A 144179-nucleotide genomic window follows, 5' to 3' on the forward strand; every position below is an offset into this window, starting at 1 on the left:
TATTCCTAAACCTAACCCTAACCGTAACTCTGACACTAACCCTAACCATAACTGGATACTTAACCCTAAACTTAACCCTAACCCTAAGCCTTATTCTAACAATAACCCTAACAGTAACCATAAACCTAACATGAACCCTAACCATAACCATAACAATAACCCTAACCCTACCCCTAAACCTATACCTAATCCTAAACCTAACACTAACTCAAACCCTAACCCTAACCGTAAGACTAATCCTAAACCTAACCGTAACACCACCTTAACCCAAACACCAAACCTAACTTTCAATGTAATACTAACCAAAACACTAATACTAACCCTAATCCTAACCCTAAACCTAACAATAACCCTAACCATAACTCTAAACATAAATCTAATCGTAACCCTATCCCTAACCCTAACCCTTACTCTAAACCTCACCCTAACCCTAACCCTATCCCTAACACTATCTCTAACCCTAACCCTAACACAAACCCTAAACCTAACTCTAAAATTAAGTGAAACACTAATCCTAACCCTAACCCTAATCCTAACCAAAAACTTACACCTAAACCTAACAGTAACCTAGACAAAACCCTGACAAAAAACCTAAACCTAACCCTAACAGTTACGCTAACACAAACGCACAACCTAACCCTAAACTTAACACAAACCATAACCCAAACCACAACTCTAACCCTAACCTAACTTTAACTGTAACCCTTACCTAACCCTAAACCTAAACCTTACCTTAACACTAACCCTAAGCCTAAGCCTAAACCTAACAATAACCTTTAACTTAACCCTAACCCTAACCGTAATGCTAACTCTAACACTAACATTAACCCTGACACTAACCCTAAAACTATCCCTAACCCTAAACCTAACACTAACACTAACCCTAACCCTAACACTAACACTAACCCTGACCCTAACCATAACATAAACCCTAACCCTAAAACTAAACCTAACCCTAATTCTCACCCTAACACTAACCCTAACCCTAACCCTAACCATAACACTAACACTAACATTAACTTTAACCCTAAATCTAACAAAAATTGTAACCTTAACCCTGACCCTATCCCTAAGAGAAAACCTAAATCAAACCCTACAATGAACCCTAAAATTTACATGAACCATAACCCTATAACTTACACTAAACCTAACTCTAATCCTAAGCCTAACCCTAAAACTAACCCTAACCCTAAACCTAAAAATTATCCTAACCCTTTCACTAACACTAATCCTAAACCTACACCAAATCCTAACCCTACCCATAACCCTTACCTTAACAATAATCTAATCCTAAACCTAACCCTAAGCCTAAACCTATTCTTAACCATAACACTAAGCCTACCCCTAACCTTAATCCTATCTCTAACCCTAATAAAACCGTAACCCTCAATCTATACTTAATTAAACCCTAAACCTAACCCTCAACCTAACACAAACCATAAACTTAACCCTAATACTCACCTTAACACTAACCTTGAACAAAACCCAAATCCTAATTCTTAAACTAACCCTAACCCTAACCTGATCCCTAAACCTGATATTCACCCTAATTCTAAAACTAACCCTAAACCCTAACACTAAACCTAAACTAAACCCTAAACCTAACACTAACTCTAAAACTAACCCTAATACTAACCCTAACAAAAAACCTCACCCTATCCCTAAATCTAACCATAAAACTAAACCTAAGCCTAACCCTTACACTCACCCTATGCCTAACCCTAACACCATAATACTAACCATAAATCTAATCCTAACCTTAAAACTTACCCTAACACTAACCCTAAACATACCACTTACAGTAACCCTAAACATAACCCTAGCCCTAACTGTAACCCTAATACTAAACCTGACCCTAAACCTAACTCTAACTCTCAACCCTAACACAAACCCTAACCCTAAGCCTAAACTAAAAAACACTAACACTAACACTAACTCTAAAACTAACCCTAACCTTATACTTAGCTCTAAATCTCACCCTAAACCTAATCCTAATGGTAACCCTAACATTTACCCTAACCCTAATTCTAACCCTTACCCTAACACTAACCCTAATCCTAACCCTCACCCTAACATTAACACTAAACCCTAACACTAACACGAACCCTAAAACTATCCCTAAGCCTATAGCCAACCCAAACCCTAACCCTAAAATTAACACTAATCCTAAACCTAACCCTAACATTAACACTAAACCTAACCCTAAACCTAACCCAAAACCTAACCCTCATCCTATGTGTAACACTAAACCTAACACTAATTATAATCCTAACACAAACTCTAACATTAAACCTAAAACAAACACCTACCCAAAACCTAATCTTAATGCTAATCTTAACCATAACCCTATTTCTAAACCTAACACTAACACAAGCTCTAACCCAAATCCTAAAACTAACCCTAACCCTATCTCTAACCCTAAACCAAACCAAAAAATAATCCTAACCCTAACCCTAACCCCCACCCTTAACCTAATTCTAAATCAACCCAAACCCTAATACTGATCCTAACCCTAACCTAACCTTAACCATAATCCTAAAACTAACTCTAACCCTAACCCTAACCCTTACCCTATAGTAACCCTAAAACAAACAATAACTCTAACCCTAAACATAACCCTAACCTAACCCTAACCCTAACCTGAACTATAACCATAACCAAAACCGTAACTCTATCCAAAACCCTAATACAAACCTAATCCTAAATGTAACCTTAATCCTAACACTAATTCTAAACGTAATATAAACCGTAACACAACCCTAACACTAACTCTATCCCTAAATATAAACCAAACACTAACCTTAACCCTAACCATAACAATAAACTTAACCCTAACTCTAACACTAAATCTAACCCTAACCCTTACAAAACCGTAAACCTTACCCTAACATGAACCCTTATCCTAATCCTAAACCGAAACCTAACATTAAGCCTAACACTATACCTAACCATAACCATAAACCTAACAGAAGCACTAACCCTAATCCTAACCCTTACCCTACCTCTAACCCAACCCTATCCCGAATCCTACACTAACCCTAACCCTCACCCTAATGCTAACCCTAACAATAACCCTAACTCTAATCCTAATGCTAACTGAAAATTAACTGTAAACATAAACCTAATTCTAACACTAAAACTAAACCTAACCCTAACCCAAACCCGATCCTTAACCCTAACAATAACTCTAACCGTAACACTAACCACAACCCTTATTACAACCATAAACCTCACACTAACCCTAACACCAACAATATACCTAACCCTACCACTAACCCTAAACCTAATACAAATTCGAACCCTAACCATAAAAATAAACCTAACCCTAACCCTAACACTCACCCTAAACCTAACCCTAAACCTAACACTAACCCTAACACTTACCCTAACACTAACCCAAACACTAACCCTAAATTTAACTCTAACCTTAATCCTAACTGTAAACCTAAACCTAACCCTAACACTAACCCTAACACAAACCCTAACTCTAACCCTAACCCTAACCCTAACTGAACCACTAATCCTAAACCTAACCCTAACCCTAATATTAATCCTAACCCAAACCCTAACCCTAATCCTAAATCTAACCTTAAACCTAACCCAAACTGTAACTATAACCATAACCCTAACCCTATCCTATCCCTAAGCCTAACCCTACCCTATCCCTAACATTAAACCTAACCCTACCCTAAGGCTAAAATTAAACTTAACCCTTACTCTAACCCTAACAAAACACTAACACTAACCCTAACTCTAACCCTAAATCTAACCCTAACACAACCCCTTATCCTGACCTAACACTAACCCTAACCCTATCCCTAACTCTAAACCTAACCCTAAAAATAACCCTAACCCTAACCCTCATAATAACCTAACTCTAAATCTAACACAAACCCAAAACCTAATACTTATCCTAAACCTAACCCTAACCTAACCTTAACCCTAAACCTAAAACTAACTCTAACCATAACCCTAACCCTAACACTAACCCTAAACCTAAATCTAAACCCAACACAATCCCTAACCATAACCATTACACTAACCTTACGTTAACCCTAACACTAACTCTAACCCAAATCCTAAGACTAACTGTAAGCCTAACCAGAACTACAACCCTAAAATTAAAACAAACACTAAACCTTAAGTAATACTAATCTTAACCCTAATACTAAACCTTAATCTAAACCTAACCGTAACCATAAAACTAACTGTAACTGTCACCCTAACCCTAAACCGAAAAATTACCCTAAAACAAACCCTAACCCAACCCAGACACTAATTTTAACCCTAACTCTAAAACTAACCCTATCCCTAACCGTAACACTAACCCTAACCCTAACACGAATCCTAACCTAACATTAACCCTAAAACTAACTTTAAACTGAATGGTAATACTAACAAAAACCCTAACACTAACCCTAACCCTAACCCTAACAATCACCCTAACCTAACCCTAACTTTAACCCGAACCCCAAACCTAACCCTCACATTAGCACAAGACCTACCTGTAAACCAAAACCTAACACTAACCCTAACCATAACCCTAAAGTAATACTAACCCTAACCCTAATGCTAACTCTAATCCTAATCCTAACCTTAAACTTAAACTTAACTTGAATCCTAACGATAACACAAACCATAATCCTAACCCTAAGTCTAAAACTAACACTAACCCTAACCCTAACAATAACCATAACCATAACCATGAGACTAACCCTAAACCTAAAACAAACCTGAACCCTAACCATAACCCAAATCCTAACCTAACCCCTACCCTAACCCTAATCTTACCCTAACCCTAACTATAACCATGACACTAACCCTAAAACTAACACAAACCCTAACCATAACCATTACCATAACCCTAAAATAACCCTAACCCTAACTCTAACCCTAATTTAACCCTAAACCTAACCCTAATTCTAACCCTAACCCTAAAAATTACCTTAACCCTAAACCTAACCCAAACCTAACAATAACCCTCAACCTAACCTTAAATCTAATCCTAACACAAACCCTTACCCTAACCCTAACCATAAACTACACCTAACCCTAAACCTAACACTAACCCTAACACTAACCCTAACCCTAACAAAAATTCTGACCTTAACCCTACCAATAACTCTAAATCTTATGGTAACAACAACCTTAATCTGAAATTTAACCCTAGCCATAACCTTAACCCTAAATCTATCGCTAATCATAACCCTAATCCTAACCCTTACCCTAACCATAACCATAACCATAATCCTAACCCTAAACTTAAAACAAACCCTAAGCCAAATCATAACTCTAAACGTAACCTAAACTTAACCCTAACTCTTACTGAACCCTAAGCCTAAACCTTACCCTATTATTTAACACTAACACTAACCCTAAACCGAATCCTAACACAAACCCTAACCCCAACACTAACACTATCACTAACCCTAAATCTAAACCTAAACCTAAACCTAACACTAACCCTAACCCTAAAACTAAACTTAATCCTATTCATAACCCTAACTCTTACCCTAAACCTAATCATTACACAACCCCAAAACCTAACCCTAAACCTAAAATAAACCCTAACCCTAACCCTAACACTAACCTTTACAATAATCCTAACCTAACCATAACCTTAAATGTAAATCTAATCCTGTACATTAACCCAACCATAACCCTAAACCTAACCCTAACACAACACCTTAACCTAACTCTAAACCTAACACAAACCATAACCCTAACCCTAACCTTAACACTAACCCTAACCCTAACTCTTAAACTAACCCTAACCTTAACCCTAACTTTTACCCTTACAATAACCCTAATGCTAAACCTAGCCTTAGTCCTAACACTAAACCTAACCCTATCCCTAAACCTAACACTAACATTAACCCTAACCCTAACCTTAGCAGTAACACCAACACAAACCCTATAGTAATCCTAATATTAATCTTAAAAACATTCCTAATCCTAACATTATCCCTAACTCTAACTCTGACACTAAGACTAACACCGTTCCTTTCCCTAAATATAAACTAACCCTAACCCTAACCCTAACCCTAACCTTAAGATCAACCGTAATCCTAACCCTATCACTAACACTAATCCTAACCCTAACCCTACACTAAGCCTAAACCTAACCCTAAACCTATCACTAAAACAAACACTAACCCTAAACCTAATGCTAACCCTAACCTTAATACTAAAACTAACCCAATTTCTAATGCTAACCCTAACATAACACTAATGCAAAACCTAACACTAACACTAACCCTAACACTAAACCTAACATACAATAACCCTAATCCTAAAATAACCCTAACCCTAACCTTAAACCTAACACTACCAGTACCACTAAAACTTTCCCTAACCCTCGCCTTAATCCTAAATGTAACATTAAACCTAACATTAACCCTAACCCTAAGAAAACTCTAACACTACCTTTAACACTAACCCTAAACCTAACCTTAACCTAAATGCTAAACCTAACACAAACCCTAATTCTAAAACTACCCCTAACACTAAACCTAACCCTAAACCTATCTCTAAACCAAAACCTTACCCTAACGCTAACATTAACCCAAACATTAACCCTAATCCTACACTAAACCTAACACTAAACCTAACCCTATCCATAACCCTAACCCTGACACTCACCATATCTTTAACCCTAAGCCTAACCATAAACCTAACCCTACACCTAATCATAACGCTAAACCTAACAGTAACCCTAACGCTAAACCTAACAGTAACCCTAACACTTACCCTAACCCTAACAATAAACCTACCCTAAACCTAATACTAACACTATCCCTAAATCTAACACAAACCCTAACCCTAACCCTAACACCAACCTTAATATTAACCCTAACCCTAACTCTTAAACTAACCCTAACCTTAACCCTAACATTTACCATTTCACTAACTAGGATTATCCCTAATCCTATTCCTAACACAAACCCTAATACTTACACTAACACTAACCCTAATGATAACCCTAAAGCTAAGCCTAAACCTAACCCTAATCCGAAACCTAACGCTAAAAGTAAACCTAATCGTGACCTTAACACTAACACTAACACTCCCCCTAACCCTAATCCTAAATCTAATACTAACCCTAACCCAAACTCTAATACTAACTTAACCTAACCCTAACACTAACACTTACCCTAACACTAGCACTAATAGTAACCCTAAACCAAACCATAACACTAACACTAACCCTAACTCCAACCCTAACCTATATGTTTCCCTAGCCCTAACCATAAACCTGAACCTATCACTAACCTAAACCTAACCCAAACCCTAACCCTAACACTAAACTTAACACTAACTAAACCTAGCACTAACCCTAATCCTAACTCCTACCCTAACTCTAAAACTAATCCTAACCCTACCCTTACACTTACACCAACACTAAACCTACCACATACCCTAACACTAACCATAAACCTAACCCTAACACTTTCACTAACCCTAACCCTAAACCTAATATAAACCTAACCATAAAACATAAACCATAAACCTAACCCTAACCGTAACACAAACTCTAATTCTAACCCTAACACTAATTCTATCTCTAATGTGAAACCTAATCCTAATGCTAACACTTATCATGACCCTAATTCTAACACTAACCCTAACTGTAACCATATTCCTAACCCTAACACTTACTCTAACCCTAATACTAACCCTAACCCTAAAACCAATCTGAACATGAATCCTAAACCTAACCCTTATCCTAACACTAACCCTAACCCTATCCCTAACACTAACCATAACACTAACCCTAATGTAAACCCCAAAACTAACACTAACCCTAACCCTAACGATAATAGTAACCATTACTGTATCCTTAACATTATTTCTAACCCTAACCCGAATACAAAATTTATCCCTAACCCTAAGAGTAACACGAACCCTAACCCTAACCGTAACACTAACTCTAATTCTAAACTTAACACTAACCAAAACATTAACTGTAACCCTCACCCTAACACAAACCCTAACGCTAAAACTAACCTAACCTAACCCTAACCCTAACCATAACCATAACCCTTATTCTAGTCCAAATCCTAAATTTAAACCTAAACCTACCCTAACCCTAAATTTAAACCTAACAAAAACCCTTAACCTAACCCTAAGACAAACCCTAACCCTAACCTTAACTACCCCAACCCTAAATCTAACTCTAAAACTAACTCTAACCATAACCCTTATACTAAACCTAACACTCTAACATAACCCTATATAAACACTAACACTAATTCTAATCCTAACCCTAATACGAACCCTAAACCTAACCCTATCAATAAACCTAACAATAACACTAACCTTAACACTAACCCTAAACGAAACCCTAACACTAACACTAAGCCTGACACTAACCCTACCCTAACCCTAACAATAAACCTAACACTAACACTAAGCCAAAATGCAAACCTAACCTAAACCTAACACAAACCTTAATTTTTACCATAATACTAACCATAACACAAAAACTAATCCTAACCCTAACACTAAACCTAAATCTAAACCTAACCCTAACCGTAACCATAACCCTATCACTAACCGTAACACTAAACCTAACCTTAAACCTACCCCTAACCCTAAAACTAACCCTAAACCTATTCCTAATCCTAACACTAACCCTAATCCTAACACTAACACTAATCAAACCTAACACTAACCCTAAACATAACCCTAATGCTAACCATAACACTAACCCTAAACCTAACCAAAATCCTAACACTAACCCTTAACTTAACCTCAACCCTAACACTAACCCCAACCCTAATGCTAATCCTAACCATAATCTCAACCCTAACTCTAATTTTAACCTAATACAAACACTAATGCTAACCATAACTTAATCCTAACCCAAACACTAACCCTAACCCTAAACCTAACCCTAACATATACACTAAACAAAACTCTAACACAACAACTAACCCTAACCCTAACCCTACAACTAACCCTAACCCTCACACTAACATTAACAGTAACCCTTACACTAACCATAAATTTAAATGTAAACGTAATTGTACCCCTAACCCCAACACTAATCCTAAACCTAACCATAACAGATAACAGTAACCCGAACACAAACAATATCCCAAAACCTAACACAAAACCTAACACACCCTAACCCTAACCATAACATTAACCCTATCCAAACCCTATCACTAACAGTTATTCTAACCAAAACCCTAATCCTAATCCTACCCATAAAAATAACCCAAAATTAACCCTAACTTTAACCCCAACACAAAACATAACCATAACCATAACACTAACCCTAACCCTATTGCAAACTCTAACACTAACCCTAAACCTAACCCTAACCCAAGCCTAACACTAACTCTAACCGTAACACTAACCATAATTCTAAACATAAACCTAACCATAACCCTAAACCTAACACTAACACAAAACTTAACCCAAACCATAAAAATAACCCTAACTCTCAACCTAACCCTAAATCTAACCCTAACACTTATGCTATCCCTAATATTGATATTAACCCTAACCGTAACCCTAACCCTAACCCTAAACCTAACACTAACTCTATCCCTAAAAGTAACACTAACACTAACCATAAACCTAAATCTAACAATGACACTAAGTCTAGACCTAATCCTAACCCTAACCCTAAACATAACACTAACCTAACACTAAATATAAAACTTTTCACTAACCCTAACACTATCCTGAAACCTAATCTTAACCCTAACCCAAACACTAACACCAAAACTAACACTAACCCTAACCCTAACACTCACGCTAAATCTAACCCTAACTTGAACCGTAACCCTAACCCTAACATTAACCCTAACCCTAACACTAAACATAAAATAATCCCTAACCCTAACACAAACCGTAACCATAACATAACCCTACACTAAACCTAACACTAACTCTAATGCAAATTTTAACACTAACACTAACCCTAATCCAAACCCTATTTCTAACTGTAACCCTAGCCATAACTTTGACCAAAACCCTAACCCTAAATCAAACTCTAACCCTAATTCTAACACTAACCCTATCCTTAATGCTTACCCTAACACTAAACCTAACCCTAACCCTAACAATAAACCTAAACTTAACCCTAACATTAATCCTAACTCTAATTCTTACTCTAACACTATGACAAAACTTAACCCTAACCCTATGATTAATCCTAACTTTAACACTAACCCTAATCCTAACACAAACCCTAACACTAACACTAACCTCACTCTAAACCTTGCAAAAAAATCTAACACTTACCCTAACCCTAACCATAACACTCACCCTAACACTAACACTAATTCTAACACTAACACTAATTCTAAAGGTAACCCTAAAATTAACACTAACCCTAATTCTAAACCTAACACCAACTTTAACCCAAACCCTAACACAAAACCTAAACCTAACCCCAACTCTATCCCTAACACTAACCCTAAACCTAACACTAATTCTTACTGTAACACTAAGTTTACCAATAAGCTAACCCTAACACAAACACTAACACTAAACCAACCCTAACCCTAACCCTAACAATAACCCTGACACTAACCCTAACGCAAAACTAACACTAACACTATCTCCAACCCTAACCTAATCCTACCTTAAAACCTAACCTAACACTTACTGTAACCTTTAACCTAACCATAAACCTAACCCTAACACTAGCCCTAACCCTATCCGAAACCCGAACCCTAACACTAACCCTAACCTTAACACTAACCCTAACACTAACCCTAACCCTAAGGCTAACCCTATCCTGAACCTGAAACCTAACCCTAATTCTAACCCTAACACTAACCTTATACCTAAAGCTAACCCTAAACATAGCACTAACGCTAACACTAACTCTAACCCTAACACTAAATGTAAAACTATCCCTAACCTTAGCACTCTTGCTAAACCTAAACCTAAGACTAACACTAACCCTAAAACTAACCATAACCCTAACACTAACAAGAACCCTAACCCTAACCCTAATACTAAACCTAACCCTAAAACTAAGCCTAACACTAATCCTAAATCTAATCCTAACCCTAACACTAACCCTAACACAAAACCTAACCCTAACCCTAACAATAACACTAACTCAACCCTATGCCTAATTCTAACAATAACACTAACACTAACCCTAACCCAAACCTAATTCTAACACTAACTCAAAACCTAACCCTAATTTTACAACTAAACCTAACCTAAAACTTGCTTTAATCCTTAACTTAACCATAAATCTAACCCTAACACTAACCCTAAACATATTCATAACCTTAACCCTAACACTAAACCTAACCCTAACCTTAACACTAACCCTAACACTAACCCTAAACCTAAGGTTAACACTATCCTTAACCAAAAACCTAACCCTAATGCTAACCCAAACACTATCCCTAAACCTAACGAAACTTTAACACTAACCCTAAACCTAACCCAAACCCTAACATCAATCCTAAACATAACCTTAACCCTAAAACTAAACCTAACCCTAACACTAATGCTCATCCAAACCATAATTCCAATCTAAACCTAACACTAACCCTAAAACAAACCCTAACCCTAGCCATAATAGTAAACCTAACCCTAACCGTAACTCTAACCCTAACCCTAACACTTACCATAAACCAAAGACAAACCCTAACCTAAACCATATTCCTTAACTTACTATCACCATAACCCTAACTTTTAACAAACACTAAAACTAACCCTAACCATAACCCTAACCCAAACCCCAACTTTAACCCTAACCCTAACAATAATTCTAACTCCTAACCTAAGGCTATCACTGACCCTAAAATTAAATGTAACCCTAAACCTAACATAAACCCTAAATCTAACCTTAACCCTAAACATAACACAAACTCTAATCCTAACCCTAATCCTAAACCTAAACCTAACACTAAAAGTAACCTTAACTGTAACCCTAATTCTAACCCTAATCCTATCCATATCCCTAAACTTAAACCTAAACCTAACCCTAACACAAACCCTAACCCTAACCCTAACCCTAAACCGGACTCTTAAACTAACCCAAAAACTTACCCTAACCGTAATCCTAAACCTTACCCTAAAAGTAACCCTAACACTAAATCTAACTCCAAATTTAACCCTAAAGCTAACACTAAACCTAACTCTTCAACTGACTCTAACCCTTAACATAATCCAAATTATAAACCTTACCATAACACTAACCTTAACAATAACCTTAAATCTAACACTTACTTTAACCCTAAACTTATCCCTATGTTACACTAAACCTAAACCTAACCCTAACCCTAACACTTACTGTAGAGCCTTTCCTGAACCTAACACTAAACCTAACCCTAAACCTAACACTAACACAAACCATAACACTAACCCTAACCCTAAAACTTAAACTAAAACTAACCCTAACCCTAACCCTAACCCTAACACTAACACTAATCCTAACCCTAACCCAAAGATGAACCAGAACCCTAACCCTAACACTTCCCCTAAACGTGACTCTAACCCTATACCTAAACCTATACCTAACCCAAGCAATAACACTAATCCTAACCCTAACATTAAAACTAACCATAACACTAACCCTAACTCTAACACAAACCCTAATGCAAACCCTAACTCTAACACTAATACTAACACTAACCCTAACCATAACACAAAACCTAACACTAAACCTAACACTAAACCTAACCCTAACTTTAATCACAACACTAACGCTAACACTAATCCGAACGCTAACCCTAATCCTAACTATAACCCTGAATCTACTACTACCCCTAACTCTAACACAAAGCCGAACACTAACCCTATCATAAACCCTAACCCTAACTTTAACCCAAAGCCTAATCCTAAAACTAACCCTAACCCTAACCCTGAAACTAACAGTAAACTTAAGCCTAAACCTTACCTAACACTAAACCTTACCCTAACACAAACAATAAACCTAACCCTAAACCTAAAAATAACCCTAATGTTAACACAAAACCTAACTTTAATCATAAACCTAACATTAACACTAACCCTAACTGTAACAATAAACCTAAAACTAATCCTAACCCAAAGCCTAACACTAACCTTCACTCTAACCCTAAACCTTACCCTAATGCTAACCATAACACTAACCCTATCCTTAATTCTAACCCTAAATATAACACTAACCCTAACCCTAATTCTAAACCTAACCATAACCCACACTAACCCTAACACTAAACCTAACCCAACCCATAACCTAACATTAAAACTAACCCTAACACTATTCTCAACACAAACCCTAACCCTAAAACTAAACCTAAGCCTAAAGTTAACTTAAATCCTAACTCTAACCCTAAAAAAACCCTAACCCTAACACTAACACTAAAACTAACACTAACCCTAAACGTAAATCTAACCCTAAATTTAAAACTAACCATTATCCTAACCATAACCCCAATAGTAATCTAGCCTTAACACTAACCCTAACACTTAGGCAAAACATAACCATAACCCTAAACATAACACTAACACTGACCATAATCCTAATCCTAACCTTAACCATAACCCTAACCCTAACACTAACTATAAACCTATCACTAACCCTAACACTATCCTTAACACTAATCTTAACCCCAACCCAACACTACCACCAAACCTAAACCTAACACTAACCCTAATACTCATGCTAAACCTGACCCTACCATAAATCCTAACCCTAACCCTAACACTAACCCTAAGTGTAAACATAACCCTAACCTTAACCTTTACACTTAACCTAAACTTATCCCTAACACTGACCCTAACACGAAATGTACCATAAACCTAACCCTAACTCTAACAATAACACTAACTCTAATTTAAAGTTTAACACTAACACTAACCCTAAACCAAACCCTAATTCCAACCTTAACCCTAGCGCTAACCCTAACCCAAACCCTAAACCTAACTCAAACCCTAATCCTAACACTACACTGTACCCTAACACTAAACCTTACAAAACCCTAACCCTAACCCTAAAACTAACCCTATTTCTAACCGTAATCATAACACTAACACTAAACCTAACCCTAACTCTAACACTAACCCTAAACATATTCCTAAACCTAACCGTATACCTAACCCTAACCCTAACTCTAACCCTAATACTAACCCTAACCTTAACCCTAACATTAATCCCAGCTCTAACTCTATCCTTAACACTATGATGAACCTTAACCCTAACACTAACACTAATACTAATCCTAACCCTAACACTAAACCTAGACCTACCACTAACCCTAACACTAACACTAACCTGTATTCTTACCCTAACACTAACCTTAACCTTAACGGTGACACTAACCATTACACTAACCCTAAACCAACCCTAATAATAACACTAATTGTAACACTAAACCTAATACTAAAGGTAACCCTAAGAGTGACACTAAACCTAACCCTAACCCTAACACAAACCAAAACCAAACCCCTAACACTAAAACTAACCCTAAACCTAAGCCCAACACTAACCCTAACACTAACCCTAAACCTAACCCTAATCCTAACTGTAACCGTAACCCTAACAATAACTCCAACCCTAACAAAAAACCTTACACTAACCCTAACCCTAATGCAAAACTTAACCCAAACCCTAACACTAACGCTAACCTAATCCTAACCCCGTCTGTAAAACTGAAATTAACAAAATCCTAACACTAATTCTTAACCTAATGCTAAACCATACCCTAATTAGAACATTAACCCTAACTCTAACGTTAACCATAACATTAACCCTAAGACAAAAACCTAAACCTAACCATAATCCTTAATGTAACACTAACTCTAACCCTATCACTAACCCTAAAACTAACCCTAATCCTAACTCTAACCCTAAACCAAACGCTAATGCTAACCCTAACACTAACCCTAGCTCTACACATAACACTAACCCTAACCCTAACACTAACACTAACACTAACACTAAACCTCTCCCTAATCTAACAATATTGCTAACCCTAAACATAACACTAACTCTAACACTAACACTAACACTAAAACTAACCCTAACCCTAACATGAACCTTAACCCTAACCCTAATCCTAACAGTAAAACTAACCATAACCCTAACCCTATCACTAATCCTAAACTTAATGCTAACCCTAACACAAACCCTAAAACTAACACTAACCAAAAACCTAACCCTAATCCTAATGCAAACCTAACACTTACACTAACACTAACCTTAACACTAATCCTACCTTAAACCTAACCTAACACTAGCCTAAACCTAATCCTAACACAAACCCTAACCCTAACATAAACTCTAACCCTAACCCTAACACTAACTCTAACCCTAACCTAACCCTAATTCTTAACCTAACCCTAAACCTTACCCTAACCTAAACACCAACCCTAACTCTAACCTTAACCATAACACTAACCTAAGAGAAAATCACCCTAATCATGACACTAAATGTAACCCTAACCCTAACCCTATCAGTAAATCTAAAACTAACCCTAATCCTAACCCTAATGCTTACACTAGTTCTAAACCTAAACCTAACACAAAACCTAAGTTTTACACTAACCTTAACCCTAAAACAAAAAATAACCCTAAACTTAACTCTTACCACAACCCTAACTCTAAACCTAAACCTAACCCTAATTCTAACCCTAATACTAACCCTAACACTAATTCTAACCCTAACCATAATTCTAACCATAACACTAACCCTAACTCTAACCGTAATACTAACTCTAAAACTAATTCTAACTGTAACTCTAAAAACCTATCCCTTACCCTAACAAAAAATCTAACCCTAACCATAACCCTAACAACAACAAGAACAACAACAACAACAAAAAAAAAAAAAAAAAAAAAAAAAAAAAACTAACCCTAACCCTTTCCCTAACACTACACCTAACCCTAACACTAACTGAAAGCATAACACAAATCCCAAGGCTATCCATAAACTTAACTCCAAACTAACCCTTACCCCAACCCTAACCCTAACCTAAGCTCTACAATAACCCTATCCCTAAAATTAAACCTATAACTAACCTTAACCCTAAATCTAATTATAACCCTAACACTAACCCTAACAAAAAACTAACCCTACATCTAACCCTAACACAAAACTTAACTCTAACCCTAACCCTAACCTAACCATAAACCTAATTCTAACCTAATTGTAACCATAACCCTAAATATAAATTTAACCCTCACCCTAACAGAAATTCTAACACTAATTCTAACACTAACCCTAACCCTAACCCTAACCCTAACACTAACTCATTGTGTAACCGTAAACCTAACCCTTACATTTACTATAACCGTAATCCTAAGCCTAACCATAACCCTAACCGTAACCCTAACATGAACCCTAATTCTATCCTAACCCTAACTCTAAACCTAACACTAAACTTAATCCTATCCCTAACACTAACATCATCTCTAACATTAATCCTAACCATAACCCTAAAAGTAACCCTAACCCCTACACTAACCCTATCACTAACACTAACCCTAAACATATCCCTAAACCTATCACTAAACTTAACCCTAATCCTAAACCTAACACTAACCCTAATTCTAATCCTAACCTAACAGTAACACCACCCCATCCCTAAATCTAACCGTAAACTTAACACTAACCATAACCCTAACCCTTACCCTAACACTAACCCTAAACCTATATCTAACCCTAACACTAAACCTAAACCAAACCTGAACCCTAACCATAACACTAACACTCACTCTATTCCTAACATTAATCTTAAACCTATCCCTAATCATAACACTATCCATAGTCCTAACCCTAACACTAACCCAATCACCAACACTAACACTAATCCTATATCCTAAACCTAACCCTAACACTCACCCTAACCATAACCCTTACATGAACCCTAAACTTAACCCCATCACTACCCCTAACCCTAACCCTAAACTTAACAGTAACTCTATTTTGAACACTTACCATAACTCAAAACCTAAACCTAATCCTAAAACTAACCCTAAACTTAACCCAAACCCTAACACTAACCCTAACCCTACCTCTAACTCTGATCCTAACCCGAACTGTAAGCCTAAACTTAATACTAAACTTAACCCTAATACTAAACCTAAAACTAACTCTAACTCTAACGCTAACACTAACTCTAAACTTAAAGGTAACCCAAAGCCTAACACTAAACCTAACCCTAACCCTCACCATAACCCTAAACATTACCATAACCCTAAACTTAACCCGAACACTAATCCTAACCCTAACACTAACACTAACCTAAACCTAATACTAACCCTAAAACTAACCCCAAACCTAACACTAACCCTAAAACTTACCCTAATCCTAACCCTAACCCTAACGCTAACCATAACACTAATTCTAATCCTAACCCTAACAGTAACCGTAACCTTAACCCTAAGACAAACCCGAATCCTAAACCTAACCCTACCCTCACCCTAACACTAACTAACCCTAACACTAACACTAACCTAATATTAACTCTGAAATTAGCTCTAAACACTAACCCTAACCATAACCCTAACACTAACACTAACCATAAACCTAACCCAAAACTTAACCCTAACCCTAATCCTAACACTAATTCTAATCCTATCCCTAACCCAAACATTAGAATTAACCCTAATTCTAACCTTAACACAAACCTAACCCTAACAATAACCCTAACACTAACCTGAACCCTAACAAAACTCTAATTCTAACGCTAACACTAACCCTAACCCTTATCTTAACCCTAACATTAACCCTAATCTTAACATTAACCCTAACCCTAAAACGAATCCTAAACCTAACCCTAACCCTCACCCTAACTCTAGCCCTCAACATAAACCTAAACCTAACACTAACCCTAACCTAAATCTAACACTAAACCTAAACCTAACACTAACCCTAGTGTAACATTAACCCTAACCCTATCCCTAACCCTAATACTAACTTTAAACATAACCGTAATTGTAACCATAACCCTAACCGTAAGCCTAACACAAACCCTTAACCCTAACACTAAAGATAACCCTTACACTAAACCTAACCCTAACCCTAACACTAAAACTAACACAAATTGTAACCACAATCCTAATCCATACACTAATCCTACCCCTAACCCAAACATAACACTAACCCTAACCCTAAACCTAACCCAAACCTTAACACTAACTGTAAACCTAACCCTTATTATAACCCTAACTGTAACCATAACACAAACCTAACCCTAAATTAACCCTAACTCTAACCCTAACCCTAAACCTATCACAAACCCTAACTCAAACCATAACCCTAACCCGAACCTAACTCTAACACTTCCCTAACCCTAACTGTAATTCTAACCCTAACACTAACCATAACACTAACTCTACCCTAAGTTTAACATAAACCCTAAACCTAACCATACCATTAAGCCTAATTCTCACCCAAACCCCAACCCTAACACTATCAATAAAACTAACCTTAACTTTAATCCTAACAGAAACCTTAACCGTAAACCCAACCCTAATGCTAACACTAACCTTAACCCTAACCCTAATTGAAACATACCCTAACACTAACCCTAATCCTAACCTTAACAATAAACCTAATCCTAACCCTAAAACTAAACCGCTCGCTAACCCTAACCCTAAACCTAACACTAACACTAAACCTAAAATTAATACTCATCATAAACCTAAGAATAACCGTAACCCAAAAACTAACTGTAATCCTAACACGAATTCTAACCCTAACCCAAATACTAAACCTAATCCTAATACTTAACCTAAACCTATACCTAACACAAACCCTAACCCTAACCCTAACAAAACCCTAACCCTAACATTAACCCTAACTCTAACACTAACCCTGAATGTAGGCCTAACTCTAATCCTAACACTAACCTTAACCCTAACCCTAACCCAAACCTACCCTAACAATAACCCTAACCCTAACACAAACCGTAACACTCATTTTATTCTATCATGAATTCGAACCATAACCCTTAACCTAATATTAATCCTTAACCTAACCCAAACACTAAACCTAATCTTAACACTAATATTAACCTTAACCCTAACACTAACACCAACAGTAACCCAAACCATAACACAAACACTAACTCTAACCATAACCCTAAACTTAACCTAACCCTAACCGTAACCCTAAACTAACACTAATGCTAAGCCTAACCCTATCCCTATCACTAACCCTAAACTTTATAGTAACCCTAACACTAACCCTAATCAAAACACTAACACGAACCCTAAACTAAACCTTATCCCAACCATAACACTAACACTAACCCTATCCCTACCCCAATCCTAACCCTATCACTAACACTAACCCTAACCCTACACTTAACACTAACCCTAACCCTAACACAAACACAAAAACTAACCCTAACCCTAACACTAACCCTATACCCAGCCCTAAATCTAACCTAAACCTATCCCAAAACCTAACAACCATAAAAAAAGAGTAAGCCTAACCTAACTCTAACCATAAACTTAACACTAACTGTAACCCTAACATTAATCCTTAGTAAACCTAACCCTAACGCTAACCATAACACGAAACTTAATCTCAACCATAAAGCTAACCCTAACACTAACTCTAAACCTAATCCTAACTTAATCAGAACCCTAAACCAAACCCTAACCCTAATCGTAATCATAACACTAACCCTAACCATAACACTAGCCCTAAACCTATCACTAACCTTAACCCTAACCCTAACCCTAAGCCTAACACACACTAACACTAACCCTAACAGTAACACTAACTCTAATCATAACCCTAATCCTAACCATAAATCTTACCTTAACCCTAACCCTAACACTAATACTGTCCCTAACCCTAAACCTAACATTAACCCTAACACTAGCCTAACTGTAATCCTAATCCTAAACAACTTAAACCTAACCCGAACCCTAATGATAACACAATCCCTAATCCTAACCCTAACTCTAACCCTAAACTAACCCTAAACCTAACCCTAACCATAACACTAAACCTAAACCTAACATAAACCCTAAATCTAACTTTAACCCTACCCTAAACTAACCCTAACACTAACATTAACCTAACACTAACCCTAACTATAACCATAACCCTAACCCTAAACCTAACCCAAACACTAACTCTAACCAAAAAATAAACCCTAAGCCTAAGCCTAAACCTTACACTAACCCTATCCCTAACTCAAACACGAAATCTAAGCATAACCCTAACAGTAACCCTACACCTTACGCTAAACCTAACCCTAAGTCTAACCCTAAACCTAACCCTTACACTAACCCCATAACCCTAAACCTAACCTGAAACCTAATGCTAACCATAATCCTAACCCTAAACCTAACCCTAATCCTTACCATAACACTATCCCTTACACTAACCCCAACCCTTATCCAACCCTAACAGTAACCCTAAACCTAACAATAACATCAACCTTAAACCTAACTCAAAACCTAAACCAAACCCTAACTCTAAACCTAACACTAACCCAAAACCTAACACTATCCCTAAACCTAACCCTTACATTAAAAATAAACTTAACACTAAACCTGATATTGACCCTAATCCTAACCCTAACTCTAACCCTAAACCTAATTGTAATACTAAACCAAACACTGACATCAACCCTAACTGTAACCCTAACCCTAACCATAACATGAACCCTAAGCAAAACGCTAACCCAAACCTAAATCTAACCCTAACTCTATCCTTAACACAAACGCTAAACCCAAACCTAACCCCAATGCTGATACTAAACCTAAACCTAACCCTAACCGTAAATTAACCCATATCCTAACACTGACCCTAACCCTAATTCTAACACTTACCCTAACCCTAACCCTAACACTAACACTTACTCTAATTATAACACTAAACCTAAACCTAAACCTTATCCTAACACTGAACCTAACCCTATCACTAACCCTAACCCTAACCCTAACACTATCAGTAACACTAACACTAACGATAATCCTAACCACAAACATAACCCTAATCCTAAACCTAATCCTAAACTTAATCCAAACAGAAAAACTAAACCTAACAGTAACCCAAAACCTAATTCTAACCCTAATACTAACCCTAACCCTAAACAAAATCCTAACCTTAACAGTAACGCTAACCCTAAACTTAACCCTATCACTAATCCTAAGACTAACTGTAACCCTAACCCTAATTCTAAACCTAACCGTAAACTTAAATCTAACACTAACCCTAACCCTACCCAAATATGAACCCAAACCTAACCATAACCCTAACCTAATGCTAAACCTAACCCTAACACAAAACCTCAACCTAACCCTTAATCTAAACCTAACCTTAACCTAGTCGCAACCCTAACCTAAACCTAACACTAACATAACACTAACCCTAACCCTAACCCTAAATCTAATGCTATATCTAACCATAAACCAACCACTAAACTTAAACCAAACCCTAATTCTAACTTTAACACTAACCCCAACCCTATACCTTACACTAACACTAACCCTAATCCAAACAGGAACCCTAACCCCAACCCTAACCGTAACCCTAACACTCACCTTAACCCTATTCCTAATTCTAACCATAACCCTAACACAAACCCTAAACCAAACCATAATCCTAACCCAAACCTAACCGTAAACCTAACCCTTACCTAATCCTAACCCTAACTTTAATACTAACTCAACCACTAAACCTAACCCTACCCTGACCATAATCCTTACCCTAAACCTAACACTAACCCTAATTTTAACACTACCCCTAACCATAACCCTAACCCAAACACTAACACTAACCCTAAACCTAACAATAACAATAACCCTACCTTTAAAACTAACACTAAACTTAACCCTAACCCTAATGCTAACTCTAACCATAATCCAACCATAACCCTAAACATAACCCTAACACAAATCCTAACTCTAATCCTAAAGCTAAAACAAACCATTACCCTAACCCTAACACTAACCCTAACACTATCCCTAAACCTAACCCTAAGTGTAACTCTGACACTAACCCTAACACTAACTAGAAACTAACCATAACCCAAACCCGAATACTAACCCTAAACCTAACCCTAACCTTTATTCTGTCACTAACCCTAATTCTATCCATAAACCTAATGCGAACCCTAACCCTAACCCTAACTGTAACACTAACCCTAATCCTAACCCTTACCCTAAACTTAACACCAAACCTATACCTAATCCTAAACCTAACACTAACACTAACCATAACCCTAACTCTTACACTTATCCTAACCCTAACTATAACACGAAACCTAGCCCTAACACCAACCCTGACCCTAAACCTAATCCTAACCTAAACACCAACACTAACCCTAATCCTAAACCTAAACCTAACGTTAACCCTAACCATACCTCTAAACATAACTCTAATCCTAACCCTAACCCTAAACTTAACCCTAATCCTAACCCTTACTCTAAATCTCACACTAACCCTAACCCTATCCCTAACACTCTCTCTAACCCTAACCCTAACAAAAACCCTAAACCTAACTCTAACCCTAAGCAAAACACTAATCCTAACCCAACCCTATCCCTAACCAAAAACTTACAATTAAACCTAACACTAAACCTAGCCCTAACCCTAACACAAAACCTAACACTAACCCTAACAGTAACCCTAACACAAACTCATAACCTAACCCTAAATTTAACACAAATCCTAACCCTAACCCTAAACATAACACAAATCATAATCCAAACCACAACCCTAACCCTAACCTAACCTTAACTCTAACCCTTACCTAACCCTAAACCTAACACTTACCCTAACACTAATCCTAACCCTAACTCCAACCGTAAACCTATCACTAAACTTAAACTTAACCCTAACCCTAACCATAACACTAACCCGAACCCTAATCAGAACACTACCCCTAAACCTATCCCTAAACTTAAACCTAACACTAACACTAACCCTAACCCTAACACTAACCCTAACCCTAAACCTAACTGTAACACTAACACTAACATTAATCCTAACCCTAAATCTAACAAAAACCCTAACCCTAACCCTAAACCTAAGCCTAAGCCTAACACAAAACCTAAAACAAACCCTACAATGAATCCTAAAACTTAACACGAACCCTAACCCTATAACTTACCCTAAACCTAACTGTAACCCTAACACTAAAACTAAACCTAACTCTAACCCTAAACCTAACCCTAATTTTAACCATATCTCTAACACTAATCTTAAACCTACTCCTAAACCTAACCCTAACCCTAAACCTTATCCTAAAACTAACCCTAACCCAATCCCTTAGCCTAATTCTACTCTTAACCCTAATACTAACCCTAACCCTAACATTAACCCTATCTATAACCCTAATCCAACTGTAACCCTAACTCTAATCCTAACATATCACTAAACCTAACCCACAACCTAACAAAAACCATATTCCTAAACTAACACTAACCCTAACACTAACACTAACCCTAATCCTAACTTTTAAACTAACCCTAACCCTAACATAATCCCTATCTTTAAACCTCATCGTAATTCTAAAATTCACCCTATATCTAACCCTTTACTATACCCTAACAATAACCCTAACCTTTACATGATAGTAACCCTAAACCTAACCCTAACCCTAACACTAACCTTAATTGTAACCCTAATAATAACACTAACCCTAACCCTATCCTTAAACCTAACACTAAACCTAATTCTAACCCTAACTCTAACCCCAATCCAACCATAACCCTAACCCTAACCATAACCAAAAACCTAACACTAACCCTCAACCTAACACAAACCATAACCCTAACATTAACCCTAACACAAACCCTAATTTTAAATCTTAAACTAACTTTAACCCTAACCCAAACCCTAACACTAATCCTCATCCTAATTTTAAACTAACCCTAAACCTAACCCTATCATGTACCCCAACAATAACCCTAACCCTTACCTAAAACTAACCCTAAACCTAACCCTAACCCTATAATTAACCCTAACCATAACACTAACCCTAAACCTAACACTAAACCTTAATTTAACAGTAACCCTAACCCTAACCCTAACTCTAATCCTAATCCTAACACTAACCCTAACCCTAATACTAACCCTAACCCTACACTTAACCCTAACACTTAACCCTAAACCTAACCCTAACCCTAAGCCTACCCTAACTTAAACCATAATCCAAACTTAACCCTAAACCTAAAAATAATACAAATCCTATCCCTTACTTTAACCCTAACAAATACCCTAACCTGAAACTTAACCCTAACCCAATCCCTAACAGTAACCCTAAACCTAAAATTAAGCCTTATCCTAACACTAATCCTAAACCTAACTGTAACCCTAAACCTGTCCCTACCTCTAACCCTAAACCTATCACGAAGTCTAACACTAACTCTAACCCTAACCCTAAAAAAAAAACCTAACTGTATCCCTAAATCTAACCCTAACACAAATCCTTACACTAACCTAACCCTAACCACAAAACTGATCTTAACGTTAACCCTAACATTAATTCAAATCTAACCCTAATACAACCATAAACCTAACACTAAACCTAACCTTACCCTAAAACTAACCCTAACCATAAACCTTACTCTTGCCCAAATCCTAGTTGTAACCCTAAATCTAACCTAACCCTAAATTTAAACATACAACAAACCCTTATCTTAACCCTAACACAAACCCTAACCCTAACTACCCCTACCTCTATACCTAGCCCTAAAACTAACCTTAACCATAATCCTAACACTAAACCTAACACCCTAACCTAACCTATATCAACCCTAACACTAATCTTATCCATAACCCTAATACTAACACTAAACCTAAACCGATAACTAAACCTAACCCTAACACTAACCCTAACACTAACCCTAAACCAAACCTTAACACTAACCCTCACCCTAACCCTAACCCTAACACTTACACTAACCCTAACCCGAACCCAAACTCTAACCCTAAAAATAACCCTAACCCTAATCCTAACAGTAAAACTCAACCGAACGCTAAACCAAAATGCAAACCTAACTCTAACCCTAAACCTAACCCTAATACTAAAAGTATCCGTAACCCTAATCCGAAACCTATCCCTAAACCTAACATTAAACCTAACTCTAACCCCAAAGGCAACACTAAACATAACACTAACCCAAACCCTAAATCTAACCCTAATCCTTACCCAAACACTAACCATAACCCTAACACCAGGCCTAACACTAAACCTAACACTTATCATAAACAGAACCCTAACACTAAACCTAAAACTAATCCTAAAACTAACTGTTACCCTATTTCTAACTTTAACCCTAACCATAGCCCTAAACCTAAGCATAACTCTAACCCTAATATAAACTGTAACCCACAACATAAGCCTACCCCTTACCTAATCCTAATCCTAACCATAGCCCTAACCCTAAACCTAATCCTATTTCTAACGCAAAGAGTGACACTAACCCTAACAATAAACCTAACTCCAACCCTAACTCTATCACAAAGCCTAACCCTAACTTTAACCCTAAACCTAACACTAACCCTCACGCTAATCCTAACCCTAACTAACCCTAATCTTAACCGTAACCCTAATCATAACCCTACTTCTAACCCTAAACCTAACACAATCCATAACCCTGACCATGACCATAAAACAAACCATAACCCGAACACTAACACTAACTCTAACACTAACCTTAAACTCACACCTATTCTAAAACTAATCCTAACCCTAACACCAAATCTAAACCTAAACCAAAACCTAACACTTACCTAACACTCAACCTAACCCTAATCCTAACCCTAAGCCTAAAACTAACCCTAACCCTAATCTTTACCCTAACCCTAACTCTAAGCCTATCACTAACACTAACCCTATATCTAAACCTAACCCTAACACTAACCATAACCAGAACTCTAACCCTAACACAAACCCTAACTATAACACTAACACTAACACTAACAATAAACCTGCCCCTAACCCTAACACTATTCGTAACCCTAACCATAATTCCAGCCCTAACACTAATACCCTAACACTAACCCTAACACAAACTATAACCTGAACCCTTACCCTAACCCTAACACTAATTCTAACTCTAACCCTAACCCTAACAATAACATTAATCCTAACTCTAAACCTAATATTAACACTAACCCTAACACAAACATTAACAATAACACTAAACCCAAAACAAACCCTAACAATAACCCTAAACCTAACAATAATGCTAACCCTAACCTTAACCCTAACACTTACCCTAACCACAACAAAAACCTTAACCCTAACCCTAAACCTAACACTAAAACTAGCACTAACCCTAAACCTAAAACAAACCCTAACCCTAACACAAAACCATAACCAAAACCCTAACACTAAACTTAAACCTACACCTAACTGTAAAACTAGCCATAAATATGACCCAAACCCTAACCCTAACAATAACCCTAAACCTAACACTAAACATAAACATAACCCTAACACTAAACCTAACACTAACTCAAACACAAAACCTAACCCTAACCGTAACTCTAACCCTAAATATAAACCTAACACTAAACAGAGCACTAATCCTAACCCTAACACTAAAGAACCCTGAAACTTACCCTAAACCTAACCTACACCTACACCTAAACCTAACCCTAACCATAAACTTAACCCTAATCCGAACCGTTATTCTAACACTAACCCTAACACTGACACTAACACAAACCCTAACCCTAAACCTAGCACTAACCCTAACCCTAACCCTAAACTAACCCAGACTCCAAACCAAACCTTAAACCTTAATGTAACCCTAAACCTAAACCTAAACCTATCTCTAACACAAATCATAACCCTAATCCTAAGCCAAACACTAACCCTAACTGTAACCCTTATTTAACCCTAACACTAATCTTAATCCTAACCCTAAACCTAACTCTAACCCTAACCATTATTCTAACACTAAAACTAACTACAAACCTCACTGTAAATATAACCCTAACCTAAAACTAACCCTAAAACTAACCATCAACTTAACTCTAACTCTAACCCAAACACTAATTTTATAACGAAGCCTAAGCCTATCCCTAATATATCCCTAACCCTAGCCCAAATCCTACACCTAAGACTAACCAAACACTAACCCTAAACCTAACCCTAAAAATATCACTAACTCTAACCCTAAATCTAACCCTAAACCTTACCAAAAACATAACACTAAACCTAACCCTAACCCTTACCATAACCCAAACACTAACATTAACCCTAACCCTAACGTAAACCTAATGTAACCCTAACCCTAACACCAACCCTAGTTCAAATCATAACCCTAACCCTAACCTTAACCTAACACTAACCCTTACCTAACCCTAAACCTAACCCTAATCCTAAACCTAACACTAACTCTAACACTAACCCTAACCCAAATCTTAACACTAACCCTTACCCCTACCCTAAACCTATCATTAACCCTAAACATAAACCTTACCTTAAACCTAACACCAACCTTAATGCTAAACCTAACACTAAACCTAATTCTAACCATAACCCTAAAACAACACTAACACTAAGGCTAACCCTCAATTTAACCCTAACCCTAACACTTACCCTATTGCTAAACCTAAAACTCAAACTAACCTTAACCATAACCCAAAACCTAAACCTAATCCTAACTGTAACCCTAACACTAAACCTAAATCTTACCTAAACATAACCCTATCCCTACCCATAACCCTAAATATAATGCAAGCCTTATCCTAACCCAAACCCTAACTCTAACCCTCACCCTAACACTAACCCTAAACCTAATTCTAACCCTAACACAACCCTAACTCTATTCCTAAACCTAATCTAATCCTAATCCAAACACTAACGCTAACCCTTACCCTAACCCTAACCCTTACACTAACCCTAATCGCAAATCTAAACCTTAACCTAACTTTCACCCTATCCCTTACCCTAACACGAACCCTAACCCTAATCCAAACCCTTACGTAACCCTAAGCATAACACTAAACCAAATCCTCACCCTAAGCTTTACCCTAACACTAACCCTGACTCTAACCATAACACTAACCTAACACTAACACTAACCATAACCCTAACTCTAAACCTCACCCTAAACCTAAAACTAACACTAACCCTAATCCTAACCTTAACAGGAACCCTAAACCTAACCCTAACCTGAAATTAACCCTAACACTAAACTTCACCCTAACACTAACCCTAATCCTAACACAAAACCTAAACCAAATCCTTTCTTTAAAATCAACCTTACCCTAACCCTAACTTCAAACCTAAACCTAAACCTAAAGCTAACCCTAACCCAAACACTGGACCTAAACCTCACCCTAACCCTAACTCTAAACATAACACTAGCACTAACTGTAATCCTAACACTAATCCAAACCTAAGTCTAAAAATTACCCAAACACTAGTCCTAACACTAACCCTAAACCTAACATAACACTAGCCCAACCCTAATCCTAACCATAAGCCTAACACTAACAATAACACTAACTCTAACAGTAACCCTAACCCCAACCATAAAATTTATCCTAAACCTCACCACAACCCAAACCCTAACCCTAACACAAATCTAACCCTAACCCTAATCCTAACTTTAATCCTAACACTAAACCTAACCCTAACCCTAACACAAGCCGTAAAGCTGACCCTAGCCCTAACCCAACCCTAAAGCTAACTCTAACACTAACCCTAACCATAACCCTAAGCCCAACCCAATCCCCAACCCTAACACTAACCCTAACCCATACCATAACCCTAACCCTTACAAAATCCTAACCCTAACCCTATCGTAACACTAGCCCTAACCAACAATTTATCCCTAAGAATAACCTGAACCGTAACCGCAACCATAACACTAAACACACCCTAAACTTAACCCTAATTTTAACACTAATCCTAACTTTAAATCTAACCACAATACTAACCATAAATCTATCCCTTACCCTAATGCTAACCCTAAACCTAAACTTAACCCAAACACTAATACTAACCCTAAACCTAACTCTAACCCTAACACTAACTCTAACTCTCACCCTAACCCTAAGCCTAACCCTAAACCAAACCTAAACCTAACCCTTACCCTAACTTTAACCCAGTCATTGACACTAAACCTAACCCTAACCCTAAGCATAAATCTATACCTAACCCTAAACCTAACACTAAAACTAACACTAACACTAACCATTACCCTAACTATAACCCTAACCCTATCTCTAACCCTCACACTAAACTTAATAACCCTAACCCTAACCTAAACATGAACCCTAACCGTACCACTAACCCGAACCTAACTCTAACACTAATCCTCACCGTAACACTAACCCTAACCCTAACCCTTACACAAACCCTAAACCAAATACTAACCTTAACCTAACCCTAACCTTAACCCCAACACTAAACCTAACCCTAAGCCTCACTCTCACCCTAATTAGTAACACAACACTAACCCTAACACTAACCCTAAACCTAACTCTAACCTTAACCCAAACACTAAACCTAAACTTAAACCTAACTCTAAAAGTAACACTAACCCTAACCCTAAACCTAAACCTATACCTAAAATTAACACAAACCTTAACCTTTACCCTAACACGAACTGTAACCCTCACTTTAACCCTATCCATAATTTAACCCAAACCCTATCCCTAATCCTAACACTAATGCTAAACCTAACCCTAACCCTAATATTAACACTATCTCTAACCCTAACCCTAACCTAACCCTAAACCTCAACCTAAATCTAACCCTAACCCTAACCTAACCTTAAACCTCAACCTAAATCTAACCCTAATCCTAATCTTTAACATAACTCTTACTGTAGTCCTAACCATAACACCTACACAAACCCTAATGCTAAACCTTACACTAACCGAAAACCTAATCCTAACCCTAACTTTAACCCTAACACTAACGCTAACATTAACTCTAACTGTAACTGTAAACCTAATTCTAAATTTTACTCCAACCCTATCCCTAACCCTAATCCTAAACCTAATCCTAACACAAACCCTACAGTAACCCTAACCATATCACTAAAAGAAACCCTAACCCTAAACCTAAAACTAACCCTAACACTAATCTTAACTTTAACACTAACCCTAATCCTAAACATAAACCTAACCATAACAATATCTCTAAACCTAACATTAAAACTAAAGCTATCCCTAAACCTAACTCTAATCCTAACACTAATTCTAAACCGAAGTATAACCCTAATCATAACCCTAACCATAAACCTAAAGCTAACACTTATCCTCGTTTAAACCCTAAGACAAACCCTAAACCTAACCCTAACACTAACCTAACCCTAAACCTAAAATTAACCCTAACAATGACCCTAATCCTAACCCTTACCTGAACCCTAACACAATCTTTAACCCTTCCCTAAACTTAACCTAATCCTAACCCTAACGCTAATCTTAACCATAACCGTAACCATAAACATAATCCTAACCCTAAACCTAACACTAACCCTATCCCTGACCCTTACTTTAACCCTAACACTAACATTAACCTTAACCCTTACCCTAACACTATACCTAAACTACATGTAACCGTAAAACTAACCCTAAACCAAACCTATGCCTCATTATAACCCTCTTTTTAATCATAACCAAAACCCTAATTTTAACTCTAAACCTAACACAAAACCTAAACCTAAACCTTACTCTAACACAAACCACAATTCTTACCATAACAGTAACCTTAAACACTAACCCTAACCCAAACCCTAAACCCAATTCTAAAACTAAACCTAAACATCATCAGAACCCTAATCCTAACCCTAACCCCAAAACCAACTTTAAACATAAACCTAACCCTAACCCTAACACTAAACCTAACTATAACACTAACCCTAACTCTAACACTAACCTCAACCCTAATTCTAATCCTAAACCTAAAATTAACCATAATTCTATCCCTAACCCTTACACTTTCCCTAACCCTAACCCTAACACTAACACTAACACTGAACCTAACCCTAAAACTAATCCTACACCTAACCCTCACCCTAACCCTTACCATAACACAAGCCTTAACCCTAACCCTAAAACTAATCCTAACCTTTACCCTAACACTAACCCTGACCTACAAGTAACCCTAAACCGAAACCTAGGCCTCACTCTAACACTAACCCTAACCATAACTCTAACCCTTACACTAACACAAACCATATCTCTCACACAAACACTCATTTTAACCCTAACCCTAACCCTAAACCTAATTCTAAAATTAAGCCTAAACCTAAACCAAACTCTAACCCTACACCTAAACCTAGAACTAACCCTAAACATAACCCTAACCCTAATCTTAAAATGAACCCTAACCCTAACTGTAACACTACCCCTAACCCTTACATTAGCCCTAACCCAAAACCTATCCCTAACCCTAACACTCTCCCTAACCCTAACCCTAACCCTAACTCTAACACTACACCTAACCCTAAACTTAGCCCTAACCCTAAACCTATCCTTAACCCTAACACTTTCCCTAACCCTAACCCTAACACATACACTAAAGCTAACACTAAACATAACCCTAATCCTAACACTAACCCTAAACCTGACCCTTACTTTAACCCTAACACTAACACTAACACTAACCCTAACCCTAGCCCTAGAACTAACCCTAAATATAACCCTAACCCTATTACTTAAATTAATCCTAACCCTTACTCTAATACTACCCCTAACCCTAACCTTAGCCCTAACCCTATACTTATCCCTAAACCTAACACTCTCCCTAAACCTAACCCTAACACTAAAGCTAAAACTAAAACTAAACCAAACCCTAACCCTAACCCTAACCTTGAAACTAATCCTAACCCTAACTCTTACACTAATTCTAACCTAACCCTAAAACTAACACTGATTATAACACTAACCCTAATCCTAATTCTAACACTAACCCTAACCCCAACATGAACCCTATCACTAATCCTAACCCTAAACCTGACACTAACCCTATCTCTAACCCTTACTTTAACCATAACTCTAACACTAATTCTAACCCTGAAGGTAACACTATACCTAAACTACTGGTAACCCTAAAACTAACCCTAAACCTTCCCCTATACCTCACAATAACCCTCTTTCTAATCCTAACAAAATCCTAATTTTAACTCTAACCTAACACAAAACCTAAATCTAAATCTTACCCTAACACAAACCATAATTCTTACCCAAACACAATGCTGAACACTAACCCTAACATAAACCATAAACCTAATTCTAAAACTAACCCTAAGCCTAACTCGAACCCTAACTCTAACCCTAACCCAAAAACTAACCTTAACCATAAACCTAACCCTAATACTAACACTAAACCTACCCATAACCCTAACCCTAACCATAACACTACCCCTAACACTAATTTTAACCCTAAACCTACAAGTAACCCTTAACTTATCCATAACTCTAACACTGTCTGTAACCCTACCCTACACTAACACTAACACTGAACCTAACCCTAAACTTCACCTTATCCCTAACTCTCACTCTAACCCTTCCCATAACACAAACCCTAACACTGACACTAATCCTAACCCTAACCCTAACAATAAACTTAACCTACAATTAACTCTAAAACTAAACCTAAATCTAACCCTAAACCTAACCCTAAGCCTCACTCTACCCCAATCCTAAACCTAACCCTACTCTTACCCTATCCTAATCTCTAACACAAACCTAAACTTTAACCTTACCCTAAGACAAACCATATCCCTCACGCAGACACAATGCTAACACTAAACCTAACCCTAACCCAAACTCTAAAACTAACCCTTACCCGAACACAAAACCTAAAACTAACTGTAACCCTAAAACTAACCCCAAATATATCCCTAAAACTAAGCCTAAAACGAATCCTAAGACTAACCCTAAACCTAACTGTAACACTAACACTAACCCTAACCATAGCCCTAACCCTAAACCTATCCCTAAAACTAACACTCTCCCTAACGCTAACTCTAATACTAACACTAAAGCTAACCTTAAACCTAACCCTAATCCTAATAGGAACCCTAACTTTAACCCTAACTGTAACCCTATCCCTAACACTTACACTAGCCCTAATCCTAACCCTAACCCTAACCCTAACCCTAAAACTAACCCTAACGATAAACCTAACCTAAACCTAACACAGACCCTAATCCTAACCCTAACCCCAGCCCTAAACCTAACCCTAAACCTAAACCTAACCCTAAACCTAACCCTAAACCTATCCTTAACCCTAACACTATCCCTAACCCTTAATATAACCCTAAACCTAACCCTAACACTAACACTAACACTAACACTAACACTAACCCTAACCCTAACACTCTCATGAACCGTAATCCTAAGACTAATACTAACCCTAAACCTCACCATAAATGTAATCATCAACCTAACACTTACTCTAATCCTAACTCTAACACTAAGCCTCAACCTAACTCTAACACTAACCCAAACCCTAATCCTAAATCTATCCCTAATTCTAGCTGTAACACTAACCCTAATCCTAACCATAAACCTACAACTAACCCTAAAACTAACCCAAATCAAACTCTAACATGAACCCTAAACCTAACCCTAACCATAACCCTAAATCTCACCCACACCCTAACCCTAAGCATAACACAAACCCTAAACCTAACGCTAACACTAAGACTAACCCTAACACAAACCCTAACCTGACCATAACCCTAACCCTAACCTAACTTTAACCCTAACCCTTAACTAAAGCTAACCCTAATCCTAACACTAACCCTGAACCCAACTATAACACTAACCCTAACCCCAACCATAACCCTATAACTAACTGTAATCCTACCTCTAACCCTAAACCTAACACTAATCGCAACCCTAACCATAACCCTAAGGATAACCCTAAATCTAACTCTTATCTTAACCATAACACTAACGATGACCTTAACCCTAAATCTATCACAAACACTAACCTAACCCTAATGGTAACCCTAACATTAACCCTAAACCCAACCCTAACCCTAACTCTAAATCTAACCTTAACCCTAATGTGAACCCTAACCCTAAAACAAACAATAACCCTAACCGTAACACTAACACTAACCCTAACCCTAATTCTAACACTAATACTAACCCTAACTTTAACTGTAACCCTAATCTTAACTGTAAACCTAACCCTAATCTAAACCCTAACCATAACACAAACCCTAACACTAAAACTAACACTAACGCTAAACCTAAGCATAACCCTAACCCTAACACAAAACCTAACCCTAACCCTAAGCCTAACCCTAATCCTAGCACTAAATTTAACTCTGATCCTAACCCTAACACAAACATCAACCCTAAACTTACTCTAACCCTAACCCTAACGTGACACTAACCCTAACCATAACCATAACCATAAACCTAACACAAACAATAACATAAAACCTAACCCTAACCATAACCCAAAAACTAAAACAAACTCTAACCTTAACCCTAATGCTAACACTAACCCTAACCTTAACTTTATTCCTAATGCTAACCATAACACTAAACCTAAACCTAACCCTAATGGTAACCATATCACTTGACCTAATCCTAACCCTATCCCTAAAATTAACCCAAATACTAACACTAACCCTAATTTTTACACTAATTCTAACACTAACCTTAACCCTAACACTAACCCTAACCCTATCCTTAACTCTAATGGTAATCCTAATCGTGACCCTAACCCTAACCCTAACCCTTATGCTAACACAAACTCCAGCCCTTTCCACAACAGTAACCCTAACCCCAACCCTAACAATAAAGCTAACCCTAATACAAACCCTAAACCAAACACTAACCTGAATACTAACCCTAACACTAACACTAACACTAACACTAACACTAAACCTCACCATAAACCTAAACCTAAACTTAACACTTAATCTAACCTTAACCCTAACACTAACAATAAACCTAACTGTAACCTTAAACCAAACACTAATCCTAACCCAAACCCTAACCCTAACGGTAACACAAACCCTAATCTTAACTGTAAATCAAAACCTTATCCTAACACTAACCCCAGAACTAACCTTAACATGAACCCTAACCCTAACCATAAACCAAATCCTAACACACATCCTAACAATAACCCTAATACAAACACTAACTTTAATCCTAACTCTAACACAAACCCTAAACCTAACCCTACCACTAATCCTTGCCTAACCCTAACCCTAAAACTAACCCTAACACTAACCCTAACACTAAACCTAAAACTAAAGTCAACATTAAACCTAACACAAATCCTAACCCCAACCATAACTCTATGACTAACACTAACACTAACCCTAAGCCTAAACTAAACACTAACCCTAAACCTAACCCTAACTCTAACTGTAACACTAACATTACCCCTAACCATAAGCTTAACCATAACACCAATCATAATCCTAAACCTAATGCTAAATCTAACCCTAATGCTAACCCAAAGCCTAAACCTAACACAAACCCTAACCCTAAACCTAACACTACCCTAACACTAAACCTAAACCTAACCCTAACCCTAACTCTAACACTAACCCTATCCCTTACCCTAACACTAGCCCTACCTCTAACCCTATCCCTTACTCTAAGCCAAATCCTCACCCTAATGCTACCCTAGTCCTAACCATAATTCTTAGCCTTCACCAAAACCTAACTCTATTACTAGTCCTAAACGTAGCCCTCATTCTAGCTCTAACCCTAACCCTAACCCTGAGCCATATTCTGACCCTAACACTAACCCTAGATCTAAACCTGACCCTAACCCTAAACTGAACCCTAACACAATCTCTACCAGTAAAACTATACCTAAACCTAACTGTAGCACTAGCACTATAAAAACCTAATATTAAATACAGTCATAAATGTAGCCCTAGCCCTAAACAAAATCCTAGCACTAGCCCTAACAATAACCCTTTACCTAACATAAAGACTAAATCTCTCACTAGACCAAATGTTAGTCCTAATTGTGGCTCTAAAATTAAAACAAACCCTAACCCCAGAATGACCCTTAACCTAATAGAAACCCTAGCACTAAAACTTATCCTAAACCAAAACCTAACTCTAACACTAGTCTTATCCATAACCCTGACCCTAACACTAGTCATAACCATATCCCTAGCTCTTACATTACCCATAGCCCTAATGTGAGCCCTAAACATCACACAAAACCTAGCCCTTATCCGATCCCTAAATGTAGCCCTAATCATAACCCTAACCTTAACCTTAGACCTAACCCGAATGAAAACCCTCGTCCTAGCTCTAACCCTAGCTCAAACTCTAACCCTTAGTCTAAACATAACCCTAAACCTTAACCTAATCCTAGCCCTGACTCAAACCCAAACCCTCACCCTAGCCCTAACCCTAGCTCAAATGCCTACACTTACCCTAAACTTATTCCTAAGGGTAACTCTAGCCCTAACCTTAGCTCTAACCCTATCCATTACCCGAAAGAAAAGCCTAACCCGATTGTAATCCCTAGGCATAACACTAACCCTATGCATTACTCTAAATCTAACTGGAACCATAAACCTAATCCTATTCATTACCCTATCCAGAACCCTAACCCTAAAGCTAATTCAATCCTTAACCCTAAAACTTATCCTAAACCAAACCCTACCCAGACCCTGACCCTAATAATACATCTAGCTCAAAACCTGACCCCTACCCTAAAACTAAACCTTATACTAGACATAGCCATAACCTAACACTAAAACTAAAAAAAAAAAATAATAATACTAAACATAAACCTAGACCAAACATTAGCCCTAGCCCTTATCCTAGACCTAACCCTAACACAAACCCTCGCCTTAAACCTAAACCTAGCCTGAATCCTAACCCAAACCCTCACCTTAAACCTAAACCTAGCCTGAATCCTAACTCAAACCCTAACCTTACTCCTAACCCTAATTGTAACCCTTACCATAGGCCTAAAGCTAGCTATAACCCTATCTATTCCCATAAACCTAACCCTAACCCTAACACCAACACTAACCCTAACCCTAGGCCTAACCCTATCACTAACCCTAGCGCTAATACTAGACCTAATTTAGCCCTAAACATAAACCTTAAAGTAACCCATACACTAATCCTGACTCTGACCCTAATAATACCCCAAGCTGTAAATCTGACGCTAACGCTCAATGAAACAATTACAATAGACCTGGCTATAAACCTAAACTTGAAAATATCCCTAATCATAACCCTAGAACTGACATTAGCCCTAGACCTAATCCTAGCCCTAACCCTAACACAAACCCTACCCCTAAACCTAGCACTAAGCATAGCCTTAATCCTTATCCTAACTTTAACCACAGCCCTAACCCTAATTTTATCCCATGCCATAGCCCAAAATGTAGCTGTAACATCATACCTTACCCTAACCCTAACTCTAACCCTAACCCTAACCCTAACTCTAAGCCAAAACCTAACACTAACCCTAGGGATAATCCTAGCCCTTATTTAAACCTAATTCTAAACATAATCCTATCCTTAGCCCTACGATTAACTCTAACTCTCGCCCTAGCCATATCCAAAGTTCAAACCCTATCCCTTACCATAAACCAAACCTAGCCCTATCCATAGCCCCAACCCTAAATCTAATCATCACACTAGCCCTTAACCTGGTTGTAAACCCTAACCTTAAGTCCAAACCTCAACCTAACACTAGCCCTAAATCTAATGCTATTTGGAAAACTAGCCCTAATCCTACCCTAGCCCTAAGACCAAACTAAGCCATAATCCTAACCCTAACCCTTAACCTAAACCAAACACTAACCTTACACCCATACCTAAAATTAGTCCTAATTTGAGTCCTAACCCTAACCATAGAAATAACCCTGACTCTGAGTCGGACCCTAACAGTATCCCTAGCTCTAAATATTGCCATAACACTAACCCTAGAACTAGCCTTAATCAGAAAACTAGTTCTTTCATTAGTCATAGCCCTAATGCTAACACAAACCCTACCCCTAATCCAAGCCCTGACTCTAACCCTAACCCTAATCATACCTCTAACCCTATCCCTTATCCTAAGCCAAAACCTCTCCATAATACTACTCTAGTCCTAACCTTAATCCTTAGCCTACCCCAAACCCTAACTCTATTACTAGTCCTAAACCTAGCCCTAATTCTAGCTTTAACCCTAATCTTAACCCTGACCCTTATTCTGACCCAAACACTAACCCTAGATCTAAACCTGACCCTAACCCTAAACTGAACCCTAACACTACCTCTACTGGTACACCTATACCTAAACCTAACAGTAACACTATCACTAGACCAAACCTAATCCGAAATATAGTCATAAATCTAGCATTAGCCCTAAACAAAAGCCTATAACTAGCTCTAACAATAACCCTTAACCTAACGTGAAGATTAAACCTATCACTATACAAAACGCTAGTCCTCATTGTGTTCCTAACCATAATACTATAACCCTAACCCAAAAATGACTCTTAACCTAATAGAAAACCTAGCTGTAAACCTTATCCTAAACCAAATCCTAACCCTAACACTAGACTTATCCATAACCCTGACCCTAACACTAGCCATAACCATATCCCTAGCTCTTACATTACCCATAGCCCTAATGTTATGTAAGGGTTATTGTTAGGGCTAGTGATAGGTTTTTGTTTAGGGCTAAGGCTTGAGTTAGTGGTAGGTTTAGGTTTAGGGTTAGGGTAATGGATAGGGTTAGGTTTCGGTTTCAGTTAAGGTTTAGGATAAAGATTGGGTTAGGTTTATTGATACGGTTAGGGTTAGCAGAAGGGTTAGGGTTATGTTTAGTGTAATGGATAGGTTTAGAGCTCGGGTTAGGGCTAGGTTATGGTTTAGATTAATCTAGAATTAGTGTTAGGTTTAGGGGTAGGGCTAGGATTCGGTTTAGGGTTAGTGTTAGGGTAAGTATTAGGTTTAGGGCTAGGGTCATGGTTAGGTTAGAGTAAGGTTAGTGTTTGAGCTAGGGTTAGAGCTAGGGCGAGGGTTAGGTTTAAGTTTAGGCCTAGGGTTTTGCTTAAGGCTATGGTTTGGTTTAGGGTTAGGGTTATGGATAGGGTTTTAATTAGGGTTAGGGTTAAGTTTAGGGTAATGGATAATATTAAAGGTAGGGTTAAGGTTAGGGTTAGGGTATGGGTCAGGGCTAGTGTTAGGATTAGGTTCAGTGTAAGGCTTAATGTTTCAGCTAAGGTTAGGGCTAGTTTAAGGGTTAGGTTTTTGCTTAGGTGCTGGGTTACATTTATGTTTAAGGTTAGGTTTAGTGTTAGAGGTAGGGTTATAATTAAGGTTAGTGTAAGGGTAATAGATAGTGTTAGAGCTAAAGTTTGGGCTCTGATTAAAGTTAGCATTAGAACTAATATTGGGGTTAGGGATTAGGTTGGGGCTATTGCTATGTTTAGTGAAAGGGTTTTCCTTTAGCTAGGGTTAGGTCTAAGATATGGGTTAGGATTAGGGTTAGTGTTAGTGCTGGGATTTGGGTTAGGGTTATGCTTAGGACTAAGTTTAGGCTTAGAATTAGGGCTAGGTTTTATGTTAGGTTTATGGCTAGGGTTAGAACTATGGGTAATGTAAGAGCTAGGGTTATGTTTAGGGCTAGTTTTAGGGTTAGGTTTATGGCTAGGGTTTTAATTAGGGTTAGGTTTAAGTTTAGGGTAATGGATAATATTAGAGGTAGGGTTAGGGTTAGAGTTAGGTTTTGAGTTAGGGCTATTGTTAGGATTAGGTTTAGTTTAAGAGTTAATATTTCATCTAAGGTTAGGCTTTTTCAAGGGTTAAGTTTCTGGTTAAGTTTAGGGTTACATTTATGTTTAAGGATAGGTTTAGTGTTAGGGATAGGGTTATAATTATGGTTAAAGTAAGGGTAATGGATAGGGTTAGAGCTAAAGTTTGGGCTAGGACTAAAGTTAGGATTAAAGCTAGGATTTGGGTTAGGGTTTAGGATGGGGCTAGTGTTTTGTTTAGTAAAAGTGTTTTCCTTGAGCTAGGGTTAGGTCTAAGGCATGGATAAGGGTTTAAGTTTAGTGTTAGGGCTATGGTTAGGGTTAGGGTTATGCTTAGGACTAAGTTTAGACCTAGCATTAGGGCTAGGTTTTAGTTTAGGTTTTGGGCTAGGGTTAGAACTATGGTTTTAGAGCTAGGGTTATATTTAGGGCTAGTGTTAGGGTTAGGGTTATGGCTAGATCTAGTGTTAGGTCTAGGTTTTGGGTTAGGGTCAGGTTTCCAGCTTGGTTTAGTGTTAGGGTAAGGGTCAGTGTTCAGGATAGGGTTATGGTTAGGGTTAGGTTTAGTTAGAACTAAAGATAGGGCTAGTGTGAGTTAGAGTTAGTCATAGGGCTTGGGTTAAGGAAATGGATAAATTAGGGCTAGGATTAGGGTTATGGTTAGTGTTCAGCTTAAATATAGTGTAGGGTTTGGGTTAGTATTAATGTTATAGCTAGGTTTAGAGGTAGGGTGATATTTAGAATTAGGGTTAGATTTTTGGTTACGGTTAGGGTTATGATTCAGGCTAGGTTTAATGCTAGGATGAGGGCTAGTGTTTGTTTTAAGGTTAAGGCTAGGATTTGGGGTATGGCTAGTTTCAGGTCTAGAATTATGTTTAAAGAAAATTTTATGTTTAGGATTATAGCTACGTCTAGTGTAAGGGTTAGGTTTAGGGGTAGAGTCAGGTTTAGATCTAGGGGTATTATTATGGACAATGTCTGGGTTAAGGTTTGGGTCAGGTTAAGGTCTAAAGTTACGGATTGAATTAGCATTTGGGTTAGGGTTAGAGTAATGTTAGGGTTAGAATTAGGGTCCAGGTTATGTTTAGGTTTATGGTTAGAAATAGGATTAGAGATAGCATTAGGTTTAGATCTAGGGTTAGCCTTAGGGTTAGGGTTATGTTTATGGTAATTGATAGGGTTAAACTAGGGTTAGGGGGGTAATGTTTATGATTAGGGTTTGAGTTATGGTTAGGGCTTGAGTTAGGTTTAAAGCTCAGAATAGGGCTCAGATTATGTCTAGGTTTTGGGTTAAATTAGTGCTAGGGTTAAGGTTATGGCTAATGTAAGTATTACAGTTACATTTAGGGGTGATTTCAGGGTTAAGGTTAGGGCTAGATTGAATGTTAGGTTTAAGGTCAGGGTGATGTTTAGAGCTAGGGTTAATGTTAGTGTCAGAGTCAGGATCAGAGTTAATTTTAGGGTTCGGCTTGAAACTCGAATTAGGTCTAGGGTTAGTAGTAGGTGTACGTTAGGATTTTGTTTAGTTTAAGGATTAGTGTTTGAGCTATGGCTCAGTTTTGTTTTAGGCTAGGGCTAGGGTTAGGGCTAGTTTTAGGATTAGTGTTAGGTTTAGGGCTAGTGTTTGGGTTAGGCCTATGCTTCAGGTTAGGGTTAGATTTAAAGATAGGTGTTGATCTAAGGTTAGTGCTAGGGCTAAGGATAGGGCAAGGGTTAGGACAATGTTTAGGGCTAGGGTTAGGGTTATGGTAAGGAATAGGGTTAGAACTAGTGATAGGGCAGTGTGAGAGAGTTCATCTTATGGCTAGGTTTAGGGTTATGGTTAGGGGTAGGTCTAAATTAAGGCTAGGGTTAGTGTTAGGTTTAGGCCTAGGTTTAGGATTACATTTAGGGTTACATTTAGTTTAATGGATTGGGTTATAGCAAGATTGAGGGCTTGGCGAGGGTTAGTATTAGTGTTAGGGCCAGGGTTAGGGTTAGGGTTATGATTAAGGCTAGGGTTTAGGGATAGGATGAGGGCTAGTGTTTGTATTAGGTTTAGGGCTAGTATTAGGTCTAGGGCTAATGTCAGGTCTAGGGTTACAATTAGGGATACATTTAGTGTTAGGTTTATGGCTTGGTCCAGTGTAAGTGTTAGGTTTATGGTAAGGGTCAGTTTTAGGGCTAGGGTTATTATTAGGGTCAGAATCAAAGTTAGGGTTTGGGTTAGGTTAGGGTTTAAGTTTAGGGCTCAAATTAGCATTAGATTTAGGGTTAGGGTAATGACAGGGTTATGTTTAGGGTTTAGTTTTGGTTTAGTGTAATGGATAGGGTGAGGTTAGCATAAGGGTTAGGAATATCATTAGGGTAATGGATAGAGTTAGACCTAAGTTTAAGGCTAGGGTTGTGTATAGGATTAGGGCTTTTGTTTGGGTTAGTGTTAGGTTTAAGTTAAGGATTAAATCTAGGATAAGGACTCTGATTAAGGCTAGGTTTGGGGTTAGGTTAGGGCTAGGGTTAAGACTATGGCTAATGTACAAAGTAAAGCTATGATTAGCACTAGTTATAAGGTTAGGGTTAAGGCTAGTTCTAGTGTTAGGGTTAGATTTGCTGTTATTATGATTTTAGAGCTAGGTTTAGTGTTAGGATCAGAGTCAGGGTCAGGATTAGTTTTCAGATTAGGGTTAGACTAGAATTAGGGATAGGGTTAGTGATAGCGTTAGGGCTTGGTGTAAGGTTAGGATTTGGTTTAGGTAAAGGTTTAGGATTAGGGCTATGACTCGGTTTTGTCTTAGGACTAGGGCTAGAGTCACGGCTAAGATTAGGTCTAGGTTTAGGGTGATGGTAAGGGAAAAGTTTAGAACTACCCTATAAGTCTAAGGCAATATTTATACTTATTCTTAGGGCTCGGGTTATGTTTAGTGTTAGGGATAGGGCTAAGTTAGGTCTGGGATTAGGGAAAGTGTTAATGTTAGAGTTAGGCCTAAGGTTAGGGCTTAGTTTAGTGTTAGGGTTTGGATTAGGGTTAGGTTTAGGGTAATGGATGAGATTATACCTAGTTTTAGGGGTAGGGTGATGGTTAGAATTAAGGTTAGGTTTCGGGTTAGCGATTTGATGAAGGCGAGGATTATATCTAGGATTTAGTTTAAGTTGTGTGTTAGGGTTAGGACTATGATTAGAGCTAGGGCTAATGTCAGGTCTAGAGTTAGAGTTAGGAATAGTTTTAGGGTTAGGTTTATATCTAGGTCTATTGTAACGGTTAGGTTTATGGATAGGGTTAGGTTTAGACTTAGGGGTATTATTTGGGTCAGGGTTAGGGTTTAGGTTAGTTTAGGTTATGGTTTATGGTTAGGGCTCAAATTAGCATTAGGTTTAGTGATAGGTTAATGATAGTTTTAGGTTTAGTGTTCAATTTAGGTGTAGATTAATGGATAGGGTTAGGGATGGACATTGGATTAGGGTTTGGCCTAAGGTTAGCATAAGGGTTAGGGTTATTCTTAGGGTAATGGATCGGTTTAGAGCTAGAGTTAAGGCTAGTGTTATGCTTAGGATTGGATCTAAGGTTAGACTTAGGCTTAGGGTTAGGGCTATGGTAAGTGTTAGTTTTAGCTTTAGGGCTAAAGATAGGGTAGGGCTTGGATTCGGGTGGGTTTTGCAATAGGCTAGGCTATGGCTAAATTAAAATATTGTTATAATTCTGGCTAGTTTTCGGCTCTAGGTATAGTTTCAGGGTTAGTGTGGTGCTTAGAGCTAGGGTTATTGTTAGTGTCAGGGTCAGTGTTCAGATTAGGATTATGGTTAGAATTAAAGCCAGAATTAGGCCTAGGTTTAGGCCCAGGGGAAGAGTTAGTGTTTGGCTTAGGCTAAGGGTTATCATTAGGATTAAGGCTAGGTTTTTCTCTAGGTCTAGGGCTAGAGTGATGGCTAGGGTTAGGATTAGGTTTAAGTCTAGGGCTAGTGTTAGACTTTGGTTTAGGTTTGGGCTCAGGTATAGACCTACAATTAGTGTTAAGGTCAGAATAAGGGTCAGGATTAGGGTTAGGGTTTGGTTCATGGTTAGAGCCAGAATGAGACCTAGAGTTAGGACTAGTAATAGTATAAGGTTTTGGGTAAGGTGAAGGATTAGGGTTAGAATTAGAATTAGAATTAGTGTTAGCTTTTTGCTTAGGGTAAGGGATATAGTTAGAGCTAGGTTTAGGGATAGGATTAGTGTTAAAGCAAGGTTTAGAGCTCAGATTAGGGCTAGTTTTTGTGTTAGTATTAGGGCTAGGGTTAGAGTAACAGCTACTGTATGAACTAGGTTTACAATTAGGGTTAGTTTTAGGGTTATGTTTAAGGGTTAGACCTCTAGTTTTAGGACTAGGTTTGAAGGTTAGGGTGATATTTATAGCTAGTGTTAGTGTTTGGTTAGTGTTCAGGGTCAGGGTTATGTTTAAGGTTAGGGTTAGGACTCAAATTAGGACTAGGGTGACTGTAAATGTTTGGTTTAAGGTTAGGATGGTGTTTAGAGCTAGGGTGAGTGTCAGAATATGAGTCATATTCTGGGTTAGTATTAAGATTAAGGTTAGGACTCGAATTAAGGCTAGGTGTAGTATTAGGATTTGTTTTAAGTTAAGGTTTAGAATTAGGGATATTTCTTGGTTTTGATTTACTGCTAGTTTTATGAGTAGTGTTAGGGTTAGGGCTATTGATTATGTAAGGCTTAGGCTTAGGGTTAGTGTTAGATTTAGAGATAGGGATAGATCAAGGGTTATAGCTAAGCATAAGGACAGGGCAAGGTTTATGGCTAGGGTTAGAGCTAGGTTTAGGGTTATGGCAAGGGATAGGGTTAGAACTAGGGATAGGGATAGTGTGAAAGTTAGAGTTAGTCTTAGGGCTAGGGTTAGGATAAGGGATAGGGTTAAATTAGGGCTAGAATTAGGGCTAGGGTTATTGTTCAGCTTAGGCCTAGCATTAGGTTTAGGGTTAGGATTAACTTTATGGTAAGGATTGGCATTATAGCTAGGTTTAGTGGTAGGGTGAGGGTTAGAATTAGGGTTAGGCCTGTGGTTAGGGTTAGGGTTTGGATTAAGGCTGGTTTTAGGGCTAGGATTAGGCTGGGGTTTGTTTTAGGGTAGGGCTAAGATTCGGGCTAAGACTAATAACAGGTCTAGGGTTATGGTTAAAGATAGTTTTAGGGTTAGGTTTATGGATACAGGTAGTGTAAGGTTTACGTTTAATTTTAGGTCAGGTTTAGAGCTAGGGGTATTATTAGGGTCATGGCCTTGGTTAGGGTTTGGGATAGGCTATTGTTTAAATTTAGGGCTTGAATTAGCATTAATTTTAGTGTTAAGGTAATGATAGGGTGAGGTTTAGGTTTTAGATTTGGTTTAGGGTAATGGATAGGTCTAGGATCAGGGATAGGGTTAGGTTTAGGCCTAGGGTTCGCATTAGAGTTATGGATATAGTTATTGCGATAGATAGGGTTAGAGCCAGAGTTAGGGCTAGGGTTGGGGCTAGGGTTAGTGTTAGTGTTAGGGTTAAAGCTTGGGTTAGGGCTTGAATTAGGGCTAGGTTTTGTGTTCAGTTAGTGCTAGTGTTAGGGTGATGGCTAATTAGAGTACCAGGGTTACATTTAGGGCTAAATTTAGGTTTAGGGTTGGGCTAGGTATAGTGTTAGGTTTAGGTTTAGGGTTAGGGTGATCTTTAGAGTTAGGGTTATAGTTATGGTCAGATTCAGGGTCAGGGTTAGATTTGGTTCAGCTTAAAACTCGAATTAGGGCTGAGTTTAGGGTTAGGCTTAGGGTTTGGTTTAGGTTAAGGGTTAGGTTTAGGTCCATGTCTGGGTGTTGTTTTAGGGCGAGGGCTAGGACTAGGGCTGGCTTTAGGATTAGCATTAGGGTTAGGGCTAGTGTTAAGTTTAGGTTTAGGCTTAGGGTTAAATTTAGATTTAGAGTTAGAGTTAGATCTAGCTTAGAACAAGGGCTAAGAATAGGGCTAGGGTTATGGTTAGGATTATTGTTCCAGTAAGGGATAGGGTTAGAACTAGGGATGGGGCAAGGGTGAGAGTTAGAGTTAGTCTTAGGGCTGGGTTAGGGCTAAGTTTAGGGATATGTATAAATTAGGGCTAAGATTAGGTCTAGGGTTAGGGCTAAGTTTTAGGCTAGGGTTAGTGTTAGTGTTAGGCCTAAGGTTAGGGTTGGCATTAAGATTAAGGCTAGGTTTAGGACTAGGATAAAGGCTGGGTTTTGTGTTAGGGTTAGGACTAGGATTAGGGCTAGTGCTAATATCAGGTCCAAGGTTATGTTTGGAGATAGATTTAGAATGTTTTATGGCTAGATCTAGTGTAAGGGTTAGGTTTAGGGTAAGGGTCAGGTTTAGAGCTAGGGGAATTATTAAGGTAAGGTTCAGGGTTAGAGTTTGTTTGAGGTTAGGGTTTAGGTTTAGGGCTCTAATTAGCTTTAGGGTCAGGATTAGGTTAATGATAGGTTTTTGTTTATGGTTCCTTTTAGGTTTAGGGTAATTGATAAGGTTAGGTTTAGCGATAGGTTTAGGGTTAGGTCTAGAGTTAGCATTAGGCTAAGGGTTCTGGTTAGGATAATGGATAGGGTTTGAGCTAAGGATAGGGTTAGGGTTATGGTTAGAAATAGGTCTTGAGTTAGGGTTAAGGTTAAGGTTAGTTCTAGGGTTAGGGTTATGTTTAGTGTAAGGGTTAAATTTTGAGCTAGGTTTAGGGCTAGGGAAAGGGTTAGGTTTAGGGTTAGGTCTAAGGATAAGATTAAAGTACGGTTAGGGTTAGGGTTAGGATTAGGGCCACGGTCATTATTAGGGGTAGTGTTAGGGTTAGGGTAATGGATATGATTAGATGTAGATTTACGTTTATGGTTAGAGTTAGATTGAGGTTTAGGCTTAGGGTTAGGTTTATGGTTATGGTTAGGTTTATGATAAAGGTTAGGTTTTCAGCTAGTGTTAGGTCTATGGTGAGGGTGAGGGTTAGTTTTCTGGTTAGGTTTAGGGTTAAGGTTAGGCCTAGCCTTATCAATAGAGTTAGGGTTATGTTTAGGGTAATGGGTATCTTTAGAGCTAGTTTTAGTGCTAGAGTTATGGTTAGGATTAGGGCTAGGTTTAGGGTTAGATTTGGGGATATGTGTAGGTTTATAATTAGGGAAGGATTAGAATTTTAGCCAGGGTTAGGACCAAGGCAAGGGTTAGGGTACGGTTAGGGCTACAGTTTGTGTTAGGGTTACGCCTAAGGCTAAGTTTAGGCCTAGGATAATATCTAGGTTCTGTGTTAGGTTTAGGCCTAGGGTTAGGGCTATGTGTAATATATGAGCTAGGGTTATGATTAGGGCTAGTTTTAGGGTTACAGTTATGGCTAGGTCTAGTGTTAGGGTTAGATGTTGGTTAGGATCAGGTTTAGAAATAGGTTTACTGTTAAAGTTAGAGTCAATGTTCAGGTTAGAGTTAGGGTTAGGGTGAAAACCAGATTTAGGACAAGGTTAGGTTTAGGGGTTGGGTTAGTGATTGTTTTAAGTTAAAGGTTATTGTTAGGGCTAGGACCAAGTTTTTGTTTAGGTCTAGGGCTAGAGTTATTGCTAGATTTAGGATTTGGTTTAGGTTTAGGGCTAGTGTTCAGGTTAGGTTTAGGTATAAGGTTACACTAAGGCTTGTTTCAGGGTTTGGTTTAGCATTAGGTTCAGCTTTAGACCTATAATTAGTGTTAGTGTCAGATTAATGGTGAAGGTTAGGGTTAGGTTTTGGTTAGAATTAGAGCTAGAATTAGTGCTAGGGTAGGATTAGTAATAGGATTAGGCTAAAGATTAGGATTAAAACTAGGGTTACATTATGGATAGTGTTTGGCTTAGGGTAAGGGATACGGATAAGGCTAGACATAGTGTTAGGTTTAGGACTAGGTTTAGGTTTAGGATTAGGGTTAAATCTAGTGTTAGGGCTCAGGTTAATGCTATTTTTGTGTTAGGGCTAAGGCCAGAGATAGGGCTAAGGCCAATATAAAAACTAGGTTTATGATTAGGGTTAGTTTTAGGGATGGGATTTGGGCTAGTCTAGTGTTACCATTAGCTTCAGGGTTAGGGTGATATTTAGAGCTATGGTTAGTTGTAGGCCTAGGATTTGAATTAGAGCTAGGGTTATGGCTAGTTTAGGATTGGGTTTGGTTTAGGTTAAGGTTTAGAGGTAGAGCAATGGCTCAGTTTTGTTTTAGGGCTAGGGCTATGGTTAGGGCTAGCTTTAGGATTAGCAATATTATTAGGGCTAGTGGTAGGGTGAGGTTTAGGCTTACGTTTAGGGTTAGATTTAGAGTTATGGTTAGATCTAGGGCTAGGGCTATGGTTACAATGAGGGCAAAGATTAGGGCTAAGGTAACGGATAGGGTTAGAGATAGAAATAGGGCTAGGGTGAGTGTGAGTTAGTTGTAGGAATAGGGTTAGGGGTAGGGTTAGTGTTAGGGATAAATTAGGGCTAGGATTAGCACTAGGGTTAGTGTTAGTGTTAAGCCTATGGTTAAGGCTATGGTTAGGGTTTGTGTAATTATTAGGTTTAGGGTTAGTTTTAGGGGATGTGATGGGGTTATAGTTAGGTTCAGGGCTAGATCGAGGGTTAAAATTAGGGATAGAGTTAGGCTGAGGCATTGGATTAGGATTGAGGCTAGGTTTAGGGCTAGGATGAGGGCTAGGTTTTGTTTTAGGGTAAGGGCTAGAATTAGGGCTAGGACTAATGTCAGGTTTAGGGTTATGGTTAGGGTTAGGTGTATGGCTAGGTCTATTGTAAGGGTTAGGTTTAGGGTAAGGTTCTGGTTTAGAGCTGGGTGTATTATTAGGGTCAAAGTCCAGGTTAGGGTTTACTTTAGGTTAAGGTTTATGTTTAGGGCTCAAATTAGCATTACAGTAACTGTTAGAGTAATGAATAGGATTAGGTTTATGGTTCAGGTTAGTTATAGAGTAATATACAGGGTTAGTTTTAGGGATAGGGTTAGGTTTTGGCCTAGGGTTTGCATTTGGGATAGGCTTATGTGTAGGGTAATGGATAGAGTTAGTGCTAGTGTTAGGGATTGTTAAAGTCAGGATTAGGACTAGGGTTAGGTTTAGGCCTAGGGTTAGTGTTAGGGTTAGGTTTAGGTTAAGTGTTTATGGTTAGGGCTAGGGCAAGGATTAGGGTTAGAGTTAGGGTTATGGTTAGAATTAGGGTTAGAGTTAGGGCTATGGTTAGTATAATTGTTAGGGTTATATTTAAGGTAATGGATAGAATTTGAGGTAGGATTTGTGCTATGTTTGCAGTTAGAATTAGGGCAAGGGTTAGGGTTAGGATTAGGGTTAGAGTTACATTTAGGGTAAGAGTTAGAGTTTGAGATCCGGTTAGGGCTGGGCAAGTTTGAGGGTAAGGGAAAGACTAAGTTAGGGTTAGGCTTACAGCTAGTTTTAGTGCTACATTTAGGGCTAGGTTTTGGAAGGATTTTTATAGCTAGTGTTAACACTATGGTTAATGTAAGAACTAGGATTAAGGTTATGGCTAGTTTTAAGGTTAGGGTTATGGAAAAGTTTAGTGTTAGGTTTATGCTTTGGGTTAGGATAAGGTTTAGAGCTAGGGTTTGTGTTAGGGTAACGGTCAGTGTTCAGGTTAGCATTGGATTTACGGTTAGGAGCACAATTTTACTAGGGTTAGTTCTAGGGGTATTGTTAGTCATTGTGTTAGACTAATGGTTATTGTTAGTGCTAGAGCTAAGTTTTTGTCTAGTTCTAGGGCTAGAGTATGGCTATATTTAGGATTAAGTTTAGGTCTAGTGTTAATGTTTCAGTTAGGTTTAGGTATAGGTTTACCTATAGGCCTAGTGTTAGTGTTTGGTATAGGATTAGGGTTAGGCTTAGACCTAGTGTTAGTGTTAGGGTCAGAATAAGGGTCAGGGATACGCTTAGGGTTTGGTTTAGGGTTAGAGATAGATTGAGGCCTAGGGTTAGGACTAGAAATAGAGTTTGGGTTTGGGGTAGGCAAAGGATTCAGGTTAGAATTAGAGTAACATTAGGGTGAGGGTTGGCATAGGGTAAGGCATAGGGTAAGAACTAGGATTAGGGTTAGTGTTAGGGTTAGCATTAGGGTTAAAGCTAGGGTTAGGGTTCAGATTAAGGCTAGGATTTGTGTTAGAGTTAGGGCTCTTGGTAATGGCATTACAATTAGGGTTAGTTTTAGGATTAGGGTTAGGGCTAGGTTTAGTTTTCAGGTTAGGTTTAGGGTTAGGTTGATGTTTACAGCTGAGGTTAGTTTTAGGATCAGAGTCAGGGTCATTATTAGTTTTACAGTTAGGTTTAGGACAAGAATTAAGGAAAGGGTAAGGGCTAGGTATAGCGTTAGGATTTGGTTTAGGTTAAGGTTTATGATTAGAGCTGTAGCTCAGTTTTGCTCGAATGCTATGGCTATGGTTAGGGATAGTTTTCAAAATAGCATTAGGATTAGGGCTATTGTTAGGGTGAGGTTTAGGTTTAAAGTTAGGTTTAGATTTAGAGTTAGGGTTAGATCTAGGTTTAGGGCTAGGGATAAGTTTGGGGCTAAGGTTAGGGCTAGGTTTTGTATCATGGTAAGGGATAACGTTAGAACTAGGGATAGGGCTAGGGTAAGAGTTAGAGTTAGTCATAGGGCTATGGATATGATTAGGTTTATGGATAGGGCTAAATTAGGTCTAGGATTAGAGCTAGGGTTAGTATTAGGGCTAGGCCTTGGTTTAGGGCTAGGGTTAGAATTAGGGTTAGGGTACAGTATGATATTATAGCTAGGTTAAGGGCTAGGGTGAGTGAGTGTTCATATGAAGTCTAGGGTTACGGCAAGGATTAAGGCTATGTTTTTTTTTGTTGTTGTTGTTGATGATGTTTTTGTTGTTAGCATAAGGGCTAACATTGGGGTAGGGCTAATATCAGGTCTAGGGTTATGGTTATGGATAGTTTCAGGGTTAGGTTTATGGCTACGTATAGTGTAAGTGTTTGATTGAGGATAAGGGTCACTTTTAGAGACAGGGGTATTATTAGGGTCAGAGTCATGGTTAGGGTTTGTTTAGGTTAAGGTTTAGGGTTATGGCTCAAATTAGGTTAGGATTATGTTTAGGGTTAGGATAATGGATATCGTTAGGTTTAGGGTTCAGGTTAGGTTTAGGGTAATGAATAGCTTTAGGGTTATGGATAGAGTTAGAGTTAACCTAGGATTAGTATTAGGGTTAGGGTTAAGGTAATAGATAAGATTAGAGCTAGAGTTAAGGCTAGGCTTATGGTTAGGATTAAGGCTAGGGTTCGGATTCTGTTTAGAGTTAGGGTTAGGGTTAAAACTAGTGTTAGGATTAGGTTTAGGGTTAGGGTTAGGGTTAGGGCTAGGTTTTAGTTTAGGTTAGTGCTAGGGGAGGTCTATCGCTAATATAAGAACTAGAGTTACGATTAGGGCTAGTTTCAGGGTTAGGGTTATTGCTAGTCTAGTGTTAGGTTTAGGTTATTATTAGAGTGATGATTTGAAATAGGGTTAATGTTAGGGTCAGAGTCAAGGTCAATGTTAGTATTAGGGATAGGGATAACACTCGAAATAAGGCTAGAGTTATCGGTAGGTGTAGGGTTAGGTTTTGTGTTAGGGTTAGGGCATGAAATAGGGCTAGGTCTAATGTCAGGTCTGAGGTTACAGTTAGGTTAGTGTTAGGGTTAGGGGTAGGGCTCAGTTTTGTTTTAGAGCTACAGCTAGGTTTAGAACTAGTTTTAGGAATAGCGATAGTGTTAGAGCTAGTGGTAGAGTGAGGTTCAGGTTTAGGTTTAGGGTTATATTTAGAGTTAAGGATAGATCTAGTGTTAGGACTTGGGCTAGGTTTAGGAGTTAGGTTAGGGCTAGTATTAGGGTTATGGTAACAGATAGAGTTAGTACTAGAAATAGGTCTAGGGCAAGAGTTATAGTTAGTTTTAGGGGTAGGTTTAGAGTTTGGGTTACGATTAGCACTAAATTAGGGCTGCGATTAGAGCTAAGGTTAGTGTTAGGGTAAGGGTTAGGGTTAGAGTTAGTGTTAGTGTTATGATTAGGGTTAGGGTTAGGGTTAGTGGAAGGCATGTGGTTATACCTAGGTTCAGAACTAGGGCGAAGGTTGAAATTAGGGATTGGGCTAGGGTTAGGGTTTAGGTTAGGATTAAGGCTAGTTTTATCGCTAGGATGAGGGCTTGGGTTTGTGCTAAATTTAAGGCGAGAACTAGGTCTATGGATAATGTCAGTTAGGGTTACGCTTAGGGATAGTGTTAAGGTTAGGTTTATGGCTAGGTCTATTGTAAGGGTTAGTTTTCAGGAAAGGGTCCAGTTTAAAGCTAGGTGTATTGTTAGGGTCAGTGTCTTGCTTAGGGTTTGGTTTAAGTTATGGTTTAGGTTTAGTGCTTGATTTAGCATTAGGGTTAGGGATTGTGTTAGAGTAATTAATAAGGTTAGTTTTAGTGTTCAGGTTAGTATTAGGAAATGGAGAGGGTTAGTGTTAGAGATAGATTTAGAGTTGGGCTAAGGATTAGCATTTGGATTAGGCTTATGTTTAGGGTAATGGATAGGTTTAGGGCTAGGGTTATGATTAGGACTAGGGTTAAGCTTAGGGTTAGTGTTAGTATTAGGTTTAGAGTAAATTCTAGTGTTTGAGCTATGGATAGGGCTAGGGCAATGGTTAGGGTTAGTGTGACGTCTCGGTTTAGGTTTATGGTTAAGTATAGAGCTAGGTTTAGCATTAGGGTTAGGGTTATGTTTAGGGTAATGGATGGAGTTAGATATAGGATTTGGCCTAGGTTATGGTTAGGATTAGGACTAGGGTTGGGTGAGGTCTAGAGTTATATTTGGGTAAGGGTTAGTGTTTGAGCTATGGTTAGGGTTAAGGCAAGGGTTAGGTTTAGGACTAAATTTGTGCTAGGATTAGCAGCAGGGTTAGTGTTAGGGCTAGGCATACGTTTAGGGCTAGGGTTAGGGTTAGGATTAGTGTAAGGTATGATATTATAAAGTAAGGCTTATGATGTTATAGCTAGGTTCAGGGAAAGGTACAAAATAAGGTTAGGGCTAAGGTTAGGGTTAAGTTTAGGATGAAGGCTAGGTTTAGGACTAAAATTAGGGCTAGGTTAAGGGTTACATTTTGTATTTCGGTCAGGTTTAGACATAGAGTTATTATTAGGGACACTGTCATGTTTAAGCTTTTAGTTAGGTTAAGGTTTAGGATCAGGATTATCATTAGCATTAGGTTTAGTGTTAAGGTTAGAGTAATGTTTAAGGTTAGGTTTAGGTTTCATAACAGGTTTATTGTACTGCATAAAGTTAGGGATAGAGATAGGATCAGGGATAACCTAAAATTAGCATAAGGGTTAGGGTTATGGTTAAGGTAATAGATAGGGTTAGAGCTAGGTTTAGGGCTATGATTATTGTTAGCATTAAGGTTAGGGTTGGGTTTAGGGTTAGGGAAATTTTAATAATAGGGTTAGGTTTAGGGTAATGGTTAGGGCTCTGCTTAGGTTTAGGGTTAAAACAGGTATAGGGCTCAGATTAGTACTAGGTATTGGGTTAGGTTAGGGCTAGGATTAGGGCTACCACTAATGTAAGAACTAGGGTTATGATTAGAGCTACTTTTATGGTTAGGGTTAGGGGTAGATGTAGTATTAGTGTTAGGTATAATTTTTGGGTGATCTGAGAGCTAGAGTTAGTGTTAGGGTCAGAGTCAGGGTCAAGGTTAGATTTAGGGTTAGGGTAGGACTTGAATTAGGGCTAGGGTTAGGGCTAGGTGTGGGTTAGATTTTGGTTTAGGTTAAGGGTTAGAGTGACGGCTGTGGCTCGTTTTTTTTTGTTGTTTTTTTTTTTTTTTTTTTTGTTTGTTTGTTTTTGTTTTGTTTTGTTTTTTTTCCCTAGGGCTAAAACTAGGTTAGGGCTAGTTTTAGGATTAGCATTAGTGTTATTGCTAGATTTAGTGTGAGGTTTAGGCTTAGGCTTGGGGTTAGATTTAAAGTTATGGTTAGATCTAGGGTTAGTGGTAGGGCTAGGTTTAGGGCTAAGGGTAGAGCAAGCGTTAGGGTTATGTAAAGGGATAGGGTTAGAACTAGGAATAGGGCTAGGGCAAGAGTTAGAGTTAGCATTAGTGCTAGTGTTAGGATTAGTTTTAAGGCTAAATTACAGCTAGGATCAGGTCTAGGATTAGTGTAAGGGTTAAATCTAGGCTTAGAGTTAGGGTTAGATTTAGGGGAAGAGTTGGTGTTATATCTAGGTTCAGATATAGGGCGAGAAATAAAATTAGGAATAGGGCTAGTGTTAGGGTTCGGGTTAGGATCAAGACTAGGTTTAGGACTAGAATGAGGGCTAGCATTTGTTTTAGGGTTATGGCAAGAATTAGGGCTAGGGCTAATATCAGGTCTAGGGTTAGGGTTAGGGATAGTTTTAGGGTAAGGTTTATGGCTAGGTCTATATTCAGAGTAGGGTATAGAAAAAGGTTCAGGTTTAGACCTAGGGGTATTATAATGGTCAGGTCAGGTTTTGGGTTTGGATTAGGTTGAGGTTTAGGATTAGCGCTCAAATTATCATAGGGTTAGGGTTAGTGTTAGTGTAAGGGATAAGGAGGTTAGGTTTAGGCTTCAGGTTAGGATTAGGGTTCAGCTTAGGTTTAGGTTAATGGATTGGATTAGGGTAAGGCCTAGGGTTAGCATTAGGTTTATGGTTATTGTTAGGGCAATGGCTCGATTTAGAGCTATGGTTAGGGCTAGGATTATGTTTAGGATTAGGGCTAGAGTTAGGGTTATGGTTATAGTTAAGGCTAGGGTTAGGTTTAGGGTTAAGATTAGGATACGGGTTAGAGTTTAAGCTAGGGTTAGTGCTAAGGCTAGGGTTAGGTTTAGGGTTAGGTCAAGGGTTAGGGTTAGGGTTAGTATTTAGTGTTAGACTTAAGGCTTTCTTTTTATTAGGTTTAGGGTAAGGCTCATGGGTTTAGTAAGTGTTAGGGCTAGGTTGAGGGTTCAGGTTAGAATCAGAGGGTAGATTTAGGGTTAGTAGAGCTTGGGTTAGCATTAGGTTTAGGGTTATGATTAGGGTAATGGATAGAGTTAGAGCTAGGTTTTGGGCTATGGTTACAGTTAGGATTAGGGCTAGGATTAGGGTTAGAGTTTGGGCTAGGGTTTTTTTATGGTAAGGACTAGGGTTTGAGCTAGACTTTGGGCAAGGGCTAAGTTTGGGGTTAGGTTCAGCATTAGGTCTAGGGATAGGATTACGGTAGGTTTAGGGTTAGGGTTAGGGCTATGTTTATCATTAGGGTTAGGACAAGGGTTAGGGTAATGGATATAGATAGATGTAAGTTTAGGTTTAGGTTTAGGGTTAGATTAAGTTTTAGGGTGAAGGTTAAAGCATGGTTAGGTTTAGGTTTCTGGTACAGTTTAGGGTTTGAGCTAGAATTAGTGCTATGGCAAGTGTTAGGTTTAGAGTTAGGTCTAAGGTTAATTTTCTGATTAGGGTTAGGGTTAGCTTTATGGCTAGGGTTATCAATAGGGTTAGGGTTAGGGTTAGGGTTAGGGTAATGTGTATGTTCATAGCTAGGTTTAGGGATAGGGTTAAGTTTAGGGTTAGGGATAGGTTTAGGGTTAGACTTAGGGATAAGTCTAAGTTTATATTTAGGGCAAGAGTTAGACCTTGATTAACTTTAGGACTAAGGCTAGAGTAAGGGTTAGGATTAGGGCTAAGGTTACACCTAGGGCTATGTTAAGGCCTAGGATTCACTCTAGGTTTTGTGTTAGGATAAGGTGTAGTGTTAGGGCTATGGGTAATGTGAGATTTAGGATTATGATTAGGGCTAGTTGTAGGGTTAGGGTTATGGCTAGGTCTAGTGTTAGGTTTAGATTTTCGGTTAGGGTAAGGTTTAAAGATAGCTTAGTGTTAAATGCAGGGTCCATGTTCAGGTTAATGTTAGGGTTAAAGTTAAAGCCAGAATTTATGTCTATGGGTAGGGTTAGACTTTGCATTAGATTAGGGTTATTTTTAGGGCTAGGGCTAGGTTTTGTTTAGGTCTAGGGCTAGAGTTAAGGCTACATTTAGGATTAAGTTTAGGTCTAGGGCTAGTGGGTAGAGTCAGGTTTAGTGTAAGCTTACTGGTAGGGCTAAGTTAGGGTTTGGTCTAGGGTTTGGGTAAGGTTTAGACCTAGGGTTAATGTTATGGTAAGAATAAAGGTCAGGGTTAGGGTTAAGGTTTGGGATAGGTTAGAGCTAGAATGACGGCTAGGTTTAGGACTATTGATAGGGTTAGGGTTTTGATTAGCCTAAGGATTAGGGATAGGTCTAATGTTACCATTAGGGTTAGAGTTTTGCTTAGGTTTAGGAATAGAGTTAGAGATAGTGTAAGGGGTAGGGTTAGGGGTAGGGTTAGTGTTAAAGCTAGGTTTAGGTCTCCGATTAATTCTAGATTTGGTGTTAGTGTTGGGGCTAGGAATAGGGCAACAATTAATGTAAGAATCAGGGTTACAATTAAGGTTGACTTTAGGGTTAGTGTTGGGGTAGCTCTAGTGTTACGGTTAGGTTTAAGCTTAGGATGAATTTAGAGCTAGAGTTATTGTTAGGATAGCTTTCAGGAACAGGGTTAGTTTTAGGGTTAGAGTTAGGACTCAAATTAGGGCTAGGTTTACTGTTAGGGTTTGGTTTAAGGTTAGAGTGGTGTTTTAGAGCTAGGATGAGTGTTAGGGTATAAGTCAGGGTCAGGGTTAGTTTTAAGGTTAGAATTAGGACTCAATTTAGGGCTAGGATTAATTCTTGGTGTAATTGTGGGTTTGGTTTAAGTTAAGGTTCAGGGTTAGTCTATTGTTGGGTTTTGTTTTATTGGAGGGTTAGGGTTAGCACTAGTTTTATGATTATCATTAGGGTTAGGTTTAGTGATAGGGTTAGGCTTAGGCTTATGGTTAGGGGTATATTTAGAGTTAGGCTTAGATCTAGGTTTAGGCTAGGACTAAGGATAGGGCCAGGGTTAGGGCTAGGGTTAGGTTATGGTCAGAGATTGGGTTAGAACTAAGAATAGGGATAGTGTGAGAGTTAGAGTTTGTCTTAGGTCTAGGGTTAGGGTTAGGGTTTCTGCTAGGGTTTGTTTAGTGTAAGGTTTAGGGTTTGAGCTAGAGTTAGAGCTAGGGCTAAGTTGAGGTTAGGTTCAGCATTAGGTCTAGGGATAGGATTATGGTAAGTTTAGGATTTGGGTTAGGGTTAGGGCTAGGTTTATTATTAGGGTTAGGATAAGGGTTAGGGTAATGGATATGGTTAGATATACGTTTAGGATTAGGTTTAGGGTTAGATTTAGGGTTAAGGTTAAGGCATGGTTAGGTTTAGGTTTCTGGTACATTTTAGAGTTTGAGCTACGGTTAGGGCTGTGGAAAATGTTAGGTTTAGTGTTAGGTCTAGGGTTAATTTTTCAATTCGGGTTAGGGTAAGGATTCGGGTAATGTGTGTGTTAAGATCTAGGTTTAGTGATAGGGTTAAGTTAATGATTAGGGATAGTGTTAGAGTTAGATTTAGGGATAAGTCTAAGTTTATATTTAGGGTAAGGTTTAGGCATTGAGTAAGGTTTAGAACTAAGGCTAGAGTTATGGTTAAAATTAGGGCTAGAGTTAGGGTTAGGGTTATGCTTAGGGCTAAGTTTAAGCCTGGGATTTGCTCTAAGTTTTGTGTTAGGTTAAGGTGTAGGGTTAGGGCTATGGGTAATGTAAGAGCTAGGATTATGACTAGGGTGAGTTGTAGGTTTAGGTTAAGGCTAGGTCTAGTGTTAGGTTTAGGTTTTTGGTTAGGGTCAGGTTTAGAGTTAGCTTAGTGTTGAATGCAGTTTCTGTGTTCAGGTTAGTGTTAGGGTTAAGGTAAAAGCCAAAATTAGGACTAGGTTTATGTCTAGCGGTAGGGTTAGATTTTGCATTAGGTTAAGTGTTATTGTTAGGGCTAGGGCTAGATTTTTTTTTTCAGTTCTAGGGCTAGAGTTAAGGCTAGATTTAGGATTAGATTTAAGTCTAGGTCTTCTGGTAGAGTCAGGTTTAGTATAAGTTTATTGGTAGGGCTAGTCTTAAGGTTTGGTCAAGGGTTAGAGTCAGGTTTATACCTAGGGTTAATGTCATGGTTAGAATAGGGTCAGTGTTAGAGTTAGGGTTTGGGATAGGTTAGAGCTAGCATGAGGGCTAGGTTTAGGTCTATTAATAGGGTTAGGTTTTTGATTAGCCTAAGGATTAGGGATAGGTCTAGGGTTACCATTACGGTTAGGGTTTTGCTTAGATTTAGGAATAGAATTAGAGCTAGTGTTAGGGGTAGGGTTTAGGGTTAGGGTTAGTGTTCAAACAGGTTCATGGCTCAGATTATGGCTATTTTTTTGTGTTAGCATTAGGGCTGGAGTTAGGGCAACAAATAATGTAAGAATCAGGATTACAATTAGAGTTAGATTTACGGTTAGTGTTTTAGATTAGTGTTTATGGATAGGTTTAAGGTTAGGATGAACATAGAGCTAGGGTTATTGTTAGGATAGGAGTCAGGGACAATGTTAGTTTTAGGATTAGGAGTCAAAATCGGGCTAGGTTTACTGTTAGGTTTTGTTTTAAGGTTAGAGCTAAGGTGAGTGTTATGTTATAAGTCAGATTTATTAGATTTAAGGTTAGGATTAGGACTTGAATTAGGGCTAGGATTAGTTGTAGGTGTAATTTAGGATTTGTTTTAATTTAAAGTTGAGGGTTAGGTAGGTCTATTGCTTCATTTTGTTTTCTCCCAGGGTTAGGGTTAGCACTAGTTTTATGATGAGTATTAGGGTTATATCTAGTGTTAGTGTTAGGCTTATGGTTATGGTAAGGGTATGTTTATAGTTAGGCTTAGATCTAGGTTTAGGATAGGTCTAAAGATATGGTAAGGGTTAGGGCTAGGTTTAGGGCTAGGTTTAGAGTTATAGTAAGCGATAGGGTTAGAACTAGGAATAGGGCTATCTTGAGAGTTAGAGTTTGTCTTAGGGCTAGGATTAGGTTTAGGGTTTGGATAAGGCTTAAGTTAAGGCACTGGTTAGGGCTAGATTTTGTATTTAGTTTAGGCCTAGCTATAGGGTTATGGTTAGGTTTATGTTTAGGATAAGGGATGGTGTTATAGCTAGGTTATATATTATAGGTAGGGTTAGGGTTAGAGTAGAGATAGGGTAGATATAGAATTAGGTTATGATTAAGGCTAGGTTTAGGGCTAGGATGAGGGCTATTTTTTTTTTTTTTTTTTGTAGGTTTATGGCTAGGATTAGGGCTAGTGCTAATATCAGGTCTAGGGTTATGGTTAAAGGTAATTTTAGGGTTAGTTTTACGTCTACATCTAGTGTAATGGTTAGGCTTAGGGTTAGGCTCAGGTTGAGAGTTAGGGGAATTTTTAGGTTAGGGTGAAGGTTAAGGTTTTTTTTTTTTAAGTTAGAATTTAGGTTTACAGCTCGAATTAGCATTAGGGTTAGATTTAGGATAATGATAGGGTTTGTTTTAAGTTTCAGGTTAGGTTTAGGGTAAATGATAGGGTTAACATTAGCAATTGGTTTAGGGTTAGGCTTAGGGTTAGCATTATGGTAAGGGTTATGTTTATGGTAGTGGATTGGATTAGAGCTTAGGTTAGAACGAGGGTTAAGTTTCGGAATAGATCTTTATTTATGGTTAGAGTTAGGTTTAGAACTAGGGTTAGGTTTAGGGTTATGATTAGTGCAATGGTTTGGTTTTGAGCTAGGGTTATGTCTAGGGAGAGGGTAAGTTTTAGTGTTAGGTCTAGGGATAGGATTATGTTAGAGTTAGTGTTTGCTTACGGTTAGGGCTAGGGTTATCATTAAGGTTAGGTTTAGGGTTAGGTTAATGGATAGGGTTATATATAGGGTTATGGTTAGGGTTAGATTTTTGTTTAGGGTTAGAATAAGGGCTATGTTTAGGTTTATGGTTAGGTTTAGTGTTCGAGTTAGAGTTAGGGCTATGCCGAGTGTTAAATTTAGGATTATGTCTAGGGAGAGTTTTCTAATTAGGGTTAGGTTTACATTTAGTGTTTGGGCTAGGATTATCTATAAATTTAGTGTTAGGGTAATGGGTAGGTTTTGATCTAGGTTTAGGGCTAGGTTGTGTTTAGGGCTAAGGCTAGGATTTAGTGTTATAGTTTGTGATAAGTCTAGGTTTATGTTTAGGGTAAGGTTTAATCTTTGAGCTAGCATTAGGGCAAAGGTGAGGACTAGGTTTTTGATAGGGCTACGGTTAAGGTAGGGCTAGGTTTAGGGATAGTGTTACCTTTAGAGCTAGGTTTAGGCCTCAGATTAGCTCTATGTTTAGTGTTAGGTTTAGGCCTAGGGTTTGGGCTATAGGTAATGTAAGAGCCAGAGTTATGATTAGGGCTTGTTACCCTAACCCTAACACAAACCATAGCCCTAACAGTATCTCTAACCTAACACTATCCCTAACCCAACAGAATGCTAATCCTAAACCTAATACTAACTCTAAAACTAACCTTAAACCAAAACCTAACCCTAACCCTAACCCTAACCTAAACCTTACCGTATCCCTACAACTAACCTGAATTCTAACCAAAAACATAAACTTAACCCTAATCCTAACATTGAAAAGTACCCTAACCCTTACTCAAAGCCTAATAGGAAACCTAAACCTAACCCTAACCCTAATGGTAACACAAACCATAATCCTAACCCTAACACTAAAACTAATTCTAAACATAAACCCCACATTTAACCTAAAACTTACACTAACCCTAAACATAATTTTAAACTTAATATTAACCATAAACTTAAACCCAACACTAACCTGAACACTAAAACTAATCCTAAACCTAACCCTAAAACTAAACCTAAACCGAATGCTAACCTTAACCTTAACCCTAACACGAAATCATTACTCAACCCTAATGCTAACCATAACACTAACCCTAACCATAACTCTAACACTAACTCTCACCCTATCACTAAGCCTAAACCTAACACAAACACTTACGCCAACCTTAAAACTAACAGTAACTCTAACCATATACCGAATAAGAACCCTAAAAGATAGCCTAAATTATAACCCTAACACCAAAACTAAACCTAACACTAACACTAACACTAACCATAACGCTAAACTTAACCGTAACCCTAAAATGAATCATAACCCTAACCATAACCATAACCCTAACACTAACACTAAACCTAACCCTAAACCTAACACTAAACCTAACACTAACTGTAGCAGTAACCCAACAGAATCACTAAAACTAACTTTAAAACTAACCCTAATGGTAACCGTAACTCTAACCCTAACACAAAACCTAACCAAGTCTTTATTCCTAAACCTAACCTAACCCTAACACTAATAATAATTCTAACACTACCCCTAATACTAAGCCTAGAATAAATCCTGTCCCTAACTATAAAACTAACCTTAAGCCTAACCCTAACCCGGACACTAAACATAAACCTAACACTAATCCTAGTCCTAAACTTAGACCTAAACTTTTCCTTAATACTAAACCTAACCCTAACACTAAACCTAACACTAACACTAACCCTAACATAAACCCTAACCCTAAACATAACACTAACCCCAAACTTAAACCCTACCCCTAATCCTCAAACTCAACCTAACCCTACCCCTAACTCTAACACTAACTCTAACCTGATCCCTGAAACAGCCTAATGCTTACCCTAACCCTAACACTAACACTAGACATAACCCTAACCCTAAAACTTAAATCTAAATCTCACACTAACCTTAACCCTAACCCTAACACCAATCATAACTCTAACCCTAAACCTAACCCTAACACTAAACTTAACTGTAACTCTAACATTAATAAAAACAGTAACACTAACACTTACCCTAACACTAACCCTAGCCTAACACTAAACCTAACACTAAACCTAACCCTAATCATAACAGTAACCCTAAAACTAACCCTAACACTTATTTTAAAAATAACCCTAACACTAAACTTAACCCTAAACCTAACAGTAAACTTAACCCTAAACCTAAGACTAAATCTAACACTAACACTAACACTAAATCTTACCCTAAAACTAATTCTAACCCTAACACTATCTGTAACACTAACACAAACCCTAACCCAAAGCCTGACTCTAAACCTAACATAAACCTAACACTAACCCTAAATCAAACACTAAAACTAAACTTAACCCTAGCCCTAACACGAATCCTAGCCATAATCCTAAAACTAACCTTAACCCTAAATTTAATCCTGACCCTAACCCTAAACTTAAACTTAGCCCTCTCCCTAACCCTAACACTAACAGTAATCATTAATCTTAACATTAACCCCAAAACTCAACCTAACACTAAACAAACTTCAACCCTAACCCCAATGCTAATCCTAAACATAACCCTAAACCTAACCCTAAACAAAAACCTAAGCGTAAAATGAAACCTAAATTTAAACCCAACCCAAATACAAACACAAACCCTAACCCTTTCCTAACCCTATCCCTATCACAAACCCTAAACCTAACCTTAAAACTAACCCTAACCCTAACCCTTAGCCTAAACCTAACCCTAAATTGAGCAATAACACTAACGCTAACCGTAACCATAACATTATACCCTAAAATAAAACTCTAAAGCTAATCTTTCACTTATCCTAACACTACCCCTTACACTAAAAATAACTCTAGCCATAAATGATACACCCTAACCCTAACACTTACCCTACCCCTAAGCCTAACACTTACCCTAAAACTAACCTAAGCCTAAAACTAAACCTAACCCTATCCATAACACTAACCCTAACAGTAACTCTCACCATGAAGCTAACACTAAACACAAACCCTAATAATTACCCTAATGTTAACCCTAAACCTAACACAAACATAAACCCTAAAACTAACAATAACCCTAAACTTAACCCTAACTCTAACCTTACAATAATCCTAAACCTAACTCTAACACTAACATTAAATGTAACCTTAACCAGAAACCTAACACATAGCCTAACCCTAAACCTAACTCTTACAATAAACCTAATCCTAACCCAAACTCTAACACTTACCCTAATCCTAACCCTAAAACTAACATTAATTGTAACCTAACACTAACTCTAAGAGTAAACATGAACCTAAACCTAACTCTAACCTTAACACTAACCTAACACTTACCCTAACACGAAACCCTAACGCTAACCATATCCCTATTACTAACCCTAAAATTAACACTAACCTAAACCTAAACCTACTAACCAAATTTTAACAGTAAACATAACCCTAACCCTAACACTAACCCTAACAATAATATTAACTCAAAACCTAAATTAACCTTAAGTTTACCCTAAATATTACACTAACCCTAACACTAATACTGTCTCTATTATTAACTCTAACTGGTTACCGTTATCTTACCCCTAATACTTAACCTAACCCTAAACTTAACCCTAAATCTAACACTAAACCTAACTCTTAACCCTTATACTAAACCTGACCCTAACCATAAACATAACACTAAACCTAACATGAAACCTAATCCTAAATTAACACTAAACCTAACCTAAACCTAACCCTCATGCTAACCCTAACCCTAAACCTTAAACTAACCCTAAACCTAACTTGAACACTAAGCCTAACCCTAACCCTAAATCTATCCCTAACACTAATGCTAACCCGAATCATAACCCTAAACCTTACACAAACCATAATACTAACGCAAAATCCTAACCAAATTTTAACCCTAAACTTAACCTAACCCTAACCCTAACTTTTACCTAACCCTAAACCAAACCTTAACACTAACAATAACATTAACGCTAACCCTAACCTATTCCTAACACTAACCCTAAACTCAACAGTAACCCTATTACTAACCCTAACAGTAAACCCAACCCTAAACCTAAAATTAAAACTAACCCTAACACTAACCCTAATATTAAACATAAATCTAAGTCTAATCCTAACCTTAAACCCAACCCTAACCCTAAAATTAACACTAACTCTAACACTAACCCTAACTCTATCCCTTATCCTACTTGTAAATATAACACTTCTTATCCTAACCCTATACCTACCAAAAAAACTAACCCTAACACTAACCCTAGAACAAACACTAACCCTACACCTTATACTCATTCTAACACCAACCCTAACCCTAACTCTAAATCTAAACCTAACACTAACCCTAACCATAACCCTAAACATATCATTAACCATAACCCTAAACCTAATCCTAACCCTTACCCTATAACTAACTCTAAACATAACCATGACCCTGACATTAAGGCTAACCCTAACGCTAAACCTAACACTAACACTAAATCTATCCCTACACCTAAAACTATCCCTAACCTTAACCCCTAAGTCTAACCCTAAAATAACACTAGCCTTAACCCTAACTCAAACCATAAACAAATATTTAACAATAACCCTAAACCTTACTCTAACCCTAACCCTAACATTAACACTAACCTTAACGCTAACTCTACCCCTTACCCTAAATCTAACTCCAAACATAACCCTAACCATGAAACTAACGCTAACCCTAACCCTAAACTTAACACTTACCCGAAATCTATCCCTAAAACCTAACACTATTCCTAACACTAACACTAACCCTAAACCTAATCCTTACAATAACATTATACCTAATATTAACCCTACACTAACCTATCCCTTTCCCTAAAATGAACTCTAATACTAACCAAATCATTAAACCTAAATTTAACCCTAACAATAACACTAACCCTAAACCATATCTTAACCAAAACCCTAACTTTAAACTTAACAGTAACCCAATTCCCAACACTAATCTTAACCCTAACACAAACCCTAACACTAAATCTAACATTAATCTCAAATCAAATCCTAACCCTTATGCTAATCCTAACATTAACACTATTCTTAACCTTACAATAACTCTACCCTAATCCTAGCAATAACATAAACCATAACCCTAAAACTAACACTACCACTAACCCTAAACTTAACACTAACCCTTACTCTTACCTTAACCCAAATGGTATCCATAACCCTTACAATAATCCTAAACCTAACACTAAACATAACCCTCACCCTAACCCTAACTAAATTTAACACTAACACTAACCCTAACCCAATCACTAACATTAACCCTAACACTAAACCTAACCCAACATCCAATACAAATATTAACCATGATTAAATCTAAACCTATCAATAACCCTAACAAAAACCCTAACCCTAACACTAATACAAATCATTTACATAACCGTAACCTAAAACCTAACTATCCTAACCCTAATCCATACCCGAAACATAAACTAGCGTAAACATATCACTTACCGTATCATTAATCCTAACCATAACACTAAACCTAAACTAACCCTGAACATTATAATAACCCTTACCTTAGCTTGAACCCTAACCCTAACTCTAACCTTAAACTAAATCTTACACTAACACTATCCCTAATCCTAAATGTAACTCTAACCCTAACCCTCACCTTAAACCTAACTCTAACCAAACTTTAAACTTAAACATAAACCTAACAAAACTCTAATCTTACCCTTAACCCTTACCCTATTAAAACCCTAAACCTAACAGTAACATTAACCCTAAGAGTAACCTAACCCTAACCACAATCCTAACCCTAAAACTAATTCTAATTTTAACAAAAACACTAACCCTAACAATAACACTAACCCTATCAAAACTCTAATCTTATCCCTAAACCTAACCCTAAAAATACCCTAAACCTTATACTAACCTTAACCCTAACAGTAACCTAACCCTACACCTGACCCTTAGACTAATACTAATTATAATAAAAACACTAATCTTATCTATAACACTAACCATAACTTAACCCTAACCATTACCGTATCCTAATGCCAACACTAACCCTAACATAACGCTAACACTAACCCTAACTGTAAACTTAACACTAACCATAACACTAAACCTAAACCTAACACACTACTTAACTGTAAACCTAACACTAACACTAAACCTAACACAAACCCTAATCATTAAACTAAACCAAACACTAAACCTAACCTTAATCCTGAACCTATCACTTACCCTAAACTTCATCCAAACAGTGAACCAAACCCTAACACTAAGTCTAACACAAATCATAAAACTAACTTTAAACCTAACACTAATCCAAACCACAACCCTAACCATAACACTAACCTTAAGCCTAACCCTAACACTAATCCTAACCCTAATCATAAAGTTAACACTAACTTTAACCCTAACCCTAACCTGACACTACCCATGACACTAAACATGACACTAACCCTAACTTAACCCTAACCCAAACTGTAACCCTAACCATAACACTATACCTAAACCTAAAACAAGCCATAATCCTAACCTTAACCCTAAACCTATCCTAACACTAACCCTAACCCTTACCCTAAAACTAACTCTATAACTAATCCTAACCCTGACACTAACACTAACCCTAGCCCTAAACCTAACACTAACCTTAAACCTATCCCTAATCCTAACCCTAAAAAAACCCTAACACTAACCCAAACAATAACCGTAAATTTAACCCTAACAGTAACACTAACCCTAACCCAAATCCTAATTCTAACCCTAACTCTAATCTCAAGAATAACGTTATCCCTAAGACTAACCCTAACCCTAACACAATCCCTAACACTAACTCTAAAACTAACCCCAAACCAAATCCTAAATCTAATGCTAATACTAATCTTAACCCTATTCTTAAACCTACACTAACTCTAACCCTAACGCTAACACAAACACAAACCCTAACCCTAACCCTAACTCTAACACGAACCCTAACTTTAACACTGAGCCTTACCTTAAACCAAAGCTTAACAGTAACAATAACCCTTACATAACACTAACCTTAACACTAACCATATCCCTCACCCTAACCCTAACACTAAATGTAACACTAACACTAACCCTAACCATAACACTAACATTATCCCTAACTCTAAACCTAACCCTTATTCAAACCTTAATCTTAAACATAAGAGTAAATCTAACCCTATCAGTAACCCTATCACAAACCCTAAATTTACTCCTAACCCTAACACTAACACAAACACTATACCTAACCCTAACCTAAACCCTAACAATGACCTAAACCTAACCACAACCCTCAACCTATTACTAACACTAATCATAACCCTAACCCTAAACTAACCCTGAACATTACAATAACGCTAACCCTATCCTGAACAGTAACCCTCACCCTAAACCTAAACCTAATCTAACACTAACACTAATTTTAACCCTAACCAAAACACTAAAACTAACATTCAACTTAAACCTAAACCTAACCCTAATCCTAATCATAACTCTAACCCTAATGCTAACCCTAAAAAACCCTAATCTTACACCTAACAGTAACCCTAACAAAAACCCTAAATATAACACTAACCTTAACCCTAACTCTAGCCAAACCATAACACTAACCCTAAAACTAATTCTAAAAAAACTACCCTAAACATAATATTAACCCAAATCTAACCCTAACCATTACTCTGACCTAACCCTCACCCTAAACTTAACATTACCACTAACATAACCTGAAATATAACCCTAAACCTGACACTAACCTAACTATAACCCTAAACCTAAATATATCCCAAACACTAAAACAAACCCAAGCCTTACACTATCACTACACTTAACTGTAAACCTAAACTTTAACATAACCCTAACCCTAACAGTAACGCTAACCTAACCCTATATATTATTCTAACCTAACCATAACCCTAAAATTAACATTAACCCTAACGTAACCCTGATTGTAACCCTAAAATTAACCTTAACCCTGACACTAACCTAACAGTAACCTAACCGTAAACCTATCCCAAACAATAAACCAAACCCCAAACGTAATGCTATCAGTACACCTAACTGTAAACATAAACTTAACCCTAATACTTACCCCAATACTAACACTAACCCTAACCATAACCAAAACCTAACACTAATAATAACCCTAACCCTAAACCTAAACCTAACACTAAATTGAAATCTAATACAATACCTAACTCTAAACCTAACTCAAACACTAAACCTAACACAAACCCTAATCTTTACACTAAATCTAACTCTAAACCTAACCCTAACCCTAAATCTTACACTAACCCTCATCCAAATGGTGACCTAAAACCTAAACTTAACTGTTATACGAATCCTAACAATAACCCTAAACCTATCTGTAACACTAACCTGAACCGTGATTTTAACCATAACACAAAACTTAAAGCTAACCCTAACACTAACCCTTAATCTAATCCTAAACCTAAACCTAACACGAACCCTAACACTAACCCTAACCCTAACACTAACCCTCACCCTAACTCTGACCCTCACACTAACCCTAATTTTAACACTAATCCTTACACTAACCCTAAACCTAACTTTAAACCTAACACTATACCTCACCGTAATCCTAACACTTACCCTGTAACTAAACCTAACACTAACCTTAACGTTAACCCTAACCGTAAACCAAATCATAACCCTAACCCTAACACTAAACTTAACACTAACACAAACCATAACCCTACCATAACCATAAACCTAAACTTAAGCCTAACCCTAAACCTAACACAAACCCTAACACTAAACCTAACTCTTACATAACCTTAACACTAACCCTAAACCTAACACTAACACTAACCCTAACACTAACCTTAAAATAACCCTAACACTAACCCTAACCCTAATCCTAAACCTAACACTAAACCAAAACCAAAATATAACCATAATGCTTATCCTAACCGTAATCGTAACCTTAACCTAACCCTAACACAAATCTTATCCCTAACCCTAACCTTAACCCTAACAGTAACCCTAATCCTAAACCTAACCCTAACACTAACCCCAAAATTTTGCCAAACCATAAACCTAACCCTAATAATAATGCTATCACTAACTCTAACCTTAAACCTAACCCTTACCGTATCCCTAACCCTAAGCCTAAAACAATCCCTAAAACTTACCCTAAACTTAACACTAAGCCTAATCTTACCCTAACCCTAAAACAAACCCTAACCTTAAAACTAACCCTAACCCTAACAAAAACACTAACTTTAATCCTAACCATAATGTTAACTGTAACACTACCACAAACCCTAATCCTAAAATGAACACTAACAATAGACTTTATCAAAATCTTATATCTTAAAATAAAATTAACCCTAATCCTAATCCTAAAACTAAATGTAAACATTACACTAACTAGAACCCTAACACATAGCCTAACCCTCACCCTAAACTTATCCCTAAAACTAACCCTGACCCTAAACCTAAAACTAAAAATAAACATCAAACTAATCCTAATGCTAACACTAAAAATGACCCTAACCCTAATTGTAAACTTAACACTAACCCTAACGCTAACCCTAACACTAATCCAAACTCTAATCATAACCCTAACCCTAACACTAAAACTAACACTGAACTAACCCTAATCCTATCCCTAGCCCTAACCCCAAACTAAACCTAACCCTAAAACTTACCCTAAATCTAACCCTAATCCTAAAACTTACACTAAACCTAACACTAACTCTAAACCAAAAACTAAGTATAAAGGTAACCATAACAATATATGAAACCATTACCCTAACACTAAACTTAACCCTAACACTAACACTAACCCTAAACCTAACCCTAACACTAAAACTTATCTAAACCTAAACATAACCCTTATGCTAACACTAAGTCTAACTGTAATCCTAACCCTAACACTAACAGTTACACTAACCTTAAACTTAACCCTTACCCTAAAACTAAACCAAACACTAACACTATTCCTACAACTAAACCTAAACCTAACCCTAAATCTAACACTTAAAAAAACTTGAAACGTAAATCTGACCCTAACCTAACCCTGAATTGAATCTTAACTGGAACCTAACAATAATGGTAACCCTAACCATAACTTAATGCTAGCACAAACGATAATAATAAACCTAAAACTAACCCTAAAACTAACCCTTACACTAAAACCAACCCTAACACTAAATCTAACCCTAATGCTTACACTAACCCTAAAACACACCCTAACCCTAATGCTAAAGCTAACCATAAACCTAACATTAACTGTAACCCTTATACTAATGTTAACCCTAAAACTAATCCTAACACTAACCGTAACTTAATCCTTACCCTAACACTTACACAAACCATGACCGTAAATCTAACATTTACCCTAAACCTAATAATAATCATAACACTAACACTAACCCTAACTTTAACCCTAACCCTAATACTAACCCTAATCCTAACACTAACACTAAACCAAACCCCAAACCTGATGCTAAACCTAATTTTAACCATAACGCTAACCTTAACCATATTACTAACCCTAAAACAAAACCTAAACCTAACCCTAACCCTAAAACTAAACCCTACCCTAACACTAATACTAACACTCACCCTCAACCTAACCTTAACCCTAAACGTAACCCTAACAAAAACCCTTATCTAACCCTAATATTAAACCTAAATTTAAAACTAACATTAACCCTAATACTATCCTTAACCAAACCCTATCACTAACTTTAACCCTAAACCTAACCATAAACCTAACCCTAACACTAACCCTGACTTTAAAACAAAACTTAAAACTAACCCTAACCCTAACCCTTATTCTGACTCTAAAACAAATCCTAAACCTAACCCTAAATCTATGCCATACCATAAACCTAAACCTAAAATAAACCTAGCCCTAACTATAATCCTAAATATAACCCAAACACAACCCTAAACTTAAACCTAACACTAACCATAATCCTAATCTTAAAACTAACCCTAAACATAAACTTAAAATAACTCTAACCCTAATCATAACTGGAACTGGAACTGGAATCCTAAATCTAAACTTAACAACTAACCCTAACCCTAACGTAACCCTTATCCTAAAGCTAACCATAAACCTAAGCCTAACCCTAACACTAATCCTAATCCTAACACAAACCATAATCCTAACCATAGCAGTAACCCTAACCTAACACTAACCCTGACCATAACCCAACCCTAAACCTAAACCTGATCCTAACTCTAAAAGTAACCTTAACTCAAAACCTAAACCTAACCCTAACACTAACAATAATCTAAGACAAAAACTAAACAAAAGACTAACACTTAACCAGACCTAAACTTAACCTTATCCAAAACCAAAACCCGAAACCTAACTCAAAATAAAAACTTAACATTAACCCAAACCCTAACATTAAAACAAACCCTAACCCTAACACTGACACTTAACCTAAACCTAACCCTAATTTTAATCCTTACACTAACCCTAACATAACACTCACAGTAACTCTAAAAGCAACCCTAACCCCAAACATAAAACTTACACTTAACCTAAACTTAATCCAAACCCTAACACTAACCCTAACTTTAAACCGAACACTAAACACACCCCTAACCCTAAACCTAACGCCAACAAGAAACCTAACCCTAACTCTAACCCTAAACCTAAATCTAACCCCAATCCTAACACTAAACCTCACACTAACAAAAGACCTTAAACTAACCTAAAACCTAACTTTAACACTAACACTAAACCTAACCCTAACACTAAATCTAACACTAAACCTAACACTAACCCTAAGTCTAAACCTAACCCAAACCTGAACTAAAACCCTTACCATAATACTCACAAAAATCGTAACATAATCCCTAACCTAAACTCTAACGCTAAACCTAAACTGACCCTAATCCTAATCCTTACCTAACCTTAAAACTAACCCTAACAGGAACACTAACACTAACCTTAACCCTAACCTTAAACTAACGCTTACACTAACCCTAATGCCAACCATAACCCTATCACCATACCTAAAGCTAACATTAACCCTAATCCTAAACCTAAGTGTACACTAAACCTATCACTAAGTCTAAGCCTAACCCTAACCTTAACAGCAATACTAACCCTAACACAAACCCTAATTCTAACCCTAATCCTATTTCTAACTCTAACACTAACACTAACCCTCACCCTATCTTTAATAGAAAACCTAACACTAACTCTAAGTGTAACACAAACGCTAAAACTAACCCCAACACTAACACTTACACTATCCCTCACCCTAACCCTAACTCTAAAATCCACCCTAACCCTAACCCTATCTCTAACGCTACCCCTAAATTTAACCCTAAAACTAAGCCTAAACCTAACCCTAACACATACTCTAACATTAAACCTAACACTAACCCTATTACAAACATTAGCTCTAATCCGTACACTAACTCTAACACTAAACCTAACACTAACTCTAACAGTAACCCTAATCTTAGCCCTAACACTTACCCTAACGCTAACCCTCACCCTAACAATTACCCTAAACCTAACCCTAACCCTAATACTAATACTAAAACTATCCCTAAAAATCACTAACTCTTACACTAACCCTAAATCTAACCCAATCCCTAAACATATCAAAAAATCAAACCCTAACCCTAAGCTTAACACTAACCCTAACACTTACCCTAACCCTAAACCTAACACTAACCAAAACCCCCAAACTACCCCTAATGATAATCCTAACCTAATCCTTAACCTAAAACCTAACCTAAACATAACCCTAACACAAACCCTAAACCTAACCCCAAATTTGACATTAAACCATCACTGAACCTAACCCTATCACTAAACCTAAAATTTGCCTAGCCATAAACGTAACCCTATTAATAAACCAAACCCTAACTCTAACCCTAAACCTACCCCTAATGCTAACCTTAAACCTAACACTAACTCTAACCCTAACTCTTTCACTAACCCTAAACCTAAACCTAAACTTAATTCAAACCCTTATGCTAACCATAACCGTAACCATAATCCTAAATTTAACACTAACAGAACTGTAACTCTAACATATCCCTAACACTAAAACAAACCCTAAACCTAAACCTCACCCTAAACATAACCTAAACCAAACCCTAACCCTAACATTTCATTTAACCTTTACCCTCACCCTAACATGAAACCTAACACTAACCCAAACCCAATCCCCAATGCTTACACCAAATCTAACACTAACACAACCCAAACCCTAAACCTAAACCTAATATAAAACTAACAATAAAGGTAAACCTACACTGAATCTTAACCATAACCATAAGACTAACTGTAACCTAACCCAAAGCTAACACAAACCTAACCCTAACCCTAACAAAAATCCTAAAGATAACCCTAGTCCTAAGCCTAACATTAACTCTAAGCCTAACCCGAAACCTATAACTACCTCTAACTGTAATCCTAACAATAACCCTAACTTAAGATACCTAAACTTAAACCTAACCCTAACAGTAACACTAACCCTAAACTTAACCATAACTCAAATAATATTTCTAACTTTCACCCTAACTTTAACTCTAACCCTAAACTTATATGTAACCATAACACTAAACCTAACTTTAATAAAAACACTAACCCAAACCCTCACATTAGCACAAACCCTAACTCTACACTTAACACTAAATCTAACACTAACATTTACCTTAACCCTAACCCTGAATCTAAAACTTACCCTAACACTAACCCTAACTGTAACCCTTACATAACACTAACAATAAACCTAAATCTAAACTAAACACTAACCCTAATCCTAACCCTAACCCTAACACTAAACCTAAACCTACCTTTAACCATAAAACTATCCCTAACACTAACCTATCCCTCAACCTAACAAAAACCCTAACTATAAAACTGACACTAACCTTAACCCTAACCCGAACACTAACACAAAACCTAAACCATTCTTTACACCTAACACTATCCCTAAACCTAACCCTAAACCTAAACCTAACCCTATCCCTAACTGTAAAACAAACCCTAATCCTCCCCCTAACACTAACCCTAATCCTAAACCTAACCCAAACCCTGACCCTAACACTAACACTAAACATAACCTAACCCAAATCCAAACACTAACCCTTTCCTAACACTAATCATAAACCTAACCCTAAAACTAAAACCAACTCTAACCCTAACCCTAAAAGTAAACCTAACACTAATTCCAACTGTAACATTAATGCTTACTTAACACTAACCCTAAACCTAACACTTAACCTAACAATAACCCCCAAAACTAACCCTAACCCTAACACTAAACTGAAACCTATCTTTAACCCTAACACTATCCCTAAACTTAACACTAAATCTAACCCTAACCCTAACACTAACCCTATCCCTAACCTTAACATGAAATCTAACTCTCAACATATCATTAACCCTAAAACTAACCCAAATCCTAACCATAACTGTAACTATAACCCTAAAACTAACACTAACACAAACACTAACACTATCCCTACACTAACCATAAACATAATCCTATTTATAAACCTTACAATTACCCTAATCCTAACATTAATGTTAACATTAACCTAAAACTAACCCTAAAACAAACCCTAACTCAACCCTAAAACTAACCTTAAACATAACCCAAACCCTTACCCTTACACTAAACATAACCCCAACCGTAGCCCTCAAACTAATTCTACCAGTAAACTTAACCCTAACCCTAACACTTACCCAAACCCAAAGCCTAAAACTAACATTTACCATAACCTAACCCTAAACCAAAGACTAACCTTAAGCCTAACCCTAACACTAATTCAATCTCTAACCTTAACCCTAACCTTAACCCTAACTCTAACCCTAACAAAAACCCTAACCCTAACCCCAAAACTAACCCTAACACTAACCCTACCCAAAACCCCAAACATAAACTAACCTAATCCTAACTATAACCCTATACTTAATCCTAATCATAACCCTTAGTCTAACACAAAACCTAACCCTAAACATAACACTAAACCTATATCTAACCCTAACACTAACCATAACCATAACCCTGACATTAATAATAACCCTAATTCTAAACCTCAACCTCAACCTAACCCTAACCATAAACCCTAAACCTAACATTAACCCTAACCATAATCCTAACACTAACAATAACACTAAACCTAACACAAACTATAACATTAACCTAATCCTAACCCTATCACAAACAGTAACCCTAAAACTAAACTGTTACACAAAACTTAACCCTAAACCTAAACCTCAACTTAACACTTACACTAACACAAACCCTAAAACTAAAACTAAAACTAACACTAAACCTAACTGTTAATGTAACTCTTACAATAAACCTAAACCTAAAGCTAAGCCTAACCCAAACTCTAACCATAATGCTATCCAGAACCCTAACACATAGCCTAACACTAATACTAACACTAACCCTAACATTAAACCTAAACCTAACCCTAACACTAACCTTAACCCTAACCATAATCTTAAATATAAGACTAACACCAATCATAATCCTATCCCTAACACTAATCTAACACTAAACTTAATACAAAACCTAACCCAACCCTACCATAAACCTAAACCTAACCCTAACCCCAAAACTTACACTAACCTTAACAGTAACCTTAACTCTAACAATAAAACTGACTCTAACCCTAACCCTAACCCTACAAATCACATAAGCTAAACCTAACCCTAACCCTAACACTAAACCTAAACCTAACCATAATATTAAATATTACACTAACCCTTAACCTAACCTGAACCCTAACATTAACTCTAACATTAACCATAAACCTGACACTTACACTAATCACAAATAAATTAAACAAAACCCTAAGCCAAACAATAACCATTAGACAAACCCTAATCCTAGCACTAACCCTAACCCTAACCCTAAACCTAACACTAACCCTAACCCTAGCCCTTACCCAAACACCAACACTTACCTAACGCTAAAACTAACCCAAACCTTAACCCTAAAACTTATAAGAATCGTAAACCTAACCCTAATACTAACCTAATTCTAACCCTAAAGATAACACTAACCCTAACCCAAACAGTAGTTTTAAACCTAACCCTAGCACCAACCCTAACCCTAACACCAACACTAACATGAATGCTAACCCTAACACTAACCTTAACCCTAAAACTAACACTAACACTAAAGCTAAACCTAATCCTATTCCTAGACCTAACACTAATTCTAACCCTAAGCCTAAACCTAAATATAACTCTAACTCTAATCTTAGAACTAAACTAATCGTAACCATAAACATAACCCTGACCCTAAACCTAAAACTTACCCTTAGACAAACCTTAACCCTAACCCTAATATTAACCATAACCCTAACACTAAACTAACCCGAAACCCAAACCTAACCATAACATTAATCTTAACAGTAACCCTAAACTTAACCCTTACCCTAAACCTAAACATCACACTAAACCTAACCCTAAACCTATACTTAACACTATACCGAAACATAACCTTAACTCTAACACTAACCCTTACCCTAACCATAACCAAACCCTAATCCTAATAATAAACCAAACCCTGAACATAATACTAACCATAACTGTAAATCTGAAACTAACCCAAACACTAACCCTAACACATGCCCTAAACATAACTCTAATTCAAACTGTAACCCTAATCCTAAATGTAACTGTAATTGTAACCATAACCCTAACCTTATTTATGACCCTCACACTAAAGCCAATTTTAACCCTAACATTCTCACTAACCCTAAAACAAAATTTAAAACTAACAATAAACTTAACCCTATCCCAATCCATAAACCTAACACAAACCATGACACTAAATCTAAGACTCACCCTAATTCTAACCCTAACAATAACCAAAACCATAACCATAACCCTAACACTAAACTTAACCCTAAAAAATCCTTAACCCAAACTTTAACCCTAAACCTAACAATAGCTCTAATTTTTACTTAAAACTAACAATAACCCTAACACTAACACTCAACCTAACATTAAACTTAACATAACCCTAACACTAACCCTAACCCTAACCTTAACACTAAAACTAACCCACACCCCAATCATAACCCTAACACTAATCTTAACTGTAACACTAACTTTAACCTAATCCTAATCCTAACCGTAACACAAACCTAACCATAACTCTAAACTTAATTCTAACCCTAATTTTAAATCTCAAGATAACATTAACCCAAAAGCTATGCCTAAAAATAATCCTAACTAATAATAATCCTAACCCTACAACTAGTCTGAAACTAATCTTAACACTAACCATAAACGTAACATTTACCATAACCCTAACCCAAAAACTAACCCTAAACCTAAACCTAACACTAACCCTAACAAAAACACTAACTTCAGTCCTAAATATAATGTTAACCCTAACACTAACACAAACCCTAATCCTATAATGAACAATAACAATAGACTTAATCAAAATCCTATATCTTAAAATAAAACTAACCCTAATCCTAACCCTAACTCTAAACATAACACTAACTAGAACAGTAACACATAGCCTAACCCTCACCCTAAACTTATCCCTAAAATTAACCCTAACCCTAACCCTAAAACTAACAATAAATATAAAACAAACCCTAATGTTAACACTAAAAATGACCCTAAACCTAACAGTAAAATTAACACTAACCCTAACACTAACCCTAACACTAACCCAAACCCTAATCATTACCCTAACCCTAACACTAAACCTAAACCTAACCATAACATTAAATCTTACACTAACCCTTAACCTAACCTGAACCCTAACATTAACTCTAACAGTAACATTAACCATAAACCTGACACTTACACTAACCACAAATAAACTAAACAAAACCCTAAGCCAAACAATAACCATTAGACAAACCCTAATCCTAGCACTAACGCTAACCTAACCCTAAACCTAACACTAACCCTAACCCTAGCCCTTACCCAAACACCAACACTTACCTAACGCTAAAACTATCCCAAACCTTAACCCTAAAACTTACAAGAATCGTAACCCTAACCCTAATACTAACCTAACTCTAACCCTAAAGATAACACTAACCCTATCCCTAACACAAAGAGTAGTTTTAAACCTAACCCAGCACCAACACTAACATGAATGCTAACCCTAACACTAACCTTAACCCTAAAACTAACACTTACACTAAAGCTAAACCTAATCCTATTCCTAGACCTAACACTAATTCTAACCCTAAGCCTAAACCTAAATATAACTCTAACCCTAATCTTACACTAAAGCTAAACCTAACTTTAACCCTATCACTAAACCTAACTCTAAGCCTAATCCTAACCCTAACCCTAACCCTAATCCTAACTGTAACCCTAACCCTAACCCTAAAACTAACCTTAACAAGAATCATAACCCTAACCCTAAAACAAACACTAACTGAAACCTTAACACTAAACCTAACCTAATCTTAACCCTAATCTTTACATAACCCTAACCGGTACACTAACACTAACTCTAACTTTAACCCTAAACCTAACCTAAAACCTAACCTAACATTAACAGAAACCCTAATCCTATTTCTAAATCTAACCCTAAACCTAACCCTAACACTAAAGCATTAACTAAACCTAAACCTAACCCTTATGCTAACACTAAGTCTAACTGGAATCCTAACCCTAACCCTAACACTTACACTAACCTTAAACTTAACCCTTACCCTAACACTAAACCAAACAATAACACTAACCCTAACACTAAACCTAACCCTAACAGTAACACTAACCCTAACACTAAACCTAACTCTAACCCTAATCCTATTTGTAACCCTAACACTAATCCTAACCCTATACCTAACACAAACCCTAACACCAAAACTAACTCTAAACCTTACACTAACCCTAACATCAACCCCAACTCTAAACCTAACCTTAACTCTAAAACTAACTTTCACACTAAGTAAACCCTAACCCTAACTCTTACCATAAAACTAAGTCTAAACCTAATCCTCACCATGATGCTAACACTTAACCTAATACTAAACCCAAACAATAACTGTAAATTTAAACCTAAGCCTAACCCTAACACTAACATTAAACCTAAACCTTACCACTAACCAAAAACTAACTCTAAACCAAACCCTAACTGTGACACTGACTCTAACCCTAACCCTAAAACTAACAGTAAACTTGAACCTATCCAAAACCCTAACACTAACCCTAACCCTAATCCTAAAACTAACAGTAACACTAAACCTAACTTTAAACCTGACACTAACTTAACCTTAACCCTAATAAAAACCCTAACCCTAAAGCAAACAACAACCTTAAATTAAACCCTCACTCTAACAATATGACTAACTATAACCCTAAACCTAACCATAAACAGAACTCGGATCTTAACTGTAACCCTAATGCTAACACTAACACTAACCCTAAAATACACCCAATCACTAACTCTAACACTAACAACAAACTAAATCCTGAACCTAATGCTAATCCTAACCATAACCTTATTTCTAACCCTACACTAACACTAACCCTAAACTTAACCTTAACACAAAACCTAACCCTAAACCTAACATTAATATTAACCCTAACCCTAACCCTAACCATAAAACTAACTCTTACCTTAACCCTAAACCTAAACCTAATCCAAACCCTTACAATAAGCCTAAGCATAAACATAACCCTAACCCTCAACCTAACATTAACACTAAATATAACACTAACAATAACCTTAACCCTAACCCTAACACTAACATTAAACCTAACACTAACTCTAACTCAAAAATAATCTTAAAGATAGCAGTAACCCTAACCCTATCAATAACCCTAACATATACCTTAATTTTAACACTAACACTATCAAAATCCCTAAACCTAACTCTAACCTCACCCTGAACACTAACCTGATGCTAACTCCAATCCTAACCCTAAAACTAACCCTAATCATACACTAACATTAACATTAATCCTATCGATAACACTAATCCTAACCTAACCCTAAACCTTATAATTACCCTAACCCTAACCCAAACCCTAAACCTCACCCTAACCCAAAACCTAAATCTATCACTAACAGTAACCCAAACCCTAACCATAACACTCACCCTTTACCCTCATACTACCTTAACTCTGAGAATAATCCTAACTGTAACTGTAAACCTAATTATAATCCTAACCCTAACACAAATGCTAATCTTACCCTTACTTCTAACCCTAACCAAAACACTAAACTTAACACTAATGCTAAACTAACACTAACTTAACCATAACACTAACACTAAACTTAATTATAACAGAAACACTAACCCTAATCATAACACTAACCCTACCTAACCCTAACTCTTGCCCCAACCTAACACATTAACCTTAACCCTGACCCTAACTTACCCTAACCCTAACCCTAAATCAAACCGTAAAACTAACACAAACACAAACCCTAACCTTTATGCTAAACCTAACTGTAATACTATCCTAAACCATAAACATAACCCTAAACCAAACACTAATACTAACCTTAACCCTAACCTTAGTCCTAATCCTAATAAGAAACCTAACCCTAACACTAACCATAACCTATCCTAACACTACTCAAAACCTATCCTAATTCCAACTCTAAACAATCCTAACAGTAACCATAACATTAGACCTAAACATAACTCTAACACAAACCTTACCCTAACTTAAACCTCAACGCTAACACAAACCCTAACACTAAACTTAATTCTAACCCTAACACTAAGCATAATCCTAATGCTAACCGAAACACTAACACTAAACCTAACACTACACACACCCTAACAGTAAACCTAACTCTAAACTGAACATAACCCTAACTCTAATCCTTACAGTAAAACTAACTGTAAAACATAAGCATCAACCTAACCCTAACACTTTCACTGAATTGCATCTTAACAGTGAACCAAACCCTAAACCTAACAATAACATTAACCCTAACCCTAAAAGGAAACCTAAACTTAACCCTAACCCTAACACTAACCCTAACCCTAACTCTGACCATCACACTAACCCTAATTCTAACCCTAACACTTACACTAACCCTAAACCTAAATTACCCCTAAAATAATTCCTAACTCTAACACTAACTGTAAACCTAACACTAACACTGAACTAAACTTAACACTAACCCTAACTCTAACCCTAACCCAAATGGTAAACCTAAAATAACACATACCATAACTTAAAACTTTAAGCCTAAACCTAAACTATCACTAACTCTATTCCTTACCTAACCATAAAATAACCCTAACACTAAATCTAAATCTAACGGTAACACTAACCTTAACCTAACATTAACACTAACCCTTATTCCTAACTCAAAACTTAACCCTAACGTTATGCTTAACCCTAATCCTCACCCAAATCCTAATCCAACACTAACCCTACTCTTAAACCTCACCTTAACACTAATACTAAAATTATGCCTCACCATAAACCTAACCCTAATAATTACCCTAACCCAAATTCTGACCCTAACACTAACCCTAACCCTAAATGTTACACTAACCATGACCATAACACTAACCTAACCCTAACCCTCTCTCTAACACTAACGCTAATTATAACACAACACTAACCCTAACCAAAACACTATCTCTAACTAACCCTAACACTTACCCTAAGCTAACCCTAATCCCAATACTATTCCTAACTCTAAACCTAACACTAACCCTAACTATGACAGTAACCCTAAACCTAAAACTAACACTAACCCAAACCCCAAACATAACCCTATTGTTAATCCTAACCATAAACCTAAGCTTAAAACTAACCCTAACACTATTCGTAGCAGCAAAACTAACCCTAACCCTAACCGTAACTGTAACCCTAATAATGACCCTAACTCAAACCTAACGCTAACCCTCACCCTAACCCTAACAATAACCTAACACTAACGCTAACCCTAACCTTAACACTAACTCAAAACCTAAATCTAATTCTAACTCTAACCATAAACCTAATCATAACTGTAACTTTAACCATAACCCTAACCCTAACAAAAACCCTAACCCTAACCTAGCCCTAACAGTAACACAAAACCTAACCGTAAAACTAAACCTAACCCTAACCCTAACACTGAGCCCAACCCTAAACCTAATCCTAACACTAAACCTAACTCTAACACAAACTCTAACCCTAAACCTAACTCTAACTCTAAACCTAACCCTAACCCCAATTCTTACACTAAACCTAAACCTAAAACTAACCCTAACCCTAACATTTACCCTAACCCTCATCTTAAAAGTGACCCACACCCTAAACCTAACACTAACAAGAATCCATACCATAACCCTAACCCTAAACCTAACACTAACACTAACCCAAACTATAACCCTAAACCTAACCCTAACCTTAAGCCTATCCCTAACACTAAACCTAATTCTAACTCTAAACCTAACCCTAAACCTAACACAAACCTAACCCTAACCCAAACCTGAACACTAACACTAACCCTAAACATGAAACTCTCACTAAAATTAATTCTAAACCTAACTCTTACACTAACCCCAAACCTAACATAACCCTAGCACTATACCTAACTGTAAACCTGATCGTAACAGTTACTTTAACCCTGACACTAAACCTAACAATAATCCTAACTCTAAACCCTAACCTAACAAAAACCGTAACTGTAACCCTAACACTAAACCTAAACCTAACAACAACCATAACCCAAACATTAACCCTAAAACTAATCTAACACTATAATTAAATCTTACAAAACCCTAACACTAACCCTAACCTAACACTAATGTTAACCCCAACACTAAACTTAACCTAAACCTAACACTAACCCTATCCCTAAAACTAAGCCTAACACTAACCCAAACCACAAAATACCCCTAATGCCAATGCTAACTGTAACCCTAATCTTAACCCTTACTCTAATGCTAACCCTAACACAAATCCTAATTATAACCCTAACCATAAAACTAACCCTAATCCTAAACCTCACCCTAACAATAATCCTAAAACTATTTCTAACCATAAACCTAACCCTATTAATAAACCTAACCCAAATTTTGACCTTAACCCTAAACCTAAACCTAAACCTTTCCCCTAAACTAAAACTAACCCTAACCCTAAAACTAAACCTAAACCTAACTTTAACCCTAACTCTTAGCCTAATCCTAACTGTAATTGGAACCAGAACACTAACCTTAACCCTAACACCAACTCTAACCCTAAATTACCCTAACCCTAAAAAATCCTAACCTTAAGCCTAACACTGACTCTAACAAAAACACTATTTCTAACCCTTACCCTAACACTAACCCTAACCCTAAACCTAACATAAACATAACACTAACCCTAACACTAAGTCTAACGCTTACTCTCACCAAAACCCTATGATTAACACTAAACCTAAACCTAATCCTAAATCTAACTCTAACCCTAATCCTATTTGTAACCCTAACACTAACCCTAAACCTATCTGTAAGACAATCTTAACTCTAATATTAACACTAAGCATAAACCTAACCCTAATAATAAACCTAACCTTAACTCTAAAACTAACCAAAACCCTAACCCTATCCCTAACTCTAACACTAACCTAACAGTAACCATAAACCTAAAACTAAAATTAAAAGTAACCATAAACATAACCTAACCCTAACGCTAAAACTAACCATATCTAACACAAAACCTAACCATAACAAGAACCCTAACCCTCACCCTAACCCTAAACCCTACCATAAATCTAACTCTAACACAAACCCTAACCGTAAACCTGACCCTATCCTAACCTTACACTGACCCTAACTTCATTCCTAACCAGAACTCTAAACCTAAACCTAAACCTATGTTAACACAAACCCTAAACCTAAACCTAACACTAAACCTAAAAGTAACCCTAACCCTTACACTAACGCTAACCCTAACAAAAATTCAAAAATTCTAAACCTAACCCTAACCCTAAAAAAAAAAAAAAAACATAACCCTATACCTAACACTCTCCCTAAAACTAACACTAAATCACCCGTACAATGACCCTAACAATTACCTTAACCCTAACGTTTACTCTAACAATGAACCTAACTCTAACCCTAACATAACCCTAAAACTAACACTTAAACTAATAAAGAAACTAACCATAACCCTATCCCTAACCTTAACCCTAACATTAACCATAATCCTAAACCAAACACTAACTCTCAAACTTACCCTACTTCTAACCCTAACCCTTACACTAACTATAAACCTAACTTTACCCCTAACACTAAACCTGAACCCATCCTAACCCTAAAAAAAAACACTAACCCTGACACTAAAACTAACACTAACTTTAACTCTATCCCTAACATTAACCAAAAACATAAACCTAACACTAACACTAAACCTAAACCTAACTTTAAAACTAAACCTAACCTAACCCTAACTGTAACCCTTACCTAACCCTAATATTAACCCTAATACTAACATTAACATTAACACTAACCTTAAACTAACCCTAACACTAACCTTAAACCTAAAGCTAACATTAACCATAATCCTAACACTAAACTTAAACCTAACATTTACCCTAAACATAATCCTAACCCTAACCTTAATACTAAGTCTAACACTTACCCTCACCCTAACCATAACAATAACACTAACCCTAAACCTAATCCTAAACCTATCTTTAACCCTAATCCTATACATCACAATAACAATAAACCTAAACCTAAATCTAACACTATCCCTAACCCTCACCATAACACTAACCCTAACCCTAACCCTAAGACTAAACCTAACCCTAAATCTAATTCTAACACAAACTCTAACCATAAACCTGACCCTAACCTAACCCCAACACTAACCCTAACACTAACACTTACCGAAAACCGAAACCTAAAACTAACCCTAACCATAACCCTAACTCATATCTTAAAGCTAAGCCTAATCCTAAATTTAACCCTATCTATACCCTAATGCTAACCCTAACACTAACACAAAACCCAACACAAAACCAAACCGTTAACCTAACCATAACTGTAAACTTTATCGTAAAAATAACCCTAACCCTAATCTGAACCCTAACCCTAACACTAACACTAACCCTTATTCTAATCCTAACACAAACACTAACCAATCTTTAACCCTATCCCTAACCATAACACAAAACCTAACCTAACCCTAACCCTAAACATAACCTAATGCTAACCATAAAATCCTAACTCTAAACCTAACACAAAAACTAAACTTAAACCAAAACCTAAAAAAAAACCCATAACACTAGCCCTAATCCTAACGCAATGTCTAACCATAACACAAACCCTAACCCACATTTTAAACCTAAACTAACCCTAACCATATAACTAACCCTAACCTGAATCATAAACATAATCACAACTCTAACCCTAACAGGAATCATAAATAAAACCCTGAACCAAAAACTAACATTAATGTAACTGTAACCCTACCCTAATACTAACCCTGACCCTAACACAAAAATTACCCTAACAATAAAAAAAAAAAAACTAAACACAAAACCTAAATCCAAATCCTAAACCTAACCCTAACACTTACCCAAACAATAATCATAAAACTTAAAATAATCTAATCAGAGCCATAACCATAACCCTAAGCCTAACCCTAAACCTAAGCCTAACCCTAACCCTAAACCTAACACTAAACCAAACCCTAAAACTAACAGTAACCCTAAAAATAACCCTAACCCAAATTCTAAAACTAATCCTGAACATACACTTAACTGTTACCCTAAGAATAACCCTAACCCTAACACGATCACTAACCCTAAACTAAACCTTACGTTTACAACAAATCATAACCCTAACGCTAACCTAAACCCAACACAAAGGCTAACTTTAACCCTAACCCTAACACAAACCCTAACCCTAAACTTACACTAACCCTACACCTTAAACATAAATGTAACCCTTACACTAATTCTAACAATAATCCTACCACTAACACTAACTCTAACCATAACCCTAACCATAAACCTAACACATAGATTTACCCTAACCCTAACACTAACACTAACACTAGATCTAAACCTAAATCTAACACTAAGCCTAAACTTAAACTTAACTCTAACTTGAATTGTAACCCTAAACCTAACAAAAACCCAAACAACAACTGTAACCCTAACCCTAACCCTAACACTAACACTAATATTAAACCTAAAACAAATCCTTACACTAAACCTAACCCTAACCCTAACACTAACCATAACACTTATCCTAACACTAAACCTAACTGTAACGCTAACTCTAACCAAAACCATAACACTAAAACAAACCTAACATTTACCCTAACCCTAATTCTAATACTAACTCTAACCCTAAACCTGAGATGAACCATAAACATTACACTTGCACTAACCTTAACCCTAACCATAACCATAACACTAACCCTAAACTTAATCCAAAACCAAGCCCTATCACTAACCCTGACCCTAAACCTAATACTGAACCTAACACTAACTGTAACCTTAAACCTGACACTAAACAAAAAATTAACCCTAACTCTAACCCTAACCCTAACCCAAAATGTAACCCTAACCCTAACACTATACCTAAACTTAAAACTATAATCCAAAACATATACATAAACGTAACCTAACCCTAACCCTAAATGTTAACTAACACTAACAATAAAACTATCATTAACACTAACACTAATCCTTACGCTAACCTTAACCTAACACTAACACTAACCCTAACACCAAAACTAACCCTATCACTAACTCTATCCATAACCCAAACCCTAAAAATAACATTAACCCTAAAACAACAATAATCCTAAAACTAACCTTAACATTAAGCCTACCCCTACCCCTACCCTTAACCCTAACTGCAACATTAACTCTATCCCTAAATCCTACATTAAGTCTAATACTAATCTTATTCCTAACCCTAAACCTATTTCTAACACAAATTTAAACCCTAAATCTAAAACTAAACAAAACACTAACTCTACCCCTAACCCTAACTCTAAAACTAACCCAAATTCTAACCCTAACCATAAGCCAAAACCTTACCTAACAGTAAACATAATCCTAACCCTAATTCTCAAACTAAACCTAACCCTAAACATCACCATAAATCTAACACTCACCCTAAACCTATGTTGAACTCTAACACTATACCTAAACCTAAGCCTCACTTAAAACCTAACACTAAACTTAATCCTAACCCTAACACTAAAACTAATCCTAAGTGTAACAGAAAACCTAAACCTTACTATACACTAACCCTAACTCTATCCCTAACAATAACTCTAACACAAACCCTACCCCTATACCTAACTCTAAATCAAACCCTAACACAAATCCTGAGAATAAACCTGACCCTAAACTAACCCTAAACTTAACCTTAACCCGAATCCTAACTTTACCCGTAACCATATCCGTAACCCTTACCCTTTCACAAACCCTAACCCTAAACCTAAAACTAACCCTAAACCTAACCGTAACACTAACACTTACACTAACCCTAACCCCAACACTAAATCTAAACTTAAAGCTTATGCTAACCCTAAATAAAGAATAAATGAAACTCTAAAACTAAACCTAAACCTAACCCTAACACTAACCCTAAACCTAGACTTAACCTTACAGTAACAATAACCATAACTGTAACCCAAACAAAAAACTTAACCCTAACCTAAACTTAACCCTATGACAAACCTTAACCCTAACCTAACCTAAACTTAAAACAAACCCAAACCCCAATCCTAACAATAACCCTAACCCTACCACAAACCCTAAACCTAAACCTAACAGTAACCCTAAACCTAACCCTTAACTTAACCATAAAACTTACACTCACTCTAACCCTAACCCTAACCTTAACACTAACTCTAACCATAATCCTAAGCAGAAACCTAACTCATAGCCTAACCCTAACACAAACACTAACACAAATCCTAATCCTAAACCTAACCCTAACCCTAAACTTAACACTAAACCTATACTTTAATGTAAAACGATCCCTAACCCTCACCCTAACACTACCACTAAACCTTAACCTAACCCCATACCTAACCCCAACCCTGACCCTAACACTCATCCTGACCCTAAACCTAACATTAAAACCACCCCTAAACCTAACCCTAAACCTAACCCTAACCCAAACCCTTACACTAACCCAAATTCTTACCCTAACCCTTACATTAAACTTAAACCTTACATTAACCCTAACCATAACCATAACACTAAAACTAAACCTAAACCTAACACTTAAACTAACCTTATCTCTAAACCTAACCCTAAATATAACTGTAAAGTAAACCTAACCAGAACCCTAACCCATAGCCTAACCCTAAGACTATACATGAAACTAACCCGGACACTAACACTAACACTAACCCTAACTCTAATACTAACTTTAACCGAAATTGTAACACCGACCATAACCCTAATCCTAGCCCTAACACTAACCCTAACCATAAACTAACACTAATCCTAACACTAACCTTATACCGTAACCCTAAAACCTATCCCTAAACCTAACCCTAAACCTAAACCTAATAGTAAACCTAACCCTTACACTAACCCTAACACTAACCTTAAAACTAACAGTAAAATAACCCTAACCAGAACCTAACACATAGACTAACCCTAACCATAACAATAACACTAACACTAATTCTAACACTAACACTAAACTTAATGCTATCCATAAACCTAACATTAACCCAAAATTTAACACTGACTTAACAGTAATTCTAACCCTAACACTAACCCTAATCCTATATCAAAAACTAATTCTAAACATAATCCTAACCCTAATTTTAACTCTAAACCTAATCCTAACATTATACACCATAACGCTAACCATAAACCTAACATTAACTCTAACTGTAACCCTACCCCTAACCCTAACACTTTCCCAAACCCTAAACTTAACTCTAAATCTAACACTAACCCTAACCCTAAACCTAACACTAAGCTAATCTTAACCCTAACCCTAACACAAACCCCAACCCTGATGTAAACCTAACCATAATAATTACCCTAAACTTAAACCTAACCATCACACTAACCCTAATTTTAACACTAAACCAGAGACTAAACCTAACACAAACCCCAAAATAAACCTTAACCCTAAATCTAACCTAAAACTAACACTAACCCTTACCTAACAATAAACTTACCATTACCATAACCCTAACACTAATACTAACACTAACACTAACACTAAACCTAACATAAGACTAACACTAACCCTAACCCCAAACCTAAGACTAAAACTAACACTAAACCCAACTCCAACTCTAAGCATAACCCTAAACCTAAACCTTAACCTAAACCTAAACCTAATATTTACCCTAAACCTAACCCTAAACCTAACCCTAAATCTAAACGTAACACTAAGCCTAATCTTTACCCTAACCCTAAGCCTAAACTTTACCCTATACATAACCCTAACTGTACCACTTACCCCAACCCCAATCCTAAACCTAATTCTAACCCTAATCCTATTTGTTACCCTAACAATAAGCATAAACGTATTTCTAACACAAATCTAAAACTTAATCCTAAAAGTAAACATAACCCTAATCCTAACCTTAATCCTAATTCTAAAACTAACCAAAACCCTAACCATAACCCTAACCCTTAACTTAAAATAAACCTAACGCTACCACTAAACCCAATACTAACCCTAACCCTAACACTAACACTAACCCTAAACTTAACTTTAACCTTATCACTATCCCTAAACCTTACTCTAACACTAACCCTAACGCTAACCCTAACAGTAAACCTAACAATAAACTTAAACCTAACTGTAACTCGAACACTAAACCTCACCATAAATCTAAACCTAACCCTAACACTTACCCTAACCTTAGCACTAAATCTAACCCTAAATGTAACCCTAACACAAACCCTAATTGTAATCCTGACCCTAATCTAACCCTAATAATAACACTAACACTAATCCTAGCCATATCCCGAATCTTAACCCTTACCCTAATCCTAAATGTAAGACAAAACCTAACACATACCCTATCCCTAAAACTAACCCAAACCATAACCCTAACCCTAACACAAACCCAACCCTAACCCCAACACTAATTCTAACCATAACCCAAACCTTAACCCTAAACCTAACACTCATCTTAACACAAAACCTAACCCTAACGTTAATCCTAAGAGTAACCCTAATCGTAACCCTAACAGTAATGCTAACACTACCAATAAAACTAACTCGAAACATAACCCTAAAATTACCATGACCTTAAACCAAAACACTAAACCTAACACTTAATCCTAAGCATAAAACTAACCTTAACACTAACCCTAATAATAAACATAACACAAAATCTAAACCTAACCCTAACCCTAACACTAACCCTAAAACTAAACCTAAATATAACCCTATCCCTAATAACAACCTAACTTAACCCTAACTCTAACACCAACCCTAATGCTAACCCTAACCTAACCCTACCAAAAACCCTAACCCTAACCCTAACCCTAAACCTAACACTAAACCTAAACCTAACTGTATTCGTAACACTTACACTAACATTAAAACTACCCCTAACCCTAACACTAATTGTAACTGTAATACTAAACAAAACCCTAACACATAGCCTAACCCTTACCTTAATCCTAACCCTAACACTAACCCTAAACCTAACTCTAACATTAACCCTAACCCTAACTCTAACCTTAACTCTAACCCTAATATGAATCTTAACCCTAACACTAACCCTAACAGTGACACTAAACCTAACCCTAACTGTAATAATAATTCTAAACCTAACACTAATCCTAACAATAAGCCTAATACAAAATGTGACACTAAACCTAACACCAACCCTAACCCTAACCATAACCCTAACCGTAAACCTAACCCTTACATAAACTCTAACCCAAACCTTAACCCTAAAACTAACCTAAACTTTAACCTAAGCCTAATTCTAACAGTAACCCTAACCTAACCCTAACAAGAAACCTAACCCTAACCTTAACACAACATTAACCCTAACCTTAATCCTAACCCTAAACCTAGCCCTAACACTAACCCTAACCCTTACCCTAAAACTAACTGTAACTGTTACCCTAACTCTAACCCTAAAGCTAAACTAATCTTAACCATAACTGTTACCCAAAACCTCAACCTAAACCTAACACTTATGCAAACCTTAACCCTAACCCTAACCCTAACCCAAATGCTAACACTACCCCAAAAGGCAACACTACACCTAACGCTGATCCTATTAATAACCCTAAACCTAACCCAAACCCTAAAACAAACCCTAACCCTAATCCTAACACAAACTTTAACTCTAACCCTAATGTTAATGCTAGCATTAACTCTAACCCAACCCTAAACGTAACACAAACACTAAACTATCTTTAACCCTAACGATAACCATAAAAGTAACCCTAACACTAACTCTAACTCTAAAACTAACCTTAATTCGAAACCTAACCCTAAACCTAACATTAACCTTAATCCTAACACAAAGTCTAACCATAACACAAACCCTTACCCTAACCCTAACCCCCAAAGTATGAATAACCCCAATCTGAATCATAAATGTAACCATAACTCTAACCCAAACTCTAACATTAATACTAACTCTAACACTAACCCTAACACGATCGCTAACCATAACCCTAACACTAACACTAACCTTAATCATAACCCTAAACCTAACTCTAACACTAACATAAATCATTTTAACATGAACCTTAAACTTAACCCTAACCCTTACTCTATAACTAAACTTAAACCAAAACCTAAACCTAATCTTAAAACTTACCATAATGATAACACCAAGTCTTAACAAAAACCTAAGCCTAGAAGTTACCAAAACCCTTAATCCAAATCTAAACTTAAGACTAATCCTAACTCTAAACTTAGAAAAGTGTTAACCAATTATAATCCTAACACTAACCCTAAAAATCTTAACCAAAACTTAACCCTAACACTAACCCTAAACCTAACTATAACCCTAAACTTAACACAAACCCTAACTCAAACCTAAAAGTGACTCTAACACTAATCCTAATCCTAACCCTTAATCTAAACCTAAAAGTAACACTAAACTTATCTCTAACCCTAAACCTCACACTAAACCTAATTCTAACCCTAACCTTTACACTAACCCTCAACCTATCTTTAACTCTAATACTAAACTTAATCCTAACCCTAACATTAACCCTGACAGTAAACCTGATACTAAACCTAAAACTAACGCTAAATCTAACCCTAACATTCACCCAACTCATAACCATAACCCTACCTATAACCCTAAACCTAAAACAAATAATAACCCTAATCTTAAACTTAAACCTAACCTAACACTAACCCTAACCCTTACCTAACCATAACACTAAACCAAAACCTAACCCTAACCCTGACACTATTCTTAACCTAAGCCTAACACTAACCCTATCACCAACACTAACCATATAAATAACACTTACCCTAACCTTAATCCTAACATTAACCCTAACCCTAAGCCTCAACCAAACCCTTAACTTAAAATTAACCCTAACCCTAAAATGAAGCTTAAACCTAACCATAACTGTAATCCTAACCTATGATTAAACATAACACTAAACTAACACTATATCTAACCCCAAACCTAACTCTAAAACTACACTTAAGCCAATAGCTAACATTAAACATAACACTAACACTAACTCTAAGACAAAATCTAAAGCTAACAAAAACCCTAACCCAAACCCTATCCTAACCCCAACCCTATCCCTAACCCTAAACCGAATCGTAACTGAAAGAATAAACTTAAGCCTAAATCTAACACTAACATTAACACAAACCCTAACCCTAACACTAAACCTAAACCTAACCAAAACACTAATCCTTACACTAACCCTAACCCTAATCCAAACACTAACTCTAATCGTAACTCTAACCCTAAATCTAACACATACCCTCATACTAACCCTAACATTAAAGCTAACCCTAAAATGAACCATATCAATAACCATAACAATAACAATAACTCTAACCCCAACCCTAACCCCAACACTAACCCTAAAGCTTACACTAACACTAAACCTAACCCTAACCTTATTCCCATCCCTAATACTAACTGTTACAATAAGCTTAACAACAACGCTAAATCTTAACCTAAACTAACCCAAACTGTAACCCTAACCCTAACACTAATCCTAACCTTATCACAAACCCTAACCCAAACTTTAACTTGAAACATAATGTAAACCTAACCATAACCCTTACCTAATCCTAAAACTAATTCTAATCCTAAAAATAATATTAACTCTATCAGTAATCCTAAGGCTAACCCTAAAACTAACCCTAAATTTAATATTAAACCTAACCCCAAGAATAACCCTAAAACTAACCCTAAACCTAAACCTAACAGTAACCCTAACCAAACCCTAAACCTAAAACTAAACCTAACGCTAAACCTAAACCTAACCCTAACACCAACAGTAATTCTAACAATAACACTAACCCTAAATTTAACCCTAATACAATTTGTGACACTAACACTAGCCATAAAACAATTTCTAACACAAATCATAACACTAACCCTATCCATAAAGTAAACACTTACCCTAATCCTAAACATAACCCGAACCCTAACCATAACAATAACCCTAAAACTAAACCTAAACGTAACCCTAACCCTATCTCTAATCCTAATTGTAACCGTAAAAGGAACCATAAGCCTAACCCAAACAGAAACATTAATTGTAACCTAACCCTAAAACTAAAATAAACCCTAACCTTAAACCCATTCCAAACCCTAACAAAAACACCAACTCTAACCTTAACACTAACATTAACACTAACCCTAATGCAAACCTAACCCTAACAATAACACTAGACTTAAACCTAACCCTAAACCTAACCCTGATACTCATACTAACCATAAAACTACCTTAACACTAACTCTGACCTTAACATTTATCCTAACCCTAAAACGTATGCTAACTCTAACCATACCTGTAACACTTACCCTAAATCTAACCCTAACACTAACACTCACCCTAACCCTATCCCTAAAATGAACACTAACTCTAAATCTAACCCTAATGCTAACCCTAACCCTAACCTAAGCCTAAGCCTAAGCCTAACCCTAACCCTAACATTAACACTAAGCATAACCTTAAACCTAAACATAACTCTAAACCTAAACCTGAACCAAACACTAATCTTCCCACTAAACCTAACACTAAATTTAACCTTAACACTAATCCTAACAGTAAACCTAACCAGAAACCTAATACACACCCTAACCATAACCCTAACCCTAACCATAAAAACATCACCCTCACGCTAACAATGAACGAAGCCCTAACCCTTTAACACGAATCCTAACCCTAACAATAACCCTAACCCTAACACAAACTCTAACCATAAACCTAACCCTAAAACTAACCATAAGCTAACCGTAACACTAAACCTAATCCAAAAACTAACCTAACCCTAAACCTAACCCTAACCCTAAACGAACCCTAAACCTAACTCTAACACTAACACTGCCCCTAATCCTAACACTGACCCTCACACTAATCCTAATTTTAACCCAAACACTTACAGTAACCCTAAAAAATTAACCCTAACAGTAAACTTAACCCTATCCCTAACCCTAACTCTTACACTAACCCTGACACTAATTCTAAGACTAACCCTTATTCTAATCCTAACCATAACCCAAACGGTAACCCTAACCCTAAGACTAAACCTAACCATAATACATACCATAACCCAAACTTAAACCCTAAACCTAACATAACATTAACCCTAACACTTAACTAACCCTAACACTAACCATAACACTCACCCTAACACTAAACTTAACCTAAACGTAAAACTAACCCTTACCTCAACCTTAACACTAACACTAACCCACACCTCAACCATAACCCTAATGCTAATCCTAATTATAACCCTAAACTTAAACCTAACCCTAACACTAACACAAATCCTAACCCTAATTCTAACACTAATTCTAATTCTAATCCTAAACCTCACCCTAAAACTAACCCTAAATTTATGCCTAACCATAACCCTCACCTTAAAATAATTCTAACCCTAACTCTAGTCTGAAACCTAATCCTAACACTAACTCTGAAATTAAGCCTCACCTCAACAAAAAGACTAACCCTAATCCTAACCCTAATGTTAACCCTAACCCTAACACAAACCCTAAACCTAAAATGAACACTAACCCTAAACCTAACCCTAACCCTAACTCTATCTCTTACATTAAACCTAACACTAATCCTAACCATAGCACTAACTCTAAGCGTAACCATAACTAGAATCCTAACAATAGCCTGAACCTAAACCTAACCCTAACATTTATCCAAACCCTAACTCTAACCCTAATTCTAACACTAATTCTAAACCTAAACCTAAATCTAATACTAAAGCTGACCTAACCCTAACTCTAATCTTAACACTAAATCTAACACTAAAACAAAACCTAACCATAACCCTTACCCTAACACTAAACCTAATCCTGACCTAACCCTAAACCTATATTTAACCCTAACCCGAATCCTAACCATAATCATAACCCTAACCCTAACCCTAACCTTAACATTAACACAAAAACTAACCCTAACCCTTACACTAAACCTAACCCAAAACCTAAAACTTACACGAAAAGTAATTCTATACCTAACCCTAACACTAAACCTTACCATAACCCTAAATCTAAACTTAACACATACCCTAACACTAATCATAACACTAACCCTAATACTAAACATAACTCTAACCTTATCTATACCCTAACCCTAACACAAACCATAACCCAACATGTAATTCCAAATCTAAAGTAACTTTTACCCTAACCATAATTCTAACACTAACCCTAAAGCTAATTCTTACACAAACCCTAATCTCAACCATAACACTAACCTTAACCCTAAACTTCAACCTAACACTAACCGAAAACCAAACCCTAAACCTAGCCCTAACCCTAAGCCTGACCTTAAACCGACCACTAAACCTAATCCTAACGCTAGACATAAAGCTAATCCTAAATGTAACCTTAACCCTACCACTAAACCTAAACCTTACACAAATCCTAACCCTAACCCTAACATTAACCATAACTCTAACACTAACACTAACACAAACCCCAACCCTAAACCTAATGCTAAAACTAAACATAAACCAAACCCTAACAATAAACTTAACACTTAACCTAAAATAACCTAATAACACTAATCCTTACACTAAACCTAACCCTAACCCAAACAGTAACTCTAACCGTAACTCTAACCCTAAATCTAACAAATACCTTCACACTAACCCTAACATTAAAGCTAACCCTAAAACGAACCCTAACAATAACCAGAACTAGAACCTAACAATCAAACTAACCCTAACTTTAACCCTAACCCCCACACTAAACATAAACACTAAGCCTAACCCTAATCTTAAAAAATAAAACCTACCCATAAAACTAACCCCAACCATAACCCTACCCTAACCCTAATCCTAACACTAACACTAACCCTAAGGTGAAACCTAACACTAGCCCAAATCATAACTCTCAACCTAAACATAACCCTAATCAAAAACCTAGCACTAACCATAATTCTAACCCTAAACCTATTGTTAGGTTTAGGGTTAGCATTAGGGTTAGTGTTAGTGTTATGTTTAGGTTTATGTTTAGTGTTACAGCAAAACATTGTGTTAGGGTTAGGTTTAGGATTAGAGTTTGTGTAAGGATTAGTGTTAGGTTTAGGGTTAGTATTAGGATTAGGTTTAGGGTTAGTATTAGGGTTATGTTTAGGATTACATTTAGGGTTAGGGTTTTTGGTTAGGGTTAGGGTTAGGGTTAGGAGTAATGTTAGGGTTAGTGTTAGGGTTAGGGTTAGTTTTAGGTTTAGAATTAGTATTAGTATTAGGCTTAGTTTTAAGCTTAGGGTTACTATTAGGGTTATCAATATGATTAGGGTTAGGGTTAGAGTCAGGTTTAGTTTTAGGGATATGTTTAGAATTAGTGTTAGGTTTAGGGTTAGGGTTAGATTTAGTGTTAGTGTCAGAGTTTGGTTTAGAGATCGGGTTATTGTTAGGATTAATGTTAGAATTAGGTTTAGGTTTTGTGTTAGCATTAGGTTTTAGTTTAGGGTTACTTTTAGTGTTATGGTTAGGGTTAGGCTTCGGTTAGGTTTAGTGTACATTTTTAGGGTTATGGTTAGATTTATGGTTAGTGTTAAACTTAGCTTTAGTGTTAGGGTTATGTTTGGGATAGGGTTTTGTGTTAGTGTTAGGGTTATGGTTAAGGTTTTGGATAGGATTAGGTTTACTATTAGGGTTACCTTAGAGTTAGGGTTAAATTTAGGGTTACAATCACAGAGTTAAAGTTAGTGTTATGGTTAGTGTTAGAGTTACAGTTGGGGTTAGGTTTATGTTTAGTGTTAGGGAGAGTGTTAGTGTTAGTGTAAGTGTTAGGGTTTGGGTTGGGGTTAGGGTTATTTTTAGGGTTAGGTTTAATGTTAAGTTTAGTATTAGTTTTAGGATTAGTTAAATGTTAGGGTTAGTGTTAGGGTTAGTGTTATGGTTAGGGTTAGGGTTATAATTGGGGTTAGTGTTATTGTTAGGGTTATATTTAGAAATTGGTTTTTGGTTAGTGTTAATGTTAGGGTTAAGGTTAGTGTTAGGGTTAGGTTTGCGGTTAGGGTTATGTTTAGTGTTAGGTTTAGGACTAGGGTTAAGTTTAGGTTTAGGCTTAGTTTTAGGGTTAGGGTGAGTCTTAGGTTTAGGGTTAGGATTAATGTTAGGGGTACGGGTAGTGGTAGGGTTAGGGTTATGGTGAGTGTAAGATTTAGGGGTAGGTTTTGGGTTAGTGTTAGGTTTAGGGTTGTTGTTAGGTTTGTAGTTAGGGTTAAGTTTAAGTTTGGATTAAGGGATGTGATAGGCTTAGGTTTAGGGTTAAATTGCAGAAAGGCTGAGGGTTAGGGTTTAGCTTAGAATTAGTTTATGGTTAGGGTTACATTAAATTTAGGGTTAGGGTTAGTTTTAGAATAAGGTTAGAGTTAGGGTCATAATTAGGAATAAGGTTATGTTTAGTTTTATCATTAGGGTAGAGTTAGGTTTAGTGTAAGGTTTAGTTTCATGGTTAGGGTTAGTGTTAGGGCTAGTGTTAGGATTAGGTGTATGGTTAGGGTTAGTTTGAAAGTTAGGGTTAGGATTAAAAGTTTTGTTACTGTTAAAATTAGGGTCAGGGTTAGGGTTATTTTTAAGTTTACATTTAGGGATAGGGTTAGGGTTACGTTTATAGATAGGTTTAGTGTTAGGTTTAGGTTTAGGTTTAGGGTTGGGGTTAGGGTTAAGGTTAGGTTTATGGTTAGGTAAGGGTTAGTTTTAGGGTTAGTATTAGGGTTAGGGTTAGTGTTAGATTTAGGTTTAGGGTTAGAGTTAGTGTTAGGTTTAGGATTAGTTTTAGAGTTAGGTTTCGGGTTAGGTTAAGTGTTAGGTTTAGGGTTAGAGTAGGGATAGGTTTAGGGTAAGTGTTAGTTTTTTATTTAGGTTTACATTTAGGTTTATGTTTTGGATTAGTGTTAGGGTTAGTGTTAGTGTTAGGGTTAGGTTTAGGGTTAGGGTTAGTGTTAGGGTTAGAGTTAGCATTAGGTTTAGTGTTAAGGTTAGGGTTAGGTTTAGGGTTAGTGTTAGTGTTACTGCTGTTGACTGGTGACGAGTTCTTGTTTCCCCAATGTTGAAGAATAACACCAAAGAAGCACCCGGAGGCAAGGTCAGAGTAGAAATTAGAAGTTTATTAAAGGACAGCAGAAAAGACTTCTCCTGGAGGAAGAAGGGGACCCAAGAGGTGGAATCCATGGAAGTGCAGTTGTTTCCCCTTTTTATAGTTTTGGTGATGGAATGTAGGTTGGAAGGCCCAAGGGGTGGGACACAGGTGGGCCAAACAAGTAATCTGGTCAGTAAGGACTTCTGAGTCAGCACCTTTTTGCTGGGGGCTGTTCATTAACATTTCTTTGAGGTGGACTTTGGCCTAGGGCCTTTTGGGGACTTCATTAACATTCCATGAGTTGTCCTGTGTTTTCCCTGAGTCATTCTCTACATGGTCTCCATTTTAGATTTCACTGGATATTAGACCCGATTTATCTAACTACACTGACTACCTAACTTTAAATCTGGCTTCATTAGGGTTAGGGTTAGTGTAGGGTCACGGTTAGTGTTAGCTTTAGGGTTCAAATAAGGGTAAAGTATAAAGTTAGGTTTAGGAATAGGATTAGGGTTAGGTTTTTTGTTAGGGTTAGGGTTAGGGTTAGTGTTAAGGTTAGGTTTAGTGTTAAAGGTAAGTTTAGTGTTAGGTTTAGAATTAGTGTTAGAATAAGGGTTAGGGTTAGTATAGAGTTAGGGTTAGGGTTAGGGTAAATTTTAGGATTAGGGTTAAGTTTAGGATTTGTGTTAGTGTTATGGTTAGGGTGAGGGTTCGTGTTAGCATTAGGATTACGTTTACAATTAGGGTAAAGATAAGGGTTAGATAGTGTTAGAGTTAGGGTTATGTTTAGAAATAGGGTTATTTATAGTGTTAGTGTTGATGTTAGGGTTAGGGTTAGTGTGAGGGTTAGGGTTGGGGTTAGGGTTAGGTTTAGAGTTAGTGTTAGTGTTAGGGTTAGTTTTAGGTTTAGTTTATGGGTTGGGTTAGAATTAGGTTTAGGATGGGGTTAAGTTTTATTTTAGTTTTAGTGTTAGGTTTGAGGATAGGGTTATGTGTACTGTTAAGATTAGGGTTACGGTAACCGTTAGTGTAAGGGTTGGGTTTAGCATTAAGGTTAGAGTTAGGTTTAGGGTTAGGGTTAGGATTAGATTTAATGTAAATTTAAGGTTATTGTTATGATTAAGGTTTGAATTAGGATTGGGTTTAGTGTTAGGTTTAGGGTTAGGGTAGGATTAGTGTTAGGGTAGGGGTTAATTATAGGTTTAGGGTTAGGGTTAGAGTAGTGTTAGGGTTAGAATTATGGATACATTTAGGGATAGAATTAGTGTTAAATTTAGAATTAGGTTTAGGGTTTGGGTTAGTGTTAGGGTTAGTTTTAAGGTTACTGTTAGGGATAGCGTTAGGGTTAAAGTTATGGTTACATTTCATGTTTGTTTAGATTTAGGGTTAGGTTTAAATTTAGTGTTAGTATTAGGTTTAGGGTTATAATTAGAGTAAGGATTAGGTTTAGAATTAGATTTAGTGTTAGGGTTAGGTTTATGTTTAGGGCTAGTGTTAGATTAAGGGTTAGGTTTAGGATTAAAGTTAGTGTTAGGTTTAGGTTTAGGATTAAAGTTAGATTTAGGGTTAGGTTTAGGGTTAGTGTTAGTGTTAGGGTTAGAGTTAGAGATAGGTTTAGTGTTAGGGTTAGGTTTAGAATTAGGGTAAGGATTAGGGTTTGGTTTAGGATTTGATTGGGGTTAGGGTTACTGTTAACGTTAGATTAAGGGTTAGATTTAGTGTGATGATTAGGTTTAGATTTAGTCTTAGGGTTAGGGTTAGGCATAGGGTTATGTTTAGTGTTAGGGTGAATGTTTGGGTTTAGGTTTAGTGTTAGGGTTAGGGTTAGTTTTATAGTTAGGTTAGGTTATTGTTAGTCTTTGGCAGAGGGTTAGCTTTAGGGTTAGTTTAAAGTTAGGGTTAGAATTAGGGTTAGGGTTGCGGTTAGGATTTTTTAGGGTTGGAGATAGGGTTATTGTTAGGTTTGGGGTTAGTGCTAGGATTGGTGTTAGGTTTAGGGTTAGTTGTAGGATAAGGGTTAGGTTATGGTTAGGGTTAGAGTACGAGTTAGGATTAGGTTTAAGTTTAGAGTTAGGATTAGTGTTTGTGTTTGGAATAGGGTTAGAATTAGGGTTAGGTTTAGGTTTAGTGTTAGTGTTAGATTTAAGTTAAGTGTTAGATTAGGTTTAGGTTTTTTGATAGGGTTAGGGTTAGTGTTTCATATACAATTAGAATTAGGTTTAGGCTTAGTTTAAGTTTTGGGTTCGGGTTAGAGTTATATTTAGTGTTATGGTTAGGGTATTTGTTAGTGTTAGGGTTGGGGTTTGCATTAGGTTTACTGCTAGGTTAAGGTTTAGGTTTATGGTAAAATTTAGTGTTAGTGTTAGGGTTACGTTTAGAATTAGAGTTAGGTTTAGTGTTAGGATTAGGGTTAGGGTAGAGTTAGTGATAGTGTTGGTGTTTCTCTTAGAGTTAGGATTATGGATAAGGTTAGGGTTATTGTTAAATTTAGGTTTAGGGTGAGGGTTTGGATTAATGTTACAGTAAGGGTTAGGTTAAGGTTTAGGGTTTGGTTTAGTGTTATATTAAGGGTCAGGTTTAGGGTTAGGGTTATTGTTAAGGTTATGGTTAGGCATAGGTTTAAGGTTTAGGTTAAGTTAAGGGTTAGTGTTATTCTTAGGGTAATTGTTAGTGTTAGGGTTGGGGATAGCATTAGGTTTAGTGTTAGGTTTAGGGTAAGCTTAGGGTTAGTGTTAAGGTTATGGTTAGAATTAAAGTTAGGGTTAGTGTTAGGGTTATGGTTAGGTTTAGGGTTAGGGTTAGGGTAAGGTTAAGTGTTAGGGTTATAGTTAATGTTAGCTTTAGTTTTAGAGTTAGGGTCAGGGTTAGGTTTATCTTTAGTTTTAGGGTTATGTTTGGGCTTAGGTTAAGTATTAGCATTAGGGTTAGGGTTTGTTTTAGTATTACAGTTAGGTTTAGTGTTAGGTTTAGGGTTAGGGTTAGTGATATATATAAGTTTTGAGTTAGGGTTTGAATTAGTGTTAGTTTAAGGTTAGGATTATGGTTAGGGTTCGGGTTAGGTTTAGATTTAGTGTTAATGTTAGGGTTAGGGTTAGGGTAGGGTTAGAGTTAGGGTAAGGTTAGTTTTATGGTTAGGGTTAGGGCTAGGGTTAGGGTTTGGATTAGTGTTAGGGTTTGTGTTATGATTGGAGTTAAGTTTAGGATTAGGTTTAGTGTTAGGGTTAAGATTAGCTTTAGGGTTTGGTTTTGGTTAGAGTTAGGGTTTGTGTTAGGTTTAGGGTTAGGCTTAAAATTGTGAATATGATAAGAATTAGAATTAGGCTTCTGTTTAAGGTTAGGGTTAGCAGTAGTGTTTGGATTAGGTTTAATATTAGGTTTAGGGTTAGGGTTAGGGTTACAGTTAGTGGTTGGGTTAGGATTGGGGTTAGGGTTAGTGTGAGGATTTGTTTAAATTTACTGTTAAGATTAGTGTTAGTTTTAGAGTTAGGGTTAGTGTTAGTGTTAGGTAAACATTAGAGTTAAAGTTAGGTTAGTATTATGGTTAAGGTTTGGGTTATCATTTGTATTAGGTTTAGGTTTAGTGTTAGGGTTAGGGTTACGGTTTTGGTTAGGGTTAGGGTTAGAGTCATGGTTAGTTTCTGGTTCAGTGTCAGGGGTATTGTCAGGTTAGTGTTACGATTACTGTTATGTTTAGTGTTAGGGTTAAATTTTAGTTTAGAGTTAGTGTAATATTTAAGGTTAGAATTAGGGTTAGTATGAAGTTTAGGGTTATGGTTAATTTTGGGCGGTTGGGTAAGTGTTAGTGTTTTTGTCAGTGTTAGGGTCATGTTTAAAGTTAGGGTTTGTTGTAAGGTTAGAGTTTGGTTAGGTTTAGGGTTGCAGTTAGGGTTAGGGTTAGAGTTCCGGTTATAATTACCATTAGGATTAGGCTTACAGTTAGGTTTAGGTTTAGGTTTCGGGATAGTTTTAGGGTGAGGGTTAGGATTTTTTAGGGTTAGTTTTAGGTCAAGGATTAGGTTTAGGGTTTGAGTTAGGGTTAGGTTTAGGTTTAGAGTAAGAGTTAGAAATAGGGTTACTATTCTGGTTAGGGTTAAGATTGGGCATAATTTAAGGTTTAGTGTTAGGATGAGGTTTAGTATTAGGTTTAGTTTTAGGGTTAGTTTTAGGGTTAGGATTTGTTTTAGGTTTAGGCCTAGGGTTTGGGTTAAGTTAGGTTTATGTTTAGGATTAGCATCATGGTTAGATTTGGGGTTTGGTTTAGTGTTAGGTTTAGGTTTAGTTTTAGTATTAGTGTTACGGTTAGGTTAAGGTTAGTGTTTGGGTCAGTGTTACTGTTAGGTTTAGGTTAGTGTTAGGGTTCGGTAAGGGTTAGGTTTAGTGTTACGATTTGTGTTAGGGTTAGGGTTAGGGTTAAGGTTGGTATTAGGGTTAAGGTTTGGTTTACAATTTGTTTTAGGGTTGAGTTTAGTGTTAGGCTTATTGGTATGATTTGAGTTAGGGTTAGGGTTAGTGTTAGTGTTAGGTATAGTGTTAGGGTTAACATTAGGATTAGGGTTAGTGTAAGTCAGTGTTAAACTTAGGGTTAGTGTGAAGGTCAGAGTTAGGGTGAGGGTTAGTGTTAGGATTAGGGTTAGGATTAGTGATAGGGTTAGGCTAACCCTAAACTAACCCTAACACTAACCCTAACCCTAAACCTAATCCTAACAGTAAAACTAACCATAACCATAACACAAATCCTAATTCTAAAGTTCACCTTTACCCTAACCCTAACACTAAACATAACACAAATTCTAAACTTAAACCTAACACTAACCCTTATTCTAACACCTACACTAACTGTAATCCTAACTCTAATACTAAACAAATCCAAAACCTAACCCCATCAGTAAATCTAACTCTAACATTAATTCTAACCCTAAACCTAACACTAAAACAAACCCTAATTCTAACACTAACCCTAATACTAACCCTTATCCTAAACCTTACCCAAAACCTAACACTAACCCTAAACGTAACACTAACTCAAACCCTAACACTAAACTTTACACAAACCCTAATGTTAACCCTACCTGTAACCCTATTCCAAACCAATCCTAACACTAACCCTTACTCTAACCTTAAACCTAACCAAAAAACTAATCCTAACCGTAACCCTAAACCTAAAACTAAAAATAACCGTATCCCTAACCCTAATTCTATCTCTAACTGTAAAGTTAATATTAATGCTAACCCTAACAACAACCCTAACACACACACAAAAAAAAACAATCCCTAAACCTAACCCTAATTTTAACACTAATTCTAAACTTAAACCTAACCATAAACCTAACACTGACCAGAAGACTAAATCTAACCTTAAACCTAACACTAAACCTAAAACTAACTTTTACTCTAACCCTATTTCTAATCCTAAAAAATAAACCTATCCCTAACCCTAAAACTATACCTAAACCTTACCCTAACCCTAACCCTAAACCTAACCCTAAACCTAATCCTAAAACTAACACTAAAGCTAACACTAACCCTAATTCAAGAGTAATCTGAATTCTAACACTTACCCTAACTTGAACACTAAACCTAACCCTAAACCTAACACTATCACTAAAACTAATTCTAAACCTAACTTGTACCCTAAACCTAACCCTAACCCTAAAACTAAACCTAACACTTAACCTAAACTTAATCCTAACCCTAAACCCAACACTAAATCTAACCATAACCTTATACCTAAACCCATTTCTAACCTTAAACTTAACAATAACCTTCACATTAACCCTAATCCTAACATTAACCAAAATCCTAACCATAAAACTAAAACTAACCCTAACCCTACAGCTAACCCTAACACTAAAACTAACTCTAACCCTAATGCTAAAACTAACACAAATCCTATCCTAACCCTAATCCTAACACTAAATCTAACTCTAACGCTAACCCTAACACTAACCCTTAACCTAAACCTAACCCTAACACTAACTCTAATCCTAATCCTAACCCTAAATTTAATAATAAACTGAACCTTATCCATAACCCTAACCATATTCCTAACCATAAACTTAAGTCTAACCCTAACCCTAATCCTAATACTAACACTAACACTAACTCTAACCCTAAACCTAAAACTAACCTTACCCTAACCCTAACACTAACAATAACACTAAACCTAACCTTAAATCTATAATATCCCTAACCCTAAACTGTAACGTAACCCTAACCCTAAAACAAACCTTAACCCTATCCTAAACCTAAACTTAAACCTATCACTAACCTTAACAATAAGCCTAACACTATATCTAACACTAACTCTAACCCTAATACTAACCCTAATACTTATCCTAAACCTAATCCTAAACCTAAACCTAATACTAAACGTAATTTTATTCATAACAGTGAAACTAATCCCAACCGTACCCCTTCCCCTAACACAAACTCTAACCCTAACCTTAATCTTAGCCTAAACCCTAACCCTAATATTAATTCTAATTCTAAACTTAACCCTATTCCTATTAGTTCAACCCTAACCCTAATCCTAACACCAATCCTAAACCTAAAACTATTTCTATCAGGTTAACCCTAACCCTAACCATAACTCTAATACTAAAACTAATCCTACACATAACCCTAACCCTCACCATAACCATAAACCTAACCTTATACCTAACACTAACACTAACCCTAACCTGAAACCTAACTATAAACCTATACATAAACCTAACCCTAACACTAACCCTAACTCTATATCTAACAATAAGAATAACCCTAAAGCTAACCCTTACTCTAAACCTAACACTAAACCTAATTCTAACCAAAACACTAACCCTATCATTAACCCTAACCCAAACACTAACACTAACCATAACTTAATCCTAACCCTAACATTTATCCTAAACCTAACTCTAAACCTAAACATAACCCTATCCCTAACCCTAAACCTACCTTTAAACCTAACACAGAATATAAACCTAAACTTAACCCTAAACATAACCCTAACACTAACCCTAAACCTAATCTTAAACTTAACCCTACCCCAACCCTAAACCTAAGCCTAACAAAAATCCTAACTGAAACATTTACCCTAACTTTAACCCTAACCCTAACACTAACCTACAGACTAAACCTAAAACTACTTTTAACACTAAACCTAAACCTAATCCTAACCATTACCATAACCTTAACACTATGTCTAACCATAACCATAACCCAAAAAATAAACTGTACCCTAAACCTAAACCTAACCATAACCCTAAGAAAACCCTGAGACTAAACATAACCCTAACCGTAAGCTTACAAAATTCCTAAACCTCACCTAACAGTAACCCTAATTCTAACCCTATCACTAACCCTAAACCTAAAACTAACCCTTACCCTAACACTAACCCTAAATGTAACCCTAAACTTAACCCTAATCTTATCCTTAACCCTAACCCTAAACCTAACCCTAACACAAACCCTAATCCTAACCCTATCCCTAACACTAACATTTACTCTAACCCTTACCCTTACCCTAAACCTAAACCTAACATGAACACTAACACTATCCCTAACCTCAACCCTAAACCTAACACTAAACATAACCATGACCCTAACCCTGACCCTATCTAAACCTTAACCTCAACACTAACTCTAACTGTAACCCTAAGCCTAACTTTAAACAAAACCTTAAACTTAATCTTAAGTTTAACATTCACCCTAATCCTAACTCTAACAATAACTTTAACCCTAAAACTAACCCAAAAAATAACCCTAACAATAACATTAAACCTAACACTAAACCTGTCCCTAAATTTAATCTTCAAAAAACCCCTTTCCCTAAACCTAATCCTAAGCCTAACCCTAATATTAACACTAATCCTAATTCTAACCCTAAACTTAACCCTAACCCTAGCTCTAACCCTAAAACTAACCCTAAACCTAACCCTAATTCTAAGCCTAACACTAACCCTAAAATTATCCACAATACTAACCCTAACCCTACCCCTAACTGTATCACTAAACCTAACCCTCAACCTAACACTAACGTTTACCCTAACCCTAACACTAACCTAACCCTAAAGCTAAACGTAACACTTAATCTAAAATTGACCTTAACCCTAAAACTAAACTTAAACCTAACCTTAAGCCTAATCCTAACCGTAACCCTAACAATGACCCTGTCTCTAACTCTAACCCTAACACTAACCCTAATCCTAATCCTAAACCTAACCCTAATCCTAAACCTCACACTCAACAAAAACCTAAGCCTAGTCCTAACACTAACCCTAACACTAACCATAACAGTAACCCTAATTATAAACATAACACTAACCCTAAGCCTAACCATAAACCTAACTTTAACATAAACCCTATTTAAATCTGAACACTACCCTAACCCTAATCCTATAAATAAAGCAAATACTAATCCTAACATTAATTCTAACACTAACTTTAAACTGAACATTAACATTAACCCTAACCCTAACCCTAGTCCTAAACCTTAATTTAACCCTAACCCTAACCCTAAATTTTAACATATCCATAAAGCTAACCATAACATAAACCCTCATCCTAACGTATCCCTAACTCTAACCCAAAGAGTAACCCTAAACAATACCCTAAATCTTAACCTAATACTAACTCTAATACTAATCTTTTCGTGAAACCTAACCTATCCGTAACCCTAACAATAAGCCTAAACATAACTTTTTTCCCTAAAACTAATACTAACCCGAACCTTAACCCTTACCTTAACACTAAAACTAATCCTAATCCTAATCCTAACACTAACCCTAACCCTAAAACTGAACCTATTCATAACTTTAACCATAACATTATAACATTAAACAAAACCTAAATGTAACCTAACCCTAGGCCTAATGCTAACCTAACCATAACCTAATTCTAAAAGTAACCCTTATCTAAACCTTACCCTACCCTAACCCTAATCCTAACACTAAACGTAAGCCTAACTCTAACATAAACACTAAAACTAACTTTAAAACTAAACCTAACTCTAACCCTAACCCTAGACCTAATTCTAAAACTATCCCTAACCCTAAACTTAAACCTATCCATAACCCTAACCATAACCATAACCCTAACCCTTACACAAACCATAACCCTAACCTAAATCTAAGCATAACATTAACACTATCCCTATGACTATATGTAAACATAACCATAATCCTAACACAAACACTAAACATAAACTTAACCCTAACACTAATCCTAACATTAACCATACACTTAACCCTATCTCTAATACTAATCCTAACACTAAAACTAACCCGAACCCTAACCTAAACCAAAGAATACAAATAAACCTAAACCTAAAGCTTTCCCTAAAATTAATACTAACCCTAACCCTAAACCTAACCTTAACACTAACCCTAATCCTTATATTAACCATAACACTTACCCTAACGCTAACCCTAAACCTAACCTTAATACTAACTCTGACACTAACCCTAATCCTAACCATAACATTAACCCTAACCTAAACATAGCATTAACCTTAAAACTAAAACTAACCCTAACATTAATCCAACTGTAAACCTTAACCTAACACTAACCCTAAACCTAAGACTAACACTAACCGTAACACTAATGATAACCCCTAAATGTAACCCGAAACCTAAATCTGATCCTAACCATAAATCTAAACCTGACAAACCCCCTAACTGAAACCGTTACCTTAAACCTAATAGTAACCCTAAAACTAATGTAAACCTAACACTAACACTAACAATAACACTAACACTAACACTAAATGTAACCCTAAACCTAATACAAAATCAAACCCTAACACTAACCTTAAACCTAATCTGAACCCTAACCCTAACTATAACCCTAACACTAACCCAAAACCAAATATTTATCCTAATGTTAACACTAACCTTTACCAAAACTCTAAAATCAACCCGTATTCTAACCCAATACTGAAACTTAACCATAACAATAACAGTAAACCTAAACCTAAACCTAACCCTATCCCTAACCTAACATTACCCTAAACCTAAACCAAAGGTTAACCTTATCTCCAACCCTAACACTAACCCTATCCTAACCCTAACATTAACATTAAGCCTAACCCTAAACCTAACCCTAACCGTAACCAAACCATAAACCTAACCCGAACCCTAAAGTAACCCTAACCCTAATCCTAACCCTAAACTCAAATTTAACACTGAAACTAACCCAAAACCTTACCCTAATTATAAACCTACTACTAAACCTAACCCTAACCATAATCCTAACACTAAACTTAACTCTAACCCTAACCCTAAACAAACCCTAACACTAACACTAGCCATAATCTGAATCCTAACCCTAACCTAACATGAGACTAATCTTAACTCTAACAGTAACCTTAAACCTAATACTAACCCTAAACCTAACCCTAACCCCATCCCAAACACAAACCCTAAATTTAACTTTGACCCTAAACTTTATCCTGATTGTAATTCTAACAATAACTCTAACCCTATCCTTAAAACAAACTTCAACCTAACCCTAACACTAAACCTAATCCTAAAACTAACTCTAACTCTAACCCTAACATTAACACAAACCTTAACACAAACCTTAACACTTACCCTAAACCTAACACCAACCCTAAACTGAACCATAACAATAACACTAATCCTAACCCTAACCTTTACTCTAACATTAACCCATAACCTAACCCTAACCATAAAACTAACACTAAATATAACACTAACCCTAAAACAAACTCTACCATAACACTAAACGTTACCCTAACCTGACCCTAACATTAACTCTAACTATAACCCTATCCCTATTTTGAACACTAACCCTAACAATAATACTAAATATAACCCTAATCCTAACAGTAAAACTAACCCTAACACTAAACCTTAACCTAAACCTTAACTTGTCCCTAAAAATAACTCTGTTCCCATCCCTAACACTAACCCTAACATTAACCTTAAATATAACAATAACCTTAACCCTAACCCTAAAACAAATTCTAACCCTAAAACTAATTCTAAACCTCACCCTTAACCTAACCCGAAACCTATCTATAACCCTAACCCTTATCCTGAACCTAACAGAAACCCAAACCCTAACCAACACCTAACTGTAACCCTAAACCTAACACTAAACCTAAACCTATCCATAACCCTAATTATAACACAAAACTTAACCCTAACCCTAAACCTAACACTCACATTAAATTTAAGCCTGACTCTAACCATAACCCTAACCCTAACCAAACACTAAAATAAACCTAACACTAAAACTAACCCTAAACCTAACCATAACAATAACCCTAACCCTAACCTTTACTCTAACATTAACCCATAACCTAACCCTAACCATAAAACTAACACTAAATATAACACTAACCCTAAAACAAACTCTACCATAACACTAAACTTTACCCTAACCTAACCCTAACATTAACTCTAACTATAACCCTATCCCTATTTTTAACACTAACCCTAACAATAATACTAAATATAACCCTAATCCTAACAGTAAAACTAACCCTAACACTAAACCTTAACCTAAACCTTAACTTGTCCCTAAAAATAACTCTGTCCCCATCCCTAACACTAACCCTAACATTAACCTTAAATATAACATTAACCTTAAATATAACAATAACCTTAACCCTAACCCTAAAACAAGTTCTAACCCTAAAACTAATTCTAAACCTCACCCTTAACCTAACCCGAAACCTATCTATAACCCTAACCCTTATCCTGAACCTAACAGAAACCCAAACCCTAACCAACACCTAACTGTAACCCTAAACCTAACACTAAACCTAAACCTATCCATAACCCTAATTATAACACAAAACTTAACCATAACCCTAAACCTAACACTCACATTAAATTTAAGCCTGACTCTAACCATAACCCTAACCCTAACCAAACACTAAAATAAACCTAACACTAAAACTAACCCTAAACCTAACCATAACAATAACCCTAACCCTAACACTAACCCTAAACCTAATACTAACTCTAAACCAAACTCTAACCCTAACTCTAACACTAACACTAACCCTAACAATAATCCTAAAACTAAACCTAACTATAACCCTATTCCTATACATAAACCTAAGCTTAACTCTAACCCTAACACAATCCCTAAACATAACTTTAACCCTAAACCTATCCCTAACACAATTCCTAATCCTAACCCTAACACAAACCCTAACTCTAACAATAACCCTAACCATAACACTAAACCAAACCTTAAGCCTAACCCTGACCCTAAAACTAAGCCTTAGCCTAGACCTAACTCTAACCCTAACATTAACCCTCACTCTAACCCTAATGTTAACCCTAATATTAAACCTAAAGCTAACCCTATCCCTAACCCTAAACCTGATACTAACCCTAACTCTAATCTTAACAATAAACCTAACACTAAACCTAAATCTAACCTTATCTCTAACTTTAAAACACACCCTAAACCTAATCCTAACCCTAAATCTAATCTTAACCATAACCCTAATTCTAACCCTAACCCTAATTCCAAACCTAGCCATAAAACTAACCCAATCCCTAAACCTAACCCTGATCCTAACACTAACCCTAAGCCTAACTCTGAACATAAACCTAACACTAATACTAAACCTAACCCTAACCGTAACCCTAATCCTAACACTAATTGTAGCCCTAACCCTTACCCTAATCCTAACACTAACTGTAACCCTAACCCTTACCCTAATACTAACCGACATATTAACCCTAACCCTAACCCTAACACTATTTCTAATCTTATCCCTAAAATAACCCTAACACTAATCCTAACCCTAACCCTAACACTAACCCTAAAACTAAACCTTATCCTAACCCTAACACTAACCCTAACCCTAACACTAAACCTAACCCAACTCTCCCTCAACCTAACCCTTATCCTAAACCTAAACCTAACCCTAACATTAACCCTAACACTAAACCTAATGCTAACCCTAAACCTAACACTAATTTTTATTCTAACCTTAACATTAACACTAATCCTTACCATAATCCTAACCCTAACCTAACCCTTACCATAACACTAAACATAAAACCAACCCCAACCATAAAACTAACCCTAAATCTATCCCTAACAATAACCTTAATCTTATCTGTAACTGTAAAACTAAACCATGCTCTAACACTAACTCTAACCCTAAACCTAAACCTAAACCTATTTAAAATAATAACCCTAATTATATCTGCAACCCTAACCCTAACACTAACCCTAAAACAAGCCCTAAACCTAACCTAAAGCTAAACCTATCCCTAAAAGTTAGCCTAACACTAACCCTAACCCTAATACTAACCCTAACATTAAACCTAACCCTAACCCTAAAATAAACACTAACCCTAACCCTAACACTAAACCTAACCATAACCTAATGGTAACACTAACCCAAACCCTACTCTAACACTAATCCTAACACTAACCCTTATCCAATCCTTAACATAACACTAAGCCTAATCCCAATGCTAACCCTAAACTAACCATTACCCTAAATCTAACCCTAACACTGACCCTAATGTAATGCTAATTCTAATTCTATCCCTAAAAGTAACACTAAACCGAACCATAACATTTACCCTAACCCTATCCCTAAACGTAAACGTAAGTGTAAACCTAAACCTAACCATAATCCTAACACTAACCCAAACCCTAACCCTAACCTGAAAACCAACCCTTACCCTAATACTTACCCTAACACTAATGCTAAACCTTTCCCTATTCCTAATAATAACCCTAATCCTAAACCTAACAATTAACATAACCCTAACCCTAACACTAATTCTAACCCTAACCCTAACCATAATTCTAAACATAATCCTATCCGCAACTCAAACTTTAACCTTAACCCTAACACAAAACTTAACCTAGGTTTAGGGTAAGGGTTAGGTTGAGGGTTAGGTTAAGGGTTAGGGTTAGGTTTAGTGTTAGGGTTAGGGTTAGGGTTAGGATAAGTGTTAGTTTTAGGGTGAGTGTTTGGTTTAGGGTTAGGGTTATTGTTTGGGTTAGGTTTAGGTTTAAGATTAAAAATAGGATTAGGTTTAGGGTTAAGGTGTCAGTTAGTATTAGGGTAAGGGTTAGGGTTTACAGGTGGTGTTAGGATTAGGTTTATGGTTAGGGTTAGGTTTAGTAGTAGTGTTAGGTTTATGGTTAGGGTTATGTTTAGTGTTAAGCTTAGGGTGAGTGTAAGGGTTAGTTTTAGGGAGAGGTTTAGTATTAGGTTTAGGTTTAGAATTAGGTTTAGGGTTAGGATAAGAGTTAGGGTTAGAATTAGGTTTAGGTTAGTTTTAGAGTTAGAGATATGGTTAGATTTAGGTTTAGTGTTTGGTTTATTGTTAAGATTAGAGTTAGGGCTAGTGTCAGGTTTAAGGTTAGTGTATGGTTTAGGGTTAACATTAGGGTTAGAGTGAAGGTTACTATTAAGGTTATAGTTAGGTTTAGGTTTAGGTTTAGTTTTAGGGTTAGGGTTAGGCTTAAGGTTTGGTTTAGTGCTAAGCTCAGGGTTATTAGAGTTAGGGTTAGTGTTAAGTTAGTGTTAGGGTTTGGTTAAGTTTAGGGATTGTGTTAGGGTAAGGGTTAGGGTTAAGGTTTGGTTTATATATAGGAATAGGGTTACAGTTAGGTTTAGGTTTAGGATTAGGGTTAGTGTTAGTGTTAATGTTAGAGTTAGGGTTAGGGTTAGGATTAGAGTGAGTTTTAGGTTTAAGGTTAGTGTTAGTGTTAGGGTTATTGTTAGAATTAGGGTTAGGTTAGTTTTAGTGTTAGGGTCATTTTAGTATTAGGTTAGGGTTAGGTTTATGGTTAGAGTCAGGCTTAAAGTTAGTGTGAGTGTTTGGGTAAGGTTTAGGGTTAAGAATTTTGTTAGACTTAGGGTTATGGATAGGTTTATGTTCAGTGTTAGGTTTAGGTTTAGGGTTAGGTTTAGGTTAGGTTTTGGGTTTTTGTTAGGTTTAGGTTAAGGGTTAGGCCTATGGATATGTTTCAGTTAGGTTTAGGGTTAGGTTTAGAATAGTTTTAGGGTTAAAACTTGTGTTAGGTATAGGGTTAAGGTTACTGTTAGTTTTAGGGTTAATGTTAGTGTTAGTGTTAGGGATAGGGACAGGGTTATTTTTAGGGTTAAGGTAATGGTTAGGGTTAGGGTTATGTTTAGTGTTAGTGTTAGGTTTAGGGTTAGGGATAGGGTTACTGTTAGAATCAGAGTTAAAATTATGATTAGGTTTACTGGTGGTGTTAGTGCTATTGTTAGATTTAGAGATAGAGTTTGAGTAAGTTTAGTGTTGGTTTAGCTTTATCATTAGGGTTAGGATAAGATTTATGGTTAGTGTTAGTGTTAGAGTTAGTTTGGTGTTAGGTTCAGGGTTAGGGTATGAGTTAGGGTTAGGCTTATATTTAGGGTTCATGTAAGGGTTAGGGTTAGGGATAGGGTTTCAATTTCGTTTAGGTGTAAGGTTAGTGTTAGCGTTAGAGTTGGTGTTAGGGTTAGGAATAGGTTTAGTGGTAGGGTTAGTTTAGGGTTAGAGTTACGGTTTGTGTAAGAGGTAGGGTTAAGATTAGTGTTAGGTTTAGGGTTAGTGTAAGAGTTAGGCTTAATATTAGTGTTAGGGTTAGGGTTATGTTTAGGGTCAGGTTTAGGTTAGGGTTATGGATTGTGTTAGGTTTGGGGTTAGGATTAGGTTTGCAGATAAGTTTAGGGTTAGGATTATGATTAAAATTAGGATTAGTGTTAGGGTTAGTGTTAAGGTTAGGTTAAGGATTAGGGTGCGGTTATGGTTTATAATTAGTGTTAGGGTTAGATATAATGTTAAGGTTAGGGTTAGGGTTAGGGTAAAGGTTATTTTAGGGTTAGAGTTAGTGTGTGGGTTAGGGATAAATTTAGGGTTAGGGTTCTTCTTATATTTAAGGTTAGATATAGGGTTAGATTTAGGTTTATGATTAGGATTGGCATTAGTGTTAGGGTTATGATTAGGATAATTGTTAGCATTAGGGTTAAGGTTAAAGTTAGGGTTAGTGTTAGGGTTAGGATTAGGGTTAGGATTAGTTGTAAGATTAGGGTTAAAACAGGGTTTGGGTTAAAGTTAGCATTAGGGATAGGGATAGGTTTTGTAAGAGGGTTAGGTTTAAATTTAGGTTTAGTTTTAGGTTGATGATTAGTGTTAGGGTGAGTGTTAGGTTTAGGGTTAGGTTTAATGTTAGGGTTAGATTTATTGTTAGGATTAGGGTTAGTTTTAGGTTTATGGTTACAGTTAGGGTTAGGTTAGGTTAAAGTTAGGGTGTGATTTAGGGTTGGGGTTAAGTTTAGGGTAAGTTTTAGGGTTAGTGTTAAGGTTAGGGTTAGTGTTAGGTTTCGTTTTATGGTTAGGTATGAGTTTAGGATTATTGTTAGAGTTAGGGTTAGTATTAGGTTTAGTGATACGTTTAGGGTTAGGGTTGTTGTTAGTGTTAGAATTTGGAATAGGTTTAGGCTTATGTTTAGTGTTAGTTTTAGGGTTAGGGCTAGGTTTAGGGTTCGTGTGAAAGTTACAGTTAGGGTTAGTGTTAGGTTTAGGGTTAGAATTAGAATTAGCGGTGCATTTAGTGTTAGGCTTAGGGTTAGGTTAAGGGTTAATATTAGTTTTAGGGTTAGGGTTAGCATTAGGTTTAGAGTTAAGGTTAGGGTAAGCGTTAGGGTTAAGTTTAGGGTTAGGGTAAGGATTAGGTTTAGGGTTAGGGTTAATGTTAGGTTTAATGTTAAAGTTAGGGTTAGGTTTAGGGTTAGGGTTAGGTTAGGATTAGAAAAGTGTTACGATTAGTGTTAGGTTTAAGTTTTCAGTTAGTGTTATGTTAGTGTTAGGATTAGTTTTAGAGTTAGGGTTATGGTTATGTTTAGTGTTAGATTTATGGTTAGAGAAAGGGTTAGGCTTAGGGTTAGTGTTAGGGTTAGAGTTAGGGTTAGAGTTAGTGTTAGAATTGCAATTATGATAAAGTTTAGCATCAATGTTAAATTTAGGATTAGTGTTAGTGATAGGGTTAGGGTTAGGGTTAGGATTAGTGTTAGGTTTAAGGTTACTGTTAGAGTTAAGTTTAGTGTCATGGTTCAGTTAGGGTTAGGGTTCGGATTTGGGTTAGGGTAAGTGTTAGGTTTAGTGTTAGGTTTTGAGTTAGGGTAAGAGTTAGAGTTAGGTTTATTGTTAGGATTACAGTTAGGGTTAGGTTTAGAAGTAGGTTTATAATTATTGTTAGGGTTAGGGTTAGTTTTAGTTTTAGAGTTGGATTTAGGGTTAAGATTAGGGTTAGGGTTATTTTAGGGTTCCTGTTAGGTTTAGGATTTGGTTTAGGTTAGGGTTAGGTTTAGTGTTAGGGTTAGGGTTAGGATTAGGGTTATGGTTAGGGTTAGGGTTAAAGTTAGGGTTATCATTAGGTTTAGGTTTAGGGTAATGTTCATGGTTAATATTAGGATTTGGGATAGGTTTAAGTTTACTGTTAGTGTTAGTTTTCAATTTCGGGATGGGCTTAGAATAAAGGTTAGCTTTAAGGTTTGGTTTTTGTAAGGGTTAGTGTTAGAATTGGGTAAGGGTTTGGGTTTGGGTTAGTGTTAGGTTTAGAGTTAGCGTTAGGGTTCGGATTAGGTTTAGGGTTACAGTTAGGGTTAGATTACATATTTGGTTTAGAGGTACATTTAGTGTTGTTTTTAGTGTTGGGGTTAGGTTTATATTAGGTTTAGGTTAATGTTAATTTTAAGGTAACAGAGTTAGGGTAGGTGACAGGAGTAGGATTAGGGTTAGGGTCAGATTTAGGGTTACGGTTACATTTAGGGTTATCATTAGTGTTAGGGTTAGGGTTAGTGTTAGTATTAGGTTTAGTGTTAGGGTTAGGTTTACTGTTAGTATTAGTGTTAGGGTTAGTTTCAGTTTTAGGGTTAGTGCTATGGTTAGTTTAGGGTTAATGTTAAGGTTAGAGTTAAGGTTAGCATTAGGTTAGAGTTAGAGTTAGGTTAGGGTTATGATTAGTTTAAGGTTAGTGTTAATGTTAGGGTTAGGGTTAGAGTTAAATTAGGGATACATTATTTTTAGGTTTGGTTTAGGGTTATGGTAAGAGTTATGAATAGGATTAAGATTATTCTTACTGTAAGTGTTAGGTTTAGGGTTAGTTTCAGGGTTAGTATTAGGGTTAGGTTTAGGGTTAGTGTTAGGGTAAGAGTTACAGTTAATATTAGGATTAGGGTTAGTGTTAAGGTTAGGCTTAGTGTTCAGGTTAGTATTAGTGTTAGGGAAAGTGTTAGGTTTAGGGTTGTTTTTACTGTTATGGTTAGGTTAGTGTTCGGGTTAGTTTTAGTGTTAGGGTTAGTATTAGAGATAGGGTTAGGGGTATGGTTAATATTAGAGTTATTGATAGGGTTAAGTTTAGGTTTAGTGTGAGTTTTAGGATTATGGTTATGTTTAGTTATAGTCGTAGGTTTAGTTTTAAGGTTATGGTGTGGTTTACATTAGGGTTAGGTTTTGTGTGAAGGTTAGGGTTATGGTTATGGTTATGGTTAGGTTTAATTTTAGGGTTAAGGTTAGGTTTAGGATTAGTTTTAGCGTTAGGGTTATAGTTAGGGTTAGGTTTAAAGTTAGTTTTAGTGTTTATGTTACAGTTAGTTTAGTTTAGTGTTAGGATTAGGGTTAGGGTAGGGTATGGTTTAGGTAAGGGTTACTTTTAGAATTAGGTTTAAGGTTAGTGTTAGGGTTAGGTTAGGTTTAGGTTTTGTTTACTGTTAGCTTCAGTGTTAAGGTTAAAGTTATGAATAGTGTTAGGGTTAGGGTTAGTGTTAGAATTAGGATTAGGGTTAGTGTTAGTGTTAGCTTTAGTGTTAGTGTTAGGGTTAGTGTTAAGTTTTGGGTTAGAGTAAGGATGAGGTTTAGTGTTAAGGTTAGGGTTAGTATTAGTTTTAGGGAAAATGTTAGGTTTTGGGTTATTGTTAGGGTTCCGATTAGGTTAGTGTTTGGGATAGGTATAGTATTAGTGTTAGTGTTAGGTTAAGATTTAGGGTTTGGGTTAAGTTTACTCTTTGGGTTAGGGTTAGGGATAGATTAGGATTAGGGTTTATGTTAGGGTTAGGTTTGTGTATCGGTTTAAGTTCAGTGTTAGGAGTAGTGTTAAATTTAGGATTAGGATTAGGGTTAGGGTTAACATTGGGTTCAAGTTTAAAGTTAGTGTTAGGGTTATTTTAGGGTTAGGATTTAGTTTATTTATAGGATTAGGGTTAGGGTTCAGGTTTGGATAGGGTTTATGTTAAAGTTAGGTTTAGGGATAGGCTTAGGCTTAATGTTACGTTTAGAATTAGTGTTAGGGTTATGGTTAGTGTTAGGAATAGGGTTTATTCTTTGGTTACATGTGAGGTTTAGGATTCGGGTTAGAGTTAGTAATAGGGTTAGTGTTAGGGTTAGGTTTAGGGTTAGAGTCAGGGTCATCATTAGGTTTATGGTTAGGATTAGGCTTAGGGTTAGGGTTAGGTTTAGGTTTAGTGTTAGGGTTAAGGTCAATGTTAGATTCAGTTTTACATTTAAATTTAGGGTTAGGGTTAGGGTTAATGTTAGTGTTAGGTTGAGGGTTAGGTTTAGGGTTAGTGTTGGGGATCGGGTTAGGCTTAGGGTTATGATTACTGATAGGGTTAGTGTTAGGGTTACGTTTTTGGATATTTTTAAGGATAGTGTCAGGCTTAGGGTTAGGGTTAGGGTTAGGGTTAGTGTTGGGGATAGGGCTATGATTAAGGGTATTTTTAGTTTTAGGGTAATCATTAGTTTTCATTTTAGGGTTAGGCTTAATTTTTGGTTTAGGGAAAAGGGTTTTTTTTATGGTTATGCTTAGGGATAGGTTTAGTGTTAGGTTTAATGTTATTGTTAGGGTTAATCTTTGGGTTAGTTTTATGGTTAACTATATTGTTAGGGTTAGGATTAGGGTGAGTGTTAAACTTAAGGTTAAAATTAGGTTTGTGTTTAAAGTTAGTCTTAGGATTAGGGATAGAGTTAGTGTTAAGGTTATGGTTTAGATAGTGTTAGGGTTAGGATTATGGTTATGTTTAGTGTTAGGTTTAGGCGTAGGGTTAGGGATAAGGTTAGTTTTCTTATTAGGTTTAGGTTTAGGGTTAGGGGAAGTGTTAGGGTAAATGTTAGTGTTAAGGATAGGATTAGGGATAGGGTTAGTGTCAGGGTTAGGGTTAGGGATAGGGTTTTGCTTAAGTTTAGGGTTAAGTTTAGGATTAGTGTTAGGGTAAGGGTAAGAGTTAGGTTTAAGGTTAGTGTTAGGGTTAGAGTTAGGGTTACTTTTAGGTAAGGGTTAGGGAATTTTTTCGGTTAAGGTTAGGTTTAGGTTTACTCTCAGGGTTTTCTTAGGGTTATGGTTAGGTTTAGGTTTACAGTAAAGTTTAGTTTTAGGGTTTTGTTTATGGTTAGACTTAGTAATAGGTTTAGGGTTATGGTTAGAGTTAGGTTTAGGTTTAGTATTAAATGTAGATTTAGGGTTAGTGAATATGTTAAAGTTAGGGTAATTGTTGCAGTTAATATTATTGTTAGTTTTAGGTTTAGTATTAGGGTAGGGTTAGATTTAAGAGTAGGTTTAGGGTTAGTGTTAGGTTGAGGTTTAGGGTTAAGTTTATGCTTATATTCAATGTTAGATTTAAAGGTAGGTTTAGGGTTAGGGATAGGGTTATGTTTAGGCTTATAGGATAAGTGTTAGGGTTAGGATTAAGTTATGGTTAGTGTTAGGCTTAGGGTTAGGTTTAATGATAGGTTTAGTGTTTTGGTTAGAATTAGTTTTAGTATTAGGGTTAGTGTAAGGGATAGCTTTATGGTTATTGTAAGTGTAAGATTTATAGTTAGGGTTAGTGTTAGGGTTAGGTTTATGTATAGGTTTAGAGTTAGGGTTCGGGTTAGGCTTAGGGTTTGTCTTAGGGATATGTTTAGGTTTAGGCTTAGTGTGAGGGTTAGTGTTATGTTTAGGATTAGGTTTAGAATTAGAGTTATGGTTAGGGTTAGGGTTAATCTAATAGGAATAGGGTTATGTTTAGGATTAGTGTTAGGGTTAGGGTTGACATAATAAGAATAGGGTTAGGTTTAGGATTAGTGTTAGTGTCAGGGTTAGGGTTTGGTTTAAGATTAGGATTAGTGATAGATTTAGGGTTAGTGTTAGAGTTTTTATTAGGGGAAGGGGTAGGGTAAGGTTTAGTTTCAGTATTATGAATAGGATTAGGTTTAGTATTAGGGTTAGGTTTAGAACTACGGTTAGGTTTAGGTTTAGTATTAGGTTTACTATTAGGTTTACAGTTAGTGTTAGGTATAGTGTTAGGCTTAGAGTTAGTGATAGGGTTAGGTTTAGGGTTAGGTTAGGGTTAAGGTTTGTGGTAGAGTTAGGGTTACGTTATGGGTTAGGGATAAAGATATTTTTAGGGTTAGGTTTAGGTATAGTTTTAGTATTAGGGTTAGGGTTAGGGTAAGGCTAGTTTTATGTTTAGGGTTTATGTTAGTGTTAGTATTAGGGTTATGTTTAGACTTAAGTTTAATGTTAGGATAATGGTTAGGGTAATGGTTACAGTTCAGTTTGTTGTTAGGTTTAGGGTTAGGATTAGGATTAGAGTTAGTGTTAGGGTTCAGTTTAGTGATAGAGTTAGCATTAGAGTTAGGTTTAGTGTTAGGATTACGGTTAGGCTAAGGTTTATGTTAGTTTTAGCATTAGGGTGAGAGTTAGGTTTAGTGTGAGGGTTAGGGTTAGAGTTAGGTTTAGTGTTAGGTTTATGTTTAGGGGTAGGTTTAGTGTTAAGTTATGGTTATGTTTAGATTTATTGTTAGGGTTAGTTTTAGTGTTAGGATTAGTTTAAGGGTTAGGGTTAGTGTTAGATTTACGGTTAGGGTTAGGGTTTGGGTGAGGATAGGGTTAGTGTTAAGTTTAGGGATAGGGTTCGGTTTAGTCTTAGGTTTATGATTATGCTTAGGGTTAGGTTTAGGTTTAGTTTTAGGTGTAGGGTTAGGTTTAGAGTTAGAGTTAGGGATAGGATTAGGGTTAGGTTTAATTTCAGGGTAAGTGTAAGTATTGCGTTACTCTTAGGGTTAGGTTACAGTTAGGGTTTGAGTTAGGATGAGGGTTAGGTTTAGGTTTAGGTTTAAGGTTAGGGTTAGTGTTATGGTCATGTTTATGGTTAGTGTTTGGTTTATGGTTAGGGTTAGGATAGTGTTTAGGTATATGGTTAGTTTTATTGTTAGGGTTTAAGTAAGGGTAGGGTTATTTTTAGGGTAAGGATTAGTTTTAGGGATAAGATTAGGGTTACTTTATGGTTAGGGTTAACTTTATTGTTATTGTTAAAGTTAGGTTTAGGGTTAGGGTTAGTCTTTGTGTTAGTGTTAGTGTTAGGGTTAGGTTAGTGGTAAAGTTAGGGTTAGGCTTACAGTTAGATTTAGTGTTAGTTTTAGGTTTAGGGTTAGGGTTAAGTTTAGAGTTAGGGTTAGGGTTAATATTAGGGTTAGAGTTAGGGTTTCATTTAGGGTTAGGATTAGGGTTATTGTTAGGTTTAGGTTTAGAGTTAGTGTTAGGATTAGTGTTAAGTTTGGTTTAATGTTAGGTATAGAATTAGCGTTAGGGGTAGGGTTAGTGATAGGATTAGGGTTAGGGTGAGGTTTGAGGTTAGTTTTAGGTTTAGGGTTAGGGTTACCTTTATTGTAGAGATTAGGGTTAGATTTAGGTTTAGTCTTAGGGTTAGGGTTAGTGTCAGAGTTAGTGTTTAGGTTAGTGTTAGGGCTAGAGTAAGGTTTAGGGTTAGGCTACCGTTAGGGTTTGTGTTAAGGATAGGGTTAGGTTTAGGGTTTCAGATAATAATGGGCTTGGGGTTAGGCTTAGGTTTAGGTTTTAGGGTTATTTTTAGTGTTTGGGTTAATTTTAGTATTAGGGTTAGTGTTAGGGTTAATTTAAGATAAAGGTTTGGTTTCATGTTAGAGTTATGGTTAGGATTAGGTTGAGGTTTAGTGTTAGCGTTAGTGTTAGGGTACGGTTAGTGTATGGGTAAGGGTTAATTTTAGGGTTAGGATGAGGTTTTGGATTAGTGTAAGTGTTAGGTTTAGTGTTAAGTTTATAATCAGGGTTAGGGTTAGAGTTAGGGTTAGGTTTAGTGTTATCGTTAAGGTTCCAGTTAGGGATAGGTTTAGGGTTAAGGTTATGGTTAAGTTTAGTGTTACATTTATGGTTAGGGTTAGGTTTAGGTTTAGGTTTAAGGTTAGTGTTAGGATTAGGGTTAGGGTTAGAGTTAGGCTTATCATTAGGTGTAGGTTTAGTTTTACATTTAGGGTTAGAATTAGTATTGGGGTTAGTGTGTTAGGTTTAGAATTTGGTTATGTTTAGGGTTAGGGTTAGTGTTAATGTTACGATTAGAATTAGGGTTAAATTTACATTTAAGGTTAGGTTTAGGGTTATGGTGACAGTTAGGGTTAGTGTTAGGATAAAGTTTAGAATTAGGGTAAATTTTAGTTTTAGGTGTAGGTTTTGATTTGGTTTAGAGTTAGGGTTAGTTTTATAGTTAAGGTTTATTGTTAGATATAGAGTTAGGGTTATTGTAAGGGTGGGTGTTAGGGATGGATTTTGGGTAAGGTTTAAGGTTAGGGTTAGGGTTAGTGTTAGTGTTAGGTTTAGGATAAATATTAGGGTTAGGGTTATTATTAGTGTTAGGATTAGGTTTAGTGTTAGGTATAGGGTTACGTTTAGGTTTCATGTTAGTTTTTGGGTTAGGTTTAGTGTTAGTGTTAGGATTATGGTTAGCATTTGTGTTAGGGTTAGTGTTAGGGCTATGGTTATTATTAAGGTTAGGGTTACAATTAGGATGAGGGTTAGTGTTAAGTTTAGTGTCAAATTTAGAAATAGGTTTAGGGTTAGTGTAAGGTGTAGGCTTACAGTTAGATTTAGTGTTAGTGTCAGGTTTAGGTTTGGGTAAGAGTTAAGGTTTAGACTTAGGGTTAGTGTTATGGTTAGTGTTAAGCTTAGGGTTAGTTTTAGTTTTAGAGTTAGTATTATGATAGGGTTAGTGTTAGGATTAGGGTTAGTGTAAGTGTTATGGTTAGGTTAGGGTTAGAGTTTGTGTTAGTGTTAGGATTATGTTTAGGGTTATGAATAGGATTAGGGTTAAGCTTAGGGTTAGCTCTAGGATTTGGTTTAGGATTAGGGATAGTGAAAGGGTTAGGGTTAGAGTTAGTGTTAGTGTTAGTGTTAGGGTCAAGGTTAGTGTTAGGTTTAGTGCAAGTCTTAGGGTTAGTGTTAGGATAGGGTGAGGGTGAGTGTTAGAATTACGTTTAGGGTTAGGCTTATGATTAAAGTTAGGTTTGGGTTAGGGTTAAAGTTAGAGATAGGTTTAGAGTTATGGCTAGGTTTACTGTTAGGCTCAGTTTTAGGGTAAGTTTTCTAGATAGAATTAGGTTTAGGTTAGGCTTAGGATTAGTGTTAGGATTAGGGATAGTGTTAGTGTTAGGTTTATGGTTAGGGTTAGTGTAAAGGTTAGGGTTAGGATTAGGGTTAGTATTAGTTTTAAAATTAGGTTTATGCCCAGGGTTATGGTTTGGGTTAGGGTTAATTTTATTGTTAGAGGTAGGGTTTGTTTTAGGGTTAGCATTAGCGTTAGGGTTAGTTTCAAAGGTAGGTTTAGGCCTAGGGTTATGGTTAGGTTGAGTGTTAGTGTTAGGGTTAGAGTTACTGTTAGGGTTAGGTTTAGATTTTGGATTTGGGTTAGTGTAGGGATAGGGTTATGGTTATGGGTAGGCTTAGGTTTAGGGTTGGATTTACTCTTAGATTTAGGGTTTGGGTTAGTCTTAAGGTTAAGGTTAGGGTTAATGTTTGTATTAAGGTTAGGGTTAGGTTTATGGGTAGGGTTAAATTTAGTGTTAGGTTTAGGGTGAGGGTTAGTTATAGGTTTAGTGTTACTGTTAAGTTTAGGGTTAGGTATAGGTTTAGGGTTAATGTTAGTGTTAGGGTTATGGTTAGATTGAGGGTTAGTTTTAGGATTAGTTTTAGGGTTAGGTTTAGGTTTAGTGTTAGGGTTAGTTTAGGGTTAGGGTTTGTGTTAGGGTTAGGGTTAGTATTAGCATTCGTTTTAGGGTTAGTGTTAAGTTTATGTTCAGGTTTAGGGTTAGTGTTTGTGTTAGGGTTAAAGTAGGTTAAAATTTAGGGTTAGATTTATGGTTAGTGTTATGGTTATTGTTAGGATTATGTTTAGCAATGGTGTTAGGGTTAGCGTTATGTTTATGGTTAGGTTTAGTGTTAGAGTTAGAATTAGGTTTAGTCTTAAGGTTAGAGTTAGAGTTCAGGTTAGGGTAAATTTTAGTATTAGGGTGAGTGTTAGTGTTATGTTTAGTGTTAGTGTTAGGTTTAGGTTTAGAATTATGGTTATGGTTAGTATGAGGGCTGGGGTTAGTGTTAGGTTCAGGGTTAGGGTTAGGGTTTTGGTTTGGTTTAGTGTTAGGATTATGGTTATGGTTACTCTTAGCATTACAGTTAGGATTAGGGTTAGGATTTGAATTAGTGTTAGGTTTAGTGTTAAAGTTAGGGTTAAGTTGAGGGTTAGGATTAGGATTTCTGTTAGGGTTAGGTTTTGGATAAGGCTTACAGTTGTGATTAGTGAAAGGTTTAGGGTTATGGTTAGTGTTAGGTTTAGGATTAGGGTTTGTGTTTGTTTAAGGTTTAGTTTTAGGGTTCAGTTTATTATTACGGTTAGTGTTACTCTTAATGTTATGTTTAGGTTTAGGGTTAGGTTTAGTGTTAAACTAAGGTTTAGGTTAGGAATTATGTTAGTGTTAGTGTTAGGGTTATGTTTACGGTTAGAAATAGAGTTAGGTTTGAGTTATGGTTAGGTTTATTCCCAGGTTTAGGATTAGGATTATGGTTAGATTTAGTTTTAGCTTTAAAGTTAAGTATAGGGTTAGGGTAATGGTTATTATTAGGGTTAGTTGTAGGGTTAGCATTAGGATTAGGTTTAGATTTAGGGTTATGGTTTGGGTTAGTGTTAGGGTTAAGGGTTAGGGTTAGGGTTAGTGTTGGGCTTAGGTTTAGGTTTAGTTTAATTTTTAATTTTAGGATTAGGGATAGGGTTAATGTTAGTGTTAGTGTTAGGGTTTGTTTTATGTTTAGTGTTAGCTTTAGGTTTAGTGTTGGGGTTAGTGTTAGAATTAGGGATAGTGTTTGTGTTAGGGTTAGGTTTAGTGTTAAGTTTAGTGTTAGGGTAGGGTTAATTTCAGAGTTATGGTAGGGTTATGTTTATATTTAGGGTTAGTTTTAGTATTAGGGTTAGGTTTAATGTTACAGTTAGGGTTAAAGATAGGGTTAGGGTTACTCTTAGGGTTAGGGTTAAAATTATATACAGGTTTTGTGTTAGGTTTAGTGTTAGGATGAGTGTTGCAAATACTATTACTGTTAGGGTTTGGCTTAGGTATAGGGTTTGAATTAGTTTTAGGGTTAAGGTTAGTGTTAGTGTTGGGATTAGGTTTAGGATTGGTGTAATGGTTGGGGTTAGGTTAGGGTTATGGTTAGGGTTAGGGTTTGGTTTAATGTTAGGGTTATGGTTATGTTAGGGTTTGTGTTAGGGTTAGGGTTAGTTTTAGGTAAAGTGTTAGTTTTAGGTTTAGAGTTAGATTTAGGTTTAGTATTGGGGTTAGGGTTAGTTATACTTTTAGAATTAACATTAGTTTTACTGTTAGGTTTATGGTTACAGTTAGGTTTAGGTTTAGTATTAAAGTTAGGGTAAAGATCAGGGTTTAAGTTACTGTTAGAGTTAAGATTATGGTTAGGGTTATTGATAAGGTTAAGTTTAGGGATAGGGTTAGAGTTAAGTTTATGGGTAGTTTTAGTGTTAGGTTTAGTTTTAAGGTTAGAGTTATGGTTAAGGTTACAATTAGAATTAGGGTTAGGGTTGGGTTAAGGTTTAGGTTTAGAATTAGTTTTAATGTTATGGTTAAATTTAGAGTTAGGGTTAGCGTTAGGGTTAGATTTAGGGTTAAGGTTAATGTTAGATTAGCTTTAGGTTTAGTGTTAGGTTTAGTGTTAGTGTTAGTGTTAAGGTTAGTGTTAGGGTTAGGGTTAGAATTAAGATAAGGATTAAGGTTAAGTCAGTTCTAGAATTAGTTTTAAGGTTTGGTTAGTATTAGGGTTTGGGATACAGTTAGATTTAGTGTTACAGATAGAGTTAGGGTTTTTGTTAGTTTTAGGGATAGGCTTAAGTTTAGGGTTAGGGTAGGTTTAGGGTACGTATTAGGTTAGTGTTACGTTAGTGTGAGAGTTAGGTTTATGTTTAGTGTTAGGGTTAGGGTTATGATTAGAGTTAGGGTTAGTTTTAGGGTTAGTGTTAGGTTTAGGGTTAGTGTTAGGGTTAGGATTAGGTTAGGGTTAGGTTTTGTATTAGGGCTTCGGTTATGGTTAGGGTTAGGATTTCAGTAAGGATTAGGGTAAGTTTTAGGGTTAGTGTTAGGTTTAGAGTTAGGGTTAGGGTTAGTGTTAGAGTTAGTTTTATGATTCAGGTTAGTGTTAGGGTTAGGTTTAGGATTAATGTAACGTTTAGAGTTAGGGAAAGGGTTAGTTTTATGTTTAGTGTTAGAATTAGTGTTAGGGCTAGTTTTAGGGTTAGGGTTGGGATTAGTGTTATGTTTAGGTTTACTGTTAGGTTTAGGTTATGGATAGTGTTAGATTTAGTGTTAGTGTAAGGGTCAGGCTTATGGTAAGTGTTTGGTTAAGGGTTAATTTTAGGTTTAGGTTTAAGTAAGGGTTAATGTTATGGTTAATAATTTAGGGTTAAGATTAGTGTTAACTTAAGTTTAGGGTTAAGGATTGTGTTAGTTTTGGGGTTACGGGTAGGGTTAGGTTTACAATTAGTGCTAAGATTACAGTTAGAGATAGAATTAGGGTTAGGGTTACAGTTAGGTTTATTATTAGATTTAGTGTTTGTGTTAGGGTTAGGGATAGTGTTAAGGTTAATGTTAGGGTTAGGATTAGGGTTAGTGTTAAGGTTAATGTTAGGCTTAGGTTTAGGGTAAGGTTTAGTCTTAGGGTTAGGTTTGGTATAGGGTTACTGGTAGGGTTAGTGTTAGGGTTAGGTTTATGTTTAATTTTAGGGTTTGGGTTAGTGATATGCTTAGGGTTAGGTTTAGGATTAGTGTTGGGGTTATGGTTATGATTAAGTTTAGTGTTAGGTTCAGGATTACAGTTAGGGTTAGGTTTACTCTAAGGTAAAGATTGAGGTTAGCATGAGGCTTAGGGTTAGCGTTAGGGTTAGTGTTAGGTTTATTGTTAGTGTTGGTTTTGGGACTATTTTTAGGGTTAGTGTTAGGGTTAGGGTTAGGTTCAGGTTTAGGGTTAAGGTTTGGTTCAGTTTAGGGTTTGTGTTAGGTTAAGGTTTAGGGTTAAGTTTGCAGATAGGATTAGATTGAGAGTTAGGATTAGATTTAGGCTTGGGTTAGTTTTAGGGTAAGGGTTAGTGTTAGAGTTAAGGTTATTTTTAAGGTTAACATTAAAATACTTTTTATGTTAGGGTTTGGGTTAGGATTAGTATAAGTGATGGAGTTAGTTTTAGGGTTAGGGTTATGTTTAGTAAGGTTTAGGGTTTATGTTATGGTTAGGGTTAGTATTAGGGTAAGGGTTATGGATAGGTTTTGGTTTAGTGTTAGTTTAGGATTAAGGTTAGGGTTATTTTTAGTGTTAGGGTTAGCGTTAGTTTCAGTGTTAGAGTTAGTGTTAGGTTTAGGGTTAGGCTTAGGATTAGGCTTAGTGTTATCTTATTGTTAGGGTAGGTTAGTGCTCTGTATAGGTTTAGGGTTAATGTTAGTTTTAGGGTTAGGGATAGGGTTAGAATTAGGTTTAAGTTTACGGTTATCTTAATTTTAGGGTTAGTGTTAGTGTTAATGTTAGGGTTAGGATTAGTGTTAAGGTTACGCTTAGTGTTAGGTTTAGGGTTTGGTTCAGTGATAGGTTTAGGATTAGCGTTAAGGTTTGGATTATGGTTAGTGTTAAAGTTAGGCTTAGGGTTAGTATTAGGTTCTGGTTTAGGTTTAAATTTAGTGTTATTCTTAGTTTTACTGTTAGGGTTAGGTTAGGGTTAAAGGTACAGTTAGGTTTACTTTTAAAATTAGTTTTAGTGTTAGGATTAGGTTTTGTGTTAGGGTTAGGGTTAGGGTTAGACTCAGGGTTAGGGTTAGGGTTAGTGTTAGGGTTAAGGTTAGGGGTAGGTTTAGGGTTAGGGTTATGGTTTTTGTTAGTTTTAGATTTGGAGTTTGTGTTATGTGTTAGATTAACAGTTTTGGGTTAAAGTTAGAATTAGGATAGTGTTTGAGATAGGTTTAGGTTTAAGTTTAGGGTACAGGTTAGGGTGAGTGTTAGTGTTAGAGTTAAGGTTAGTTTTAGGTTTAGTGTAAGGCTTTGTGTTATGGTAAGTTTTAGGGTTAGGATTATTGAAAGAATTAGGGTTAGCTTTTGGTTTAGTATTAGAATTAGGTTTAGAGTTAGATTTAGATTTAGGTTTTTGTGTTAATGTTAGGTGAAAGGTAAATGTTTTTGGTAGGGTTAGAAATTGGTTTTTTGTTAGGTTTAATTTAGGTTTAGTTTTAGGGTTATGGTTAGTTTTATGGTTAGGGTTAGGTTTAAGTTTAGTTATATGGTTAGCATTAGAGTTAGAGTTATGGTTAGAATTAGGTTTAGGGTTAGATTTAGTGTTAGGGTTAGGGTTAATCTTAAGTTTAAGGTTAGGGTTAGAATTCAATTTAGGGATAGGGTAAGTGTTAGGGTTGGGTTAGTTTTAGAGTTAGTGATAGGTTAGGTTAAGTTTTAATGTTAGGTTTAGAGTTAGGGTTATGGTTATTGTTAAGGTTAGTGTTAGGGTTAGGGTAATGGTTATGGTAAGGATTAGGATTGGGGTTAGGTTGAGGTTTAAGTTTAGGTTTATTATAAATTTCAGGGTTAGGGTTTGGATCCTGTTTGTGTTTGGGTTAGGTTTAGGCTTACATTTAACGATTGTGTTAGTTTTAGTGTTAGTGTTAGGGTTAGTGTTAGAGTTAGGATGAGGGTTGGTTTTTAGTCTTAGGTTTAGGATTAGGTTTAGTGTTAAGATTAAGTTACTAGTTAGGTTTAGGGTTACTGTTAAAATTAGTGTTAGTTTTAGGGTAAGTGTTAGGGTTAGGGTAATTGTTAGTGTTAGGTTAATGTTAGAGTTTGGGTTTGTATTAGGGTTAGGGTTAGTTTTAGGTTTAGGATTAGTGTTAAAGTTAAGGTTATATTAAGGGTTAGGGTAGGGTTTGGGTTATCGTTAGTGAATGGGTTTGGGTTAGTGAAAGGGTTAGTGTTAGTATTGGGTAAGTGTTAGACTTAGATTTAGGTTTGTGGTTATTGTTAGGGTTAGTATTAGATGTAAGTTTAGGGTTAAGGTTATGGTTAGTGTTAGGGTTATGTTTAGGTTATGGGTTTGGGTTAGTGTTAGGGTTAAGGTTATGGTTATATTTACAATTAGTGTTATGAGTAGGATTAGTGTTAGGTTTAGTTTTAGTTTTAGGGTCTTTGTTAGGTTTAAGGTTAGTTTTAGGGTTAGGATTAGGGTTAGAGTTAGTGTTAGTGTTGGAGTTAGTGTTAAGTTTACAGTTTGAGTAACATTTAGTTTTTAGTTTAGGATGACACTTATTTTTAGGGTTAAGGTTATATTTAGGGTTGGGGTTAGGGTTAGTGTTAAACTAAGGGTTAGATTTGGTATTAAGGTTAGGTTTAGAGTAAGGGTTAGTGTTAGGTTTCGGGTTAGTATTAGGGTTAGTGTTAGGTTTTGGTTTAGGATTAGTGTTAATGTTATGTTTAGGGTTAGCATTAGGGTTAGATTTACTGTTAAGTTTAGTGTTAGGTTTAGGGTTAGGTTTGATGTTAGTGTGAGAGTTACCATTAGGATGAGTTTTAGGGTTAGGTTTAGGGTTAGGGTTAGAGTTAGTGTTAGGTTTAAGGTTAGAGTTAATGTTAGGGTTAGGTTTAGTGATAAGTTTATTTTTAGGGTTAGGATAAGGTTTAGGTTTAGAGTTTGGTTTAGGATTAGGGTTATGGTTAAAATTAGGGTGAGTTACAGGTTGAGGTTTAGGGTTAGGTTTAGGGTGAGTTTTAGGGTTAGGGTTTGTGATAGGGTTATGGGTATTATTAGTGTTATGTTTAGGAATAAGGTTAGGGTTACTCTTAGCATTATGTTTAGGTTTAGGGTTAGGGTTTGGTTAGGTTCAGTGTTTGTTTTAGGGTTAGGTATAGGATTAGGGTTATGAATAGTTTTGAGGTCAGAGCTAGGCTTTGGTTTAGTTTTCCAGTTAGGATTAGAGTTTGGTTCAGTGTTAGGGTTCAGATTAGGGTTAAGGTTAGGTTTAGGGTAAGGGTTACTGTTTTGTTTAGGGTTAGGGTAGGTTTAGTGTTATGTTTCGGGTTAGGTTAGTTTTAAGGTTAGGTAATTTTTAGTTTCAGGATTAGAGTTAGGGTTAGTGTTAGAATTAGGATTAGTGTTAAAGTTAGGTTTAGTTTTAGGGTTTGGGTTAGTGTTAGGTTTAGGGTTAATGTTAGGGTTATTGTAAAGGTTACATTAAGAGAAAGGGTTAGGTTTACATTTAGGGTTAGGCTTAGGATTTGTGTTAAGTTTACGGATATGGTTAGAGTTAGGGTTATGTTTAGGATTAGTTTTAGGTTTAGTTTAAGGGTTAATGTTAGGGTGAGGATTAGTTTCTGGTTTGGGTGTTAGGCTTAGTGTTAGCGTTAAGGTTGGTGTTAAAATTAGGCTTAGGTTTAGGTTTAGTGTTAGGTTTAGAGTGTGGAATAGGGTTCAGTTTACTGTTAGGGATAGGTTTTGTGTTAGGTTTAGGATTATGATAAGGGTTAGGGTTAGTTTTAGTGTAAAGTTTTGGGTTAGGTTTAGGATTATGATAAGGGTTAGGGTTAGTTTTAGTGTTAAGTTTTGGGTTAGGTTTCTTTATAGGTTTAGTGTTAGTGTTAGGGTTAGGTTTAGGGTTTGGGTTAGGTTTTGGTAAAGTTTAGTTTTGTTTTTTTGTTTTTTGTTTTTTGTTTTGGTCAGGTTAGTGTTAAGGTTATGTTTATGGTTAGTTTTAGGGTTAGTGTTAAACTTAGGGTTAGGGTTAGGTTTTGGTTTAGTGTTAGTGTTAGGGTTAGGGTAAGCGTTAGTTTTAGGCTTAGGGTTAGGGATAGGGTTAGGATTAGTGTTAGGTTTAGGTTTAGGATTCGTTTTAGGTTTAGTATTAGTGATAGTATTAGTGTTAGGGGTTGGGTTAATTTGAGGGTTAGGTTCAAGGGTAGGTTAAGTTTAGGGTTTGTGTTAGGGTAATTTTTAGGGTTAATATTAGGGTTTTTTATAGGTTTAGGGTTAGGGTTATGTTTATGATTAGAGTTAAGTTTAGGGTTAGTGTTAGGGTTAGGGTTAGAGTTAGGGTAAGGTTTAGTGTTAAAGTTAGGTTTAAACTATGGTTTAAGGTAGTTTTAGTGTTAGAGTTATTGTTAAGGTTACTGTTAGGGATAGGGTTAGAGTTAAGTTTATGTTTGGATGTAGTGTTAGGTTTTGGTTTATACTTAGGTTTAGGGTTAGTTTTAGGGTTAGGGTTAGATTTAGGATTAGAGTTACCGTTAGTGTAAATTTTGGGTTAGAATTAGGTTTAGTGTTATGGTTATGTTTAGGGTTAGCGTTAGACATAGTGTTAGGGTTAAATTTAGGGTTAGGTTTAGCGTTAGGGTTAGTGTTATTGTTAGAGTCAGCGTTAGTGTTAAGGTTGGTGGTAGGGTTAGGCTTAGAATTAAGGTACAGTTTAGGCTTAGTTTATGGTTACAATTAGGTTTACGGTTCTGTTTAGTGTTAGGGTTAGGGTTGGGGTTTGGTTTAGTGTTGCAGTTATGGTTAGGGTTTGTGATAGTGTTGGGATTAGTCTTGGGTTAGGATTAGTTTTAGTGTAAGATTTAGGTTTAGGTTGAGGGTTAGGGTTAGTGTGAGAGTTAGGTTTAGTTTTAGTGTTAGGGTTAGGGTTATGGTTAGAGTTAGGGTTAGTTTTAGGGTTAGTATTAAGTTTAAGATTAGTGTTAGATTTAGTATTAGAATTAGGATTAGGTGTTGGGTTAGATTTAGGTTTACAGTTAGGTTTAGAGTTAGGATTAGTGTTACGTTTTGTGTTAATGTTAGGGTTAGACTCAGGTTAGAATTAGGGTAAGGATTAGTTTTAGGCTTTGGTTTAGGTAAGTGTTAGTGTTAGGTTAAGGTTATGTTTAGGTTTAGGGTTAAGATTAGTGTTAAACTTAGGGTTAGGGTTTTTGTTATTGTTAGTGTTAGGGTAAAGTTTAGAGTTAAAGTTAAAATTAGAGATATTATTTGGGTTAGATTTACGTTTAGGTTTAGTCTTAGGTTTAGGGGAATGGTTGGGATTAGGGTTAGTGTTAGGATTAGTGTTATGGATAGGGTTAGGGTCAGGGTTATTGTTATGTTTAGGTGTGGTATAGGGTTAGTAGTAGGGTTAGTGTTAGGTTTAGGGTTGTTTAGGGTTCTGGTTTGGGTTAGAATTTGGGTTAGGTTTATGTTAGTGTTGGTGATAGGGTTAAGGTTAGGTTTAGTGTTAGGTTTAGGATTAGGGTTAGGGTTAGTGTTAGTGTTCAGATTAGGTTTAGGGATAGGTTTAGAGTTAGTGTTAGTTTTAGGGTAAGGATTTGGTTTAGGGTTAGTGTTAGGGTTAGTTTTTGGATTAGGTTTTTTGTAGGGTTAGGTTTAGGTTTAGAGTTAATGTCAGGTTAAGATTAGGGATTGTGTTAGGGTAAGGTTTATTGTTAAGTTTGCAGATAGAGTTAGGGTTAGAATTAGGCTTAGGTTTAGGGTTAGGGTAAAGGTTAGGTTTAGGGTTAGGGTTAGATTTAGTGTTAGGTTCAAGGTTAGAGTTATCATTAGGCTTAGGTTTAGTGATAAGTTTATTGTTAAAGTTAGGGTTAGGTTTAGGTTTAGAGTTTGGTTTAGGATTGGGGTTATAGTTAAAATTAGGGTTAGTTACAGGTTGAGGTTTAGAGTTAAATTTAGGGTGAGTTTTAGGGTTTGGGTGAGTTTTAGGGTTAGGGTTCGTGATAGGGTTATGGGTAGTATTAGTGCTATGGTTAGGAATAGGGTTAGGGTTACTCTTAGCGTTATCATTAGGTTTAGCGTTAGGGTTTGGTTAAGTTTAGGGTTTGTTTTAGGGTTAGGTATAGGATTAGGGTTACGAAGAGTTTTGGGGTCAGAGTTAAGCTTAGGTTTAGGTTTTGGGTTAGAGTTAAAGTTTGGTTCAGTGTTAGAGTTCAGATTACATTTAAGGTTAGTTTTAGGGTAAGGGTTACTGTTTTGGTTAGGGTAGTGTAGGTTTAATGTTATTTTTTGGGTTAGGTTAGTTTTAAGTTTAGGGTAATTGTTAGTTTTAAGATTAGAGTTAGGGTCAGGGTTAGTATTAGGATTAGGATTAGTGTTAAAGTTAGGGTTAGTTTTAGGTTTTGGGTTAGTGTTAGGGTGAGAGTTAATGTTAGGGTTATTGAAAAGGTTACATTAAGAAATAGGTTTAGGTTTACGTTTAAGGTTAGGTTTAAGGTTTGTTTTATGGTTATGTTAGAGTTAGGCTTATGTTTAGGATTAGATTTAGGTTTAGGGTTAGGGTTAATGTTAGGGTGAGGATTAGTGTCTGGGTTGGGTGAGTTTAAGGCTTAGCATTAAGAATAGGGTTGGTGTTAGAATTAGGGTGAGGGTTATTTTTAGTGTTAGGTTTAGGATGTGAGTTAGGGTTAAGTTTAGGGTTAGGGAAAGGCTTTGTGTTAGTTTTAGGATTATGATAAGTGTTAGGGTTAGTTTTAGTGTTAGGTTTATGGTTAGGGTTCTTTATAGATTTAGTGTTAGTTTTAGGGTTAGGTTTAGGGTTTGGGTTAGGTTTTGGTAAAGTTTATTTTTTGGGTTGGGTTAGTGTTAAGGTTATGTTTATGGTTAGGTTTAGGGTTAGTGTTAAACTTAGGGTTAGGGTTAGGTTTTGGTTTAGTGTTTGTGTTAGGGTTAGGGTAAGGGTTAGTGTTAGGCTTAGGGTTAGAAGTAGGGTTAGGATTAGGGTTAGGTTTAGGTTTAGGATTAGTGTTAGTGTTAGGGTTTGGTTTAGGGTTAGTGTTAGTGTTAGTTTTTGGATTAGGTTTTTGATAGGGTTAGGTTCAGTTTAAGGGTTAATGTCAGGATAAGATTACGTATTGTGTTAGGGTAAGGTTTATTGTTAAGTTTGCAGGTAGAGTTAGGGTTAGAATTAGGCTTAGGTTAAGGGTTAGGGTAAGTGTTAGGTTTAGGGTCAGATATAGGGTTAGGTTTAGGTTTAGTGCAGGATTAGTGTTAGAGTAAATGTTAGTTTTATGATTAGGGTTAGGATTATAGTTAATGTTAGGGTTAGGGTTTTGGTTTTTGTTCAGTTTAAGGTTATTTATAAATATAAGGTTAGGGTTAGGATTTTGGTTAGTGTTAGGGTTAGGGTTAGGGTGAGGGTTATTGTTAAGGTTAAGGTTAGAGATAGGTTTACGTTTAATGTTATTTTTAGGTATTGTGTTAGGTTTAGGTTTAGGATTAAGTTTAATTTTAGTGTTAGCTTTAGGGTTAGGGAGAGGGTTAGGTTTATGGTAAGGGTTAGGTTTAGAATTAGGGTTAGTGATAGTGTTAGGTTTAGGGTTAGGGTTAGTGTTAGGGTTAGGGTTAGACTTAGATTTAGGGTTAGGTTTAGGATTAGGGTTAGTGTTAGCTTTATTGTTTCTGTTAGGATTGGATTTAGGGTTAGATTTAGGGTTAGGGTTAGGGTAAGTTTTAGGTATAGTTTTAGGTTTAGCATTAGGTCTAGATTCAGGATTAGAGATAGGTTTAGAGTAAACTTTAGTTTTAGGATTAGTGTTAGGTTTAGGGTTAGTTTTAGTGTTCTGGTTATGGTTAGGTTTATGGTTAGGTTTAGTGTTATGGTTATGGTTATTTTAAGGTATAAGGTTACATTTAGAGATAGAATTAGGCTTAGGGTTATGGTTAGGTTTAGTCTTAGGTTTAGGGTAATGCTAAGGGTTAGGGTTAGTGTTAATGTTAGAATTAGGGTTAGGGTAAGGGTTAGTCTTAAGGTTAGTTTTGGAAGAAGGTTAGTGGTAGGGCTAGCATAATGTTATGGTTAGTTTTAGGGTTAGGTTTCATGTTAGGTTTAGGTATAGGGTCAGTGATAGGGTTAGAGTTATGGTTAGGTTTAGTGTTAGAATGAGGATTAGGTGTAGGTTTATGGTTAGTGTTAAAATAAGGTTAGGGTTAGGTTTAGGTTTAGGGTTTGTGTTAAGGTTATGTTTAGGGTTAGGTTTAGGATTCGTGTTTGTTTAGGGTTAGAGTTAGTGTTAGGGTTAGGGTTAGGATTAAGGTTAGGGATAAGGTTAGGTTATGTTTAGGGTGTGTTAGCGTAAGGTTTAGGGTTATGTTTGGGGATAGGATTTCGGTTAGAGTTTGGATTAGGTTTAGGGGTAGGGTTAGGTTTAGGGTCAGGTTCAGTATTAGGGTTAGTGTTATGGTAGGCTTAGTGTTTAAGTAAGGGTTAGTTTTAGGATTACAGTTAGGGTTACTGTTACTGATAGTTTGGGTTTTTGTTTATCGTTAGGGTTAGGGTTAGTTTAAAATAAGGTAAGGGTTAAAATTTTGGTTAGTGTTAGTATTAGGGTTAGGGCTATGGTTGTTGTTAAGGTTATGGTTAGATATAGGTTTAGGGTTAGTGTTATGGATAGGTTAATTGTTAGGTTTAGGGTTAGGGTTATATTTAGGTTTAGTGTTAGGTTTAGGGTTAAGTTAAGGTAAGTGCTAGGGTTAGATTTAGTGTTAGTGTTAGTGTTAGGAATAGGGTTTGGGTTAGTGTTAGGATTAAGTTTAGGGTTAGAGTAAGGGTTAGGGTTAGGATTAGGGTTAGTGTTACCTTTAGTTTTAGTTTCAGGATTAGGGTTATGGTTAGGTTTAGGGTTAGGGTTAGATAAGGTTTAGATTTAGTTTTAGGTTAATGGTTAAATTTAGTGTTAGGATTAGAATTAAAGTTAGGGTAATGGTTAGTTTTAGGATTAGTGTTATGTTTAGGGTTTGGCTTATGATTAAGTTTAGTGTTTTGGTTTGGATTAGATTAAGAATTAGGGTAAAGCTTAGTGTTAGGGATATGTTTAGGGTTAGTGTTAGTGTTAGGGTTAGGGTTAAGTTTTGTTTAGGATTATTGTTAGATTTTGGATTAAGTTAGTGTTAGAGTTAGGGTTAGGGATAGGGTAATAATTAGAGTTAGTGTTAGGGTTAGGTTTAGGTTTAGGATTTGGGTTAGTGTTAGGGTTAGGGTAATTGTTAGCGTAGAGTTATAGTTAGGTTTACGGTTAGAATTAGGGTAATATTTTTTTTTAGAGATAGGCTTAGGATTAGGTTTAGGGTTATTGTTTCTGTTAGGATTTGGGCTACAGAAGGTTTAGTGTTAGGGATAGGGTTAAAGTTATAGTAATAATTAGTTTTAGGCTTAGTGTTAGGTTTAGTGTTTGGCTTAATCTTAAGGTTAGTGGTATGGTTAGTGTTAGAGTTAGGGTAAGGGTTAGTCTTAGGGTTATGGTTAGAGTTAGTGTTAGGTTTAGGGTTTGGCTTAATCTTAAGATTAGTGTTATGGTTAGTGTTAGGGTTAGAGTTAGGGTACGGGTTAGTCTTAGGGTTATGATTAAAGTTAGTGTTAGGTTTAGGGTTAGGATTATTGTTAGATATTGAATTATGGTTAGTGTTAGAGTTAGGGTTAAGCTTAGGGTAAGAATTAGGTTAGTGTTAGAGTTAGGGTTAGGTTCAGGTTTACATTTACATTAGGGTTAGTGTTAGGGTTATGGTTATTGTTAGTGTAAAGTTATGGTTAGATTTAGGTAGAATTACGGTATGTTTTAGGGTTAGTGTTAGCGTTATGACTAGGTTTAGGATTAGTGTTCTTGTTAGAGTTATGGGTAGGGTTAGGTTTACTGTTAGTGCTAGTGTTAAGGATAGGTTTAGTGTTAGTTTTAGTGTTAGGTTTAGGGTTAGGGTTACGTTTATTGTTAGGATTAGTGTGAGAGTTAAGGTTAGAGTTAATGTCAGAGTTAGGTTTAAGGTTAGGATTAGGTTTTTTGTTTAGGGTTAGGTTTAGTGATAGGGTTATTGTTAGGTTTAGATTTAGTGTTAGTGTTAGGGTTAGGGTTAGAGCAGGGTTAGTTTATGGTTAGGGTTTGTCTTAGGGTTAGGGTTATTGTTAGGATTATGGTTAGGGTTGGGGATACGATTAACTTTGGGGTTAGGCTTAGGTATAATGTTAGGTTTAGATTTAGGTTTAGGGCCAGTGTTAGGGTTAGGATTAGGTTTAGATTTAGGGCCAATGTTAGGGTTAGGATTAGGTTTAGGTTTAGGTTTAGGTTTAGGGTTAGAGTTGGGTTAGGTTAGGTTTATGGTTTGGGTTAGGGTTAAGTATAGTTTTAGGGTTAGGGTTTGGGTTGGATTTTTGTTTGGGTTAGGGTTAGGGTTTTGGTTAGTGTTTCAGTTAGGGTTATGGTTATGGTTAGGTTTAGGTTAAGGTATAGTTTTAAAGTTTGCGTTAGGATTAGGGTTTAAGGTAGTGTTAGGGTTAGAGTTAGGGTTATGGTTAGGGCTATTTTTAAAATTACAGTTAGAGATAAATTTAGAGTTAAGTTTACAGTTAGGTTTAGTGTTAGGTTTAAGTTTAGGGTAAGTGTTATTGTTAGGTTTAGATTTAGGGTTAGGGTTAGGGTTAGGGTAAGGTTTGGTTATAATGAGGTTTAGTGTTAGGATTAGCTTTAGGATTAGGTTTAGAGTTAGGGTTAACATTAGGCTTAGGGTTAGATTTAAATTTAGGGTAAAGTTCAGCTTTAGTGTTAGTGTTATTTTAAAGGTTAGTGTTAGGTTAGGATTAGAATTAAGGTAAAAATAGGGTTAGGTTACTGTTACAATTAGGTTTAGGGTTAAGTTAGTGGTATGGTTAGGGTTAGGTTTAGGTTTAGAGTTACAGTTAGGGTTAGGGTTTGTGTTAGTTTTAGGGTAAAGTTTAGGGATAGGGTTAGGTTTAGTGTTAGGTTTAGTATTAAGTTTAGGGTTAGAGTTAGTTTCAGTGTGAGAGTTAGGTTTAGGTTCAGTGTTAGGGTGAAGGTTAATGGTTAGATTTGGGTTTAGTTTTAGAGTTAATATTAGGTTTATGGTTAATATTAGGGTGAGGAATAAGTTAGGTTTAGGGTTTGTGTTAGGGATTGGTTAGGGTTAGAGTTAGGATACAGATAAGATTAGGGATAGATTTAGCGTTAGTGTTAGGGTTAGTGTTATGTTTAAGGTTAAGGTTAATGTTAGTGTTAGAGTTTGGTTAAGGTTTAGGTTTAGGGTTAGGGTTAGCTTTAAATATAAACTTACTGTTAGCATTTTGGTAGTGTTAGGTTTAGGGTTAGAGTTTGTGTTATTGTTAAGGTTACAATTAGGGATAGGTTTAGGGTTAAGATTATAGTTAGGTTTAGTGTTAGGTTTAGGATTATGGTTACGTTTAGTGTTAAGATTATTATTAAGGTTAGGGTTAGGGTTACTTTTAGTGAGAGAGTTAGTTTTAGGTTCAGTGTTAGGGTTAAGGTATACAGTTAGTGTTAGGATTAGAATTAGGTTAGTGTTAGGGTTAGGGTTAAGTTTAGGATGTGGATAAGATTAGTGATAAATTTTGCGTTAGTGTTAGGGTCAGTGTTAGGTTTAGGGTTAAGGTTAGGGTTAGTGTTAGGGTTAGGTTAAGGTTTAGGATTAGGGTTAGATTTAAATATAGGGTTACTGTTAGGATTTTGGTAAGGTTGGGTTTAGGGTTAGGGTTTGGGTTATTGTTAATATTACAATTAGGAATAGGTTTAGGTTTAAGGTTATAGTTAGGTTTAGTGTTAGGTTTAGGGTTAGGGTTAGGTTTAGGGTTAGTGTTAGGTTTAGGGTTAGGATTAGGGTAATGGTTATGGTTAGAATTAGTGTTAGTGTTAGGTTTAGGATTAGGGATAGTGTTAGGATTACGGTAAGGGTTAGAGTTAGTTTTAGGGTTAGGATTAGCTTTAGTGTTAGCTTTAGGGTTTGTGTTAGGATTAGGGTTAGTGTTAGATTTAGGGTTAGGTGTAGGGTTAGGTTTAGGGTTAAGTTTAGGGTTAGGGTTATGTTTAGTTTTAGGGTTAGGTTTAGGGTTAGGGTAAGGTTTAGGGTTAGAGTTAGGTAAGGGTTAGTGTTCAGGTTAGGGCTAGGTTTAGGGTTAGGTTTATTGTTAGAATATGAGTTAGGGTTAAGGATAATGTTAGGGTTAGTGTTAGGGTAAGGATTCAGTTTAGTTTTAGGGTTAGGGTTAGATTTAGGGTATGAATTAGGTTCACTGTTAGTGTTACGGTTAGGGTTATTTTTAGAGTTAGACTTAGGCTAGGTTTAGGTTTATAATTATAATAATGGTTAGGGATAGTTTTAGGATTCACATTAGGTTTAGAGTTAGAGTTAGGTTTAGGGTTAGTGTGAGAGTTAGTGTTACGTTTAGTGTCAGGATTAGGTTTATCTTTAGGGTTAGGGTTTGAGATAGGGTTAGGTGTAAATTTAGGGTTAGGGTTCAGATTAGGTTTAGGGTTAGTGTTAGGTTTATAGTTAGTCTGGGGGTTAGGGTTAATTTATGGTTACTGTTTGTGTCACGGGTAGGTTTAGGGTTAGGATTAGGTTTGAAAATAGGATTAGGGTTAGGGGTAGGGTTAGGGTTAGTGTTAGGTTTATAATTAGGGTTAGGATTAGGCTTAGCTTTAGTGTTAGGGTTTAGTTTAGTATTATGGTTAGCATTAGGTTTGGAGTGATATTTAGGGGTATGGTTAGGGTTAGTATTAGGTTTTGTTTTAGGTTTACATTAAGGTTAGGATTAGGTTTAGGATAAGGTTAGTTTTAGGATTAGGGTTAGGGATAGAATTAGTGTGTTTGTTAGGTTTAGGGTTAATGTTAGGCTTAGTGTTAGTGTTAGGTTTAGGGAAAAGGTTAGGGTTAGTGGTCAGGTTAGGGTTTGTTTTATAGTTATGGTTAGGGTTAAGTTTAGGGTTAGTTGAGGGTTAGGGCTAGGTTTAGGGTGAGAGTTAGATTTAGGATAAGGATTAGGGTTTGGTTTAGTGTTATGGTTATTTTTAGGGTTTGTGTTAGGGTTAGTGTTAGGCTTAGGATAGATTTAGCTTTAGTGTTAGTTATAGGTTTAGGGTTAAATTTATTTTTAGTTTTAATGTGAGAGTTAGTATTAGGGTTAGTGTTAGGTTTAGAGACATGGTTAGATTTAGGTTTGTTTGAGGCCTACTGTTAGGGTTAGGTTTAGCTATAGGGATAGGGTTAACTTAGGGTTAGGTTTTGCGTTAAGCTTTGGGTTAGCGTTATGATTTGTGTAGGTTTAGGTTTAGGTTTACGGTTAGTGTTAGGATTAGGTTTATGTTTAGGGTAAGGGTTAGTGTTAGGGTTATAGTTAGAGTTAGGTTTAGTCTTAGGGTTAGGGTTAGGTTTAGGGTTAGAATTAATGTTAGGGTTAGTGTTAGTCTTAGGGTTAGGATTTGGTTTACTGTTAGAGTTAGGTTACATTTAGGATTAGTGTTAGGATAAAAAGTAGTGTTATGGTTATGGTTATAATTTGTGTTAGGTTTAGTATTAGGGTTAGGTTAAGGTTAGGTTTATAGTTAGGATTTGTGTTAGGGTATGGTTAGGGATACTGGTAGGATTAGGATTAAAGTTAGTGTTAGTGTTAGGGTTAGTTTAGGGTTAGCGTTAAGTGTTAGAGTGAGGATTAAGTTTAGATTTAGTGTTAGGGTTTTGGTTTGGTTTATAGTTGGGGTTAGGGTTAGGTTTCGTTTATATTAGGGTTAGGGGTATGTTTAGGTTTATCAACAGGGTTAGTGTTAGGATTACGGTTAGGTTTAGGATTAGTTTTAGGGTAAGTTTAATGTTAGGTTTAGGGTTAGGATAAGGTTTAGGGTTACAGTTAGGTTTATCATTAGGGTTAGGTTTAGAATTAGTGTTAGGGTTAGGGTTAGTTTTATTCATAGAATTGGAGTTAGGTTTAGGGTTAAAATTTGGGTTAGTGTTAATGTTAGGCTAAAAATTTATGTTAGGGTTCGGGTAGGGTTAGGGTTATGCTTAGAATTAGGGTTAGGTTTAGGTTTAGGGTTAATGATAGTGTTAGGGTTAGGGATAGGTTTAGGGTTAGTGGAAGGATTAGGGTTAGCATTACTTTTAGGGATAGGGCTAGGGTTAGTATTTGGTTTAGGGTTAGGGATAACTGTAAGGCTGTGTTAAAGTTAGAGTTATGGTTAGGTTTACAGTTACTCTTAGGGTTTGGGTTAGGGTTAGAGTTAGGTTAAGGGTTATGGTTAGGTTTAGGTTTAGTGTTACAGTTAGGGTTGGGTTAGAGTTAGGATTAGTGTAGGGTTAGGGTTAGGGTTAGTGTTAAGTATAGATTAGGGTTGGGGTTGTGTTAAGGTTAGGGTTAATGTTACAATTAATATTACGATTATTGATAGGATTTGGATAGGGACAGGGTTAGATTTAGGGTTAGGGTTAGTGTTAGCCTTGGCTTTAGGGTTAGAATTTGGGTTATTGTAAGTGTTAGGGTTAGGGTAAGTGTTAAGGTTAGGGTTAGGTTTAGTGAATCTTTTATGGTTAGGTTTAGGGTTAGAGCTCAGTTAAGTGTTAGGGTTATAGTTAGGGTTAGGTTTTGGGTTAAGGTTAGATTGAGGGTTAGGGTTAGTGTTATGCTTACGGTTTGGATTAGATTTAATGTTAGAATTAGAGATAGGATTAGGATTATGTTTAGGATTAGGATTAGAATTAGTGTTAGGGTTAAGGTGAGCCTGAGGGTGACGGTTACTGTTAGCATAGGGGTCAGTGTTATAGTTAGTTTTGGTCTTAGAGTTAGTTTTAGAGATAGATTTTTATTAGATTTTTATTAGCTTTATGATTAGGTGTAGTTTAGGGTTAGTATTTGGCTTATGGTTAGGGTTAGGGTTTAAGTACAGGTAAGGTTTAGGTTCAGAGTTAGTGTTATGGTTGGGGTTAATGTTAGGGTTATTGTTAGGGTTAGGTTTAGGGTCAGGGTTAGGGTTTGTGTTAGTGTTAGTGTTAGGGTTAGGGTTAGGGTTATTGTTAGGGTTAGGATATGTGTTAGAGTTAGGTTTACTGTTAGGGTTAGGTTTAGGGTTAGGAATAGTGTTAGGGTTAGGTTAGGGTTAATTTTTTTCTTTTAGCTTTAGGGTTAAATTTAGGTTTAGGTTTAGTGTTAGTGTTAGAGTTAGGTTTAGGGTTACTGTCAGGGTTTAGGCCAGGCTTAGGGTTAGTGATATGGTTAGGGTTAGGTTTGGAGTTGGGGTAAGGGTTAATGTTTGGGGTAGAGTTAGGTTTAGTGTTCGGTTTAGGATTAGTGTTAGGTTTAGGCTTATGAAAAAAAATATTGCTAGTGTTTAATATAGGGTTAGGTTTATTGTTAGAATTAGGTTTAAGGAGAGGTATAGGGATATTGCTAGGTTTAGGTTTAGGTCTAGGGTTAGGGTTACTGTTAAGTTTAGGGTTAGGTTTAGGTTTAGTGTTAGGGTTAGGTTTAGGGTAAGGTTTATGGTTTGTGTCAGGGTTAGGGTTACAGTTAGGTTTAGTGATAGGGTTAGGGATAAATTTAGTGTTAGGGTTTAGGGTTAGTGTTAGGGTTGAGTTAGTTTTAGGGACAGGGTAGGTTATGGTTATGATTAGGGGAAGATTGAGTGGTAGACTTAGGTTTAGGGTTAGTATTAGGGATAGAGTTAGGGTTATGTTTATGGTTAGTGTTAGGTTTAAAGTTATGGTGAGAATTAGTGTTAGGTTTAGGTTGGAAGTTAGGGTTAGTGTTAGGATTAGGATAAGTGTAAGGTTTAATATTAGGGTTAAGGTTAGTGTTATGGTTAGGGTTACTGTAAGGATTAGGTTTTGTAATAAAGTTAGGGTTAGGATAAGCGTCAAGTTTACAGTTAGGATTAGTGTTAGGTTTAGGGTTAGGCTTAGTGTTAGGGTTTCAGTTAAAATTATGGTTAGTGTTAGTTATAGGTTTAATGTTAGTTTTAGGGTTAGGGTTAGTGTTAGGTTTAGGTTTATTATAAGGCTTAGGGTTTTTGTTCAGTTAAAAATTAGGTTCATTGTTAGGGTTAGGGTTATGATTAGGATTAGGGTTAGAATTTAGTTTAGGGTTTTTATTAGAGTTAGTTTTAGGGTAAGTGTGAGTGTTAGGGTTATGGTTATGATTATTTTTAGGTTTAGGGTTACGGTTAGTGTAAGGTTTAGTGTTAGGGTTAGTGTTAATGTTGAGGTTAGATAGGGTTATGGTTTATGTTAGGGTAAAGTTTAAGGTAATGGTAGGTTAAGGTTATGGATAGGATTAGTTTTAGGGTTAGGATTAGGGTTATGTTTAGTGTTAGATTTAGGATTAGGATTTGGTTATTGGTTAGGGTTACTGTTAGGGTTAGGGTTAAGGTTAGGGTTAGTGTTACTTTTAGGATACCGTTAGAGTGAGTATTTGTGTTAGGGTTAACTTTATCATTAGTGTTAGATTTAGGGTTACAGGTATTATTAGTGTCAGGATTAGGGTTAGCTTTAGCTATTGGGTTAGGTTTAGTGTTAAGATTAGGGTTAGGGTAAGTTTTAAAGTTAGAGTAGGGATAGTGTTAGGGTTAGGGTTAGTGTTGTGATAGGCTTAGGGTTAATATTAGGGTTACAGTTAGGTTAAGCTAAGTGTTTGGGTTACTTTTAGGTTTAGGTTTAGGTCTAGGGTTCATGTTAGTGTTAGATTTAGGGTTAGAGTAAGGGTTAGTTTTGGGGTTAGGTTTAGGTTTAGGGTCAGGAATAGGCTTACGTTTAGTTTTAGGTTTAGAGTTAAGGTGAGATTTAGTGTTTGACATAGATTTAGGATTTGGGTACCGGTTAGTGTTAGTGTTAGTGTTAAAGTTAGGGTTAGTTTTAGGTTTAGAATACTTTTAAACTATTTAAACTGAGTGATAGTCTTAAGGTTATGTATAGGGTCATTGTTAGGTTTAGGGTTACAGTTAGAATTAGTGTCAGGACTATGGTTAGGTTTAGGTATATGGTTAGGGTTAGTGTTAAGATTAGGTTTAGTTAAGAGTTAGTTTTGTGTTAGGGTAAAGTTTAGGGTTAGAATTAGGGTTAGTGTTAAGGTTAGGATTAAGTTTAGGGTTTATGTTAGGGTAATGTTAGGGTCAGGGTTAGGTTTGCAATTATGGATAGGATTACTTTTGAGGTTAGGGTTTTCGTTAGGGTTAGGGTTAGATTTATTATATAGGATTATGATTAGTGTTAGGGTTAGTGTTAGTTTTAGGGTTACTGTTACCGTTAGTGTTAGGGTGAGGGTTACCTTTATTGTTAGTGTTAGTTTTAGAGATAGGTTTAGGTTTAGGTTTAAGGTTAGTGCTAGGTTAGGTTTAGGTTTTGCATTAGGGTTAGCATTATGGTAAGGGTTAGGTTAGAATTTGGTTTAGTGTTAGGGTTAGAGATAAGGTTAGTTTTCGATTTTGGGTTAGGGTAAGATATAGGATTAGATTTAGGTTTACTGATACTGTTAGGTATAGGGTGAGCATTTGGGTTGGAATTAGCGTTATATTTAGGGTTATTTTTTGGATTAGGGTCAGAGTTATGGTTAGGATTAGGTTTAAGATTAGGGTTAGGGTTAATATTAGGGTTATACTTATGTTTCATGTTAGGGTTAGGTTTAGGGTTAGGGATACTGTTAGGATTAGTGTTAAGGTTAGGGTTAGTGTTAGGGTGAGGGATAGGTTTAGGGTTAGTGCTAGGATTAGGGTAAGGATTAGTTTTAGGGAAAGGGTTAGGTTTAGGTTTAGCTTTAGTGTAAGGTTTAGGGTGAGGGTTTGTGTTAGGGTAATGTTTAGGGTCAGGGTTTGGGTTAGGGTTATGTTTAAGATTACTGTTAGGGTTATGGTTAAGGTTAGGTTTAGTGTTAAGTTTAGGGTTAGAGTTAGGCTTACATTTAGTGTTGGTGTTAGGGTTAGGTTTAGGTTTAGGTTTAGGGTTACTTTAAGGGATAACTTTAGGGTTAGGGTTAGAGTTACTGTTAGTGTTAGTGTTAGGGTTAGGGGTAGGGTTAGTGGTAGGGTTAAGTTTATGTTTAGGGTTAGAGTTAGGTTTACTGTAAGTG

The sequence above is a fragment of the Marmota flaviventris genome, chromosome 18 (assembly GCF_047511675.1).
Source record: "Marmota flaviventris isolate mMarFla1 chromosome 18, mMarFla1.hap1, whole genome shotgun sequence".
NCBI lineage: Eukaryota > Metazoa > Chordata > Mammalia > Rodentia > Sciuridae > Marmota > Marmota flaviventris.